General features: G+C 43.8%; 5 protein-coding genes across 7 annotated transcripts in view; 2 read left to right on the top strand and 3 right to left on the bottom strand.

Moving 5' to 3' along the window:
* The window catches only part of HRH3 (histamine receptor H3), a 22,297-nt gene extending 11,039 nt beyond the window's left edge, over positions 1-11,258 (top strand). Inside the window, exons 2-3 of the mRNA XM_035123227.2 lie at positions 2,231-2,397; positions 10,168-11,258. Of these exons, the coding sequence (XP_034979118.1) occupies positions 2,231-2,397; positions 10,168-11,055 (1,055 nt within the window). The 3' untranslated portion in view covers positions 11,056-11,258. The remainder of the gene's footprint in view (positions 1-2,230; positions 2,398-10,167) is intronic.
* Positions 11,259-55,769: 44,511 nt separating this feature from the next.
* Positions 55,770-70,740, bottom strand: MTG2 (mitochondrial ribosome associated GTPase 2). Of its 2 annotated transcripts, none has more exons than XM_035123997.3 (7): positions 70,659-70,740; positions 67,307-67,486; positions 63,789-63,936; positions 60,416-60,531; positions 59,580-59,798; positions 58,632-58,770; positions 55,770-56,747 (listed from the first exon to the last, which is right to left on the bottom strand). In XM_035123997.3, exons 2-7 carry the CDS (start codon positions 67,478-67,480, stop codon positions 56,353-56,355), a joined length of 1,191 nt encoding a protein of 396 aa, XP_034979888.3. In that variant the 5' UTR covers positions 67,481-67,486; positions 70,659-70,740; the 3' UTR covers positions 55,770-56,352. The 2 variants fall into 2 exon arrangements, with proteins under 2 accessions (XP_034979888.3, XP_034979887.3); XM_035123996.3 differs by having other exon boundaries at positions 70,663-70,740.
* An 8,883-nt stretch (positions 70,741-79,623) lies between these two features.
* Positions 79,624-103,268, bottom strand: SS18L1 (SS18L1 subunit of BAF chromatin remodeling complex). Its single transcript, XM_035121649.3, has 11 exons — positions 103,072-103,268; positions 93,833-93,909; positions 92,944-93,028; positions 88,970-89,114; positions 87,792-87,989; positions 87,001-87,165; positions 86,398-86,499; positions 84,941-85,033; positions 83,172-83,291; positions 81,320-81,447; positions 79,624-80,166 (listed from the first exon to the last, which is right to left on the bottom strand). The coding sequence occupies exons 1-11, from the start codon at positions 103,138-103,140 to the stop codon at positions 80,140-80,142; spliced, it is 1,209 nt and encodes a 402-aa protein (XP_034977540.1). The 5' UTR covers positions 103,141-103,268; the 3' UTR covers positions 79,624-80,139.
* Positions 103,269-104,000: 732 nt separating this feature from the next.
* PSMA7 (proteasome 20S subunit alpha 7) lies at positions 104,001-111,135 on the top strand. Its single transcript, XM_035121650.3, has 7 exons — positions 104,001-104,173; positions 106,562-106,688; positions 108,130-108,254; positions 109,050-109,172; positions 109,757-109,876; positions 110,151-110,213; positions 110,785-111,135. Exons 1-7 carry the CDS (start codon positions 104,078-104,080, stop codon positions 110,878-110,880), a joined length of 750 nt encoding a protein of 249 aa, XP_034977541.1. The 5' UTR covers positions 104,001-104,077; the 3' UTR covers positions 110,881-111,135.
* Positions 111,136-114,087: 2,952 nt separating this feature from the next.
* On the bottom strand, positions 114,088-133,513 carry LSM14B (LSM family member 14B). 2 transcript variants are annotated; one of them, XM_035121651.3, is made up of 10 exons: positions 133,079-133,513; positions 122,928-123,091; positions 121,730-121,865; positions 120,698-120,814; positions 117,716-117,883; positions 117,498-117,575; positions 116,661-116,822; positions 116,376-116,529; positions 115,885-116,065; positions 114,088-115,425 (listed from the first exon to the last, which is right to left on the bottom strand). In XM_035121651.3, the coding sequence occupies exons 1-9, from the start codon at positions 133,197-133,199 to the stop codon at positions 115,894-115,896; spliced, it is 1,272 nt and encodes a 423-aa protein (XP_034977542.1). In that variant the 5' UTR covers positions 133,200-133,513; the 3' UTR covers positions 114,088-115,425; positions 115,885-115,893. The 2 variants fall into 2 exon arrangements, with proteins under 2 accessions (XP_034977542.1, XP_088530835.1); XM_088674709.1 differs by lacking the exon at positions 120,698-120,814.
* Between the last annotated feature and the right edge of the window lie 10,104 nt (positions 133,514-143,617).

Genomic DNA, 143,617 nt, shown 5'->3' with positions numbered 1-143,617 from the left:
ATTGATTGATTGATTCAGTTATAATTAGGCTTCTAGCCGTACATAACTACCCATTAATTGCTCTCGTTCTTTATGTATCGGCTTATAAACGTTGCATTGGAATGAGTGTGTCTTGTGGCTTTTCAAATTATTTATACTATAAACTGTGAGATTGGCACAGTACATTTTGTTTGTATTGACGACCCTTTTTAAAAGTCTAGATGGGCTTTTGGGGATGAGGCCTATTCCCCAAACCAATTTGTACCAAGGTTGGGAAAGTAATGGAGCCTTTGAGACAGGTTGTGAAATGTTGCTCATGATTCTATCACCTGCAAAAGCTTTAGAGTGGTCACATTACTTCATTTCCAATCAGTGCCTATCCCGTAACTTCCTGCTGAATTCCTGCAACGTTTTATATCACAAATGTTCTGGTTCATTTTTGTTCCACTTTCATTGCTCTATAGCCCTTCCAAACAGCAGTAATGTGGAAGTATTGGGGAAGCATCGCAGAACAAACTGAAGCAAAATAAACCCACTAGTAATGCGCTGTTATTGTGTCAAGAACATGTTTCAGAATACAGCTGCAGTCTGCAAGTTTCCCTTAACGAAAGTGAAATCACTGTCTTCCCATTGCAGAATGGCTATGTTTGCCGTGCTGTGAAGAAAAGCAGTCAACCTGATCAGGCCAGAACAGGGATGGGGGCGGGGGTGCCAACTTGACTAAAATATTGTGGGGGGCAGATAAGCCCAGCCTCTCATCATAGATCACATGACACGGCACATGCACACAATTTGAATACAATGTGCATCCACTTTGGGGGAGCCCAGCCCCTGGGAGTTGACTCCTGTGAGTGGAGGGTAGGTGGGACAATTGGCATGGGTTTATGATTTTGGGGGTGCCTACTGCAACTCTCCCTGGTAGAGGCAAAGAGGGACCCTTTGGCAAAGATCAGTGAAACACTCTACATTTCCCACCTGGCCTGGGTCTATAACCAGCTTCACACAGCCTGAGTCTGTTCCAGTCCCATCCCATTTCCCATAGCACAGGGCTATTAATGGACAGAAAGGCAGTGGGCAAGTGGGGGAGGCGTGGAATGCAAAGAATAGCCCAGAAAATGCTATACATGGTTTTTATTGCCAGTCCATTACAAAATCTTGGGTTTACTCTCCAAAGTGACGACTCCGAATGTATTCTTAGCTGTGCCCCACTCACCTTCGTTTCTCGTTCTCGCTGCACTGGCACATTTCAGCAGAGATTATCGTACAGTAGTGTAGCACATGCTTTGCATTCAGATGGTCACAGATTCAGTCTGCAGCATCTGGTGAAGACTGCTGCCTGAAACCCCGGAAAGTGGCTGTCTGGTCAGAGCAGGCATTAGTGAGCTAGATGAACCAACCTTCTGGTTTGGTAAAAGGTAGCTTCCTCCTGTGTTCAGTTTGCCAATTGTTCATTAGTTCTGCCCACAAGTGAGCCAGGGAAAATAACCTGCATGGTGCTGTTTGCTTTCTGTGGTTCAGTCTGTGTGGAAATAATTAGAATGAGATTTAGCAGGATGTTCACCTTTCACCCCTTCCAGCTCAATGGTTTTGTGTACCGGTATTCTGTGAAACGGGAAATTTGTAATCAGTAGTTGTTGTTGCTGCTACTGCTGCTATTTTTAATGCTGGCACAAACACATAGACTCTCTGGCCCCTAGTCCCTGGATGGTGATCTTCCGTAGCCTCCTAATTTTGGAGACAGCCTTATCTTTCTTCCTTAGCCATCAACTCCTGCCCCCAAATAGTACGACTACACTTCTTTCTCTAAACTCTCTGTGCATTTCCCCCTCTGCTGCAAATGAATGTCCACTTTCCTAACAGCAGTTTCGGAGACGGTCAGCATTTTGTGACTGATCCATCCCAATCAACATTTGTAATATCACAGCAACTCATGGAACGGTTAAGAATCTGATTGGCAGGCAGGCAGGCAGTGGAAGTTTGTGAGCTGTGCACAGTCAGCGCCCTCTTTGTGAGGCCAGAATGCAGCAGAGGAAACACAAAGTTGGTGGTGGTGTCCGTCTGTCTCGAGAGACAATGGAGTGCACCTCTGGGTGAAGTGAAATTGGTGCCACAGCGGCACAGAAGTGACCTCTTTGGGGCATTAGCCCAGGCAGTGTGTATGGAGGTCCTGGGGTGCCCAGGTGACACGACTCACTTCCCGGCCTTGCTGATGTGGTTCAAAGGAGACATAAAATGAACTCTCTCATTTCAGGTGCCTTTTGCATTCCACTTTATGTGCCCTACGTGCTCACTGGCAGGTGGACTTTTGGAAGAAGCTTTTGCAAGCTCTGGCTGGTGGTTGATTATCTGCTGTGCACCACGTCGGTCTTCAACATTGTGCTGATTAGCTATGACAGATTCCTCTCGGTAACAAGAGCGGTGAGTAGTGCCTGTGCAAAAGAGTTGATTGTCTCTGATGGATTGCTGCTGTTTGTTTGCCTATTCCCCTCTTAAATTTTGCCCCTGGTCCTCTAGCCTTATCACCTGCTTCTCTGAAATCCTGTATAAAAGAAAAGAAAATGAAAGACAAGGAAGATTTATATTTCACAGTGTAGGAACCTAGGAAGCTGACTTATACTGAATCATAGAATTATAGAGTTGGAAGGGGCTTTGCGGATCATCTACTCCAGGCATAGGCAAACTCAGCCCTCCAGATGTTTTAGGACTACAACTCCCATCATCCCTAGCTAACAGGACCAGTGGTCAGGCATGATGGAAGTTGTAGTCCCAAAACATCTGGAGAGCCGAGTTTGCCTATGCCTAATCTAGTCCGACCCTCTGCAATGCAAGAATATGCAGCATCGAACTTGTGATCTAGGCGTTATCAGCACCACGCTCTAACCAACTGAGCTATCAGGCCAATGGTCCATCTACTTTATTATTGTCTACAGTGACAGTCAGTGGTTCTCCAGAGTTTCAGGCAGAGGTCTCTCCCAGAGTTACCTGGAGATGCCAGGGATTGAACCTGGGACCTTCAGAAAGCAAAGCAGATGCTCTGTCCCTGAGCTGTGGCCCTTCCCAATGCTGTATCATGCTAGAACCAAATTCACAGGCGGGGCTGGCCGCTGACCAGAGGCAGCTCAGCACCAAGGAAGTTGTGGCCTGAGTCCCAGCCAGCAGGAGAAGCAGCAGAGCGGGGTGGAGCACAGGGACAGATATTCAGGAAGGCAGAAGCCATTCCAAGCCAGGGTCTGAAACTGGCACAGCTAAAGAAGGTGGCAACTGCTAGGGCATGTAGGGGCCAATATCAGGAGCAGCTGGTGCCTTTTGGAGGCATCTACAATTCCTTTAAAAGGACCTTGTGATTCTAGCCCCTTCTGACTGTAGGATAACCATCTTCATATAACCAACATGCTTAAGCTTATCGTAATTAATGCACAAAGGGGTTAAAACTATAGAATAAGCTGTCATCCCAGGCTTAGTTCATCTTAAGAGGGGCTACCTTTGTTCCCCTCAGACTACCAGAGAACCTCAATGTGTGAGGACGTCTGAACTGGTTGCTCCAAGCTCAGACCGCATGGCTCTCACAAGCCACTCTTGAGTTCCTATAGCAATAATTAGGGATTTCCACCACTTTGTAATAAAGTCACGTTTTACTGCTTATGCAGCTTTTCTGACTGGTGTGTGGAAAAGCACATGAAACTGACCTTTGAAGCGTTTGTAAGTAAACCATTTTTATCTTACCAAACGTGTGGTCTTTTCCCTATTCTGGGAGACGAGGAAAGTTTTGGAACTGACAAGGGCATATTTGAAGGTTCCAACAGCCTATATTTCCATGCTTTGCTTTGCTGTATATTTTGTGATTTTAAATCTCTGCTGGAGTTCTCTCACCAAAGAGAATGTGGCCCAAACTTGGATCTTGGCATCCAGAAATTCTCCTTTGTATTTCCCCCCCTTACAGTCAGAGGACATCTGTTTAAAGGACAATTGTTGGAACAGAGCAGAAGGTGTCCTGCTCACCAATGCTGTAACTGTCTTTCCTGTTCCAAGCAGAATACCCACACCATACATTTAAAGCAAACTGGGAGTTGCAGTTTGTTAAGTGTGCTGGGAATTGTAGCTCTGTGAAGAGTAAATTACAGTCACCAAGGTTCTTTGGGGGAGGCTATAGCTATTCAGATACTACGGTATAAACGCACTTTAAATATATGGTGTGGGTGAGACTGCAGGAAGGATCACTTTCAGAAATATTTGCTTGATATAGTCTGCCCACTTGTGTGCACAGAATTCTGAATTCTTGCTACCTGAGATTTGATTAAAGCTAGCAGCAGCAAAACAAGTGACTGGTCAATGGTAATGATGCATAATTATCACAGTCTACATTTTTCTGCATCTCATTTCCTCCTGCTTACCATTCCTGCTCCCCAGCCCCATGTTTAAATATACATACAACTCAGGACAATACACCATGGATATGACGAAATGGACTATAGTCCATGGAAATGTAATGCCATAAACTATGTTCGTCTTGTGTCGCAAGACTTTCTGCTATCTTATTACAACAGACTAGCATAGCTACCCTTCTGGAAACAAAACGAAACAAATATGCAGCTCTGTACTTAATGTGCAGGGTTTTGTGACCGATTGTAAATGTTCGTATTTCCCCCCTTTTGGGGTACATGTATTTACACACACACACAAATGCAGATAGCTAAAGGAAAGACCATTAGGTCCAGTCGTGACCGACTCTGGGGTTGCAGCGCTCATCTCGCTTTATTGGCCCAGGGAGCCGGCATACAGCTTCCAGGTCATGTGGCCAGCATGACAAAGTCACTTCTGGCGAACCAGAGCAGCGCACGGAAACACCTTTTACCTTCCCGCTTGGAGCGGTACCTATCTATCTACTTGCACTTTGACGTGCTTTTGAACTGCTAGGTTGGCAGAAGTAGGGACCGAGCAATGGGAGCTCACCCTGTTCGAACCGCTGACCTTCTGATCAGCAAGCCCTAGGTTCTGTGGTTTAACCCACAGCGCCACCTGCGTCCCTTAGCTGGGTGGTAGAAGGGGAGAAAGGCGCACATATGAGAGTGACAAATAATGAAACTGGACTTTGTATGAGTAGAACCATAGAGAAAGTTCTACCCTCTGGTCATAAACCCTCCACCATGACTGCCTTTAGTTTGATGGCCATGCTATCTTCCTGTTTTCAAAAATTTCAACACAGTCATGAGGACTAGAAAGTTAACTCTTAAAACTCCCAAAAGCTAGCATTGGCAGTATTACCAGAGGGAGAGAACCGGATTTTGTGCAAGAACCCAGTTTTCATCCTTTTGCGGCAGAAAAAACCTTTCAATGGCAATGATAGCTAAGTGGGTAGGTAGCATGTCAAAATAAAACTAAAAAGAAGAAGGAAAATAGGAGAATGGTGTAGCTGAAACATTTCTTTATAATAGGTTATCAGAGCTATGATGGAGCAAAAGATGATGGAAGATTTAAAATACTAAAAATGGCATTTACGAAGGATTGCTGTGTACATGTTGCCAACTCAATTTTCCCACCAGGTGACAAGCAGAGATAAACCACATAGAAAACTAGGAGCTATGCACAGCAGCAGAGCAAGTCGGTCAGGAACCTGGGGTGGCGTGCGTGCTCTGTGCCCAGGGGCAGGGCCAGCTGCCCGTGTGGCGAGGCCAGCTGGGGCAGGAGGTTCTGCAGGGCCTCCGAGGAGTCTGCCTGCCTCCTCCCACTCGGCTGCCCTACCGCTGAGGGGGAGGCGGCGGGTGAACTGTTTGAGACAGAAGAGACACGTGGCTCGGGTGTGCTGCAGGCCCCACGGTGAGTGCCGTCTGGCATTTTGTCACCCCCCCCCAGTGGTGACACCAGGGGCAGACTGCCCCCACCGCAACCCTTGTCTCCGCTCCTGCCTATGCAGCAGTGAAATATGTGATCAGCTGCCTGCCTTTCACTCGTTGTTATTGTTATGGTTGCAGGCCACCCCAATATCTGAGCGCCGTGAGATCCGAGGGGTTTCCAGGCGCTTTCCCGGGTTTTGGTTTCCTTGGAATGAGGGACAACTGAGACTGTGGTCTTTTTAGGATATGTGGTTTATTTACACATATATACAACCTGAGCCTACGGCGGAGGGGTTCACAGCGGCAACACTTTGTTTCTCCCATAGCTGCAGCCTTGGGTTCAAACAGAAGTCGGACATTGCTCCATCTATCACTACGGTAGTTTGCTGCTTTGCCTCTATGTAGTTCACATCACTGCAATTCTCGTCCCTGTCTGTGGAGGGAGGGGAGCCCCCATCCATTTTCCGCCTCGCACCTTAATCCCCCATCACCTCACCAGGAAGCTGTCTTGACTATTCCGGGAATTAGAAGTCTTGCTGGATCCAGGGATTAGAGGGGTCTGGCATACAGTTTAACACCCCAAGCTCATATCATCATTCCATGTTTTCCGTTTATGACATGCTTCTCTGGGCTAATTAGAAATTCTAGGCAGTTGATTAGGCTGAGAAAGTGTGTTTTAGTCCATGAATGAAAATGTGTGTGGTTCAGATTTGGGTTTCCTCCATCCAAGGCTTGCATTTCAATCACTGCACCCCACTGGCAAATCAGACCATTGATCTATCTAGGCCACTATTGTCCCTACACTGACCCTCAGCAGCTCTCCAGGCTTTCAAGCAGGGAATCTTTCCCAGTCGTACCTGGAGACATCGGGGATTGAACCTGGGACCTTCTGCTTGCGAAGCAATTGCTCTTCCACAGAGCTATCACCCTTCTTCCCCTACTGTAAATGCCAGTTCAGGTATGATGCTGAGGCAAACCTCCAAGTGTTCGCCTAACAGGCCCAGTCAATCAGGGCATATTTATATATGACATGTTTACGGACGTGTATTTATATTAAGGGAAACTACTCCTGACTTTAATTAGCTTTGCATCTAGAATGAAGGCTTATTAAACATGCAAATTGCTTCATCCAGAGATTGGGAAGCTGATCAGCATCAGGACTGCAGCGAGCACAGAGGAGAAATTTAACCCTCTTATGGTTCTAGGCAAAAACATCCATGCCATGCTAGCATTTGCACTGAGAAGAAATCCTTGCAGCGGTGCCAAGTCAGGGCAGAGCCCACCATCATTTTCCTGCACACTCAGGAGCTTGGGGAGTTGCCTTGTAGTGAGTTAAACCATTGGCCCATCCAGTTTAATATTGTTGGCACTGACTGGGAGAAACTCTCCAGGGTTTCTTGAAAGGGACATTAGCTCAGACAGTAGAACACGAGGCTCTGAATCCCAGGGCCGCGGGTTCAAGCGCCTCGTTGGGTGAAAGATTCCTGCATTGCAGGGGGTTGGACTAGATGATCCTCGTGGACCCTTACAGCTCTAAATTTCAATGAATCTATCTGGAGATGTGGAGGATAGAACATGGGACACTCTGCATGCAAGGCAGGTGCTCTATCACATACCCCACAAGTGTCCTGTTTTAAGCGAGACACGCTGAATCACAGAAGCCTCTTGGGATCCCAGAATGTCCCATTTTTGGGGTCCAGTGCTCTGGCATGAGTCCAGAGCACTGAAACAAAAGATGCTCACTCTGGAACAAGTCATCAGGGTCAGGTCAGAGTGCTGAGACAGAAGGGGCTCTGGTGCGATCCTGCTGACGACTGCCGGAGCACTAGACCGGAAGCCACGCTCCTCCTGGCATCCCAATTTTGGGGATGAAAACGAGGCTACAGCGCCTCCCTGCACACAAAAATCCTCTCTATTCTTCTCCTGCCCGGGTTCTATCAGCCAAAAAAAAGATGCCATTTTTAAGTTGCTAGCCTAGTGGAAGGAAGCATTCACTTTTTAAATGTCCATCTTGATCCATTAGTGTGTGGCTGTCGAAGGCCAAAGAAATCACTTCCATTACCCCAAGTCCCTCCTACATTTCCCTCATCCCCTTTCATTGCTGCTCACAGCAGTAAGTCTGGAAAAAAGCAGATATATAAAGCTGGCCATTAACATAAGTAGCTAATCTGCACTTAACAGTAAGGCTTTGAAGAGGAAAGTTCAGTGGGAAACATCAGCAGATGCGCTGAAAAGAATGTGTGCTCGCCTGTTTCTTTTGTTTGCCTTAGATCACATAACACAAGTGAAAATTGTGTGTTAGTCTTTATGCAGCAAAAAGAATTATGGTGGGTGGAATTCAACATTGTGCCAGGTGGAAGGGTCCCTTATGACCTCCCGTCCCTTGTCCCACCTGGTGTTCTGGGGGTTCTCCCAACACACACAGCGAGCCAATTTCAGGAGGCATGGGGAGGAAGTGAGAGAGGGAATGTCCCATTGTGTAAGTGGAAGTTCCCACTCAGGGCTTTCGCCAATGTGGCTCACTAGGCTAATACCCCCCAGAGAGTCCTATGTAGAACCTTAAAAACCATCATTATGTATTATGGTGAAAGCATTTGTGGATTACAGTTCTCTTCATCAGATACATGATGTGTTATCCTGAGCTGCAGATACGTATGTGGAATGTACTCCCTGCTGAAATGCAAGAGGCCGCCATCTGTATTGGCATTCTGTGGGCTTTTGAAAACACACCTGTTTGCATCGGCATCCCCTTGATCTAGCCACTCCCCTGTTTTACTTGCTGTTCTATTTTCATTGGATTGTTTTATTGTACATTTTTAATTATGGATATTTATGCCAACATAACTCCCTCATCCTGGCTTAACCTGGGCTAAGCTGGCAGAATTTAAGCCAATGGAGTTTACACCCACATAAGTCCCCCAAAGGGGTGCATTCTGGAGGCAAGACAGGGCAGGAAAACCCAACCATTTCCTTATTTTTAAGCGCAAAATATCTTTGTGGACCTCTGGTGGTAGGATCATCATGGCCCGAGATAAACTCAAATGGCTGCACTAAAATTCATTTCATTTAGCACGATGCATTTCAGCACATGAGTTAATGAACGAATTGATGGAGCATCAAAAAAAACCCCCACCTTCAAATATTAATAAATGATATGTAGCAGGTTGAGAGACTAAAAGCCTTTTTGTGCTTTTCACACTAATGATATAACTAGCATTGCTTTATGCAAATGCATTGAACATGTTCTGTTCTTTTTTTTTTTAAAGTACAGAACATGTTCCAGAAATTGTGAGATTGCTGCATAGCAGACTAAAACAGCTCTTCTTTTAAGCCATTTGTTCTGTCCAGATGATCATGCAAACCTCCAGTGCTAATACGCCCCCCACTGCTCTTGATGGGTATGTAGCTTCGGGGGAGGGCACTTCTGGATCCTTTGCTGTCGGTTGAGGTTCAGGTGGCCTCAGTAGTGCAGAGTGCCTTCAACCACCTAAGGCTGCTTGCCCAGCTGCACCCCCATCTGGGCAGGGATAGCCTAACTTCTGTCATCTATGCTCTGGTAGCCTCTAGCTTAGATTACTGCACCACACTAAATGCAGGGCTGCCTCTGAATACAGTTCAGAAACTTCAGCTGGTGCAGAATTCAGCAGCCATCTTGCTCACCAGGGCAAGATGGTTTGAGCAGATTACACTGATCCTGGCCCGGCTGCACTGGCTGCCAATTACCGGTAGTTTCTGGGCCCAATTCAAAGTGTGCTGGTTTTGAACGACAAGGCCTTAAACAGCACAGGACTGCAATAATTCAAGAACCATATGAACCAACCCGGACCCTGCAATCATCTTCATGTCCTTCTTCATGTCCTTCATGAACTTCTCCTTCTTTCAGAATTTTGAATGGCTAACCTGAAATTTCTCAGAAACGTTTTCTGATATTGTTGAAGCCTCTCCCAATACAATGCCTGTGGGTGCAATGATACCCTTGAGCTCTTCTGTTGTCGCCCCCAAAGCCTCTCAGCCACCCCACTCACTGCATCACAGAAGTTACCCTTTTCTCCCTTGAGAAGTACATATTGCTGAAGGAGGAAGTTGGAAGAGAGACACTCTGTCCCACTTCCTCTTTTGGCCCTATGCACTTTTCAAGGTTCAGACTCCTTCTACTGGGTGTGACTTTTATACAGATCACTTGGGAAAGTGAAGTGTGTGCCTGCTTGCTTCCTCTTGCTGTGCCTTGGGTGGGGCTGGTCCAGGAGAGACAGGCAAGAAGTGGTACCCACAGCACTTGCTCAAATATCCAAGTGCGCCCATGGCCCTAAAAAGGTTGGTGATCTAAAGAAAACAACTCCATGTTCTCCCTTTACAGGTGTCCTACAGAGCTCAGCAAGGGGACACCAAGCAAGCCGTGTTCAAGATGGCGATGGTGTGGGTCTTAGCCTTCCTGCTCTATGGACCTGCAATTATTAGCTGGGAGTACATATCCGGCCGAAGCATCATACCCGACGGGGAATGCTACGCTGAGTTTTTCTACAACTGGTATTTCCTCATCACAGCCTCCACGATCGAGTTTTTCACCCCATTCATCAGCGTCGCCTTTTTCAACTTGAGCATTTACCTGAACATCCAGAGGCGCACCAAAGCCCGCTTGGATGTGGTGCATGAGGCTCAGAACCAGAACTTTGTGGAGGAGATCGAAATGAGCCCTGAAGCCAAGCTCTCCATGAAATGCTGCAAGTGGGAGCAGAGGGATCTGGCAGAAACTCTGGGTGTCCCAAAATGGGACGCCCAAGACGAAAGCAGCAAAGAGAGTACGAATGTCAAGTATTCGAGCACAGAGAGCTCTGGGTTTACTGGCAGCAAAGCAAAGCTTTTCATCAAAAAGAACTACAAACACTCAGCATCTACTCTTTCTCTAGAGAAACGGATGAAGGTGGCTTCCCAGAACATGAGCCAGCGTTTTAGGCTCACCAGAGACAAGAAAGTAGCCAAGTCTCTGGCCGTTATAGTGGGGATTTTTGGCCTCTGCTGGGCACCGTACACTCTTCTCATGATTATCCGAGCTGCATGTCACGGTCATTGTGTCCCCGAGTACTGGTATGAGACCTCCTTCTGGCTCCTGTGGGTCAATTCTGCCATCAACCCTGTCCTTTACCCCCTCTGCCACCACAGCTTCCGGAGAGCTTTTGTTAAACTCTTGTGCCCCAAGAAACTCAAGATCCAGCCTCACAGTTCCCTCCAGAAATGCTGGAAATAACCAGTTTCAATCCATTGTAGGCTAGAAAGGATACTTTCTTCTGCCATATTGCTCTGCAGGAGTTTGCTTCCCATGAGAGGTGTTGCTTTTGAGAGGTGTTGAGCTGCTGTGGGACTAGGAACCTACCAGGGTTATATACCCTGTAGGACAGGGTGGGTAACCTGCGGCTCCTAAGGATGGGGAGGAAATTTGATTCCAGATACATTTAAAGGCAAACTTAATTCACACTTTCCAAAGCAACAGGATAACTGAAACACAGCCACCATTTGAAATTCACTTCTGCAAATGACAGTTATCTGGCCAAGTCACATGTGTGTGGGGGGGGGACCCTGCATATACAAGGGGAAAATGTGAAATATCCACGCACGAGTGAAAATAGCATAGAAACATGCATTATATTAGGGAAAACTGATTTGCAAAGATATGTCTATTGGGCAAAAATTCATACAAAGATACATTGAGTAGGAGAAATTCATGCGAAAATGCTGATAACTTTTCATTAAGATTATTTTTTTAAAGAAGAAACAATTCACAGGTTGCTGCAAAATTGTGGAAAACTGAATTTAAGATTGGGGGGGAAACGAGAAATTGAGGGAACTGAAATGGACATGTCCATTCATCCCTAGTGGCACTCCAGATGTTGTTGGATTGCAGCACCTAGGAACATAGGAAGTTGCCTTACACAAATTTAAAAATATTAGTGCAAATAGCTCTGCATCTACTGCACTGACAGCTCTTCAGCATGGAGGATGCCACTGAGCTTCATGGCTAATCAAGTATTTGAATCTTAGCTTTGCCCAACCTGACTGGCACTAGCCTTGTCTTTTGTATGAGCCCCGGAAGTTGAGTCTAACTCCAGCACAGATGAGGGGCAGCCTCGTCCACTAAATCCCCCCCCCACACCCCAACTTTTAAGAAAGATTCTCCATGCAGAGGCTTCATTGCAAAAAGGCTTATGAAAGGCGACAAGCGAAACATGATTTAAAACCATTTAAATCAGCCGTGCCATACTCCAACTACAGAGACATCGCGCAAACACCAAACAACCCAAGTTAAACTAAACATACAGTAGCCGGACCCACGGGCAGATTTCTGCAGCCCTAGGAGCCAACACCCAGGGGCCGAGCTGAATCTCTTAGGCTGGCCCTCCCTTCGGGAGCATTTTGCCACCGCAGAATGAACTAAACGATGTGTGGTGCAGTTCTTGCTGGACCACACCACTTCAGACAGCACATGGGGAAATCATGTTTGAATGCTTCTCCACCCCCATACACAAAACTCCCAGGCAGGGATGGTTTAGCCCTCTCGCTGCTGACTACTTGCCCCCAATTCCTTCTCCATCCGTCCTCTTTAGGGTTCCAGACCCATGTTTGAAAAAGGAGCCACAGGAAATAAGGGGCTTGCTTGCCTTATTTTTGTTTATTTTGCATTGCAAAAAAGGGAGGGGGGAGGGAATTTGCACATACATAAAATCTAAAGAAAAGTATAGGCCACATTTTCCTTTTAAAAAACACGGCAGCATGCAGCATGCAAAATCACAATGATGTCCATAAAAATATCAATTAAAATTGGTTGAGAAAAGGAAATTTGTGTTTCAAAGGCCTTTCTGAATAAACCAGGGGAGATTTCCACAGGGAGTTCACCACACTAAAGTTTTACTCAGAAGACTGAATCTTTTGAGAAGCCTTTAAGAAAAAAACCACTACCAAAAGGTTATTTAGAATGTGAAATATTGCATAACCGCCATGTTAAAGATTTCCAAAGAAGCACCCACAGTTTGGCCTTCTAAACTGCCCTAAAAGTTCAAGATACATAGGAAAAAAGAAAATCTGTATGATTTTTCTTTCAATAGTGGCTAATGAGTCTTCAATAAAGATAATAACACTTAGCATGTGTTTTCATATTAGTGCTAAAAGCATTTCACAGACATTAGTTCAGGCATCATTACAATAAGCTTGGAAGATAGGCAAGTTTTATTATCCCTGCAGGTGGCAAAGCCTCCATGTTGCACATGGGACGATGTGGACTGAACTTGAAAGTTCACAACTCCAGCCCTTAGTCACCCTGTGCAAGTTTTCAAAGTGGGCTGGTTCTGAAAGCAACGTTCTTAGCTAAGCACATCAATACTTAAGGATAAAAGAGATGTTTTTCTTTCTGGATGCGAGCCTAAGGATTTTGTTGCATGGCCTGCTTCTTATACATGAATAGGAAAGGAGCACGAATGAACAACCACCAATTACAGATTGGTGGGGGGAAATGACAGTTCTCATTTGTCAACATTAATAAGCGTTTTCCCAATCTCCGGGTGCATTTTCACTCTGGCAAGTCTGCTTTGATCAGCGGCAACTGTGAGCTTGTTTCCATAATGGTTACATTTCAAAGCAGACGTTTTTCACAAAGGAGACGCAGGGACAGAGAAAGGAGGATAGGAAACCGCTTGATTGCAGGTCGGACCACTGGCCCATCTAGTGACTCTGCAGGGTTTCAGGCAGACCTACATGGAAACACCAGAGAGTGGATTTGGTTCTTGCTGTATAGAAGGCGTTTGCCTATGCTCTACCACAGGCATAGCCAAACTCTGGCCCTCCAGATGTTTGGGACTACAATTCCCATCATCCCTAGCTAACAGGACCAGTGGTCAGGGATGATGGGAATTGTAGTCTGAAACATCTGGAGGGTTGGAGTTTGCCTATGCCTGCTCTACCACTTAGCTATGGCCTTGCAACAGCATCGTCCAGGGGCCCTTGCATAATATTGTGGCAAAGTATGGACGGAAGAGGAGAAAGTGAGGGTCCCTGTCCTCCTTCGACACCCTATGTGCCTTTCTCACTCATCAGAGCAATGGAAACTGGAATAACCCAGGCCCAATCTGTGCTGTACATTTAACACTGTATCATGCCACTTTAACATAGCTGCCAAGTTATCCCTTTTTTAAGGGATTTTCCCTTATGCTGAATAGGCTTCCTCGTGAGAAAAGGGAAAACTTGGCAGCTATGCACTTTAATAATAGTAATAATAATAATTTATTATTTATACTCCGCCCATCTGGCCAGGTTCCCCCAGCCACTCTGGGCGACCTCCAACAAAACATTAAAATACAGAAATCCATCAAACATTAAAAAGCTTCCCTAAACAGGGCTGCCTTAAGATGCCTTCTAAAGGTCTGATAATTGTTGTTCTCTTTGACCTCTGGTGGGAGGGCATTCCACAGGGTGGGTGCCACTACCGAGAAGGCCCTTTGCCTGGTTCCCTGTAACTTGGCTTCTCGTAGTGAGGGAACCGCCAGAAGGCCCTCGGCGCTGGACCTCAGTGTCCGGGCAGAACGATGGGGGAGGAGACGCTCCTTCAGGACCGAGGCCGTTTAGGGCTTTAAAGGTCAGCACCAACACTTTGAATTGTGCTCGGAAACGTACTGGGAGCCAATGTAGGTCTTTCAGGACCGGTGTTATGTGATCTCGGCGGCTGCTCCCAGTCACCAGTCTAGCTGCCGCATTCCGGGTTAGTTGTAGTTTCCGGGTCACCTTCAAAGGTAGCCCCACATAGAGCGCATTGCAGTAGTCCAAGTGAGAGATAACTAGAGCATGCACCACTCTGGCGAGACAGTCCGCAGGCAGGTAGGGTCTCAGCCTGCGTACCAGGCTTTAAAGTCCGTGGCTTCCCCCAAAAGAATCCTGGGAAATGTTGTTTGTCAAGGGTGCTGAGAGTATGGCAGAGCTACCATTCCCAGGCTGATTTAACAAGCAGGAAACTCTGGGAATGGTAGCTCTGTGGGGAGGTTAGGGGGGTGTCTCCTAACAGCTCTCAGCCCCCTTAGCAAGGGACAGTCCCTGGGAATCTTTGGAAGAAGCCACAGCTGTTTGAAATGGTTTAAATGTATAGTCCAGATGGGGGCCCAGACTCATCCAATAGTAAAGACTAGGAGGGGGTGGTTGCAGTGGAATGAGGGTTGCCTGGCAAATAGGATCTCAGCTCTGCTTCCTGGGATTGAATTGATCTGCAGCAGCTCAAGTGTGAGCTTCTCCATGGGGCAGAGCTGAAGCAAAAACATCACTGGCAATGCAATATTCTGAGTCACTTCTCCCACCATCCCATAGCACACCAGTCAAGGTCTGTTGCTCAGACCAGGCCAGCTGATACTATGAGGAAATGATCTGATACTATTTGCATCCATTCAGATAGCCCAATTTCACCCTTGAATGTGGGCATTTGCAACCACCCGATTGGCATCCGTCTGTCTCGGAAGACAATTGAGGAGTGCGCCTTTCGGGGTGAGGTCAAGCTGTTGCGCGGTTGCAGCGCCTGCTGTGGCTGCAGAGACTGATGCAGGAGAGAGATGTTTTGTTGCAGCTGGGGCAGAGGAAAGCATCCGCTTGTGCTGCTGCAGATGCACCGTGGCGTTTCTACTCTCTGCAATCACCAAGTGAAGGGAATTAAGCAGAACACTTTTATCTGAGGGAGTTCCAGTAAGGGATGAACCGGCACACCTTGACTAGTTACAAAAATCTACCTTGTCTAACAAGTGGTGGAACATAGGAGCCTAGTAAGAAGCTGCCTTATAGACCGTTATCCAGCTCAGTATCATACACACAGAACAGCAGAAGCTTTCTGGGGGTTTAAGGCAGAAGTCTCATTCAGTCCTACCTGGAGATAGCAAAGGTTGAACCTGGAATCTTCTGCATGCAGAACAGACTCTCTACCACTGAGCCAAGGCCCTCCTCCTGGAGGCTGCAGAGTCTAAGGCTGTTTACACACTCCTGTTTACTCTGTATCCAGGGTGCCCCCACTGCTGGTTTAAGTAACTGGTGTACACATGGCATTAGACACAACCTAAACATCTCCTGCGGTTTCTTCAGCATTTTGATGTGTCTCTCTCCAAAGCAACTTCTGTCCTGTTTGAAAACATAAGCCATACGAAGACACCTGCACATCACTGTGCTCTGCCAGGGAGCTGATGTGCACAACCACATGCAAATGTGATTTGCCACGCAGCACGGGGGCGAGGGGAGGAACAACCTTGCTGCGTTGCAAGCCAGTAATGCGTACACAGTCTAATGCTCACTGGATCGCTTCAGGCAACAGAATTCCACTTGATTCCCCAACCAGTCGGTAATGGAAAGTCAATGTTTGTTGAAGCAAAATAAATTAGTTATCTGACTCCACTCTCTGTACATTGAGCTGTCTGGAGGTTGTTCAGATGGAACACAGGCAGCTGCTGTTTACCAAGTCAGGCCATTTGCCATCAAGCTGCACAGTGTCTGCTGCGCATGGGCAGGCAGCAGCTTGCCAGGGTTTCAGGCAAGGTCTCCGTCCGACCTGGGGACAGCACGAATTGAACCTGAAACATTTGCATGCAAAACAACATCAAACCTTGGGTTACGTGAAAATATACTCACGTAAAATATACTCAATAACCACACGAGGCGTAACCAGTTGCTGTCTTGCAAAATAAAGTACTGTATCCTATGCACTGTATCATATCATAGATCAGTTCATACTCTAATCAGTTCATGGAGCAGGTCTAGACATTGGTACGTGTCTGTTCCACCTGTGTTAGTTCATAAAGTCCCAGCAATAACAAGTAGTTCCACCCCCATAGAATCATAGAGTTGGAAGAGACCACAAGGGCCATCCAGTCCAACCCCCTGCCAAGCAGAAACACCATCAAAGCATTCCTGACAGATGGCTGTCAAGCCTCCGCTTAAAGACCTCCAAAGAAGGAGACTCCACCACACTCCTTGGCAGCAAATTCCACTGCCGAACAGCTCTTACTGTCAGGAAGTTCTTCCTAATGTTTAGGTGGAATCTTCTTTCTTGTAGCTTGAATCCAAAGACAAGGATTTCCAGAATATAAACCTTGTTTTGCCATCCTGGGCTTCATCAGTAGTACAGGTTCAAAAGTGATGTAACAAGATAGTAGATCTGTGTCATAGTAGTATTCTGCGGAACTGGCACTACGGTACTTGTTATTGCTGGGACTTTATGAACTGATGCAGGTGGAACAGACACGTACCAATGTCTAGACCTGATCCATGAACTGATTAGCGTATGAACTGATCCACTGGGTCTTCTGCTTGTTCCATTGAATTTTATGACTCATTTCTGTTGAAATTTATACGACACAGTGAACGGTATACTTTATTTTGCAAGAGTGCCGCTGGTTACGTCACATTTGCATGCAAAGCATGGGCTCTGCCACTGAGCTACGCACTACGCAGCGCTTTCCCTGACCCTGCTTCCAGGCATGCTTTAACACACAATGTGAAGGATCATGAGTAGCATTGCCACCAGAAGGGTGGGTAAGTGCCAAGTGCAATAGTGACTGATGCCCATTGGGGCTGGCAGGGCAAAAGGTGGGGCAGAGGGCAATGGAAGGCAGAGCCAGAAGAAGCGACGCGTGGAGTCTAATTTTATCTCTGGTTTCCTCCATGCTAAGTCCTACAGAGGCAACACTGAGCCTAAAGAGGAAGAAACAGGCAGAGGCAGGATGTCAGGGACTGACTAGACAGGGAGGAATTGGTGGGGGGCTACAGCTGTCAGGGAAGCATCCAGGTGGAAGGCTCCAAGCCAGGAGAATGTTGGTGGGGTTCAGGAGACAGGTCAGAGGAGGAAGAGGGTGCAGACGGGTTGGAAGCTGAGCAAGCAACAGGTTTAAGTGAGTCTGAGGTAGCTGAGGAGGAGGCTATGACAGAACCCCATCTACCGGCCAGTTCCACTGGCTCCTTCTCCCTTCCTCCTCTGTAGAAACATAGGATTGTATAGTTGGATGGGAGCCTGAGGATCATCTAGTACAACTCCTTTAATTAGCAGGGATATGCAGCTGTCCCATGCAAAGATCGAACCTGCAACCTTGGTGTTATCAGCACTGCGCTCTAACCAACTGAGCTTTCCATGCACTTTGCAGAACAACATGGCAACTGTTGGGAAGGCAGCAGGCTTAGGAGGAAGTGGAAGGCTCAGATCCTCAGTTCTGACAACTGCTTTGTGGGGCAAGTCTTGCCCCTGGAGTTCTCTGTGGGTTTCATCTCTCTGGATAAAGAACCGACTTTACTGCTCATCTCTGAGTTTCTGTGCTGAACCAGCCCTGACACAGGACTGGCTGTATGTAAGAAGGCAGGCAGGTGCAGTTGGCTGAGGCTGTTTGCCCTGATGCTCCCGTCCCCCTGATGACATTATTCCCTGCAATTGTCAGGAAGATTGGAATAAGTGTACCTGGGTTACAAAAACAAACTCCATGTAGAAATGTTGTTTATGCTACTCCTGAATAAGTGAAGGATGCTTTTGGGGAGAACATAAAGTTCTCTTCTTAACGTGCTGTAAATGAAGCTACATGCTCCCTCAATGCCATTCCACCGCAGACTGATAATACTAAGTACTGTTTGTACTCAGATCTAAAGAGCACTGAATTTAGCAGCTGGTGGAAATAAAGAATTCCTTCATCTGATTATTGTAAGTACGTGCGATGAGGAGCGTCCTTGCTACAAAACTCTTCCTTTAAGTATAAATAAATCCAAAACTGCTTTGTTTAGTTGCCATTACCATCACTGTGTTTCTTGAGCTGTGCTAGAAATTAAGGCACTATTATAATAATCCAGTTTTCCCTGCGGCGTTTGTTGGTTAGATAAATATGCCTTTGGCAGTGCAGTGTCTTCGATGTCCTGTTCATTATGTGCAGTACTTTGCAGTATGGGCTCAGTCCAGTGAAGAATTGCATATTGATTAACAATGATACTTTTTTTTTGAAACCAATTGTAATATGTAAAAACAAACAAACACTGTGGGCTTGCAAGTTTGGCCCGTCTTGGTTGTAAGCTTTTCTCGTTACATCGCCAATCTGTAAGAAACATAATAAAAAGTATTTTCTTAGATCGGTGTTTCTTGCATGCTTTGTAGAAAGACAAAGGTGCAATTTCTTTTAAAGAAATGTATAGGTCAGCTTTTGGCCCTGTCTGTGTCTGAATGCTCCTGCTTAGCATCATTTTAAAACAGTTTCTAAAGCCCTTCCTTCCTTTGCAATAGGTAGAAAATTCACACTTACAATGGGCTTGGCCTTGTCAAACTTAAAGACTTTTGCCTCGTTTGTCTCTTTTAACATGCAAAACTCTATGGCTAGCAGTAACTCTGGAATGAAAGTGTGCATTCCAGCTGTTTTTGAACTGCCTTACAAGGATGCAGGGAGAGTCTTGCTAGACCATTCCAAAAGGCTCAGCATCCTGTTTCTGACCATGTTTCTGAGAAGATTCTCTCCTGCTCTTACTGCCACAGACTTATGTAGCTACCCCTCTGGAAGCTGATCATTTGGGACTGCAATCCTATACCCACTTGGCCCTGTTGAATTTATCGGGACCTGTAGTGCAATCCTGTACGTGTCTCCTCAGAAGTAAGCCCCATTGAGTTGAACCGAGTTTCCTCCCAGATAAGTGAGTATTGGATTGAAAACACTGGGTGCTTCCAAACGGTTGCTATTTTCAGGTGTGATTCAATCACGTGCTGGCAAATTCAGGTTGCTCGAGTAAAGTTGATGTGACTCTCTTGTGCTAAAAACTTATTTCCCCATAGCCTATATATATATATATATATATATATATATATATATATATATATACACATACATACAGTGGTACCTCGGTTTATGAACACAATTGGTTCCGGAAGTCTGTTCATAAACTGAAGCGTTCATAAACTGAAGCGAACTTTCCCATTGAAAGTAATGGGAAGTGGATTAATCTGTTCCAGACAGTCCGTGGAGTACTTAAACTGAAGCGTTCATAAACTGAAGCGAACTTTCCCATTGAAAGTAATGGGAAGTGGATTAATCCGTTCCAGATGGGTCCGCGGAGTACTTAAACTGAAGCGTTCATAAACTGAAGCATGGGTGTAATTGGTTCCGGAAGTCTGTTCATAAACTGAAGCATTCATAAACTGAAGCGAACTTTCCCATTGAAAGTAATGGAAAATGAATTAATCTGTTCCAGATGGGTCCTCGGTGTTCATAAACCAAAAATTCATAAACCGAGGTGTTCATAAACCGAGGTTCCACTGTATATGTATATATATATATATATATATATATATATATATATATATATATATATATATGGAAAGTGAAATGCAATGAAAGGTGTGAAATAATACTTACCTGCTTCCATGTTGCATAAGCTCCTGGCAAGCAAACTGTCAGTAAACCGCCGATGTCAGCTAACCTTCTTGCAAATTAAAGTTGATTTGCACAGTTAACCCACTTCCCAAAAAAGTTTGGACTTTTTGTGACAGGGAAAGTGATTGGGTAGGCGCAGGGGAAATATAGGGGTGTTGTTGTTTTTAAAAGTGGATTTGCTCCACTAGGGCAACAGAACATTTTTATCCATCTGATGAAGTGTGCATGCACACGAAAGCTCATACCAAAATAAAAACTTAGTTGGTCTTTAAGGTGCTACTGGAGGATTTTTTTTATTTTTATCCATGTTCAATGTGCAAACCTAAAGTTATTGTATGCACTTGAATCTCTTCTATGAAATGCCGGCAGTCTGGCAGCACCCCTGTCTTTTTGCCTTTTCCCACCCTCTTTCTTCCTTATAAAAGGATCAGTAATGGTTTAGTTAAAACTGGGTGTTTGAAGGGGGTGGTGGTTTCAGAAGCATTATCCTAGATTCTTTTGGTTGTCTCAAACATAATGCTTCTGTAATATTAAGATTAGAAAGTTTTGCTTTCTGTTTTTTTTCTCCTGGAGGAAAAAAATCCATAAACGAGGGACCTCAGGTGTGGATTATAGGCTTTCTCATCACTATAGCAAGGGAAAAAAATAAAAAGCCAGATGTTTTCTCCTCCTGTCTCCCTTTGCCAGCGATATAATATACTTAACATTTTTCGTATTGGCTGTGCCTGTGAAACAGCAGCGTGAAAACCACCATATTTTTCTCCTTTGAAGGTCATTTCAAAAGAATGAATGACTGATCTAGCAGCAGCATAATGTCCTATGAGTCTTCTTGCCTTAGGCAAATGGAGAAAGCCCACCAGGAAGGCAGCAGAGAAGTCTGTGAAAGGGAATCAAGATTGGATTAATCACAATGTTGGCTAAACTACAGTCTGCAGAGGATGGTTTCAGACAAGCAGCAATGCCCTTATTTCTAAATGGATAGGAACTGGAGGACAAGTCCACTGGAAAGACACACGCTCTGACCTCAAAAAACCTTCTGCCAATCCCAGATACAGGTAAAGTCGAACAGAATCTGTTCCGAAAGCCCATTCGACTTCCAAAAGACATGGCTTCTGATTGGCTACAGAAGTTTCCTGCACTCTATTAGAAGCCGTGGAAACCATGCCAGTCGTTCAGGTTCCAAAGAACATTCACAAACTGGAACACTCACTTCTGGGTTTGTGGCATTCGGGAGCCAAAACATTCGACTCGCAAGACATTTGAGATCCAAGGTACGACTGTATATGGAAACAGGCAAACATGAGAAAGAGTGGAGGAATCTGTACATGGAAATCAGCTTGATCTGTTTGCCACTGAATGCAGAAGGTAACTTGTTGCCTCTGGCATGAGACTGGTGTACAAAATGGGCTGGATCCAGACCTAGTCGTTCTCAGAGTTCCATTGGTTTCAATGGAGCTACTCTAATGAAGCCTTCTTTTTAGATTCTCTGAACCAAATCTGACTGAAGCGTTGTGAAGAATTGCAGGTGGGGTACGGATGCCCCTTTCGATGGAGCTGCTCAAGTACAGTGAAAGCAGAGGAAAGTGTTCTGCACTTTAAAGCCTAATGGCATAAGCTTCCATGGACCACCAGAGATGCACGGAGAGGAATGCACGAAGAGAGATTTTTAGTTGGCAGGTACAGGTTATGGGGATGGAGGAACTGTGGAACTGTGAACAGTGGAGTATCAACGAAATGCAAAAAGTGCTATCTTTTACAAGTACAATGAGGCACTCTTACTAACATGCAGGAAGTGTTGCACTTATTGACATTGTAAGATCAGTTCTTGAACTTTGACAGGACAGCTACAGAGGGTTCCATAGAGGGGTCACCACCAAAAAGCCCATTCCCTGTTTCCCCTCAACCTCACCTGAGAAGGTGAAGGCACCCAGGAAAGGGTCTCTGAAGATGATCTGAGTACAGAGGCAGGTTTACATGAGAGTAAGCAGTGCTTTCCATCCATCTGGAAAGAAAGAAAGCCCACAATGGCCATTACTGAGAATCCTCCTAACTGTGCCACCTTCTTGCAGCAGAGGACAGGCCAGCCACTCACACCTCTTGCAAGCTGCAACAGTGGTGGAATGAAGGTGGTGCTTTGGGCTTTGCTTGCTAAGTCTCTAGTTCAAGGATGGGGAACCAATGACCTCTCGGACACTGCTGAACTACAACTCCCATCATCCCTTGGTTATCTAGCCATGGCTGATGGGAGTTAGAGCACAGGTTCCCCACCTCTGCTCAGGTTTGCAACTGATGTTATATATCACCTGCCTCCTGACATCATGCCTGCCACCCACCTTTTTTGCCCTAGTAGACACCAGCAATTTCAGCGATGCCATGCATTTCCCATCATCTTGCTATCAGCATTGGCTCATTGAACTGCCATGTCTTTCTTGGACTGCCTGAAAAACTTATGGGAAAGTGAAAGTCAGTAATTGGAGAGAGAGTGAAGGCTTGTCCTGTAGGTTTACTGGTGGCATTTCCCAATGACAGCTAAATAGAAGCAGACATGGTCAATATGATTTAATAAACCCTAATGCAATTGCAGCTCCAGGCCTTTGTGGCAGTTCTCCTGACAGATGTAACATTCAGCCAGACTCTGCAAATAGTTCCTAAAACCAGAGGGCAGGTTAGCAAAGAAAGCACAAGAAGAAAGCGGGTTGGCATTGCTTTTCACATGAAATGTCATCCAATTTTCCGTTTCATCCTTCAACAGAGAAATTTCCACCCTTGTTATGTACTAAGCTTGGATCCTAGAACAATAGGCAAGTAAGCTGCAACAACTGATTGGCTTGCAGGAGAAGACCAATCAGGCTCCAGGAAGAAGTTAATCAGCCTATTAGGCTGGTAGGATCATAGAATGCAACAACTGATTGGCTTGCAGGAAAAGACCAATCAGGCTCCAGGAGGGAAGCAGAATCAGCCAATCAGACGGGACTCATTGTGTAAATAATGTATATAAAAGGTTGAGGTTTGGGGGGCATTTTATTCACTGTTTTACAAGCTGCAATAAAGAGCATGAAGTCACTGTTGTTTAGTCGTTTAGTCGTGTCCGACTCTTCATGACCCCATGGACCATAGCACGCCAGGCACTCCTGTCTTGCACTGCCTCCCGTAGTTTGGTCAAACTCATGTTCGTAGCTTCGAGAACACTGTCCAACCATCTCGTCCTCTGTCGTCCCCTTCTCCTAGTGCCCTCAATCTTTCCCAACATCAGGGTCTTTTCCAAGGATTCTTCTCTTCTCATGAGGTGGCCAAAGTATTGGAGCCTCAGCTTCACGATCTGTCCTTCCAGGGAGCACTCAGGGCTGATTTCCTTAAGAATTGATAGGTTTGATCTTCTAGCAGTCCATGGGACTCTCAAGAGTCTCCTCCAGCACCATAATTCAAAAGCATCAATTCTTCGGCGATCAGCCTTCTTTATGGTCCAGCTCTCACTTCCATACATCACTACTGGGAAAACCATAGCTTTAACTATACGGACCTTTGTCGGCAAGGTGATGTCTCTGCTTTTTAAGATGCTGTCTAGGTTTGTCATTGCTTTTCTCCCAAGAAGCAGGCGTCTTTTAATTTCGTGACTGCTGTCACCATCTGCAGTGATCAAGGAGCCCAAGAAAGTAAAATCTCTCACTGCCTCCATTTCTTCCCCTTCTATTTGCCAGGAGGTGATGGGACCAGTGGCCATGATCTTGGTTTTTTTGATGTTGAGCTTCAGACCATATTTTGCGCTCTCCTCTTTCACCCTCATTAAAAGGTTCTTTAATTCCTCCTCACTTTCTGCCATCAAGGTTGTGTCATCTGCATATCTGAGGTTGTTGATATTTCTTCCGGCAATCTTAATTCCTGCTTGGGATTCATCTAGTCCAGCCTTTCGCATGATGAATTCTGCATATAAGTTAAATAAGCAGGGAGACAATATACAACCTTGTCGTACTCCTTTCCCAATTTTGAACCAATCAGTTGTTCCATATCCAGTTCTAACTGTAGCTTCTTGTCCCACATAGAGATTTCTCAGGAGACAGATGAGGTGATCAGGCACTCCCATTTCTTTAAGAACTTGCCATAGTTTGCTGTGGTCGACACAGTCAAAGGCTTTTGCATAGTCAATGAAGCAGAAGTAGACGTTTTTCTGGAACTCTCTAGCTTTCTCCATAATCCAGCGCATGTTTGCTATTTGGTCTCTGGTTCCTCTGCCCTTTCGAAATCCAGCTTGCACTTCTGGGAGTTCTCGGTCCACATACTGCCTAAGCCTGCCTTGTAGAATTTTAAGCATAACCTTGCTAGCGTGTGAAATGAGCGCAATTGTGCGGTAGTTGGAGCATTCTTTGGCACTGCCCTTCTTTGGAATTGGGATGTAGACTGATCTTCTCCAATCCTCTGGCCATTGCTGAGTTTTCCAAACTTGCTGGCATATTGGGTGTAGCACCTTAACAGCATCATCTTTTAAAATTTTAAATAGTTCAGCTGGAATATCATCACTTCCACTGGCTTTGTTATTAGCAGTGCTTTCTAAGGCCCATTTGACTTCGCTCTCCAAGATGTCTGGCTCAAGGTCAGCAACCACACTACCTGGGGTGTACGAGACCTCCATATCTTTCTGGTATAATTCCTCTGTGTATTCTTGCCACCTCTTCTTGATGTCTTCTGCTTCTGTTAGGTCCTTACCACTTTTGTCCTTGATTATGGTAATCTTTGTACAAAATGTTCCTTTCATATCTCCAATTTTCTTGAACAGATCTCTGGTTTTCCCCATTCTATTGTTTTCCTCTATTTCTTTGCATTGCTCATTTAAGAAAACCCTCTTATCTCTCCTTGCTGTTTTTTGGAAATCTGCATTCAGTTTCCTGTATCTTTCCCTATCTCCCTTGCATTTTGCTTGCCTCCTCTCCTCCGCTATTCGTAAGGCCTCGTTGGACAGCCATTTTGCCTTCTTGCATTTCCTTTTCCTTGGGATGGTTTTCGTTGCTGCCTCCTGTATAATGTTACGAGCCTCCATCCATAGTTCTTCAGGCACTCTGTCCACCAAATCTAAATCCTTAAACCTGTTCCTCACTTCCACTGTGTATTCATAAGGGATTTGATTCAGATTGTATCTTACTGGCCCAGTGGTTTTTCCTACTTTCTTCAGTTTAAGCTGGAATTTTGCTATAAGAAGCTGATGATCTGAGTTACAGTCAGCTCCAGGTCTTGTTTTTGCTGACTGTATAGAGCTTCTCCATCTTTGGCTGCAGAGAATATAATCAATCTGATTTCGATGCTGCCCATTTGGTGATATCCATGTGTAGAGTCGTCTCTTGTGTTGTTGGAAGAGAGTGTTTGTGATGACCAGCTTGTTCTCTTGACAGAACTCTATTAGCCTTTGCCCTGCTTCATTTTGAACTCCAAGGCCAAACTTGCCAGTTGTTCCTTTTATCTCTTGATTCCCTACTTTAGCATTCCAATCCCCTGTAATGAGAAGAACATCCTTCTTTGGTGTCATTTCTAGAAGGTGTTGTAGGTCTTCATAGAATTGGTCAATTTCACTTTCTTCAGCACCGGTAGTTGGTGCATAAACTTGGATTACTGTGATGTTAAAAGGTCTGCCTTGGATTCGTATCGAGATCATTCTGTCATTTTTGAGATTGCATCCCATTACAGCTTTTGCCACTCTTTTGTTGACTATGAGGGCCACTCCATTTCTTCTACAGGATTCTTGCCCACAGTAGTAGATATGATAGTCACCCGAACTGAATTCACCCATTCCCTTCCATTTTAGTTCACTGATGCCCAGGATGTCGATATTTATTCTTGTCATCTCATTTTTGACCACATCCAGCTTACCTCTATTCATGGTTCTTACATTCCAGGTTCCTATGCAATATTTTTCTTTACAGCATCGGACTTTCCTTTCGCTTCCAGGCATATCCGCAACTGAGCGTCCTTTCGGCTTTGGCCCAGCCGCTTCATCAGCTCTGAATCTACTTGTACTTGTCCTCCGCTCTTCCTCAGTAGCATGTTGGACGCCTTCCGACCTGAGGGGCTCATCTTCCAGCGTCATAACTTTTATATGCCTGTTGTCTTTGTCCATGGAGTTTTCTTGGCAGGGATACTGGAGTGGCTTGCCAGTTCCTTCTCCAGGTGGATCACGTTTAGTCAAAACTCTCCACTATGACCTGTCCATCTTGGGTGGCCCTGCATGGCATAGCTCATAGCTTCTCTGAGTTATTCAAGCCCCTTCGCCACGACAAGGCATTGATCCATGAAGGGGATGAAGGGGATTGATCCATGAAGGGGATGAAGTCACTACAGGACTCCAAGTATATTTCAACCCTGCAAATGCTACCTTTAAGGAAATCACACTGCATTGCCAGTTTGGGATTAATAGGTGATACTCTTGAAAACTCATTCCCTGTATGAGGCAGTTCCTAGCCCCAATTACATCCCTCAGTTCCAAAGGGGTTGCATTCTTAGGGACAAAGGCAAACCCAAGATCCATTGGGATGAGTGAGTTAGGAGCCGGTGAACTGGTGACTCAGCTGGCTGATTCCCAGCACAGCTGGGCTATCTCAGCATAATCTGTACATCCCAGTTTAGCCAGAGGTACACTGGAACAACTCCCTCATTCTGGCTCCGCTGGGGCTCCGCCAGCTGAGCCAAGACTGATGGATCTTACACTGGTGTAAGGGAAAAAAATGGTAGACATGGGATTGGGCAGGGGACAGGGTCTTTATGCAGGATCCTAACTTGATTTAGCTCAGTCATGGGACCTGGCATCCCAGCAGAACCCAGGCAGGCACAAAGGGTAACTCAAACTTTTTTCGCAGAGATCTGTTTTCCCTCTGCAAGTAGGCCTGCAATGAAGTTTGGTCATCTTAATTTAAGACAGCAAAAATTCCACTTGATACTTTACGTAGGATTGCTTTGCCTAAAAGTATTTCTGTGCAAGGAAGGAGAGTCCACCACCTCCTGAGGGAGCCCATTCCACTGTCAAACAGCAATCTTCCTTTGATTTGGGACCTACCCTCCGAAGCTGGAGAAAACAAGCTTACTCCAGCTTCCATGTGACAACCCTTTAGATATGTTGTTGTTGTTTAGTCATTTAGTCGTGTCAGACTCTTCGTGACTCCATGGACCATAGCACGCCAGGCACTCCTGTCTTCCCCTGCCTCCCGCAGTTTGGTCAAATATTTGGTCAAATAGATATGTTATCATTATATTTAACGAAATTATAATTACTTATATCATTTTACAGCTTTTATTTTTTGTAAGCCGCTTTGAGGTTTATATTACAACCAATTGGTATGTAAATTTTGTTCAGTAAAATAAATTTAAAAATAAGTAATATATGCATTTATATATAAAAGTCCCACCCCACCTACACTACAGCCTAGAAAAACAGGAAGAAGGGCATAGGAGTCCTCACAGACCTTATCAAACTTGGGAGCATGTTATTTGCTAAAGATTAGGCTCCTGCTATTCCTAGCAGCTGTGTTTGTACATGAGAAGTTGTGGCTCAGCAAACGCGCGCCCCCCTCCCCATTTCTGGCTTCACCGTAAGGAAAGTGAAAGGCAAACATTTAGATGCCAGGTATCAGTAGCCTACGCCCAGACAAATTCACATTTGGAAATGGATTGCAGTCTTCTTCTTCTTCTTCTTCTTCTTCTTCTTCTTCTTCTTCTTCTTCTTCTTCTTCCTCTTCTTCTTCTTCTTCTTCTTCTTCTTCTTCTGCGATCACTCGTAGCCGAGTAAGAGTGTCTTCCATAAACACAGTTTTAACAATGAGTCTGTAAGTGACTGTGGAGGCCAATTCTGGATCAACACATCCTTCCACAGTGGGGACATTGGTTTCTGGGTGGGAGTTGAGCACGGTGTGGATTTGCCAAGCGTGTCTTCCTCTTAGCGTGTTTCTCCCTTTCGTCCTGAGTTTGAGTCTCTTCAAAGTCCACGATATCTTTGGTAAAGCCTGTTCTCCAACTGGAGAGAGATAGATAGATAGATTTATTGCAGCTTTAAGCTCGTATAACTCCAACTGGAGCACTCGCAGACAAGTGTTTCCCAATTGCTGGTGTTTATACTACATTTTTAAAGATTTTCCTTGAGACAGTATTTAAACCTCTCCTGTTGACCACCAGCATTACGCTTTCCATTTTAAAGTTCGTAATAGAGTAGTTGCTTTGGAAGACGATCATCAGGCTTCCGTACAACATGACCAGTCCAACGAAGTTGATGTTGAAGAATCATTGCTTCAACACTGGTGATCTTTGCTTCTTCCAGTACACTGGTATTAGCTTGCCTGCCTTCCCAAGTGATGTGTAAAATAGCAGTAGACTCATGGCTAAAGCATATGTATGGTCAAATTCTTAATCTAAAGTCAGTATTACAGACAAAGGTAAAATCCAACCCATACATTTTGAGTGCTCTGGTGCCAGTTTAACATGCCCACTTGACTGCTTCAGTCTGTGGAACTGGCACTGTCTGTTACAGATACAACGTAATATTCATTCAGAAATCAGTCATTTAGTGCTGTATTCTTTTTGGCAAACTGCTCAAAACATTTATGTTTAGGCAAGCTTATCCAGACAGGTGTGTTTTATCACTTTTCCATCATCTTTTTGATCCTTCTTCAATACCTTTTCCAAATGTTTTATAATCAAGAATTTTAATGTTTTTTTATATAATTCTTGTAAACTGCTTAGGTTTTCTTAGAGTCAAGTGGTCTGTCCATGGGCCTGGTGCCAGCTCCCTGTGGAGCCCTGGAGAGATCATTTTCCACTACGAGGAAAAGGTGTTGTGGTAGGGGGCTTGTGGAGAGACTGCACAACAAACAACGTGTGTTTGGGGTTTGCTTTGCAGAATTACCTTTAAGTTTTCACACTAATTTAAAACTCTAGAAGGAGAGACGGATTTAAAAATATATACATATATTAGGAAGTTCCATGCAGAGCAAGCAAAGAACTTAACACACCCACCCACAGAGCAGAGAAAAATTTGAACAATGCACAATTATTCATTGCTTTAATATGTGATACAGCTACTGTTTAAGCTATCACCAATTCAGCTGCCTTAGTACATTGAGAATTAGAACAGATTTTCTCAGCAGCCAGCCTCCGCAGTCAAGTTATCCCCACCCCACCCCACCCCTTTCCAGCTTAAAAGCAGTTTTTGCTTCAGGATGGAATTCACAATATTCTTCCGGCAGGAAAGAATAATATGAACACCTTTTACCTTGGGTAAGATGTGATTTCTAATTGAATTGCAGTGACAACCAAAGCAGATGATGACACCTACACTATTTCCCCCCCACTAAAAGGCCACTTTGATGCAAAGCTTAGAGGAATCATCTCTTTATGGCAGTGCTTGAGGTCAGATGCTGATCGACTTTTTTCATACAAAAATCCCCGCTCTCCCCCAAAGGGAAGAGTTAAAAAATGGCACAGCTGAGTTTTGAAGTTCCTTCCAAAGAGGCTGGTGACTGACACACAAATACCCTAAAGGTTCCTGCAGATGGTCTCAGCATTTAAATTATGTGCATGTCTGAGTTAGTGGTTTGTGGAAGGAAACTCATGAGGGGGGAAAAATCACAGCATCTTCTCAAGGTACCAAAATAAAAGTGGTCAAAGAAAAAAGTTCCTTCCAAGTTACTCAGGCTGACATGTCCCCTGGGAAATGAAATCAGAACAGTTCTCACAAATTCAGAGCCAACCTATATAAACTATCCCCTTTGGATTACAGGTAGGAAGTGCTGTCAATGTTTTGGGATGCTTCACCAATGTAAAAAGCTCACTGCATGTATAAAACTAGCATACACTGGTACCTCGGTTTACGAACTTAATCCATTCTGGAAGTCCGTTCTTAAACCAAAGCCGTTCTTAAACCGAGGCACATTTTCCCTAATAAGGCCTCCCACCGCCAGTGCCCTCCCACCGTTCGGCTTCCATTCGTAGACCGAGGTAAAGTTCGCTAACCAGAACACTACTTCTGGTTTTGCGGAGTTTGTATACCAAATAGTTTGTAAACAGGGCTGTTCTTAAACCGAGGTACCACTGTATTAGGAAAAGGTGTAGGTGGGGCTTGTCCACCTGGGAAGGTACCCCTTCTAGGAGAAGGAAAACTCTGCCCCGAACCATGGGCGGGGGCAGGCTTTATGTTAGGGGGGCAGAACCGAGCTGTTAGTTAAGCATTTCTATTTATTTACTTGATGGGGGGGAGCTGCCCCCCTGCCCCCACTTGGCTACTCCCATGCCCCAAACCTCTTTTGCCTTGTGGGACATCTCCGGGAGAAGAAAAGGCTAAAGAGTAAGCCCTACACAAATCCAGAGTGGGGTCCCTAAGGCAGTTGCTCTGTACTCCTCGTTCCAGCAACTCCTGCAGCCAAGCTGGTGCCAAATGTCTTGTTCTGCTTCCCTTTGAACCACATCAGCGAGGCTGAGAGGGGGGGGTCTTGTCATCGCCTCCATACACTTATTGTATAGGGCACCACCAAGTTCAATCTCATCCCTCCCAGCAGCTTCCATTCCACCCCCTCCCTGGGAACTGATGTCCACGCTTCTCCCTGTGACCTGAGACCCTAGTCAGCCTTGGCTCTGTTGCTGGCCCCAAGCCTGGGCCAGCCCTCATGCCCATGGCAGACGCCCCTGGAGGGGCGCAGTCTGGCCCGGTCCAGCCCCCCCCCCTCGCCAAGCACCTTCCTTTCCGTTGGTTGAGTGAAGCCCACATGGGGCGCTGTCAGCCAGCGGGATGGAGAAAGGCCCCTTCCCCTTGCCTGGAGAAGGGCAGGGGTTTCTTTTCTGTTATTTATGACTCCATTCGAGCTCTTAGAGCAAATGCCACTTTCCCACATTAACTTGACAAGGACATGACCAGATGGACAAACCTTGACTTTTTATTAAGTAAAATCGCCTCCATACACACTGCCCAGGTTTGCATCCTGGGGGAGTTCACTTAGTTGCTGCTAATGCAGCGTTTTGACTTCACCCTCAGAGGTGCACTCCATTGTCTCTCAAGACAGATAGATGCCAACGGCAGCAACAGGAAAGAGTCTACACTAAACCTCCTTCTCTGATAGACTTGTTTGCCAAATGCAGGGAGCTTGGTTCTTTCTTATTTTTATACCTGGACGTACATGCAAATCAGAGTCTCCAACCTGCAGTGAGAGGAGGCATGGATCAGTGCTATAGTGATGCCCTGCATGCAGAAGCTCCCAGATTCAGCCTCCAGAATCTACAGTTCAAAGGATCTCAAAGAGCAGGCTGAGCCCATTTGAAGCTTCTTCTGCCCTGTCATCCTTCAGAGGTAAATGCCCAGATAGTTTTGTTTTCCAGTTACCAGGGGTCTCATATACTTTATGTTATTTTAATAGGAATGTGAAGCTGCCATTGGGAAGCTTTTGCTGGTAGGGGGGACCACCTTGGCAACCTCTGTCTGCCCAGGCCCAATAATTCCTTTTTGATGGGCCATCAAGACGCGGGTGGTGCTGTGGATTAAACCACAGAGTCTAGGACTTGCTGATCAGAAGGCTGGCGGTTCGAATCCCCGCAACGGGGTGAGCTCCCGTTGCTTGGTCCCAGTTCCTGCCAACCTAGCAGTTCGAAAACATGTCAAAGTGCAAGTAGATAAATAGGTACCGCTCTGGCGGGAAGGTAAACGACATTTCCGTGTGCTGCTCTGGTTCGCCAGAAGCGGCTTAGTCATGCTGGCCACATGACCCAGAAGCTGTACACCAGCTCCCTCGGCCAATGATGTGAGATGAGCACCGCAACCCCAGAGTCGGTCCCGACTGGACCTAATGGTCAGGGGTCCCTTTATCTTTATCTTTACAAGACCCTTTGTCATGTTTAATGGCTTGGCTTATACCCCAGCCTGCCATGTGAAGCTGCCTGGGCTTGTGATCCTGTCCAAACCTTTTCAAAGAGGGCCAGATTTGATGAAGTGAAGGGCCATGAGTTGACCTTTTTTTTGCTTTGACCTTTTTTGCTTTGACCTTTTTTTGAAGTTGTTGACCTTTCTTATGCTTTTACCCCAAAGTTGTTGAGCTTTTTTTTTTTAGGATTGAAGTTGTTGAGGTTTTTACCCCAGGAAATAAACTGGGGACGGATGAAAACGACCAGTGTGCCGGATTAGGCCCCTGAAACGGACTTTGGACATGCCTGTCCTATGCTGAATGCAACAGCACTTGGCTTGGTTTGAATTAACCAAACTTTGGTTAACCTTGTGAATTTATGAGTTTGCTCATATTTCAGCTTTTTACTGACTCCAGAGATTACGGCGAGGCTGCCTCTCCCCCAAACTCATGACAAGATGCACACACAAGCATACTGAACTCTTTTCTACCAGTTGAGCAGAACAAGAACATAGGGCGCTGCCTAATATCAGCATGAATCCATCTAGTGCAGCAATTTCTGCTCTGATTGGCAGCCGCTCTCTGAGATCCCCGGCCTTTCCAGTCTCCTGCTAACTGATCCTTTTAATGCTGCCAAGGGATTGGACATGTAGACTTTCTGCATGCAAGGTGTGTGCTGTACCACTGCGTCATTTATCACTCCTCTGCTCAAAAGGCACCCAAAGAAATGCACCACTGATAGCAGCACTCTGGTCATGGAATTCTTTTGCACGCTTGACAACTTTGATTAATTCTGTTGCAAGGGCTTGCTGTTACCAGTTCCTGCCAAGAATGGTCCAGTGGCCAGTTGCTAAGACACAAGTGAAAAGCGCTTTTCTTCATTTGCATGTCTTGTGGTGTTCTTCTCTCTTCTCTCACCCCATGTGCCCATCCACACTGAATTTCTTTCTGAACCGGCTCCCTGTTTAGCTTTATCATTCCTGTTAAGTTTCCATTTCCTCTTCTGAATTCTTTCTATATGCAATCTGGTAATGGATTGGGTAGGACCAGCGAGTGGATCGTAGGTGCCTCTGGTCAGCTGTTGCTGAAACAGACCACTAGCCCCAACCTTCCCCTTCTAGCCTTTCACGTTGGATCCCTCCCAAGTAGAGGGAGGCTGCATCAAGTGGGTGAGCTTCTCCTCTGGGCCTGTCTAGCCTGTTGCACTGGAAAGCGCAGGATTCTCCTACAGTTGGATGTCAGAAGGGAAGGAGAGCCAGAAGAACTGGAACTGTCCTGCTGCTGTGTGGCAGGGCCAACCTCTGACTCCTCTCTGTCTGAGTCTGCACTCACACTGTGCCTCTCAGCCTCTAACCCGGCCCTGGAAGACCCTCCTTCTCCTGACCCCCCCTTGATCACTCAGCCCCCCTGCTTCTAGTACCTCCCAGCTTGTCCCTTCTGCAGACTGCTCTTCAGTGTCCCACCACCAGGACCCAGGATCTACGTCGCCATCTTCTGTGCCCTCCCTGGGTCGGATTCCTATATTTCAAAAAGTGAAAATCCGGACAAAAAAATCCGCTTTTCGAAAAAATTATGCCCAGGCGCCATTTTCGACAGGTGAATCCCCAGCTATGTCTGGGAAATTCTGGACCTATGGCAGCCCTCTCACTGGAGGGCTCTTGGGCAGATGGCTCCCACCCACCACTCTTCTTCTGCCGACCAGTCCCTGACACCCAGGCTCCCTCTGCCTACTTGCTAAGCATCCTCCAGGTCTTCTAGCTTCATGCCCTAACTCACTGTTCCAGCCTGACTCAGCACCTGGCTTTGGATTGACTCTGCCTTTAGATTCGCTTTCTAGTGCAATGTTTGCATGGTTCCGCTTCCTGCTTAGATCTCTTGTTGCATTTATCATGGCGCTCCATCCCCACTCTGACCCTAATCCTACCAAGACAAATATTTTCAGCTTTGCAGGACCCAACGACGGAGGAAGCCGTTCCGGCACCTGCTCAGCGCGCATGGGCCGAAGCAAGGGGCGGGCCAGGGAGGGCGCCCCGAGTGCCACCCCCCTGGGTGGCACCCGGGGCAGCCCCCTCCCATCACCCCCCCTTGCTACGCCCCTGCCAGGACCCTGGCTGCTAATGATCCAGCCTTGATTTGTCTCACCCTTTCAACTTATCCTTTTCCTCCATCAATGAAAAAGCAAAGAAAGTAGGGAGTGCTATACTTCGCCACCAGTTTGAAGCACCAGAAGTTCTTTGTTCCACGTGGCCACTTTGCAGACTTTCATCTCCCATGAAACATTAAGGGATGAAAAGGCCAGAACAGGGAGGTCTTTGGTCCCTCTGTATTGCTGCAGCATCATATTCCAAAGCTATCAAAATACTCTTTGTTCTCAAAGCGCTGGGATACTTCCTTCCTAATCATCGATAATGAGGCATATTTATTTTCTCTTTTTTTGCTTAGAAAGCAAGAGATGGATTTGCCCCCCATGCTCTTCCCTTCGGCGCCCTTCTCTCCTCCTGATTCCTAGTTTGTTCTTTCTCCTAACCCATCATTACTTAAATTGTACCATTGTTCTTAACACATCGTGGGGACTTTATGACTAGTTCCGAGCAGGAGGCAAAGGGAGAGGGAGCCAGAGCAGGGCTTGCTTTTGTTGTAACACACCTGCCTGGGCTAATTAATGAGAGTTTACAGCGCAGGATGGTCTCCAAAATCAGGAAGATGTGATTATCTTTTGAATTGCCAGGATGCAACAGAGGCAGAGCCCTTGCTTATAAATGAGATTTCTCCTTGGAAGCCAAACCTGCAATAGAAGTGTCGTTTCAATTTTTTTAAAAAAAAATGGTTTCTAATAATATAAGTGGCATAGACCCAAAGAGCTCGCCACACCAATCTGTCTGGCCCTCCAAACTCTTCCCAGCCCCCACACCTCATCAGTGTTTTTGCCCGCCTGGAATGCATCCTTGAATGGTAATAATCCCTCTTCTTTGCCTGGAGAATGGAGAGATATGTGTTTAGAAAGTCATGGTCGGCAGGGATGGAATTTAGTCCTCTACACCAGGGCGAAAGCCACATCCGTTGCTCCACTTGCTTGTGCCTTTGATTAATTTTCATTTTAAGAAATGTATGCTAATGATAAAATGGTAAGGACAATGGTAAAAGTAATTTGCATTTGAAAGGTGCCTGGAGTGGACAATGTCCATTCGGTATCAAATAAATGACATTTTCAGCGGTTCTGTCCACTACTGAACTGTTGGCTTTATTTCAACCCAAATTGCATTTGGCTTTGGGTTTTTGGAAGGGGTTGTATTGCTGTGCCTCAATAAAACACACAACATGAAATGGGTTTTTAATGCCATAATAGTCACAACTGAAGGACCCCGCAGACTTTTACACAGAGCACCATTAAGAGTTAAGCAGTCATTTACATTCAGGCTGTGACATTAATGGTTATTTACTGAAATGTAAACAATAGCTAGAGTTGCATGCTGAATTTTTCAGGCTGTAAGTTGGATATGAACCCCAGAGTATTTGAGAATTAATGGCAGCTTAACAAAGCGTAATCATCACTGTCTATGGACACATAATTTAGAGACTAATAAGTATGAACTGAACTGAATGTTAAAAGTGCTTTTTTTTAAAAAATAGATCCAGTGTTGCACCACAGATTAAAACAAACCAAAGAAAAGCAGCACGCATAAGATTGTGCCACGAAATCTAAATCAATATCCCTTCCAGAAACCTTTCTTTTATTCAAGCCTTTTAGTGCTAAGGTTTTGTGCGGGGCTCATGCTAGAAAGCTCCATATTATGTACCTCAGCACCTTGTATCCATGCAACAGGTTGTATTTAAGGAGATCCCAAAGTGCTTAATAATGTTTTGCAGAGCTAATGCATCCAGCAATTGCAAGAGGGTGAAGGGGAACCAGGAAGAAAACAACTAGTATTGTGGCAGTCACTCAGGACCATAGAATCATAGAATCAAAGAGCTGGAAGAAACCACAAGGGCCATCCAGTCCAACCCCCTGCCAAGCAGGAAGCACCATCAAAGCATTCTTGACATATGCCTGTCAAGCCTCTGCTTAAAGACCTCCAAAGAAGGAGACTCCACCACACTCCTTGGTAGCAAATTCCACAGCCAAACAGCTCTTACTGTCAGGAAGTTCTTCCTAATGTTTAGGTGGAATCTTCTTTCTTGTAGTTTGAATCCATTGCTCCGTGTCCGCTTCTCTGGAGCAGCAGAAAACAACCTTTCTCCTTCCTCTATATGACATCCTTTTATATATTTGAACATGGCTATCATATTACCCCATAACCTTCTCTCCTCCAGGCTAAACATACCCAGCTCCCTAAACCCAGGGGCAGCAAACCTTTTCAGCAGGGAGCCGGTCCACTGTTCCTCAGACCTTGGGGGGGGGGGGGCGGACTATATTTTGAAATAAAATATGAATGAATTCCTATGCCCCATAAATACAGTAACCCAGAGATGCATTTTAAATAAAAGGACACATTCTACTCATGTAGAGTAGAATGCAAGCACCAGGCAGGCCCCACAAATAACCCAGAGATGCATTTTAAATAAAAAGACACATTCTACTCATGTAAAAACATGCTGATTCCCGGACCGTCCGCGGGCCGGATTTAGAAGGCGATTGGGCCGCATGCGGCCCCCGGGCCTTAGTTTGGGGACCCCTGCCCTAAGCCATTCCTCATAAGACATCGTTTCCAGGCCTTTGACCATTTTGGTTGCCCTCTTCTGGACACGTTCCAGCTTGTCAGTATCCTTCTTGAACTGTGGTGCCCAGAACTGGACACAGTACTCCAGGTGAGGTCTGACCAGAGCAGAATACAGTGGTACTATTACTTCCCTTGATCTAGATGCTATACTGCTATTGATGCAGCCCAGAATTGCATTGGCTTTTTTAGCTGCTGCATCATACTGTTGCCTCATGTCAAGTTTGTGGTCTACCAAGACTCCTAGATCCTTTTCACATGTACTGCTCTCAAGGCAGGTGTCACCCATCCTGTATTTGTGCCTTTCATTATTTTTATTTTTGCCCAAGTGTAGTACTTTACATTTCTCCTTGTTAAAATTCATCTTTTTTTGCTTTGGTCCAGTTGTCTAATCTGATAAGGTCATTTTGAAGTGTGATCCTGTCCTCTGGGGTGTTAGCCACCCCTCCCAATTTGGTGTCGCCTGCAAACTTGCTCAGGATGCCCTCAAGCCCATCGTCCAAGTCATTGATAAAGATGTTGAATAAGACTGGGCCCAAGACAGAACCCTGTGGCACCCCACTAGCCACTACTCTCCAGGATGAAGAGGAGCCATTGATGAGCACCCTTTGGGTTCGGTCAGTCAGCCAGTTACAAATCCACTGAATGGTAGCATTGTCTAGCCCGCATTTTACCAGCTTCTTTACAAGAATATCATGGGGCACCTTGTCAAAGGCATTGCTGAAATCAAGATAGGCTACATCCACAGTGTTCCTTTCATCTACCAGGCTTGTATTTCTGTCAAAAGGCAGTGGTAAACAGGTTGTGGGAAGATCAACGCTGTTAAAAAGCACATAACTTTGCAAATTATCCCAATGCTCTGTTCGCATCTTACTGGTTACACAAGTTCACGGCCGGCCCTACCAGTGGGCAAAAGTCACAGTTTTGCAGAGCTCTGCATTTCAGCAAACGCCATACATATGGAAGCAGCTAAACCTTTGAGCACATGTTTTGCCTGCAGTGCAGAAGGTCTCAGGTCCAATCCTTAGCATCTCCACATGTAAGGATCAGTTGACAGGTGATGTGAAGGACTCCTTCCTGAGAACATGGATAGGCTCCATCTGGGAGAGAAGGCAATGCTAAGCTAGATGTGTATATTGGCTGGTGTGCTATAAAGCAGCTTCTTCTGTCCCATTTGGAAGAAACCATTTCCACCATTGTCCCCCATGTTCTTGCTGTTAAGGCTTAAGCATAATTGTTTAATTCACACTGAAATGGAGAATGCCTGTCTGTGTTTCCAGAAGGGATTGGCTGGAAGACTCCACCAAGGTTAGTGAAGAACAAGATGAATTCACCAAGCAACTAGATTGGTTGATAATGAACTGTTGCTATTTAATGTGGACCAGTTCTTGTGAATGAACACGAGGTGGCATTCAACTTAGTTTTACTCAGAACACACCCGCTTTGAAATTAATGGGCATGGCTGAGTTAGGCAGGCCCATTCATCTCAATGGTGGGATGCACCTATAGAGGCTCATCAATGAAAGATCTTCACAATGACTTCTGGGAGAAATCCCAGTGGGGCAGGGGAGGGATCGTTCCATATGGCAAGCTGAAAAGGTCGTGCAGATAGAATGTTATAGTGCAATGGGTCTACTCTGAGTTAAACTGAGTTGCATACTACCTACTTAACATTATGCTGTAACAACAACAACAACATGATTTACATACCGCCCTTTATAAAAAGATTCCTGAGTGGTGAAAAAACATTAAGAACATAATTCATGGAGCATAACAATAACAATACAGAGCATAATAATAGACAGCATAATAATAAAATTATCATAATAACAGCCCCCCACCAGCAACACATTTAACAGGCAATATATTATTTAATTCCTGCCAACCTAGCAGTTTAAAAGCACATCAAAATGCAAGTAGATAAATAGGTACCGCTACAGCGGGAAGCTAAACGGCGTTTCCGTGTGCTGCTCTGGTTTGCCAGAAGTGGCTTTGACATGCTGGCCACATGACCTGGAAGCTGTACGCCGGCTCCCTCAGCCAATAATGTGAGATGAGCGCGCAACCCCAGAGTCGGTCACGACTGGACCTAATGGTCAGGGGTCCCTTTACCTTTACCTTTTATATTATTTAATAGCCAAATGCTATTAAAGAGGAATGTTTTTGCCTGGTGCCAGTCAGGAGAGAGCGTTCCACAGATGGGGAGCCACCACAGAAAAGGCCTGTTCTTGTGTCGTCACCCTCCAAAATTCTTGGGGCAGAGGGACATAGGGAAGGGCCTCAGATCACAAGCGCAGGGTCTGGGTCGGTTTGTATGGGGAGAGGCGCTCCTTAAGGTATTGAGCAAATATAGCAAAATGTTAACATTTTAACGTGTTATAAAGGAAAATACCTTTGATGAAACCTGGTCTCCCTTTTTTCATATCTAAGGGGAAAGAAACTAAAGCTCTTCCCGGTGCCTCACAAACCTGTCTGCGGAGATGCTTTACAGACTGCCAAAGATTTAAGACCATGTAAAATGACAGAATGGGCTTGGTGCTATGTTCTTTTCTCTGTTGTGACTGCATTGTATAATAAATATTTTAATTTAAAAACAGAAACAGAAACAAAAAAAACCCATACGTTATGTGGCTGGTATGATGTTATCACACAGATGTTAAAAACTAGCAAATTTTAACAAATCCGATTCTAAGCAGAATCTAGTAAAAATTAGTCATGATTCAAGTCCCATTGGTTCCAATTACAGTTGCGGCCAAATCCCATTGCATTGCTCTCAAGGAGAGCAGCATATTCACATGCCTGGAGATCCTTCCTTCAGTATGTACTGTATTACAACATTTGTAGTTTAATCAGCTGCAGACAAAAAATAGCTGGGTTTTTTTGGGGGGGGGAGCAAGAGCATAATAAATTCAAGAGGTTGAGGCTTTTTCTCCCCGCGTACACACTCACAAATACCTTCCAAGCACTACGGAAGTTAAAATGGAGTGGTTAATTTAAGCCCTGTGAATCATCTGCTGTTATACAAAAGTACTTCATCAGAGTGTTTTAAGCTTCAGTTAGCGGAGAGACATCTGGCAGGCTTGAGGTTAAAGAACATCGTCTGAGGGCAATTTGTTTAGAAGAGCATCACTCTCATTGTCCCAGAGCCTCTGCAAAGTGCTGTGGGATCTAAAGGTGAAAGCATGGGGCAGGAATTGCTGCTATTACTTATGGCAATGATGCTTCCATTTGGCAAAGTCCTCCATATATCCAGGAGTGAGATCCCACCACCACCCCATCCACCTCTCCAGCCAAACTGCAGAAAAAATTAATGAGCCGAGAAGGACAGACTACTAGTGACATATTAATGTATTTTGATCTTTGTTGGAAGCCGCCCAGAGTGGCTGGGAAAACCCAGCCGGATGGGCAGGGTACAAATTATTATTATTATTATTATTATTATTATTATTATTATGCACATCAAGCAAGCAGAAAAGACTGTGAGTTTTCCGCACCTCTGCAGCTCCTCACAGGGTGTTATGTACTGAGCTTGGATCCTAGAACAATAGGTAGTTAGGATACTAGAATACAACAACCTGATTGGCTTGCAGGAGCTGGCCAATCAGGCCTCAGGAAAGAGTTCATCAGCCTATTAGGTCAGTAGGATCCTAGAATGCAACAACCAATTGGCCTGCAGGAGCAGCCCAATCAGGCTCCAGGTGGGAAGCAGAGTCAACACAATCATATGGGACCCATTGTGTAAATAATGTTTATAAAGCCTGGGGTTTTTTGGGGGGTGGGGGATTCCATCACTGTTCCTATGAGCTGAAATAAAGAGCATGAAATTACTACACAACTCCAAGTATATTTCACAGGGGGAAACCTCTGACCCCCACATCACACTTTAAAGCACATGGTTTCCACCAAAAATAAAAAATCCTGGGAATTGCAATTTACCCCTTGCACAGCTACGATTCCCACACCCTTAACAAACCACAGTTCCTACAATTCTTTGGGGAAAGCCATGTGCTTAAAATGTAAAGTGTGCTTAAAATGTATTAGCAGCTATTAGTCGTGTGAACCTGCAGCAAAAACGTTCTCCCTTATCCTCCTCTCCATGACTTTGCCTAGCCGCCTAAATCTTGATGCAATACATTGGAACAAATGAACGTCAGAAACTGCCTTGCATAGAGTCAGACGAATGGTCCACCTCAACCTGAATAAAATATCTGGGGAAGGGGGGCCCTGGTAAGCCCTGTCCAGCACAATCAATCGCATGACGCAGTGCGAGCACAGCATTTGAATGGCAATCAACTTTGCGAAGCCCTCTCGGCCTCTAGGAGTTGGCTTCTGTGGTCCATCTAACTCAGTTTTGTCTATACTGACCGGCTCTCCCAGAGCGTAAGACAGGGGGTAAGCCCAGCGGCGGAGGAAGCCGCTTGGGTGCCTGGGGTGGGGTGCACCGCCCATAGGGGGCAAGGCACACTGCGGGGCCTCTGGAGTCTGCCTGCCTCCTCCCACTCAGCTGCCCCACAGTTGGGGGGGGAGGCAGCGGGCAGACTGTTTTGGCAGCATGGAGCCTGTGTGCGCCCAAGCCACCGCATGTCTCCCAGGAAAGACGTGTGGCTCGGGTGCGCTGCAGACCCCGTAATGAGTGCTGCCGGGCATTTTGTCACCCCCTCAGTGATGACACCTGGGGCAGACCGCAACCCCCCCCCACACCCCCTTCCTCCGCCCCTGGGTAAGCCCAGCCTTGCCTGGAGACACCAGGGATTGAACCTGGGACCTTTTGCATACAATGCAGATGCTCCGCCCCCAAACTATGGTCCTTCCCCAATTCCATAGATGGTATAGTGCGAAGGAAGTATTTTGTTTTGCCGGTTCTGAATCTACAGCCTGTCAAATGCAGTGTTATGAAAGTTCCCCATCCCATAAACAAATCACAATAAAATATGGACACAGGATTACAGGAACTAAGTTGTGACTGTCTTATGCTACCCACCCTCCAGTTAGTGTAAACAAGAAAACTTGTGCCATCAAGAACTGCAGGCTAAAGCAGGCTTAGCGTTAGTGTTTGCGAATGTAAACTGCAGTTCTGATCTACATATGAGAAAGAATTTTCTTGATTATTAAGAACAAAGGGGCGTTTTTTCTGTCTGAACAAAGCCGCAATGCGGCCCTACTTTTTTAAATCTGAAATTAATTTTTTGCATAGAACTCATGGCATATTATTGTGGAAAGCCTGTGGGGTGCTAGGATGATAAAACACACACACACACACACACACACACACACACACACACACAGCATAGTATTAATTTTTTAATAAAAAAAATAAGCCAGCAAAAGGTCATTTTACTTAATAAAATGACATTTTACTTGCTTATTTTTTAAATGTGATAAATGATCAGCAGGCTTGGTTGGACAAAGGAGCTCTACAGGCTGGCTGAACTTTCTGATTTATATTATACAGGAAACAAGAGGAAATGAATGGTAGCAAAACAGTATGATTTTTTTGAATAAGATAATCAAAACATGGTTATTTCATCTGTAATGTTGCAGATGTCTCCTCCACAACCATTGCTTTAGCAATTATATTATCTCATGCAAATAACACTTCTTCCTACTTGCACAAGATTAATCCACATTTAGGGAAAAGATTGACTCATCTGGATTTAAACAGTAAATGGCTACACTTCCGTCAATGGCTGATTAACATGCATGCAAGAGATGGAGGGTATGGCTATGCCCTTGGAAAGAAAGGCTGGTTTCTTCCTTCCTTTCTTTTGCTTTAAAAGTATTTCATTCTTTCCTGGATAAGTCATACCAGCCACGGCCATTCATGCAAGTTCTCAGGTTCTGCTTGCAAACTTCTCAAAGGAATTTGGCTGGTCACTGTAAGAACAACAAAAAATATATAAATCTTTATATTTATTGAATATAAATTCAATAAACAACAACAACAGAGTGCTAGACTAGATGGGCCATTGGCCTGATCCAACAAAATTCTTTATAGGTTCTTATACTTTCTTAAGCTATGTACATAGCCCATGACTTCATCCAAAGAATCCTAGGAACTAAAGTTTTTAAGGAGGCTGGGGAGTTATAGATATGCGAGGGGTAAAGTACAGTTCCCAGGCTTCTCTAGGAGAAGCCATGTGCTTTAAATGTATGGTGTGTGCACAGTCACATCCAGAATAACAGTACAATCCTGGTGAAGTTTTACCCCTAAACTCTACTGTGCTCAGTAGGGCTTTATCCAGAACAAGTATACATTGGATTGTAGCCTCAATGACTGCAATTCACTCTGTGTGGGGTCCTCCCCGTATCATAATAGCACCTCCTTCTGGCGTACATCAGAGAACAATGGCCACCCGTGCATTACGTTAGCTAAATGCATCAAGATCGTGGCAATACATTTTCATGCTACAAGGTGCCCAAAGTGGATCAGTTGATTTTTGAAACAGCAATTCCAAAACAGACAACACTTTCCTGATGCTCGAAAACACACTTCACATCAAATACCACAAAGGCAGGTGCTCAAGCTGCCATACAAGATTGAAGTTCCAACATATATATTTTTAAAAAAATATATGCTCCAATGTATTTTTTAAAAAGTGACTGGTCATTACAGGAACTTGGCAACCAATAAATCTTCCCCTCTCCTCCTTCCAATACCTTGACTTTTTGATGATAAGCCTGCAAGGACAATCTCATCATCACTGACATTTGGGAGTCCTATGGAGGCTAAAGAGCAGGATAAAAATGCTTTAAACAAATAAGAAATAAATTTTAAAAATCATTTTAATAGGGTTATATATGGTGTGTGTGTGTGTTTAGTTGTATCCAAGGCGAAAATCTTACATATGATGAGCCTAAGATGTAGTGTTGGAAAAAGATGTAGTGTTGGAAAAATTTGACAGAATTAGTTTCCTTTGCAGGAGAGAGAATTGGAATCTTTCAGTGCCTGGGCGAAAATAAATGTATTCACACCTCTATATGTTGAAAAGGAATAGATCATGGAGTAGATATAAGCAAAAGCAGAATCAGCACAAGTGATTTTGGAGCCAAGGTTGATAAGGTCACCAGAAGGCAAGGAGAACGTTGGCTGCATGCTGAACAGCTGTGCATATAGCTCCATCACCCGTTCCCCAATCCTGAAGGCTCAGCCTCCCTACACTTCTGCTCCCCATAGCTGTGGCCACTTGGCTAGCCGTGCATAAGTTAGGGGGTTTCATCGAACTCGAAATGGAAGGGTGAATTCAAGTTCAGCCATCTCTATGAAGAGAGATTTGGAGCACTTAATACATGGGTGGGGATATGTGGCCCTCCAGACCTCTCTGCCTGGCCCTTGGAACTCTCTCCAGGCCACACCCCTCTCCCAGGCCACACCCCTCACTGGTCCTCCTTGGAAAGCAGAATGTTTTTGCCTGGCTGGACTGAGTCACTGAACTCTGATAATGGCATCCAGATATGGCTGGATGGAGGACAGAGATGGTGTAGCTTACTGTACAAAATTTACATTCGCTGCTCCGCCCACTTTTGCCCCATGATCCCTGCCCACCACTGGCATGTGACCCCCATACATTTGCCCCTGAGGGAATGCGATCCCCGGTTCCCCACCCTGACATACGTAATGCATGAGAAGGTGCCTTGGTAGGAAGGCGTGCAATGCAAATGGTCAAGAGCAAGACATATACAGGTAACTAAATGGTAAGAACTGTTCTTAAAGAGTTTGAACTTGAGCTGGATGCCACTATTGAGGAAGGATGTTGACAAGCTGGAACATGTGGAAAGAAGGGCAACCAAGATGATCAAAGGCCTGGAAACCAAGCCTTATGAGGGACGGTTGAAGAAGCTGGATATGTTTAGCCTGGAAAAGAGGAGACTGAGAGGAGATATGATGTTGTTGTTGTTGTTGTTCTTTAGTTGTTTAGTCGTGTAAGACTCTTCATGACCCCATGGACCAGAGCACGCCAGGCACTCCTCTCTTTCACTGCCTCCCACAGTTTGGTCAGACTCATGTTCATAGCTTCGAGAACACTGCCCAACCATCTCATCCTCTGTCGTCGCTTTCTCCTTGTGTCCTCCATCTTTCCCAACATCAGGGTCTTTTCCAGGGAGTCTTCTCTTCTCATGAGGTGGCCAAAGTATTGGAGCCTCAGCTTCACGACCTGTCCTTCCAGGGAGCACTCAGGGCTGATTTCCTTAAGAATGGATAGGTTTGATCTTCTTGCAGTCCATGGGACTCTCAAGAGTCTCCTCCAGCACCACAATTCAAAAGCATCAATTCTTCGGCGATCAGCCTTCTTTATGGTCCAGCTCTCACTTCCATACATCACTACTGGGAAAACCATAGCTTTAACTATACGGACCTTTGTCGGCAAGGTGATGTCTCTGCTTTTTAAGATACTGTCTAGGTTTGTCATCGCTTTTCTCCAAAGAAGCAGGCGTCTTTTAATTTTGGGACTGCTGTCACCTTCTGCAGTGATCATGGAACCCAAGAAAGTAAAATCTCTCACTGCCTCCATTTCTTCCCCATCTATTTGGAGATATGGTAGCCATGTTCAAAAATCTCAAGGGCAGTCACATGGAAGATGGAGCAAGCTTGTTTTCTCCTGCTCTGGAGGGTAGGACTCGAACCAACAGATTCCAGTTACAAGAAGGTATATTCCGACTGAACATCAGGAAAAACTTTCTGACAGTAAACGCTGATCAGCATTGAAACATACTCCCATGGGAGATTGTGGACCTCTCCTTCACTGGAGATTTTAAAGCAGAGGTTGGATGGGCATCTGTCATGGAAGCTTTAGCGGAGATTCCTGCATTGCAGGGGATTGGTGAAGATGACCCTCGGGGACCCTTCCAACTCTACAATTCTATGAGTCCATGATTCTACACCAGGCATCCCCAAGCTTTGGCCCTCTAGATGTTTTGGAGTACAATTCCCATCTTCCCCGACCACTGGTCCTGTTAGCTAGGGATCATGGGAGTTGTAGGCTAAAACATCTGGAGGGCCGCAGTTTGGGGGTGCCTGTTCTACACCCTGACCTCGCTCTCTACCTCCAGGCAGGCGAGAGGCATTGACACTGTTCAAGGACACGTGCCAGCCAGGCAAAATCACTCAAGGTCACAGGGCAGAGTGATTGAGGGCTGTGGCGAATGGGTGCGGCCTGGGAATGTCCTGAAAATCTAATAAGGTTCCTTAGCCCTCTCGTGATATTATATCTACTTAATTCATCAACAGGCACTAGGCCTTTTCCTTCAAATGCTGCCATTCCTCTGCACCTCGAACCTTTCCAATTTTATACATTAGAGCAGTGATCTGAAAATTTAATCTGACCAGATAAAAAGCAAGCACACCTGGCATATGGAAGAGCTAAAAAAAAGAGTCAGTGAGTGAATGAGGGAATATTAGCTGCTAATACGATTCACTTGGACAGTTTCGTTTCACACCTGAGAGCTGAATTTCCTATGTGGCGCAAGGGAAAAGGAGGTAGAGACAAGTTTGGTCTCAACTGCGCAGGAAAGGTGACGGAGTACCTGTGAATATTCTGTAATGCCATTGGGTACCACGAGATGCAGAAGATACACTGACACAAAGGTGTTACTCTTCTAACTCAAGAGGGATGAGTTGCAATGAGAACTAAGTGTGCTCCGTGTCTGCAAAATGCTGGCTACTGGAAGTAGAGTGGTTGGAGTGGAAAGCCCAGAGAAGGGGAATTGAATGGCTGGATTCCTGAACTGCAGAACTCCACACTGCAACGTATTATTGCTGGTTTCCCCCAAATAATATTTACTTAACCTTTTCATGTACCGCCTTTTGCTTTTGGACAGAGCAAAGCTGTTACCTTGTTTCACTGGATATACTTTATCGCTTAATGAAAGCTCCGATGCTTCTTTTAATTCCATATTTCAAGCTGAGTTTTAAATTACCTAACAAGGCTAAAAAGCTTCTCTGTTTTGAAGGCCATCGTTTCTTTAAACTGAAAGCAGAAAGGATTCCGAGAACAGCTAATAGCATCCGACACCAGAATGGAACAGTGACATTTATCGTTGGGAGAAAGCAACAACTTTGCTGTAGTGGGACCATGGTAATAAGTACGTTCAAATGTCATTCCCCCCCCCCATTTTCAGGACTCTGCGGCTATTTCAAATAGCTATACCCTTTGCCTTTGGTTTTTCGTCTTGCTTGCTTGCTGCTGAATTAATGGGAATATGTATTTCTTTCCACCAGATGTTTCAATAAGAATCAGTGGTCAACTTTGGATCTCCGTCACCGAGAACAGAACACATGGTTTCTGTGCAATCACCTTTGTGTATTCTTTATTGTCTAATGCTCCAACGCCAGAAAGACAGAGGGCCAAAAGGACAGAACTATTTCCCACTCTGGCAGAAGCACGTTGTATGTTACAGAGGTTGATATTACATGGACTGAGATATGAAAAGGCCCCGATTGGTGAATATGCTCAAAACACAGGAGGCTGTTATTATCTCTGTGCAGCCGGAGTGTTGACTCACAAGTGGCCAAGCATCAAGGGGAATGATTTTGTCTTTCTAATGCCTGCCATTTGCTTCCCTCCCTGTCATTCATTCTAGCAGTTCACAGGGTGCACGCAAAGGTGAGAGAGGACAGCTATGACGTTGCAGCAGCCACCCCATGAGATATGTATGCTTGACCAATCTATTTGGAAGCTGAACGGTGATTACAGAGGTTAGCGTACCTATTGTGAACCGTATCCAGTGAGTTCTGCACGCAGCCCTTGCTATGGTGACTACTGAGAAGGTCTAAGTCTAAGTGACCCTTCTGAACTCTCCCAGTTTGTAAGACTGTTGTTTGCAATATAATCAGCACAAGAGGACCCGTTTCGAAAGGCAACAGTTGCTTCCTCCTCAAGCTTTTGTGGAGCAGCTTGCCTGCACTCTTGTTGTTCCAAGCATCGAGATGACAAATTGAAACTACCTATAAATTAAAATCCCCACGGGATGTTTGATTTTAACAGGCAACTCTGCCACAATAATCATAACAATGTTTTAAAAATCAATAAGATTGATTTTGCCGCTATGCTGTGTTGTAAATGAAGTAACAAAAACACACACACCACAGAACAGTCAGATCTTATTCTGTTCAACCTGCACGTCTTCATGGCAAGACGAAAGTTGCATGGGTTCTTACCTGAGAGATGTTGTCTGTAGATGACGCAGCCTTGACAGCACACTCCAGGGAAGCTCGACAGAGACCCATCAACCATTTTGCCCAAGCGTGCAGAGAGTTCGACCTTACAACCAGCCTGACAAAGACCAACATCCTGGGTCAGGATGTCACCAGCACAGCACTCGCTGTGGTGACCACACGCTTGAGGTGGTAGATGATATTGTCAACCTGGGCTCCACCATAACCAGCAATCTCTCCATCGATGCTGAGCTGGACAAGCACATTGGCAAGGCAGCTACAGCAATGGCTCACCTCTCCAAAAGGGAATGGGAGAATGTGATGCTAATGACCAATACCAAGATAAAGGTCCACCGGGCTTGCGTGTTGAGCATGCTACTTTACGGTAGTGAGACATAGGCAGCTTACACCCGCCTGGAGGAATGCCTCGACGACTTCCATATGCGCAGTCAAGAGGATTTGGGGCATCATATCCTCAGGACAGAGTCTCAAACAAAGATGTTCTCTCCCAAGCCCACATTCCCACACTGACTTGATCCTGTCCACAGAATGGAAGAGGGCAAGATCTCCGAGGACGTGCTCTACGGGGAGCTGGCTTCAGGCACCAAGCCCACTGGCAGACCAACTCCGTGCTACAAAGATGTCTGCAAATGTGACATGAAAGCTGACAGCATCAACCCCGCCGTGTGGGAATCCCTTGTAGATGACTGCGGTGGCTGGAGACCATCAGACAGGTTGTGTGTCCACAGCAGTGACAAGAGGAGAAGTCAGCGCTGGGAGGAGTGCAGAAAGAGGAAACGCCATTGCTGCAGCTAAAAAAGCCAATGCAATTCTGGGCTGCATCAATAGGAGTATAGCATCTAGATCAAGGGAAGTAATAGTACCACTGTATTCCGCTCTGGTCAGACCTCTCCTGGAATACTGTGTCCAGTTCTGGGCACCACAGTTCAAGAAGGATACTGACAAGCTGGAATGTGTCCAGAGGAGGGCAACCAAAATGGTCAAAGGCCTGGAAACAATGCCTTATGAGGAACAGCTTAGGGAGCTGGGTATGTTTAGCCTAGAGAAGAGAAGGTTAAGGGGTCATATGATAGCCATGTTCAAATATATAAAAGGATGTCAATAGAAGAGGGTGAAAGGTTGTTTTCTGCTGCTCCAGAGAAGCGGACACGGAGCAATGGATTCAAGCTACAAGAAAGAAGATTCCACCTAAACATTAGGAAGAACTTCCTGACAGTAAGAGCTGTTCGACAGTGGAATTTGCTGCCAAGGAGTGTGGTGGAGTCTCCTTCTTTGGAGGTCTTTAAGCGGAGGCTTGACAGCCATCTGTCAGGAATGCTTTGATGGTGTTTCCTGCTTGGCAGGGGGTTGGACTGGATGGCCCTTGTGGTCTCTTCCAACTCTATGATTCTATGATATGCACCAGCACAACCAGACGCCTCCATCTGCCCCGGCTGCAACAAAACATGTCTCTCCCATATCGGTCTCTACAGCCACTGCAGTCACTGTAACTCTCCAATAATTTGACTTCACTCCCAAAGGCGCGTTCTTCCATTGTCTCTCAAGACAGACGGATACCAACCAGATACCAGTTGCCTGGTGGTGGGGGAACACCTCTAAGAGGTTTACATTTAGAAGTACTGATTTAAAAAAAAACAATTAAAAACAGGTGTTAAAAATATTCAGAAGATGGTTAATATCAGCAGTTTGTTGTGTTTTTATCTTGTGGGCTGCCTTGAGATCTTTTGATGAAGGGTGCTATACAAATCTAATAAATAGAAATAAAAATAAAAGAAATAAAATGCACCTAGTGTCTTCAGGTCTGGATAGGCTTACCTAAATAAAAATGGTTTAAGCAGGCACCAAAAGAATACAGCAAAGGCACCTTCTTGGTGTCAATAAGCAGTGAGTTCCAAAGATTTTGATGCTGCCACACTAGAAGATAGATTTCTTACAAGTTGACCACCCTTTCGTACATTGACCACCCTTTTTAAAAGAAGCAGTTGTGGGTGCTTTGTTGATGGCACATTGCTGGATCCTAGAGAGTTTGCTCACAAACTTCAACCAACCAACCAAAAAAAATAGCACATCAAATCAATATTTACATGACTCACAATTTCCTGTCTACCTCACACAGTATCGTTCTGGAAAGTCTGGAAACCATGGAAATTGGAAAGCGTCCAGAACTGAGCAAAGACTGGGGACTCTTGATAGCACAGAGCTGCCCCAAGTTGTCCAATTTGTGGGGGATCAGTGAGCAAAAATTAGCATTTCCATGGTTGGGTTGTTTACGGAAAACTGCTACGATTCTGTGTTCAGGGAGGCTTCCTTGCTTCCTTGGCACCCTCCCAACTGGCTTACATATGGCAGAAGAAAACTTTTTTAAAAAATAAGTTTAAATAAATTGAATTGTTTCCTTTTGTTGTGGCCTTTTTTTTCCTCCTTCTCCTTAAAAGTATATACATTGTTAAGAAAAATCAACAGATATATTTCATGGTATCTGCTATATTCATGGTATTAGGGGATGGGTCATAGCTCAGGGGTAGTGCATCTGCCTTTCATGCACAAGGTCCCAGGTTCAATCCCCAGCATCTTCAGGTACGGCCGAGAATGGCCCTTGCTTGAAACCCTGGTGTGCTGCTACCAGTTAGTGCAGGCAACTTGAAGCATCTATACATCAGTGCAGGGCATTTTGCTGCTGAGGACAGGTAAATTATTGCTACAGAGATGGCTGAGAACAGTGTGTCTCACTCATTGGTTCAGGGAGAGACAACTGCATACCCTCCAACATTTCTCCGATGGAAATAGGAACGTCCTTTTCTATAATAACAATTTTATTATTTATACCCCGCCCATCTGACTGGGTTGCCCCAGCCACTCTGGTCGGCTTCCAACAGATATAAAAACATAATGTAACAATGAACATTTTTAAAATAAAAACTTCCCTTCAGATATCTTCTAAAGGTTGTATGGTTATTTATCTCCTTGGCTCGGGGTCGCAAAACTCCATTCCCTCCAATGAAAATAGGAGCATCCTAAGGGAAAGCAGGACATTCTGGAATCAAATCAGAAACCGGTTCAGCTTCTGTAAATCCAGGAGTGTCCCTGGAAAACAGGGACATGGAGGGTCTGCAACTGTAGATTTTGGCCATCTCATTAGTTGAGATTCTGGCATTGATGACCGTCTGTGTCCCTTCTGACTTTACAATAATGCGATTCTACTTTCAACACAGCTTAAAGTCAGAAATCGGCTGACAATGAGCCCTGGCAGTAGTCTAAGACTCATGTAAACAGGCCCTGAGACAAAGGACATGTGACACTGGGGCACAGGAGGAAGTTTTACTTTTCCCCATTATGCAAAGCGCCAGTCTCCTTTGCAGCTGCACTGACCAATCCTAATTAAAAACATTAATCAGTCCTCTCACTCTGTCATTTCCCCCCCATTTAAGAAATGGAAGCAATGAGTAAACAAAACCAGACTTTTCTTGCAAAAAAGCAGTTGCTTAAAAGGGCAATCCAGTGAATAGCAAAGTGCACATTCTTGTTCCTTCCTAGCTGCACAGCATTTTGTATTCTTATAATGGGTAACTAAGGACTGCATTCAAAGCCTTGCAGCCGAAAGGATTAAGGCTTTTAAAAAATAAAATAAAAGAAGATATGCAGAAACAAAGTCAAAGACATTGCCTTTCTGTGATTCTTTTTCTCAACTAACAACAAAAAAATGGCTGCTTCTTGCTATTCGTTGCTTTCGATTGGATTGTGCTCACAATCTAACATGTAGCTATGTGTGCTGAAGCGCACTGAAAACAAGGGGCTTAAGCACACTTAATTCTGTGCCGTTTCGTTACATCACGGGACTCCAACTCCCATCATCCCCAGCCAACGTGGTCAATGGTCAGGGCTGATGGGAGTTGTAGTTTAACAGCATCTGGAGGTTCTGAGGTTCCTGGACCCTGCTTGCAATGTCCATTGATTGTCCATTTCCATAAGCGTATGGTTGGCTCTCTTGGGATAATTCTGCATGCCATGAAACTACATTCCTGTTAGTATAGAGTATTTCCATCACTCTACATGGAGAAGCCAGGGTCAGCATCCGTCCTGTCCGAATGCCTCCCCTCCCCGATCCTGCCCAATCCTTGCTACATGCAGGAGAATAGATACAGGTAATGGGCAGATGGGGGATGTTGAACTCCATTGAAGCAGACTCCATATAGACTTTTGCTCTGTTCTTCAGCAGGATTTGGCTATACTACCAAAGTCAGCAAAAAAATTTCTATTTATTTGCAAAAGGCAGAGAGGCTGCAGGTGTGACATGACCTTGCATCTTGGAAAAATGTGATCAAGAGAATATTTTGCAAGTATCTTGCAAAAGCAGGATGCAGAGATAAGTCACTCGTGTGGATAACTAAACAGGTCCAAACAAATTTAGAAGAAAACCTGAACTAAAAGTTGCAGCAACGTGAACTGTTCAAACATGTCCAGGCAAGTCTTGCAAGCAGAAATTGTATTGGGGTAGCAACTTACCCCAATCATTAGCATCACCTTGGGGCAAGCCAATATTCCATGTAGAAAGACCCATTCGCTCCTGGATTAACACATTACCCTTGGCCATTTTTCATCCGACAATTGTGGGAACTTACTGTTCTTTGAGGTGACAATGCCCTTATAGGACAAAGAGAAACACTATCCTCTTCTTTAGTGCAGAAAATGTGCACCTGGGACTGAAAGTTACCCTCGATCTGAGCTTGAAGTTATTAAAAAAATAATAAGCAAGTTTCTAGCACAAAGGATATATTCACTGGCATTGCACTGGTGTTCCCACTCTCTATCTTTTGTGTCTTGTTGTGCTTATCCACTATTACCTTTCCACTGCTCATATCACCTGTGTCTGAGCATCCTTTATTTTTTTGCTCCTGAGTTTTCCCCACAAAAACTCGCTGTTGACATTGCTCTGACTGAGCGTTAAAGAGCCGGTTTTTGTGGGGAAAGCTCAGGGCAACCCCCCTCCCCCAAAAAACCCACCTACTCAGACACAGAGCATTGAAGAGCAGGGCAAAAGGTGTGAATAAGCCTTTAAAGCCCTATGCGACTTGGGACCCTCGTACCTACGGGACCGCCTCTCCTGGTATGCCCCGCGGAGGACCTTAAGGTCCACAAATAATAATATTCTGGAGATCCCGAGTCATAAGATGGCTAGATTGGCCTCTACTAGAGCCAGGGCCTTTTCAGTACTGGCCCCAACCTGGTGGAACGCTCTTTCCCAGGAGACCAGGGCCCTGCGGAATTTGTCATCTTTCCGCAGGGCCTGCAAGACAGAGCTGTTCCGCCTGGCCTTTGGGTTAGACTCAGCCTGACCCCTGTGTTTTTCTCCCTCATGGCTTGGATTTATGGCCTACTTGAAATGAGGCTGCACTTTAAATTTTAATACTGTATTTTAATCTGTATTTTAATTAATTGTATTTATGATTTATTGTGGTTCTGTTGGTGTCAGCCACTTATGGCCTACTTGAAATGGGGCTGCACTTTAAATTTTGATACTGTGTTTTAATCTGTATTTTAATTAATTGTTTTTATGTTTTATTGTGGTTCTGTTGGTGTCAGCCGCCCTGAGCCCGGTTTTTGACTGGGGAGGGCGGGGTATAAATAAAAATTTATTATTATTATTATTATTATTATTATTATTATTATTATTATTTAGTAAGAATAGTGTTTACATAGGTAAAACTGCACATATAGGATCCTTTCGATTGGACTGGAAATGTTTCCTAATCCACTTTGTAAGAATAGGCTTTGCTCACAATCCCCACTGTAGATTGGGGATAGAGGGTTGTATCCAACAAATCGCAAGGACTTAACCTTTTCCCTCTCCAAATCTGATCTAGAGCTTGAGGGAAACCTCAGAACTGATTTGGATGGTGACTGGACAGGGGGAGAGCAAGTCCTATTGAACTAAGGAGACAACTTCATTGGATACAAACTTTAGATTGGCATCACGATGCTGCTGCTTCCATAAAACATATTCCAGTGAATGTGTGGTTTCTGTTGTAGACAGGGCTAGTATATACTAAACATTAATCAAAAGCAGCATGAAGATTAACAGTCCATGTGGCTTGCTGAAAAAGTTCACCATAATCACTGTCAATAAACCAGTTTTATAAACACAAAATGGTTAGCATTAATTGCTGAGACATGGAAGAGTTGTTGCTGTGCATTTAAGGACACAATCAAAATACAGAGGCAACATCCCTGGCTCAAGAAAGATCCAAACATTAATGCACTTTAGAAACAAACACGAGTAAATCAAGATTGCAGCTTCCTAGTGTACCATACTTAATGTACACTGGAAGCATGTAATCCCTCTGAAAAAAGATGGAGAAATTTCTGGCTTGCGTATGATATGTGCCCATTCTGTTTTGCTTAAGGTAACATTTTAAGTGGTTGGTTGGGAAGGAATGCGTCTATTTGTGGAATATGGATGATGGAATCACAAAAGCAGTCACAGAACAAGATAACTTCAGAGGATACAGGAAGCTACCAAGTCTTTTGTTCATTAGAATCTGGGGGCTAAATTACCATAGATATAGCATTTGTCACACAATTCACTCTTGCATAGTTGGGAATGCCCAAGGTGGATGCAGATTATGACATCAGGGGAAGAGATCTTTAATTTTTTGCCCTGCTGGAGTCCTGACTGGAATCTATTTTTTTTTCTTCTTAAATATTTATTGATTTTCACAATAGAAAAGGGATTTACAAAAAAATTAGAAAGGTGGGGGAAACATGGATACAAAAAACAAAAATATACAGTACAAAAATCAATAAAAGAACAGGAAAAACCACAAAATAAAAATATGAAAAGCTATATAACTTATTTTTATCACAGTGTATATTGGGACCTCCTCGGGTTCCCGTCCCTGTGTTTCTCAAACACATTTCTAATTTTAGCAAATTCTACCTCTAATTATTCACTTTTAATATTAAATTTCTTAATTTCTATTCTGAAATAACCTCTTCACCTAATCCACAGATTTATTTACCACTTAATTTCTGTTCTTAGAATATTACTTTAACATAATTTTTTAAATACAATTTAAAATCTTTCCACTCTTCTTCAATCGCTTGTTCTCCCCGGTTGCGGATTCGTCCGGTCATCTCTGCCAGTTCCATAAATTCCATCATCTTCATCTGCCATTCATCAATCGTTGGTAACGTTTGCTGCTTCCAGTATTTAGCAATCAAAAGTCTCGCTGCTGCAGTGGCATACATGAAAAAAGATATCTTTCCCTTGGGAATCTCCTTCCCTACAATGCCCACTAGGAATGCCTCTGGTTTCTTCACAAATGTGCCTTTTAGCACTTTCTTGAGCTCATTATAAATCTTATTCCAGAAGTCATTCACCAGTGGACATGTCCACCACATGTGGTAAAATGTACCTATTTCTTTCTTACATTTCCAACATTTATTTTCATTATTGTGGTAAATCTTTGCTAGCTTTTCTGGTGTAAGATACCATCTATACATCATTTTCATTATATTCTCCTTTAATAAACTACACGCAGTGAATTTAATATTTTCCTTCCACAACTTCTCCCAATCCTCTATCATAATATTATGTCCCACATCCTTTGCCCACAAAATCATAGCATTTTTAATTTGGAGTCCTGACTGGAATCTAATTCTTCCCAAGACTATCTGCAATGGGCAGCAAACTCCGGCTACTTCCATCAGGTTTTCAGGGTGCTTCTCCCTGAACAACACTGTCCTAATCTGGTTCAAGCACCTGCATTGCTCTGCCATTTTCAGCTTTTAAGTTAACTATGCGACAAAGACCACGCTAGTTTCTCTCTCCTCTGATGCAAATTAGACACTTATTTTTATTTATTTTTTCTTACAGATAGAAAAGCAAATGAAAGGAAAGGATTCCAGTTCAGGCATCAATACCAAAATGAACACCACCACGAAAAGTTTTAATTAAGTCCAGGACACAAATTGGAATTTCAAGCTATTAAAAACAGGGACATCAGCAGCTGTTGAAGGCACACACATGAAGTAAACAAAACATGTTTTAAAATTACTTTTACACAAGAGACATTGATTTATGTAAATTTATTTCACACAGGCTCATGGAACTAATTTTTACATTTTTATCTAGAAATTCCTGGAAGCTAGACAGTTATTTCCCTTTACATTTCTAATTGAAGGCAGTAGGAAAATACTCATCTTGCTTGGCAATATTTATATTTCTAGAAGCACAGTTATCCACTGATTCTGCAAGCTTGGATCATTCCTCTAGAGAGGGTGGTGAGAAACCTCTATGGTCAACTGCTCCAGAGAGACAGACATTTATTCTGAAAGCAAAGTATTTTGCACCCACCCCACCCACTTTCCACCTAAATATGGCCGGAAGGTCCCTGTGGCCAGCTACCACTTGATGGGTGCATGGTTCTGTGCTTCTTCTGTTTTGACATACTCATCATACAGTTCTTTCAGGTGCAGGAACAACTCCTCCAGGTTTTCACCTGTCAAAGCAGACAACGGGATGACTTTCTGTTCCACTCGTTCCTTGAGGAGAGACAAATTGCTCTTTGATTGTGGAAGATCAAACTTATTTCCAATGATGGCATGAGGTCTCTTTGACAAGCCTTCATCATACTGCTCCAGCTCATATTTTAAGTCTTGCAGCTGAGTCCAAGGCTCGGATACCGAGAGGTCTAACACAAACAGAAGAAAGCGGCAACGTTCTATGTGCCTCAGGAAGGCTAAGCCCAGCCCCTTGTTTCGATGGGCCCCTTTTATTATCCCGGGGACATCGGCAACTACGGAAACAAAGCAGAACGCAGCAAAAACAATCATTAGTATTCTGGTCATTTGAGCATGGTCACACAAACGTCAGATTTTGCCTGCAAGACTAGAACCAGAAAGCAGCATCATTCAAGCATGCAAAGAACTCCATCAGCAAAATCAGCATGGCTACAAGCAGCCAGCAGGTAGGAGTAGAAAGAGCTGTTATACATTTCCTCCTGAGCATCATACTACAGGGGTCCACAAATATCAGTGTGGCTTGTTGTTGTTTAGTCATTTAGTTGTGTCCGACTCTTCGTGACTCCCTGGACCAGAGCACGACAGGCACTCCTGTCTTCCACTGCCTCCCGCAGTTTGGTCAAACTCATGTTGGTAGCTTCGAGAACACTGACAGCATTTATGTGTGCTTCCTATTCACTCTTACCCCTTTTCAGATCCTCTAGCATTTGAAGTGGGCTTTGGAGAGACGTGGGGATTTCATTAGTTTGTGCTACAGTATGAAAAAGTAAGAAATAGCAATATATAACCAAGCCATGCCATGATGCCATTAGTGCAAGGACATCTGCCTGCGCAGCAGGACTTCCTCTCTTCTTTCCATGTGCCCCACCCCAAATGTTCTGAGGGTACCTCAACCCTCCACAGCAGGTTGGGTGACTGTGCTTGGAGAGGAATGGGAGAGGTAGTTCCATTGAGCAGAAGGACGTCCTTGAACTAACAAGACACGAACAAGATACAACCCCAAGAGTCTCTCCTGCTGTTTCTTACTTTTCCAAACTGCTTTGCAAGCCTAGAGGGCTTGCCAGGGATGCATCACTTTGCTTTATTCATGCTGGGGTTTGGATAAGATCAGAGACAGCGGAGAAACTGCAGCACTTGTGAGAGCTTGTCGGAGGCGGCTGACAAGCCGTTGCCCCCAACTGCCCAAGGCACATCCCCGGAGAATGGATTAGTGGATGCTCGCTCAAAGCAGATACTCATTCTGTGCTTGGGGATTTGAAAGAAAATATTCTCGGCAACACCATTCAGTAGTTTCTATGTGAATAAAGCAGACCAATTAGAGATGACACAAGGCACTGTCTCTTCCAAAATGGTTAGCTTTAATACCATCCCATAGGAGTCCACCGATACTGGGGTTAGCTTGGTAGACAGCATCTGTTTATCCTTGCTACCAATTCCCCCTTCCCCGCTCTTTTTCAAATCTTCAGGCATATGCAGAGGGGAAGAGGTAGTGCAGCAATGTGCCTACTCGACCTGTGCTTATCTTGGCTTGTGAGATCCAGCTGGGGAAGGACTGACAAGGAGGGTCCAGGGTCGATTTTCCATGGATAATTCCCTTGCACATCCAATTCATCAGGCTGATGGGCTGTAAAGCTTAAGCCTGCTTTTCCTTGCCAATGCACAATCAGGAAAGTACTTCAAGGTTCCTGACTCCACTGGCATGATTTGGGCAAAACAGCCTCATGAGCCAAATAATAAATAATAATAATAATAATTTGAACCCCTGTTGTTTAACCCGTAGACTACAGTCACCCCACAAATATTGCGGGACTAATGTATTTATTACCAAACAGGATACAAGTATCTTAATGTTGTCAAGTCTCTTAGCTGTACTGTACTATGATTGTACTATACTATACTATAATTGTTTTAAGTGAGGCTGTGATTTTGTATTTAGGCCAGCTGATCACAGCAAGCACAGGACTGCCAAAAGAAGTATGGGGTATTTGTTTTACCGCCCTTCACCCGAAGATCACAAGCCAGTTGACAATATAAAAACACAAAAATATACACCATGTGTCTATGATACACAATTTTTCTTTTGGCTCTTTCAAGAGGAAATGTAATGGAAGCTCAATAAAAATATTAAGCACTTGAAATGAAGTCTTATAAAAACATACCTGCAACTTGCTCATAGTTTTCATAGTGAACAATGCCTACATGTGGATTTAAGGTTGTGAATGGGTAGGAAGCCACTGCTGGTTTTGCATTAGAGATGGCTCGCAACAGTGAAGACTTCCCAGCGTTAGGGAATCCGACCTGGAATAAAGAGCCCAATCAGGATTATTTAGAAGGCAGGTCTCTAGCCACACTGTTCAGACACGTCACTGTTTGGCTGAAGCTAGAACATTGCACTTTAATACATAGGTGCGCATAGACGGGGTTTGTGAAAATGCTGCACCCACATGCTTCAGCATGATACGTGTTGTTCATAACAGCTAGCCCATGGCGAGCCCAAGTTTTCCAGTTGTTGCTACCATGAAACTCATCAGCCTTCAAGTCAAGAGATCCAAGCAGAAAAGCACATACACACACACACACCAATACAAATCAATGAACTAGATTTTTAAAGTCGTATCTCCCTCACTCCACATTATGGGTAAAGGTATAAAAAAGGGCAAAGGATCCCTGGACAGTTAAGTCCAGTCAAAGGCGACTATGGGGTTGCGGCACCCATCTCGCTTTCAGGCCGAGGGATCCGGCGTTTGTCCACAGACAGCGTTCCGGGTCATGTGGCCAGCATGACTAAACCGCTTCTGGCGCAACGGAACACCGTGACGGAAACCAGAGCGCACGGAAACACCTTCACACCGCAGCAGTACCTATTTATCTACTTGCACTGGCGTGCTTTTGAAATGCTAGGTTGGCAGGAGCTAGGACAGAGCAATGGGAGCTCACCCCGTCACGGGGATTTGAACTGCCAGCCTTCAGATAAGCAAGCCCAAGAGGCTCAGTGGTTTAGACCACAGCGCCACCCACATCCCTCCACATTATGGAGCTATTCCTAACTAAACAATGAAGGTTTGTTCCTCCAGAGTCAAATGTTCTATTGAAAAAAGCAGACTCACCAACCCTGCATGGGCCATGGTTTTAAGCTCCAAATGGAGAATTTTTTCTTGACCTGGTTCACCCTCAGTAGCAGTTGTTGGTGCTCGATTGTCATTGGCCAGAAAGAAACGGTTGCCTTTCCCTCCAGCTCCACCATAGGCTGCAACATACTCCTCACCATGATGGTTGAGATCAGCCACAATTGTACAGTCCTCTTTAACCACCGTACCAATGGGAACCTTGAAAGTAAAAAGGAAGTTAAGCAAAGCAAAGATGACAGTTTGCAATGCGTTGCGATTTGCTTATGCCCGAGTGCAAGCAGAAATCCAAATTGTCCCAGCAAGCTCTCCGAGCTCTCTCACATAGATGAAGTATGCTTGGAAGCATTTAAAAGGTTGTAAATTAGAGAAGTAAGTTGTGTTAAAGGTAAAGGGACCCCTGACCATTAGGTCTAGTCGTGACCGACTCTGGGGTTGCGTGCTCATCTCGCATTATTGGCCGAGGGAGCCGGCGTACAGCTTCCAGGTCATGTGGCCAGCATGACAAAACCGCTTCTGGCAAACCAGAGCAGCACATGGAAACGCTGTTTACCTTCCCACTGTAGCGGTTCCAATTTATCTACTTGCATTTTGACGTGCTTTCGAACTGCTAGGTTGGCAGGAGCTGGGACCAAACAACGGGAGCTCACCCCGTCACAGGGATTCGAACTGCCGACCTTCTGATCAGCAAGCCCTAGGCTCAGTGGTTTAACCACAGCGCCACCTGGGTCATGGGTGTTATGGGGCAGCAAACAAAGACAATTACTTAAAAAAATATGAAATGTATAAAACTTAAAATTAAAACATTAGCTGCTTACCTTAATATAGATCGTTTTACCAGCAGCTCCATAACAGTTTTTGCTCCCTCCATTTACTCCATTGAAGCCTCGATAGAGTGAGAGAAGAGAAGCCAAGGATCTGACTTGCTTATCCACTGTAAAGGAAGATTCAAAATGTTTGAAGTGTACAGTACTCATATTAGATAAATTTTCTTGTCTGCATATGCAAATCAAGTGATTCCAAGATGAGGACACATCATTAATGTCAGAGAATGTTGTGTCTGCACTACCCAGTAGAGGACACTGGGACAAAGCAATACTAGGATTGATCTGGTGTTCTTACTGCTTGCCTGCCTAAACCATATCAGAATGCTAACAGCGTATTAATGTACATTAAAATATTTTTGAAAGCAATGTCTTTCAGAAGGTAACTTCGCTTGTGATCACCAAAACCAAAATATTCCAATGATCTTAGGAAGACAACTTGAAAAATGCCAAAAAATAAAAATTGTTTCACACCTTGTTCTACAGAACTTTGTTTTCAGTAGTTAAAACTGCCAGAATTCATTAATCCGTTCTGTTGACGATAAACACACTTTGGTTCATTAACTTATTCTGGCTAGTTTATTGTAATTCTCTATTCCCATCTTAAGCACCCTATTCTATCTTGAACTCTGCCACCCAACTTGGGCTTTTTTTCTTGTGTTCAACCCCCCCCCCCCGCATAGAAATATATCATTATTATTTATTATACTTATATACCACCCTTCATCCGAAGCTCACAGGGTGGTTTACAGTATAAAAACACAAGCATCATGTTCCTTTTCTTTGGATTACTTTATGGTGGTAATGTTACCATATTATTCTAAATTTCAGGTAGTATCTTGGATCAAATGATCCCACCATTCAAGTAGAAGGCACTTCTAAGTATAGTGGATCTCTGTGAGCTGCCTTGATCCTGGCTCTAAAGGAGGGATAAAGAACCTCTGGTCCTCCAAAAGTTGCTGGAGTCCAGTTCCCATCAATCCCAGCCAGCACAGCCAGAGGTTAGGGATGATGGGAGTTGTAGTTGTGCAGAAAATTTGCAGGACAGCGTTTCCCATCCCCACTCTTGAGGGTCAGCAGAATGAGTGAAATGAACAAACCCTTGTGAGCACAAGCAAATTCTGCTTGACTTATAGGATCTTTGAATCAAAACTTGTGTTGTCCGCGCCCCCCCCCCCCGCCCACCTTTTTCTCCAATTCATCTTCTTGATTATTTGTGTCCTCTTGATCATTTGTGTTCCCTTCTTTGATAAGTCTCATACATCTCCTTCTGCTTTGCACCTTTCTGCTCTTTCCTCTTTTTGCTTCTTTTAATGGAATTCATTGCCAGCCTATAGTTGGTTCATTCATTCTTATTTCCTTATTTAAATATGCCTTACAGATTAAAGCTATAACAGAGTTATTATGGTTTACATTTTTACATTCTCCTTCTCTTCCTCCAGTTTCAATTATGGGTCTTTTTTGTCTACATTGTATGAGAAAACAAGCAATTTAGGCACAGACCTGTTTCTGTTTGTACTCAATACCACACCTAGTGTTTTAGGTGCTCAAATAATAAATACTAGTATTAATGCAGCTAAGCTTCTTAAGACAGTACTTTGCAAAAGATGGTACTGTGATTACCATGCACTTTGTATATAAGGAGCTTAAGAAAGTTTCTGGAATGCAAGTTAAGATACAAAAAAAACCCAGTGCCACAAAATAACCACCAAACATTTTACAGCTACTGATGCATTCAGTAAAGAGGTTCAAGCCATATGTTTTTGAAGAATGGCTCTTCACGTGTAAGAGAGCACGTTCAATTTAAAATAGTTTACTTTTCATTGTATTGGAATTGCCTTTTCAAAGCTGCAATTTCAGCACAATTACTGAGCAGAAAATATACAGGAATTGCGCTATCACCTAATGTAGAGCTTGTCAAATGAGCAAAAGCATTACACAACCAGCCCTGTGCCCATGCAGCCACCGACAGCTTAGTCTAGGCATGCTGTGGGTATAGGAGTTTGAAAATTCAGCAGCAAGCTTGGAAAAGAATGCAATCATATGCACACTGAGGATGGATGCAAGCCCCAGTGAACACAGTGAAGCCTACTTAAGTGTAGGAATGCATAGAACTGAGCTGTATTTTGCTTCATTAGGGCATAACTCCCAGGATGACTTTGGTGTGCAATACCTGAGCAATCCAATCAAAGTTTGATCTGTTTAAGCACCATTCCGATCAATGGAGCATAAGCATACACACAGATTCTAGTGGAGGCTGGACTGATTTATACATTATGAATCCCATAGATGGAAGATACTTTTACGCAGCAAGCCTGTGTGTCTGTAAATTTCCCCAAGGTACTTCTATGCAACTTATATAAAGCAGAAGTGCCCCCTTTAGACAATTCAAGTTACAAGAAAGGAGATTCCAGCTAAACATTAGGAAGAACTTTCTGACAGTAAGAGCTGTTCAACAATGGAACAGACTACCTTGGAAGGTGGTGAGCTCTCCTTCGCTGGAGGTTGTTTAAGCAGAGGTTAGATGGCCATCTGTCATGGGTGCTTAAGTTATGATGCCTGCACTGCAGGGGGGTTGCACTGGATGATCCTTGGGAACCCATCCAAGTCTACAATTCAATGGAACACCACTGGGTGCAAGCAATTAATCTGCCCATGTTTATTCTGGGCATCCACCAGTATAAGAGCTGCCTCTTCTTTCGGAGAATTTCTGCCTTGTGGAACACAGGTGCTAATATGCAGTTTCAAGGCTGTTTCTAAGTACCTTTGGTATGCACTCTCAATAAGGTTTTTCTATTCCACTTAGGTCATTATGCCACTCTCATCACCACAATGCTGAAGCACAATCCATAAGTGTATTATAAGTGTATTATATAAGTGTATTATTATGGTAGCTTTTGGCTTCAAGAGGGAAAATGGTATCCACTTTCATGCATAAAAGCAAGGTCAGAGAGATGTGCTTTCTATTATTTCCTTCCAGTATCTCTACGGCATAGGCACATAATTCATGTCAAGTTGTCAACCAGCTGGATCCTCTCTTTTTTACAGTGATTCACCCAAAATAAACTGAGCTTATTATTATATATTATATAATATTATTATATAAAATGCTTTCTCGTTTTTGGAAAACTATTTTTAGATTAATTTTAGGCTGGTCCAGTTATATACGGCTTTTTGTTAAATGTAAAACATTATGTTGGATTTTGAGTTTTACATTACTTGCATTGAAATTATTTTATGTATTGCATTGTATTTTAATTGTTTTATTGATTTTTTGGAAACTGCCCCAAGAACTTTGGTTGAAGGGCAGTCTAGAAACAAAATAAACAAATGTATCATGATTTGTTTAAGATACATTATCTCTTACCTTTCAGTATAATGTGGCCCCCATCTCCTCCATCTCCACCATCAGGACCTCCATATATTTTTCTAGGCTCACTATGAAAACAGCTGATACCATCACCTCCTTTGCCTCCTACCACATATATCCTTCGATGATCTACAAAGTATCGGGTCTGAAATAGGGAGAAACACTATTCAGAAAAGCAAATCAGGACATTTAAGAAATTTTCAATTCTAAGCCTACTAGGAATTAATTAAATTTCCATTTGATAAGAGAGAGAGAGAGAGAGAGAGAGAGATGCATATTGCATTTAAGGTACCGGTCAGATAAATTTATCTGGCATTTATTACCAAGCACAAATGCTTATACTCAAGGCCACAAACTATGAGATGTGTATTCTGGAGCCTGATCCATCCTTTAGATGTTTTGGACATTTCTCAGAATTCTACCAGTTCTTCACTAAGAAGGAAACTTGATTCCACATTCCAGTGTTCTGGGCAATTATTGCAAAGGCACTAGTATGACGAACAAGCAATGATGCATCTATTTCATATAGTGACCAATGAAGAAAAAGGGGGCAGATTTTCCGTACTAGTATATTATGTTTTCCATGGAGTAGCTCTTGAAAAGCACTGATTCAATTGGTTCAAAATGCCATTGCCAGACTGTTTAGCCACAGCAGGTTCCGTTGTGGTCTTAACTGGTCATTTGTTTTCATTCAAATTGCTCGTTTTCACCTTTAAAGTCCTAAATAGCTAGGACTTTCCCTCCTGCAACTCTCCTTATGCACTCTAACAAGCCCTGGTGGTACTGCCCTGGGTTCCCCTGCTGAATGAGAAGCCATATGAAAGATTAGGTATTTTATTATGCAAGACACTTTGCAGGGAAATACACCCAGCCCCTTCTTCATTTTCATTCCAAGTAAAGTGGGAAGGGCTGGAAGCTCAGGGCTTTGCATACAAAAGGCCCCAGGTCCAGTTCCTGGCATCTCTAAGTTGGGCCAGTCATTGAAGAAACAATACCAAAAGAGATGAGCAAATGCTCTGACTTGATAGAAGGCAGCTTCCTATATTCCTAGTTGCACTCAATCCCCATTTCTCAAGGGTATTTATGATCAGAAGCGAGGGGCAAATACAGCAGGCAGTCCTCCTTATCATACAGTGCCTCTTGTCAGGGTACAAAGTGCTTCACTGCTATCTAATTTATTCCAAGGCAGCGGCATTCAGTTTGTTCAGGGGACCCTTGGAGACTTATCAGGGGCTCCTCTGTGAAAGGACTGACAATGACAGGTAAGTTTGCCTTAAAGAGAACTTGCTCACTGGTAGTGGACCTTGTCCTGCAATGCAGTGCTGCACGGAAGAGGTGGGTACGTTCAAAAGGGCACTCTTGTGCTGCCAACAAGACCCAACAAATTTGGACCAGTGGCCTGCCTGAACCGAGTAGGCATCCAGAACATGTCCCCAAATGCTCTATGGTAGGTTGGAGCTCCACGGCAGACATGAAAAGCTTCCTCAACAAAGGTTGATGTGGAAAGTGATCCCTGAGGTTACAGAGCTCAAAATACTGTAATGTATTTGAACCGTGAAAGGGGCAGAGGGAGGAAACGGATGGTTTATTCTAGTGTTCTCTAACACAACCCAGTTATGCTGTAAAAACAGCATTCAGCATTTAAAGGACATATTTATCTAGTATTTTCCCCGTCTTGCAGGAGAGAAGCTGTAGCTATCCCAACATCAATCTCACTGACCCAGCTGTTACAATTTGTTTTTTATTTCACTTTTCAACTCTTCTTCTTGCTGTAATATAGCCAAATAATTGCTATGTTCCCTGTGAGTTTTTTAAGAAATATAATCTATAAATCAGTACAGAATCACTGGTAATATCTTAAGTCTTGTGATAACTCCAAAGAATTATATTTTGTTTTTTTAAAGCACAAACACCTGGAGGGGAATTGATTGCCACAAACATGGCCAGTTAGGCAAATGCTACAGAGAAAGGTTGAGGAGATTGAAAATAACGCAGGGTGAGTGCCTGGGCAAAATGCAGATGGCCAGCTGTGTGTTTAAGTTGTGACAATATTTGAGGGAAAGAACCTTTTCTGAATTTACATAGCATCACCAAGTGGTTAAAACACCAAACTGCTGCCTTAAATTACTCAAAAGCAGCACAATAGTTGCCCTTTCTCTGTGGTTTGTTGCTAAAAGGATTTATAAACTTGCAATCTCAAGCACATTGCAAATTAAGTTGAACAAGAGAGCCCTTTCATCAACAGAGAGGATTATGCAGCCATATTTTTCACAAGATGAGTTGTGATCTCACAATAAATAGCCACAATATGTACTCTAGTAACCTTAGTTATCAAACATAATCTTCAGCTTGTGAGCTGATCAGTACTTGACAAATGCAGTTCTGGGCACAGACTATCTCATGATTTGGCATGGGGTTCATGAACAAAAAGCAGGATGCACAGGGCAGGGCTATCCACCATTATATAACTGGAAAATCTACTTGAAGAGGAAAAATGACTGGCCCACCTGCTTTTTTAACACAAACTTGCCATGTAAATCTGAAGTTCTTGTTATTAATATTATTATTATTAAATTTGTACAGTATATGAAATTAAGGCCAAATACAATCTAAATCATACACAAGTACTTAATGCACAACTTCACAGTACAGAAACAAACAGAATTAGCAAGATATGAACACATTTTTGTTAAGGTCAGTGAACTATGGTCCCAACTATCTACAACTGTCAGAATTCTTGCAGCTGAATTCTAACTAACAAGAGGCTTTGAAGCCATTTTGCAGCCCCACTAAAAGCCAAATAATGAAGTGACATTGAGACCCCTTATTCTTACATGTATGCACAAGAGCAAAAATGATACAGTAAACAGAGCACTGAACTTGGACTGGAGAGAGACTGGTTCATCAAATCCTGCTCAGCCTTGCAACCAGCTGGCTGTCTACCATCTCCCATCCTAAACTCTCATAAGATGGCTGTCAGGATAAGAAGGAAGTGGTGGCGGGGAGAAACTACAGTGGTACCTCGGGTTGAGTACCCAATCCGTTCCAGGTTGCTGTTCGCATCCCGAAAAGTACTCAAACCGAGCAGCGCTTTAGCGCAAACGTGAAGCGCGCAGAACGTTTCTGCGCATGCGGCGGAACCCGGAAGTAAACACTTCTGGGTTCGCCAAGTATGCAACCTGAAAGTACGCAACCCCCAGCGTATGCAACCCAAGGTATGACTATATGTATGGTGCCTGGTACTCCTGGGAGAATGGGAGTGGGGAAATGGAAATTTAGTAAATAAACAAAGATAACAGACAGTTCATTCCTATGTATCTTTACTTAGGGAAGTAAAGATTGCAGCCTTTTTCAACCTGTATATATGTCTTAAATTTACAAAGGGTTTAAAATCAATGTGTTATAGGAAAGTGGAAGTCAGGGAACTCCAAAAGCAAGTAAGAGAAGACAAGAAATATATTGCAGTGCCAGTAAATTTAATTTGCAGCTAAATTGAATATTTTTCAATACTTTACCAGCTTCTTTTCTGAAATGTTTCTTTTATATCCCAGTCGCCGAGACTTGGAACACCTCGTGCAGGTTGTGCTAAGATTCCTGTGCCAGCTCTTCTGAAGTAAGTAACTCTGTATGTGTGAATGTGTCACTCTCCATTGGCTTTCCAACCAAGCTCTGATGGGTATTTGTTGCATATTTGCCTATCAAGGGAGAAAAAGTGCTGCCGAGATCAAGACATACTAAAGAGCAAACACCGAGAAAACAAGAAGTGCCAATGTATCAAAACTGAACACAAATTCATTCCTGAAAAGACCAATTATGCACAGCTGCTTCCATTTCTGAGTTGCAGTGGTTGTGAAAGGGCTGGAAAATCAAGTACACTTAACTCTGATGAATTGCTGCCCTCACAAGAGCATTATCACAAACACTTTTGTTATTGCAGAACGCCCCCAAATCAGTCCTGTTATATTCTTTGTAGAGTATAAAGATACCTCAGTCATCCAAACACTTATCCTTGCGCATCCCACTTGCATACAGTATTTGCAGAATCAAACTGGCATGTTGAGAATATGGAACAAATGCAGTCATTCTTTTGTTAAGTGATGGCACAACTGTCTGGTTATTTTAACTTTTATAATATAAAATCAACATTCTGTCACACTTAAGCACAATTAAGAATCAGAACCCAGAATGCAACAATTCAGATGAAAGGGTAGGCTTGATTCAGTCGGCAGGTTCACTAGTGATAGGAAGCAGGTTAATCCCACTCTTTGCTTGGAGGTTTTTAAGATGAGGTTGGATGGCCATCTGTCATAAATGCTTTCCTTGAGATTCCTGCATGGCAGGTGGTTGGACTAAATGACCACTGTGGTCCCTTCCAATTCTACAATTCAGTAGTACTGTATTCATTTACCTTCTCTAAAAAAATAACTAACACTCAGTCCCGTGGGCATGTGTAAAAGAACTGCACTTAGGGACACTTTTGAAGCAAGGGCAATACAAGCACTCCAACAGAGTGGCATGACAGTGATACTAGGAGGGTGCAGTGGACTGCAGTGTGCACCGACACAATGCACCAGCTTCCTGGTATGTGCATTGTCGTTGCTTATAGGCAGAAGAGAGTTTACCACAGTGCAAGCACACTAGCAAGAGCACCAGATTGCTTCTTCACCAGATTGTTTGGTGTTTTACTATGTTTTCAAATATGTCAGGGGTCCCCAAACTAAGGCCCGGGGACCGGATGCGGCCCAACTGCCTTCTAAATCCGGCCCGCGGACGGTCCGGGAATCAACATGTTTTTACATGAGTAGAATGTGTCCTTTTATTTAAAATGCATCTCTGGGTTATTTGTGGGACCTGCCTGGTGTTTTTACATGAGTGGAATGTGTCCATTTATTTAAAATGCATCTCTGGGTTATTTGTGGGGTATAGGAATTCGTTCATATTTTTTTTCAAAATATAGTCCGGCCCCCCACAAGGTTTGAGGGACACTGGAATGGCCCCCTGCTGAAAAAGTTTGCTGACCCCTGATATATGCTGTAAGCCGCCTAGAGTGGCTGGGAAAACCCAGCCAAATGTGTGAGGTATTATTATTAGTGTATTTAGCACATTTATAACTTCCTTTTTCTTCCAACACAAAACCCAAGACGTGGAATTCTCAAATGGTTACCTTTCGCAAGTGCTGACCATACCCAGGCTTGATTGGCTTCAGCACAGTTACTGCACAAAGTTTTGTGTTGTGAACAGCCACATAACGTGGCAAGGACCAGTAGAATGAAAAAAACCAAGTTAGGCTGCCACCCTATATAGAGACTTAGCCAATAGCAAGCCCAACTGAACACAGTGGGAGATTAGGTAAAGGTAAAGGGACCCCTGACCATTAGGTCCAGTTGTGGACGACTCTGGGGTTGCGGCACTCATCTCGCTTTACTGGCCGAGGGAGCCGTCGTACAGCTTCCGGGTCATGTGACCAGCATGACTAAGCCACTTTCTGGCGAACCAGAGCAGCGGTTCCTATTTATCTACTTTCACTTTGACATACTTTTGAACTGCTAGGTTGGCAGGAGCTGGGACCGAGCAACGGGAGCTCACCCCGTTGCGACATTCGAACTGCCAACCTTCTGATCGGCAAGCCCGAGGCTCTGTTCTGTGGTTTAACCCACAGCGCCACCTGTGTCCCAAGACTGCACTGTTAGCCATCCTGGTGGGATAGGAATGTCTGAGACTACTAACCAGAATGATAAACAAAGCACACGCCTATCATATTTTTATTGTGCGTTTTAATTATGGATTTAATTCACACTTGTAAACCGCTTAGAAGCCTATTATGGCATTAAGTGGATTAAACAGCAACAAGTCTTGGGACTAAAGCCTAGCCACAGTAGTTAATGCACTGGCTGCTTCAAAACTGGATTACTGCAATGTGCTCTGTGTGGAGTTTCCCTTGTGCTTGATCCGGAAGCTGCAATTAGTGCAGAATTCAGCGGCACAATTGCTGGCGGAAGTGAGGCCTTGTCACCTATGCTCAGAGACCTGCACTGGTTGCCGATTTGCTACTGGGACAGGTCCAAGGGGCTACTATTAGCATACAAAGCCCGTAACAACTTGGGACCAGCGTAGCTACGATATCGCCTTACCCTAATGCGCCCACTCGGCTGCTTCGATCAGATTGGAATTGGCACTTACAGCAGGCGCCGCACAACGTCCACAGCACATCTGCGTTAAGAGCTCGGGATCGTTCCGTGTGGCAGCACCTGCACTTTGGGACACCCTGCACTATCAGAATCAAATCAACAACTGCCCTCTTTTTTGGTGCGCTCTTCTGTTTAGACAAGCCTACCTGGATGCTTAAAGAGAGCTGAGGTCATTTTCACCTGATTTGGCATTTTTAACTTCTGCGTGTTTTGAAAGCAGCGTTGCAAATCTTTCTCGGTTTTATGTTTGTTTGTTTGTTTGTTTGTTTAATCTTTTTGCAACCCACTCTGGGGTGTTGGTTTCTTTTCTTAACATTAAATGAATTAATTAATTAATTAAATTTAAAATAAATACATACTGCAGCGGCAGCGGCTCCCCCAGCTTGCCCAGCACATTTTCTGAGGCAAATATCTAGTTGCCCATGGACTTTTTCTTCTTTTCCACAAAAGGCCGCCCCCCCCCTCAGCTCAACCGCCTTTCTCACTGACACACACGCAGCGCATCTCGCTCCCTTCTCCATATATATAAATGAATGAACGAGATATATCTCTCTCACACACACACACAATGATTTTATCGTGGTTTCTTCTCGTTTTTAGGCACCCAGGTTTTTTCTGTACGGTTTGTTTGTAAAAGAAGAAGAAACGGCATACACGTAAATAAATCAAAAAGTCTCACCCACCCCAAGCTTTTATCCTAGCTCCGCCATTTTCTGACAGGCTTTGCCCATCCGCGGGTTCAGCGTCACACGCCTGACGTCACAGCCGCGCGCCGCTGGCGCGGAAAGAGAAAGCGGTGGCGAGGGCAGGTCGGGGCAGCAAAAACGTCAGCCACCCCCTTCGCTGCCTCGCGCCAAGCAGCTGTCGCGCAGACGCAGTTCTAATGCCTGCTAGGCGCTGTAAGCGGCGGCCGCAGAGCTGCATGTGCGCCTGCGCACCTGCCGGGGCTGGCGGTTAAAACGTTGCGTAGCGCCGCTTCACTCCCCTCCCCCTCCTTTTACTCCTCGCAGACGTTGTTGAACGGGATTGGTGAGAAGGGTTCGCGGGAGGGTTGTGATTGGCTGATGTAGCTATAGAGGCGGGAGAAGCCGGAGTTGAATTGTCCGTTGGGCGGCGAGGGACAGGAGCAGCTCTTGAGGTACAGTAGTTCCAGGTTTGGGCCTGTCAATATTTTCTCCTGAAAAGGCTCCTCCGTCGCTTCGACGACCTACAGTTATGCAGGTGGAACTTCATAACGCCATTAAAGATAACTGAGCGTATAATTGATAACTAATTTTTATTTGGGTGTTGCTGTTTTTTTACACATTTACACATTATATATTTATTTATATCCCGCCTTTTCCCCTCATGGAACTCATAGAATCATAGAGTTGGAAGAGACCACAAGGGCCATCCAGTCCAACCCCCTGCCAAGCAGGAAACACCCATCAAAGCATTCTTGACATATGCCTGTCAAGCCTCTGCTTAAAGACCTCCAAAGAAGGAAACTCCACCACACTCCTTGGTATCAAATTCCACTGCCGAACAGCTCTTACTGTCAGGAAGTTCTGGAATCTTCTTTCTTGAAGTTTGAATCCATTGCTCCGTGTCCGCTTCTCTGGAGCAGCAGAAAACAACCTTTCTCCCTCCTCTACATGACATCCTTTAATATATTTGAACGTGGCTATCATATCACCCCTTAACCTTCTCTTCACTGGGCTAAACATACCCAGCTCCCTAAGCCGTTCCTCATAAGGCATCGTTTCCAGGCCTTTGACCATTTTGGTTGCCCTCTTCTGGACACGTTCCAGCTTGTCTGTATCCTTCTTGAACTGTGGTGCCCAGAACTGGACACAGTACTCCAGGTGAGGTCTGACCAGAGCAGAATACAGTGGTACTATTACTTCCCTTGATCTAGGTGCTATACTCCTATTGATGCAGCCCAGAATTGCATTGGCTTTTTTAGCTGCTGCATCACACTGTTGACTCATGTCAAGTTTGTGGTCTACCAAGACTCCTAGATCCTTTTCACATCTACTGCTCTCAAGCCAGGTGTCTCCCATCCTGTATTTGTGCCTTTCATTTTTTTTTGCCCAAGTGTCGTACTTTACATTTCTCCTTGTTAAAATTCATCTTGTTTGCTTTGGCCCAGTTGTCTAATCTGTTAAGGTCATTTTGAAGTGTGATCCTGTCCTCTGGGGTATTAGCCATCCCTCCCAATTTGGTGTCATCTGCAAACTTGCTCAGGATGCCCTCAAGCCCATCATCCAAGTCATTGATAAAGATATTGAATAAGACTGGGCCCAAGACAGAACCCTGTGGCACCCCACTAGTCACTACTCTCCAGGATGAGGAGGAGCCACTGATGAGCACCCTTTGGGTTTGGTCAGTCAGCCAGTTACAAATCCACTGAATGGTAGCATTGTCTAGTCCGCATTTTACCAGCTTCTTTACAAGAATGTCATGGGGCACCTTGTCAAAGGCCTTGCTGAAATCAAGATAGGCTACATCCACAGCGTTCCCTTCATCTACCAGGCTTGTAATTCTGTCAAAAAATAAGATCAGATTAGTCTGACATGACTTATTTTTCAGAAACCCATGCTGACTTTTAGTGATCAGAGTTTCTAGGTGCTCACAGACTGTTTGCTTTATGATCTGCTCTAGAATCTTTCCTGGTATTGATGTCAGGCTGACTGGGCGGTAATTGTTTGGGTCCTATTTTTCCCCCTTTTTGAAAATAGGGACATTTGCCCTCCTCCAGTCTGTTGGAACTTCGCCTGTTCTCCAGGAATTTTCAAAGATTATTGCCAGTGGTTCTGAAATCAACTCTGCCTGAAATCAACTCAGGGTGACTTACAACGTGAACTCCATGGTTCTATGAAATACAACCAAAACGGCACAGCGCCAGCCCTTTCCATTCAAAGCAGCCATAGTTCCCAAGGACCTTTCATTAAAAGGAGCAGCAGCAGCCAGTTCACGTGCTGACAGCAGAAGGACCCAAGGAGGAACCAGTCTGGCTTCTCCGGGGAGAGAATTCCAGAGTGTGGGAACAGCCACTGAGAAAGCCCCTTTGGCAGACACACTTCAACTTGTTACCGTAAGCGTCGTATAAATATACCAGTAATGAACTTAGGTGAGTTATGTGACATAATATGACATATGTGGCTAAAATGGCACCATTCCCACAATCAGGTATAAGCACAACCGGGGGAACCCTTGATACAGTGGTACCTCTTGTTACAAACAGGATCTGTTCCAGAGGCCCATTCGCAACATGAAAAGGCCGCATTCTGAAGCCCCACATCTGCGCACGTGTGTGACACACTTCAGTGCTTCTGCGCATGTGCAAAGAGCGATTTAGCGCTTCTGCACATGCGCACAGGTTATGGATGTGCCGAACCCGGAAGTAACCCGTTCCAGGATTTCCGGGTTCGGAGCGTCCGTAACCTGAAAAGACGCAGCCCGCAATGGACGTATCATGAGGTATGACTGTATTCTGTTAATACAGGCATCCGCTCACTCACACAAGGGCTTGCATGTGCATAAGTGAAATCACATAAAATGGGGAGCACCCGCTAAAAAACATCTGTTAGGCAGGTAGGATGAACAGCCTGAACAAAGTCCTGCTGTGCCTCTAGTCTCTTTGGGCCTTCGTCTGCCCTTAGGGACGTCCTCTTCAGGCTCTGGGAAAGGTCTCCTCTCGAGCAATGAGGACTCTTCAGCTGGTTTCTATTTATTTCCTGGTTTCTATTTATTTCCCAGCACCATGTATATATGTGGTAATGTGTGAATAGATCACGCATAAGATTCCTGCATTGCAGGGGGTTAGACTAGATGACCCTTGGGATCTCTTCTAGCTCTACAGTTCTATGATTCTATAGATATGGGGGGTGCCTGTACTTGGCTCTACTAATTTCCAGTGTCTAATCTGAGAGATGATATGGACACTGAATTCTGAACATGGCAAAGGTGCTGTTGGTTTGCAATTTTCCCAGTTTGAATGTATTCAACCTGCACATGTCAGTGATCAAAACTGCTTTTCACCAGTTTTGAGTCCAACTGCTTCGCCAATAACAGCCCAGTCTGGAAGAGGTGTATCTAGCCTCAGTCACTCACACACTGGTTCAGATACAATAAACTACCCTGTTTCCCCTATTTTAAGACATAGTCATAAAATAAGCCATAACGGGATTTTTAAGCATTCAAGGAATATAAGCCATACCCAAAAAATAAGACATAGTGATAGGCGCAGCAGCAATACCGGCCGTGGCAGGAGGAGGGAAAAAATAAGACACCCCCTGAAAATAAGCCGTAGTGTGTTTTTTTGAGGAAAAATAACTATAAGATGGTGTCTTATTTTCGGAGAAACACTACAATTCAACCCATGCAAAGGTAAAAAGATTTCTGATTTTTGGCAGGCTTCTGACACCCACTTACCTTTCTGCCTTATGGAAAGCAAAATACATTGTCACAATTCAGTGACACATTCTTGCCATGCAGAGACTTTGTAGAGGGCTTGGGAAAGGGCTTGTGAGAGAATGGCCTGGAAAGAGTATCAAGGGCAAGAGTCATCTCCCATGCCTGAGGTTCTCTAACCTGGATTACACCATTATGAAGGCACTGCTCTCCAGCTCATCATTAGTTAAGGTCAGAATGGTGGTACCAGTGACAGGGCTTTTTCATTGGCTCCATAGTTGTGGAACACTCCCTAGAGAAATCCAACAAATTCTCTCTTACTGTTTTTAGACTGCTGTGGATACCTTTTTGTTCCATCAGGCTTTCTATGAGGGGTAAGTACCGTATTCCTCTTTCTACGCTCACTGCAGTATACAGTATACTGTTTTTAAAACATTTTTTGCTGGTGTATTTCCTGTTGTGTCTGTTCTTTACTACTGTTTTTATTGCTACTGGAAATTATTTGGAAAGATTTATTCTGAAAGATTTAATCTTAAATTCAAATTTATTAAATTATTAAATGAATAATGGATTCCATGGCTTATTGGTAAATTACCCCCATGGGAGTGGATTGCCAGTAAACCATTGGAATTCATGCAGCATTCTCTTAATTCTATGAATATAGTAGTTCTATGTTACTGTGTCATGCCTTCTAGTGAGATCATTGGCTAAATAGGAAACTAGAAAACCTGATCTTGAAAATCAAATGAGATTTGACATTTTGAAAACTGACATTAACACTTTTTCCTCATGCAATGATCTTTACTTGAAATATTTCAGAATATAAATGAAGTGTGATTAATGTATTGTTTTCATTAAACCTGCAATTAAAAAAAGAACAGACTTCAAACATGATTACAGCAGTCCTTTTAAAAGTCTTTTCATCATACGAAAAAGTACCATTACTTGGCTTCACAATCAATTCATTTTAACCTAAAACATGTCCAAACATTCTGTATTACAAAACAGAAAATATGATACAATTAATGAAAAAAGTCAAAATGCTGGCATCACCATTTTGTTTCCACATCAATACATAAAAATGGACAACACATTAAATATTTTGTTATTAACAGTTAGAAATATTAACACTAAAAATCATGTATAAATTAGGAAATAATGTACAAACTATTTCCAAAGCGCTCTTTCAAATACAGTATATACACAACATTCAAGAAATTCTTAATGTAAGACATTTCCAACTGATGCGATGTTGCTGTTTTACTTGTTAAAATGCTTGTGGTCTTTCAAAAATGATTTTCAGCAATGCTAAAAACCATACGAGAAGCAGATGTCAAAGCTGGTAAGGAGCAATGCATTTTTTTCTGGCTATCAGTAAACTAATGTGAAGGTGACCATGTTTATTCTAACACCTCGATGTTCTAGGCAAGCAATCCATGAGTGTTTCCCACTTCATTGGTGTGAGCCTCTTCTGCATCAACACAAACAGCCAAGTCCTGACAAATGCCAGGGACATAGGAGACCCTGCAGTGTAGTTGCCATGCAACAACTGCTGGAAATTTTGCAGTGGCTGTTGGCCAGGATACACTGCACCAGGGGCTCATGGCTTCTTGCAAAGGCCTCTTTTGATTGCTCCTTCTGAACATAACCACCCGTTGTTGTGCAGTTACATGGGTTATGAGGGTTCCTCCTGCAGGCATGACCAAGCAGGCTAGGCAGAGAGTTATTGACCATCACCCCAAAGTGCTACATTGCACTGGCAGAGTTGTAAATAGAGCGATCGCTGTGCTTAGTGCTATTAAGGGTTCAGAAAAAGGAAGACAGAAATGACAATATGGACAAAAATTCTTCTTGATGAGCAACTATACTAATGTTGATTTGTTTGCTTTGGGCCTGTGTTGCATTGTATTTTCACTGACTGCTTGTTAGCAATGCTAGGTATATTGGAGTCGTCCGTCCCCCCCTATTGCTGCTTTTAAAATTATTAAATAGTTTTCATTTATACCTTTATATGCTCTTAATTTATTTTAAGTGGACTAAAAATTCCTAAATACATTTTGCAGAAGGGTAGATCTTGAGCAGCACTTTCCCTGACCCTCATACATATATAAATTGTCCTTCTATTTGTACAGTATTCTCATAGATAATTGGATCAGTTTTTAAATAAATAGTAATATTGATATTTTTTGGGTCCTGTGTCTATTTTCTGGAGATTCGTGTTTTTTGAAATTGGTATCTCAACACAAAATCTAAACCATCCAGAAGTTTAGACCAAAAATATTTTGAAACAATTCCTAAAGTGATATAATATACTGTATTCCTAAACTGAGTAAACTAGTGTACTCAAATTCATCTTAGATTATTTATCTTTTAAAAAATCCCACCACTTTTTGAGAAATTCTATAGTTTTGAACAACAAATTGAACATCTTGCCAATCTTTTAAAGTTTAAATGTTTTACAAGCTTTAAGTTTGGTTAATTTATGTTTAAACTGTATGTTGGGCAGCACTTGCATTCAGAGCTGAGTGGCATCTGACCCAAGGTATCATAGGGAAAGGGTTGTGTGGCTCCTTTTTCTGTATGCAGAAGGGAAAGGCTGTGCCAGAAAGTAGGACGCATGGGTGCCCCTCAGATACGCACCCCTGCAGAAATCATGGGGATGAGCAATACTAGCTGAGGCAACTGAAGGAGAGGTGTGGAACGTGTAGCCTTCTAAATCAGGCATCCCCAAACTCCGGCCCGCCAAATGTTTTGGACTACAGTTCCCATCTTCCCCTACCACTGGTCCTGTTAGCTAGGGATCATGGGAGATGTAGGGCAAAACATCTGGAGGGCCGCAGTTTGGGGATGCCTGCTCTAAATGCTACAAGGCCACTGTCCCTGGGTTAACCTACTACCCTGTATTGTCTTAGACACTGGCAGGCTGTACAGGAGCTTTGAGGGCTGAGCTTTATAACTGATGAAAAGGGCAGGCAAGAATTGTGAAGGAGCCCTGCAAAGATGAGGGGACCAAAGACCTACTGACTTCCTTTCCCTCTCTTTTCTGCCCTCCCCCTGAGTATGGATCCTTCTGATACCGTATGCCTGGTGTGTACCTGCTCTCTCATTCCCAACAGGTGATCAGCATAAGAAACCCAGTGTGACCAAAAGACACACCGTGAGCAATTACTTTTATAGCAACAGTGCCTTTTAATTGCTACAATGTTTTCTGTATTTCCTAACAATGCAGGATCCAGAGAGTTAAATATAATAAACAGTCCATGAATATATCTGATTATCTGATTACTGGAAACAGAGTTTCCAAACTGCTACTGAAGCCAAAATACCAAGGAAGAGCTATCATACTTAGAGTAGACCCACTGAAATAAATAGACTTAAGTTAGGCATGACTATATTTTTGATTGATTGATTGAAGCACATGATATTCTGCCCCTCATTTAAAAAATGTCCAGGTAGATAATAAGGTTAAAAATACAAAAATCAAAACATTAAATTGCAATATATCAATTAGTCTAAATACGCTCATTAAAATATTGCCATTGTAATATATAGGTCAACGATCTTATAACATACACGCCTGACAGAAGAAAGTCTTCAGTTAACTTGTCCGTTGATTTCTATGGGTCTACTCAGAGTATGACTTAGTGGAATGCAGCCCTTAAGTCTGTACCCTGATTTTGTTTATGGCTATATTTCTTGGTGGAAAGCTGAGGAAATGGAAGGATCAGAAAATGAATTGGCAGCTAATCAGCTGCACAGGAAACTCGCACTATCTCTAATGTGCATGGTACAGTTACTTTGTAGTAAAGTCTGGACAGTCATTTATGCTACTCAGCAACTTGTGTGGATATGAAGCTATATTGACTTTTGACAGACTGAATCTTGGTGTTTGTTTTACCCACAGTTTGGATAATAAGATTAAAATGGTGCTAGTGAATTTTTGCTTTGGCAGATAGAGGATCCAGATCCAATTAGAGTTAAGCTGAGTTTGGTCCCACTGATTTCAAGCAGACACTCGCTGCTCTCCCAGTGAAATCAATGGAATTTTAAAGTGCTTCACTTTGGCTGGATTTCATCATCCTACTGGCTAAATTTGTTCCCCAGTACATTTTGTTATAAATGGTCATACTGCAGATATTTAAAACAGGTGTAGTCTTTATGGTAGCCATCCTAAGCACACTCAATTGGAACTAAAACCCCACTGAAATGTTACTGAATGAATCTTAGAACTTTGTTTTTACAAGAATCTCATTTTATGTCAAAGGTAACTATACTGGGTCTTCCCCACAGTGGTAATTATTTTGGCACTGAATACATACTATATCCTGCAGTAAATTAGTTATGTGAGGGAAATTCATTTTCTTTATATACTTGCTGCCTGAAGATGGAAGGTTCCTTGTGGGGACACTCAGTAGAGAAAGGCAAATCTCTTCCCAGAATCAGGCAGCCCCATAGCAATGGAAGCACAGCTCTTCTGTTGCCCTTCATTATTAGTCCGGGAGCCTGTAATGGCTTTGCCTTCTTGATAAGGCACCTATTTTCCAAGGAATGCAACAGATAGACGTATACAAGAGATGCAAGTATCATGAAGCAACTTGTAGACATATTTTTGCTACAGGACACCACAAACGTCCCTTATGTTGATGACATCACCTGGGCCAGGATGCATAAAAATGAATTCCCCAAGAACATTATACAATAGATACAGAAGGAATCAATCTTTTCCTTTACCAGATTCCTCGGCCACACACTAACTCAGGCATAGGCAACCTTGGCTCTCCATATGTTTTGGAACTACAACTCCCATGATCCCTAGTTAACAGGGCCAGTGGTCAGGGCTCATGGGAGTTGTAGTTCCAAAACATCTGGAGAGCCAAGGTTGCCTATGCCTGCACTAACTGAACCCATGGTCATATATCCAGGATAACTGAAATAGAGCAGTCTTCTCTGATGGTTTAGTATAAATTCAGTGGAACTACTGCCCACATTTCAGCAGTTTAATGCTTCTTTGGTATTGACCTGCTATGGGATATAAGGACATCTTCCCATAACAGAACCAGTTCCCAAGTCAGCAATAAACTCCAATCATAAATAGCTGGTAGAAAGGTGGCTTAAATAGGCCCTACTTACTGCTGTACTAATTTGTTGTTTCACTTTGAAAGTATCTAGCAAATCAAACTCATGCCCATACATTTCAGTATTTGCAGTTCAGAATTTAAAAAATGCAATAAAATAAGCCTATCCCAATACCATCAAATTAGGCTCTATTGATTTCAGAGGATAGTAGATACAAAATAATCTGCAGCACATCCAGGCTGTTTCACCTTGAAAACAATGAGAGCAATTACACGAGCAGAGCACAAAAAACTTAATTATATGTGTTTGATGTATTACAGAATATTGTAGCCTTGTAGATGACGAAGACGAAAAATAGCTGGGGGTGATGTGGATACTGATGTTCAAGTAACCTCTAAAGCTAGACATCAAGTGAGGGTGGGGGCAGGAGAAGGAAGAACCTCTGCATTGTATCAACATACAGTATTATACACAGCACCAAAACATACCAAACCATTAAAGCATTGCCTTGTTACCAGTAGTGCACTGCTTCATATCCAGCATGAAATGAATACTATTTCACAGACAAATGCTCCTTTGTGCTAAGGGGGTTAACCAACATATTACGATTAATCAAAAACTGCCCGTACATCCAAGTTCAAAAGACGGACATAAATATTGAAACAAATCTGACACAGGTACTTGTCCTTTTATTGCTGATAGTTTCCATACTGGCTCTGTTGAAAATAAGAGAGAGAGAGAGAAATTAACACTGTCATTTCTACTGACACATAGGCCTGGTTCACATGGTTCACACTAAACCAAACTATGGCTCAGCATGAGTGAATGCAAATACTCAGGAAAAATTGGGCACTTTGCTCCTCCTCAGCTTTTGCTGCTGTCATGCTATCTGGAGCTAAGCTTAAAGTTACGTCCACACCAGGCCACATGGTTTGTCCTCCAAACAAACTACATTTTTTTCTTGGCTTATGGCTCATGATTTGTTTAGGGGAGACAAACCATGAGCCCAGGTTCAGACACACCCAGTTGTGTGGCACTAGGGAGCTAGGGAGGAGCAAAGCAGTCACAATTTTCTCCTTGTGTACTAGCATGCTTACTTATTCATGCTAAGCTCAGTGGAACAGCACCTGCTTTGTAAGGTCCAGGTTCAATCCCCAGCATCTCCAGATAGAGCTGGGAGAAGCTCCTGTCTGAAACCCTGAAGAGCCGCAGGCATTGATTCAGTGTCAGCAGTGCTGAACAACATGGGCCAATAGTCTTACTACATAAGGCACCTTCATGTGTTACTATGTAACAATAGCACCTTGAAGTGGGACCAGTAGCATGTTGGAAGGCACTGCAAGCCCCATGTGATCAAAGTAATGTGATTCTAGCAGGATGACCCATTTAACAACCTGACACACCAGCACATTTTGACTAGCTGCAGCTTCCAACCTGCTTTCAAGGATAGCCATATATAGAGTGCGTTAAAGGTAAAGGGGCCCCTGACCATCAGGTCCAGTCGTGTCTGACTCTGGGGTTGTGGCGCTCATCTCGCTCTATAGGCCGAGGGAGCCGGCGTTTGTCCGCAGACAGATTCCGGGTCATGTAGCCAGCATGACAAAGCTGCTTCTGGCGAACCAGAGCAGCACACGGAAACGCCGTTTACCTTCCCGCCGGAGCGGTCCCTATTTATCTACTTGCACTTTGATGTGCTTTCGAACTGCTAGGTGGGTAGGAGCTGGGACCGAGCAACGGGAGCTCACCCCGTTGCAGGGATTCGAACCGCTGACCTTCTGATCAGCAAGCCCTAGACTGTGGTTTAACCCACAGCGCCACCTGGGTCCCTGATATAGAGTGCATTACAGTAGTCTAAATGGGAAGATTTACCTGCTCATAGCCGTAAGGCCTCTGTTGCTGTGCAGATGGTCCTGTCTGTGAAGCTCTGTAGCTTCCATACTGTTGCCCCTGACCCTGTTGGTAACTGGAGTACTGTGATGAGGCTCCTTGGGCTGGACCTGGGAATATAACAGCAAAGGTCTTGTCAAGAGTTCAAGAGTAGGATGCATCATGTCCTTAAAAGCCTGGCAGCCTGACATTTGACATTACTGTATTTTTATTTTTTTTATTTTTTAAATTTTTTTATTTTTTAATTTTTACTTCTTTACTGTATTTTTTGTAAAAAAAATTGTATTTGGAAAATTAATTTAAAAAAATTAAAAAGCCTGGCAGCAGAAGAATATAAACATAATTTTGATACATGCATAGTAGACTACATACTTAAATTTCTCCTTCTGAGTTTGCTTATTGGTTTACATATTTGTTTATATCCCACTTTTTAAATTGACAGAGCAGCTACAATAATTTAACCAATAATTTCATAAAGGTAATCTAACTATAATTTCAGAAACAAGGCAGCAGCAATTAAAAATAAAAACAAGCACAACATATAACAACAACCAGCACAGCTCTTTAACTGAAAGTTGACTGGCATAGGAAAGTTTTCACTGGCCATTTAAAAGTTAACAAAGCTGAGGCCATAACAACAACAACAACTACTCTGTCTCTACAACCAAGCAATCTTATTTATCCAGACGGCAGGCCTTCAAGGAGGGCCTGTGAAGCTGATCTTCACCCCCAGGCTGATTCTTTTATATATGAAACCTTTGAAATCAAACAAAATATACATACAGTTCTCCTCATGTCAGTCTATTATCACTATAAAAGTGATAATAGACTGACATGAGGAGAACTGTATGTATATTTTGTTTGATTTCAAAGGTTCCAAGGCAGTACTTATTTTTGCATTTAGTTTTGGTGCTTTTGTTATGGTAATGACTAATAAAAACTTGACAGGATGATATACCTGAACTTACAATTAGGCTCAGAAGACAGTTGCAGGCACAGGTCTTATTTGCATTACTGTCCACTCTGTTGCATGTCCACTCAGAAGTAAGTCCCACTATATCTAACAAATCTTACCCTTAGGTAAGTGAACATGGGGCACTTCCATGGTTCTTTTTGAATCAACAGGCTACTATAAAGAAAACCTGTGTGGTATGGTGGTTAGAGAATTGGATTTATACTGGAGAGGCAAGTGTTCAAATCCCATTCAGCTACAAAGCCAGCCTCTCCCCCAGCCTCTCTCTCTCAACCCAACCTGCCTCACAGGATTGTTGTGAGGATGGAAAGGGTTGGGACTACAAATGCTGCCCTGAACTCTTGGAATAAGGGAGGACTAATATCTGAAGGACTATTATATTTCAATATTTTGTTGGAAGCCGCCCAGAGTGGCTGGGAAAACCCAGGCAGGTGGGCAGGTTATGAATATTATTATTATTATTATTATTATTATTATTATTATTATTATTATTATGAAACCAGGAAAAAAGAACTTTTAATAAAGACTGGGGGAAGTTTGTTAAATATTTGAAAAAAATTATTGTAAACAAATTAAAACGCTGGCAGGGTTAACATAAAATGAACAGTAAAGCTAAATAAAGGAAATTCTTAGAGAAAAATTAATAATTGAGGAATTAATTTGGATATGCAGCAGTAAAGACAAAATGGAAGGATCCACAGGTAGAGGGGGAGGGGAGGTTGATTTGATATGTATTTTTGTTTTTGTTAAAGAATTTGCATGTTTTGTTGTAAAATTCAAAAAGGATAAATAAATTTTAAAGAGAAAGAAAGAAAGAAAGCTACAAAGTAGAGCAAAGCAAGACAATACACATTTTCTCACCATATCCTTGCTGCTGTCCTGGATAGCTCTGTTGATTTGGGTATTGCTGCTGTGAATACGTTTGCTGTTGTACAGTTCCCTGTTGGTATCCCGCCTGCTGCTGGCTATACTGGGAATTCCCTAAAGACAGAATATCAATAGGGTTGATTTGCAAGCTAACCAGCACCCTAGATCCACATAGGGTTCAATGGCATGCTCTAAATCTTCCATGGATGCAGCCAGTTTGAGAGAAGCACATCCGTAAAAGGCAGGCATCACTTCCAAGTACTAATCTGTGTGTGAAAGGGTGAGTAATGTGCCACTGTATCCACACCAGTTCTCAATAAGAAATGGTGCCTGCCAGTGCAATTATTCCAGTTCCTTCATATGGCTACACTCACAGGGTTGCATATGGCACAGAGAAGTGTGTGACGTATCCCTAAGGGGTCAGCAAACTTTTTCAGCAGGGGGCCGGTCCACTGTCTCTTGGACCTTGTGGGGGGCCGGACTGTATTTTTTTAAAAAAATAATAATGAACGAATTCCTATGCCCCACAAATAACCCAGAGATGCATTTTAAATAAAAGGACACATTCTACTCATGTAAAAACACCAGGCAGGCCCCACAAGTACCCAGAGATGCATTTTAAATAAAAGGACACATTCTACTCATGTAAAAACATGCTGATTCCCGGACCATCCGCGGGCCGGATTTAGAAGGCGATTGGGCCGCATCCGGCCCCCGGGCCTTAGTTTGGGGACCCTGCCCTAGGTGCCTGTTTTTGCAGGGCTCACACAATGCAGATTTCTAGGATCAGAGGGAGCTTTTCAGTCACCTGCACCATTGAGCATGCATATAAGTAGCCTGTGTGGAAACATTAAAAAATAGAAATTCAGATACTTCAAGACTTGTACTTTTAAAAAGTTCTAGTTTGCCATGAAAGAAGGAGTTGTAGACAACACTGTGCAAGGTCTCCTTCCCTCCAGAAGCAGACGAGTATACATAGGTGTCGTTTTGGCACTTAGTGCTTAAAGACTGGAGGTATGTGGCTGGACTCAACAGCTGATTGGCTGTTCATTCCCATCCTTCCAATCTTAAGGGCTGCTTCAGAGCATGCAAATAGACACGACATGTTTTGCATGCTAAAGTTCCCAGGTTCAATGACTGATATTTCCAGGAAGCACTGGGAAAGATCTCTGTCTAAAACTCTGGTGAGACACTGCTAGTCAGTATGGTTACTAATAAGATGAAGCAATGGTATAATGGAGGTTCCTTTATTCAGAAGCTGGGAGTAGTGGGCATTTTGTTGCTTACACTAACATAAGCACTGCTACACACTCCCCTTAAGTATGAAGCCCCTCTCTGGGACATGGGGTGTACTATAAGAGAAGAGGGCCAATTCATTGCCCTGCTTAATGGACCAAAGAACCTTGCAGCTGGGCCTCTGTTGTCCCCAACATTAGAAGTCAGTTGCTGCTGGCAGTTTTCTGGGAGGCACTTACCTTCAGCCTAGGGATTGGGAACCTATAGCACACCAAATGTTATTTGACGACAACTCCTATCAGCCCTGGCCAATGATCAGGAAGAATGGGAGACGTAGTTCAGGAACGTGGAGGGCCACAGGTTCCCTGTCCCTACTATACCTATTACCTACAGTAGATGGCGGCTGGCATCTTCTTAGAGGAATACAGAACAGCTATATCTTTGTATTGCTAGCAGCAGTAAAACACAGTGGGGTGTGTGTGGGTGTGGGTGTACACCCAACATCTGCTTCCATAATGTCTTCTTACCTCCTTCATAGTAGTGCTGTGTAGAATCTTCAAATGATCTGTCATAGCTTTGTTCAGAATAAGATGACTGCTGGTACGCATAATCACCATGACCTATGACAAAAAGAAAGGTACATAAGAAATAGATAATTTAAAAATTGATTGTGCATTTTTCAGATGTATGACCATTTCAAACTTGTATTACTATCAGCTGAGTTATGGCTCCTGCCAAATGTGTGATGTAGTGCACAGAATTCTGTTGACAGAACTAATCCCCTTACAGAACTACAAGTCCCATTAAGAGGATGGGTAGCTAACACCTGCAGTGTAAATATGACTGAAATGCAGCTCACACCTGGATTAAACAAAAAACATGGGGAGAAAGATAGCAGCACTTAAATCTCTAAAAAGAGATGTGCAAAGGTTCAAGCACTGTTTTTATTTTTCTAAATTTTGGAGCTGTAAGGTTTATATCCCATGAGAAACAGTTTCCCTTGAAACACTTCAAAGACAAAGGACATGGGGTTTTCTTTCCAACTGCCTTCCTAGGTTTTTCTTTGGATACGTTTTGCAGCTGTTTGACCCCTCTTGTTGCCTAGTTCCGTTCAGAGAGCCCACTGCCAAATCCTGGTGCGCCTTAGCCCTCCTACTTGCTGACACTGCTGGTTCACCTGGCCCATCTAGTTCAGCATCCTGTTCTCACAGTGACCAACCAGATGCACATCAGAAGCCTGCAAACAGGACCAGAGTGCAACAGCCACTGGTATTCAGAAACATTACTGCTTCTGACAGTAGAGGTAGAGCTAGTAGCCATTTATAGTCTTATCCTTATTGAATTCGTCTAATCCTTTTTTTAAAGCCATCCAAGTTGGTGACTATTACTGCCTCTTATGTAAGCAAATTTCATAGTTTAACTATGTACTGTACTGTGGGAAGATGTATTTGTTTTTGTCTCCTGAATCCTCCCAACCTTCAGCTTCACTGGATGTCCACAAGTTCTAGTGTTAAGGGGATGGGGGGACAATTTGCTCTAGTCACTTTCTCCATGCAATGCATAATTTTATACACTTCTATCATGTTGCCTCTTTCCTCTAAATTAAAAACTCCCAAGTGTTGTTACTTGCCTCATAGGGGAGTTTCTCCTGCATATTTTCTTTCTGCCTTTTGTGGTCTGGGTTCTTTTGCTGATATAACCCTGTCCATTCCAAACTTACCTCTTTTCCCTTGGTTCAACTATGCCACCTACAAACTAGTTTGCCTACCATCACCCACTCACCCACCTCTGGCACAGTGATCTCAGGCCTACTTGCTTGAAAATAAAGCTCCAATAAATATCGTAAGGTCTTATTTTCAGGTAAAGGCTTGGGAGCATTTGTGTGGATTGGCCTCCGTCTTTCAATTCCATTCCTGGGTGCCAGAAGCCTTCTGCAGGTCAACGGCATTATGGAACCATGTTCCCCAATACTCAGCAAAATTACCATCGGGATAATATTGCTGGTTCATGGGCTCTGATGAACCTTGTCCATGACTGTATTGTTCACTGTAGTATTCCTCCTGGCCCATGTACTGCTGAGAGGAACCTACAAAGCAGAGTGAGAGTACCGTTGTCAGTCTACAGTGAGATCAAAGGTGGATAACTGAAATAACCTCTTTAAAGGGATGATACCCTATCTGCCTGACTTGTAAGTCTGTTCCATACAGACGAGGTTCTGGCTTAGGACTGTTGGTTTCAAGTCTTGCCTCTGCTGTGAACTTCAGTGTGAGAAACTGAGTTCCATTAGGACCATAGCACTGGAAGGTTGTTTTGGTTCACTCACACTGTGCCATTTTTGGGATCACACCCTCCCCAACTGCTCTTTGTCCCGCAACTACAAAATCTGCAGTGATGAGGGAAGAAGCATTAACCCTGGTTCCCCAGTGCTACTTTCCACACCTGAGGTAGGCCTCTCAGCAGTTGAATTTGCTGTTTAAAAAGACCCAGCTCACATCCAACCATGGATCTTCCATCTCATAAATCATGCCCTTGGAACACACGCAACACTGCAGAGCTATACAGTTCTGAGTCCTTGGTTCTTATTTACCTTGCTGTGAAGGTCGGTAAGGGCCCATTGGCCGTTGGCCCATCATGCTGTTGCCTTGGTTACTCTGACTCATCATGGCAATGGAGGACTGCCCTTGGTAGTGTTGGCTCCCTGCTTGCGCGGAGTTGTAATGTGACGTTGCTGCTTGCTGGTGCATCATGGACACTGCAACACACACACACACACATTTTACATTCTCAAATTATCTACACAGTGCACCACCACCACCACTGTAGCCCTGAGTAGAATAAACTTCAATTTAATAAATATATATTGCAACTGTACTTAAGTAGAATAAGTGAAATAACTGCATATGTTTACCTCCATCTCGATTTCCTGCCCCTTCATCTATTTTTACAAAATAAGCCACCTGGGGCAGGGACCTATCCCCTCTCTCTCTCTTTTTAAAGTACATCATTGATGCTAAAATGTAAGGAATCATAGGGTTGGCTGGGAGATCCCAAGGGGCATCTAGTCCAACCCCCTGCAATGCAGGAATCTCAACTGAAGCATCCATGGCAGATGGCAATTCAAGCTCTGCTTGAAACCCTTCAATGAAGGACAGCCCACAACCTCCCAAGGGAGTCTGTTCCACTCCCTTCTCTGAAGGAAGCTTCAGAGACCTTTGGAGCTCTTCAGTAGCCCTGCTCTGAACATGATTCTTGCCACTGCCCACCTCCCCAGGTCTGACCCTGTTATAAGTGGTCACAGAAGCCAAGAGCCCCATGACACTAAAATGGCATATCTATCCAACAACAAAAAAAGGCCAGGCCAAACCAAGCCAACCATACCAGGATTGGACTGCATGTTGATATTTGTTCGCGAGACATAGTTGCCTATTGATCCCTGGCCTTGCATTGGTACATTCTGAGACGCAGGCACTGTATGGCTATAGCCGGTTCCGGTTCCGTGGCTACTGACAGTCATGCTCAGGGAAGTCGTGGGCATGGTATTCTGGCCTGACTGTTGCATAGACACGTGATTGGGACCTAGCAGAAAGCAAAGAAGGAAACAAGGGGTGGCAGTGAGTATTGATTTTGAATCCTGTTCAGATTTTGCCTTCCTTCACTCTCGAGTTGCCAGTATCTAAGCTTTCCACATCTCTGCTGCAGAAACTGTGCAACCAGGAAGCTCAAAAAACTATGCTCATGTTATGCAACTTTATATTTTACCTCTCCCAGTTCTTTTTAGATTCAAAATATGGACTTTGAAGGACTGGAATCCCCCCCATGTCAGATTTGGGAATTGTTTGGAGTTTGGGAATGACATCCAGTGAGGAACCTAAAATTGCCACAGATATATAGGACAGAAGGAAAAAATACTTGGGTGAGGTTGGGAGGGAAGAGAAGGTGAGCAGGGAACCACAGGGGCTATATAAAGTCAGGGGTAGCCAACATTGAGTCTTACAACACATAGAGGATCCCCAAGTTCTCCATCTCTGGACAGGGGGCCTACAATTCTAGGTATGCTTACTTTGGGGAAAGGATACACCAGTACAGTGTGACTTGCTTCTAAGTAAATGTGCACAGGAACAGGCTGCATGAGACCTTAAAACAATGGCCTTTTGAGTGAAGAAAAGTGAAAGACCTTTCTTCTGTGCCACATTTACATGCTCCCTGTTGGGCTCCCTTCACCCTTCAAAATGCTTGAAATTAGATCACTGGTGACAGAGCGAGAATTTGATGCTGGCAACCAGTGCTTTTTATGCTACCCACAAAAGCCGCTGAAGCCAACATACGCTCAAGAACTTGAACAGCACCCACCTCAGTGTTCATGGATCAATTCCTCCTATAGGAAATCCATTGTTGCAGAATGCTAGTGGCAACTGTATGAAGAATTGTAACCGATTTGTGTGCATATTTAAGCCCGTGCTGAGGTTTTCCACATGCCCGAGAGGCTAGTTAAACAGCCATAAAAGGCCCCTTTAGAAGCACGCGATGCAGTTGCCAGGCAACCATGGAAAGCTCACCATTGCTGATCTGACTCTGCATGAGGGAGGGAGGCGGAAGGCCTGTCCCAATTGCATCACTGAGGTTGCTCTGTGCATGAAGAGTCTGGTTGGATGCGCTCTGATTCATTCCTCCCGGACCGAGGTTCATGTTTTGCGTCGGTGGCTGCAGATGGCAAGAAGGAGAAGAAAAAAGATTCAGCAAGAGGGATTTGTTATAGGAATAAGCTATGAGGGGTGGGGATACATTATTTATTATTATTAGACATGATTAATAATGAATCAACACAGGAATAAGACTTTTCAGTAATGAAAAAATCAACAGCAATGATAATGACATATACGATCACCTCCTTCATCTAAGCAGACCGTGATGAAACCATTTTTTGTGTGTGTGTGTGTGTGTGTGGGAAATTGTACGACTTTTGGATAAAAAGCACTGATATTTATAAAAGATTAACATCAGGTTTCGAGGTTAACACTGGAGTATGGAGATACATGAAAATATGTCAGACAATGGCAGCTCTGCTATTTTGTAATCCATTTTAATTACCAGACAGTTAATTAGAAAACAGCGAAACAATTGCATGTATACACACACAAAGCCCGAGCCTGTCACGTTTAACTCCTAGATGAGCACTTACAAAACAACATAAAATGTAGCTTAGCATCTTGAACATTTTGAAATATTCTAGTTTTAACTAGATGGCACAAATGCAAATGATATATATTAGCTAAATAAATTCTGTGTCTAGTTTTCCTGTGCAGGTAAAGCTTCCTTTAAAGTCAATAGAGAATTTGTGCTGGGTCACTGAAGGGACATAGTCAACATTTTTATATGTCTAAACCCAACCTTGACCTGGCCCAGTTTCATAACATGCATGTACATATCCTATGCTGCCGATATTTAGTGTCAGTTAAATACACCTCTTTTCCTTTGGTCTTTTAGGACATAAGGAGTCCCACAAACTACAGTTGTACACCGTTGCACTGTATCTAGACTTTTGGAATTCTTTGTGAAAAGAAAATCATTATTTTAAATAGCAGTATTACTTAGGCTTTTGTACATGCCGCCATGGGATCTTTTGGGATAAATGGCAGTCTAAAAATAAAGTAAAAATATTAAAGGGAAGAAGCAGCAGCAGAGGCCAATAACTTTACTAGATAACAAAATAAGGCAACTCTCCCAATTGCATGTCTGCATCCTGAAATGAAACATGTATCATATCAGCACATACACCCCACCCAATTAGGAATGGAGTCTTATTAATCATGTAGCTCAGTATTGCCAACTTCCACCTGGGAGATGGTATACCTTTTTTAAGAGCCTTCCCCAGGGCAGGTAGATATTTTGCTGGAGGAGTTTTCCTACTCTGTTGCCACAGGGGTCAAGCTTCCTACCCTCCCTTCTCTCCCATCCAGTACAGTGGTACCTCGGTTTACGAACTTAATCCATTCCGGAAGTCTGTTCTTAAGCCGTAACTGTTCTTAAACCAACGTGTGCTTTCCCTAATGAGGCCTCCTGCCAGTGCCCTTCCACTGTTTGAATTCCGTTCTTAGACGGAGGTAAAGTTTGCAAACCGGGACACTACTTCCAGTTTTGCGGAGTTCATAAACCATAGGCGTACCCAGAGGGGGGCAGGCAGGGGCAGCTGCCTCGCCCCCCAGAAGCAAAAAATTAACGTATTTTACAGACCATAGCCAGCACTTTTCCCCTCCAAAAACTGAAGTGGAAAAGGGCAAACGGGAGACGTGCTTTGCTTTAGCGAGAGCCGCTCGGTCTCCGCTTGCTGGGGGGGGGGGGACACACAGCTGTAACAAAAACACATCAAATAAATAAAACAAAGTGGCTACCGGTAGTTAAGCAGTTAAGACAATGGAGCAGATATCCCCTTTCAGGCAAGATTTGAAAGCTCACCACTTCACCCTATTGTTCTTCAGTGGGAGTTGTTAATGAGCATTCAGGGATCGCATTAAGAGTTCTATTGGCGATTTAATGAGGGTGCAGAGGATTCAATTTGACTGAGGTGGCTCTGCAAGGCTAAAAGGAAGTGAATAAGAAAAATGGGGGCTGTAGCTTTGATAGACACAGTGATGTTTATAAAAAGCAGTGGTGTTCCAGTCAGCCCCTCCTCCTGCATCTGTATAATCAAGCAGAGAGAAAGCTGCTTACGAGGCTCCTGTACAGGTGTACCGGCATCTTCCTCTTGCTGCAGAGTTCCAGCAACACAGCGTCACCCAGAGGCACCCACAAATGTGAGTTATCCCTCTCTCTATTTCTTCCTTCCTTCCCTCCCTCTTCCATCCTTAATAAAATACTGGGGGGGGGCAGGTAAGCCCCACATAGAAACATAGCTGTCAAGTTTTCCCTTTTCTCGCAAGGAAGCCTATTCAGCATAAGGGAAAATCCCTTTTAAAAAGGGATAACTTGGCAGCTATGCATAGAAAGCCCATCAACATGGGGGAGGATGACTCTTTCAAATACGGTATTTACCAGTAATTGGGGCAGGGGGAGGCACCTAGGCCTCTAGGAGTTGGCTGCTATGCCTAGGACAATTCAAGAAAGCAGAATGATGCATATGCTATGGTAATATATCAATAGAATCATAGAATTGTAGTCGGAAGGGACCACAAGGGTCATCTAGTCCAACCCCCTGCAATGCAGGAATTTTTCCCAGGGTGGGGCTTGAACCCACGACAAGGTTGAAATATTATGCTGATATGTAGCAACGCCTTGGAGCTGTCATGACTGCGGCCATGCCTTGCCTCGCCCTCGCCCGCCCTGCCACCCCCTCTCGCCTGCCCGACCCTCCCGTCCTCTCCAACCAAGCAGGGTAGCCGCCAATGCTGCCAGCCCCAGAAGCACAAGGTGGCCGCTGCTGCCGCGATGTTGTATGGCTCGCTGGCCCTGTAGCCCCGCCCACGTTCCCACTTTGTGGCCCCTCCCCTCCCGTGCCTTGGCACCACCCCTGAACGACCATGGCTTGGCCCCCCCCCTAGTTTTGATCCTGGGTACGCCCCTGTCATAAACCAAATTGTTCGTAAACAGGACTGTTCTTAAACCGAGTTACCACTGTATAGAGCAGGCAAGAAAGAAGAAGAAATAACTAGACTAGGGATTGGGAATTTTTTCATCCTGAGGTCCGCATTTTCTTCTGAGCAGCCTTCTAGGGGCCACATGCTAGTGATGGTCAGGACTAGAGGCAAAAGTGTGTAGAGAAACAAATGTAAATTTGACCTACAGTAGGCTCATTTCAACATACATTCAGCCCCCCCCCCCAGTCAGCTGGAGGGCCTGATGTTCCCTACCTCTGGAGTATACAGTTGCACTATCAGAATAAGGCTTGCTGCATCTCTGCAACATCACTCCCCCACAACTCTTGAAAAGACGAAAAGCCACCCTCTCCAGGTAAGGTAGTGTCCAATTTTGTAACAAGATACTGGAGTTCAGGCATGTCTAGAAGTCGCATACTGGAAGCCCTTCCCTACAGCAGACTGGGCTAGGTGAATTCTGGGAAATACCACTTCATACTGCCTTGGAGGGGTAGTAGCATTTGTATCATTTCTACATGCAAAAAAACCAAACCTCTTTGCTAATTAAACAACCTATATTACTTAGCTTTTCAGGGATAAAAGTTTTTGTTCAGCCCCCTTCCTTGCAATGAGTACTTTTTGTTGTTATTTTAACAATTCAGATTCTTAACTGCAATTCCCCACCTACATGGCACAGCATAGCACAGTCCTCTCTAGCTCTTCCACCCCAAAACTCTACCACTTCATGTGCAGACCAGTCCCAAGATGTGCAGGCTAGCGATAAAGAAGTGCACTTTGTATAACCATGGTATTGACCCTAAAATATGTGCAGTGGAAAATCAGCTCCAGGCATGCCCACATTGGGTTTGCGCTCATGTTGGCAGCATTGTTTATTTCCCACAAAAAGCATATCTTTAGCAGCAAGTACTGGACTTCATTCAATCTCATAGGTCAGTACTTACAGCAGGAAGCAAGGACTGCATATTCTGGTTCGAGTCTGCTATTGTTGCCAAGTAGACCAAGTTTCTGTGCAAAATTTGTTGATATCTGTAAGCAAAGGAACATGACGTTATCTTAAGGAAGTAAAGCTGGTCAGAAAAATACCTTTTTTCTGGAGTGGCTATGTGCATCTGATCTAACTCGCCATTGCAATAAAAATATTTTTTTAAAAATTGTCCAGTAGCACCTTTGTTGTTGTTTAGTCATTTAGTTGTGTCCGACTCCTTGTGACCCCATGGACCAGAGCACGCCAGTAGCACCTTAGAGACCAACTAAGTTTGTTCTTGGCATGAGCTTAAACACAGGTTTTTTGTAGCAACAGGAGTCAAGAGTTAACATTCACCTGTTTACGCATGCAATGTCATCCTGCCCCAGGCCATGTTCAAGATCTTGTTATTAGCATAAATTTGTGAACTACTTGAGACCTAGTTACCTGAAATACCACCTGGTCCGTGCTCGAACCTGCAACATCACTTAGATCATCTGGGGAAATTCTATCGGTGACATTGCACCCTACAGAATAGCACAGGTCTGACATTTTCCACTACTGCCCTTGCACTATAGGATGCCCTTCCCTCCGCTATACATGAAGCACAATACATCAGTTCTTTCATACATGTTTTAAAGATGCATCTCTTTGCCCAGGCTTTTCTTGGCCCATACATTTAGACCCTATTAAAACTAGATTCCTGTTTTTATGTTGCTTTTATGTTTTTATGACACTGGTCTATTTTTATGTGGTGTTTCTGTATACTACTTAGATGTTTTTAAACATAAAGCAGTTTAGAAAGGCTTTCAAATAAATAAAACAATAAACACATGTTTCAACACAACAACAAAAATCATACTCACTGAGTACATTCTGCTGTTTTGCCCTTGCTTTGATAGTCCATAATACACTGTATTAGATGATGGTTTTCATCCAACATCTGAATTAAAAAACAATATAAAAGATCACGATATGAATGACTGAAACATAGTCAGGGACCTTGCACATTCCCTCCTTTGTTTAGCTAAAACTTTCTGTAGTCTTCTTTTTCCTTGCACTCTCTTTATGCATGTGCATTAATCATCATTAAAAGTAGATAAAGCAAGGTGAAAGAAGCAGGGAGAATGTTATTTATGATTAATATGAATACAACACCCCACCATTATGGAAATTAATATCTGAAGTTGTATTATACAGAATTAGACCACTGGCTGGTACTGCCTATTCGAGAGCTCATAACCCTTTTTAGGTCTGTGAACAGATTTGGATTTTTTAGCTAGAGTGGGGCGCACTACTCCTGGATCAGCCTCTCCATCCCCTTGCACACTCTGCGCACACTTTGGTTTTCCATGGGGTCTGGGTAAAAGCTGAATCCAGTAGACTTAATCTGAGCCTTGAAAAACAGATCAATGAAGAGGCCCTGCTGCATGATCAACCGTTTTATTCTGGAGAGGAACCCTTTTGGTTTACTAAGACTATTTCTTTTGTTGCATCTATTTTCTTTATTTCAACAATTTATATACCGCTTAGCAGCATGGTTTCTAAACCGTGAACAATGGGTTTACAAAAGATAAACTCTTATTAAAATTAACCATGGAATCAGAAACTCAAAACACTTGCTGAAATAATAATTGAGAAGTCTGAAGTTCAGTGGGAGCCAGGGGCTGATTTCTGCTAGAAGGAAGTTCCACAGAATTGGGCCCACAACACCGAACACACAGTTCCTGGTGGATGCAAGCCATGCATTAAATCCTATTCCATGGTAGAAGCATCCAAGCTGGTGATGGTGGTCTAAGAAGCAGGGATGCAGAATTCGGCCTGAAATCTGAATCAGTGATCAGATTGAAGCAGCAGACGAAAGGAGAGCAGGAAGATCCTCAATCCATTCCCCCTCCTTGGAGACGTTTCCATTCAGAAGGGGGATTTTGTGCAGCCACGCACCAGCGAAATGGCATTTAGGAGAAAATCAAAAGCGATGATTGACTGAACTATGCCTTTGGCTAAATTCTAGAACAAGCCTTTCTATTTCTAGGGAACACGGCTGGGGAAAAGCATAAAGGAATGGAGCAAAGGATCCTGCCCCCCCCCCGTCGCCAATTTAATTCATGTGGAAGAAGGTTGAAGTCCTGAAATAATTACATTGCTGCTTTTTTTAAGTTAAAAAATGACACAGCCACGGACTGCATCCCTTTGCCTAGGTTTTCGTAGCATTTTACATTTGAATATTAATCAGTGCAAAGGAACTGAAGGAAGCACAAACATTCCTTTAGTATATTTATTTCTAGTTTGTTTTGGTTTCTACCCCAAAAGCTACAGAAAAATATATATAAATGTCCTATACTGTATAGCATTTCAAAATGCTCAGTCTAAGAAATGGAAATATAAAATTGGGGGTGGGGGGTGTAGATAAAGGGGCAGGCAAACTTGGTTCTAAGCAAAGGGCCATAGGCTCAGTGGCAGAGCATTTGCTTTGCATTGTTGTTTATTTGTTCCCTGCACATCAGACTGGGTTGCACCAGCCACTCTGGGCAGCTTCCAACATAATATGAAAACACAAATGTGACATCAAACATTAAAAACTTCCCTATACTGGGCTGCCTTCAGATGTCTTTTAAAAGTTGTATGCAGAAGGTTGCTGGCTCAATCCCTGGCATCTCCAGGTAGGGCTGCAAGTGAGCCTTGCCTGAAACCCTGGAGAGTCACTGCCAGTCAGTGTAGGCAATGCTGAGCAAGGTAAATCATCTGCAAACTGGGACACAAGAAAGACAAAACACTGCCTTGCTCAGCCATGGGAGCCCAGGGCAGGCAACTTGTTCATTCCTACCGCAATGGCTCCCCTGGAAAATGCATCTGTTTGAATTTATCTCCTGCAAGTGCATAGCTGCCGTGCATTTCCAAAGGAAACAGTAAAGTGCTGTACTTGGAAATGTGGTTGTGTGTTGTGGTCAAATCCTGCTCTCCATTCCTGGTATTTAGGGGCTTAGCCCTCACACACAAATTCTGTGGGGCTGGGGCTGGGGAGGACAGTGTGTCTCTGCAATGCTAGCTGCAGGTTTTATGGGTGGGGCTTGGTCAAGATACCCTGAGTAGTGCCACCCCATCCTCACAGCTGCTGTCTCCCCATTTGCTTGATCTGCCCCATTGGGCACAATCTGCAACTTCCCAAGAGAGGGCAAAGTGAGAGGAAGTAAGAGCTGTTCGACAGTGGAATGCAGGAGGTAGTAGAACTCTCCTTCCTTGGAGGGTTTTAAGCAGCAGTTGGATGGCCATCTGTTGTGGATGATTTCGTTGAGGTTTTTGCAGCACAGGGGATTGAACTAGATGTCCCTCTGAGTCCCTTCCAGCTCTACAATTCTCTGATTCTAAGCTGCTGCTTTCTTTCTTGCCCACTTGCTTAGAGGTTCCAGGAGAACAGACAGCATTAGCAAGGGAGCTCTGAGAGTTGGTTTATTTATCAAGGATCTAGAGTAACTACAGACACAACATATTTTTTTTAAGTACCAAGGCATTGGAAGGAACTAGAGGTATCGTATTCCAATCCACTAATCCTCAGCTAGTGGCCTATGTGTTACAGGGTCACAACTTTATGGAAGGGAAGGTGCACAAACAGTGCCCTGAGCATATTTCGGAAAGGAGGGGGAGACAGACGATCAAAAACTGACTGTAAACCGGTAATCCTATGTAGGCTGAGGATTGCAGGGAGGGGAATAGAGAAGTGATTACAGCAGGGGTAAGAAACCTGGAGCCCTCTGGATGTTGCTGGGGTCTACCTTACATCAGCCCCAGCCAGCAGAACCAATGATCAGGGATGATGGAGTTGTAATCTGGATGGCCACAAGACCCCCATCCCTGAATTAAAGGCAGGAAGAGAATAAAAGTTTATCCTGGATCTAGAAATGTTGAAGCCACTTCAAAGTAGTTTCCCCTGTCCCACCTTTATGTGTCTTTAAAAACCACCCTGCCTATCCCTTTCTTGAAGCTCTCAAGAGCAAATGAAGGGGGTGGGAAGGAGGGAATTATACAACCTTCCAAGCAATCTCATTCAATTGCTGAACTACTCTTAGCGGAATATGGGGGGGGGGAGATTCAAGTTCTTAGCAGCCAGTACTGTATTAATTTTGTAGGGTCTGGCTCTGCTCAACACTGATCAAAAACCAAAACCAAAATAAAAAAACTTTTGAAAATTCTCCCATAAAAATGCTTCAACAGCAGCATCACATTTTCTGGTGTCCAAGGGATCAAGCACTTGGGATTCTTCCGCCCTGGCTCTTGTAATCACAAAGATAACGTTTAATGCCATTCTTGCCCTATCCTCAGAGGAGGCAACAAACAATGTTTCTCCTTTTTCTTTCCTTTAAAAGTATTTTTGAGCCCTCTAGACACTTCCCCATTCATCCTCTTTCCTTTGGCTAAACAAACAACACTCATTGGGCCATACAGTACTTTAAAATGATATTCAAATGCATATATAAGGTATAATTAATTTATTCCCTTCCCTTCTTAGCACAAGCTTTAAAAAAAGGCAAATAAAACATAATGGCTGTAGGGGGCTTTGGGAAGTTGTTCAGATTTTTCTATATATAACATAAGCCCAACTGTGGCTCCCAGAAGAGACTGCAGGTATCTACTCTTTGAGGCTCTTTCCCATGGCTCTAAGGCAGATGTGAGGAACCTTTGAGCTGACCTGAGCTCAGCTTCCTCAGTAGCTCAGAGGCAGGACATCTGATTTGCATGCAGAAGGTTAGCAGGTTCAACCACTGGCATCTCCCAGCAGGGTCTGGAATGTCAGCCATCTGAAAACCTGGTAGGCCACTGCTAGTCAATATAGGCAATACTGAAAAAGATGGACCAACTATCTGACAGGGTAAGGGCGCTTCCTATGTCCCTGGGAATGTGGCATACAGATATTTGATCAAATCAAAAGCAAATTATGCCAGGGGCCGAAGAACAGGAAGTAAATGAGAGATTGGGCAGGGAGTTACAAAGACCCGTGGGCAACATTAATGGGATCATACCATTCAAACATTTTGGTCAGCCTACCTCTGGCCTTCCATACACTTGGCCACTCCCAACTTCCCTCTGTCTCAGCCAGCATGGCCAATGGTCAGGAATGATGGGTGTTGGAGTATAACAGCATCTGATCAGTCACATATCCCCCATTCCTGCTTTTCAAGGGATAACTAATAATGTATGCCAGGGATGGGGAGCCTGATATATTCCAGATGTTGGACACTTCCCATTCGCCTCAACCAGCATGGCCCCTGGCCAGGAATGATGGAAGCTGTAGTCCAACAGGAGATGGATGGAAATGGGTCTCGGGTATCAGCACCATAAACTAGGTTGTTTTAAAAGGTATTGGGTGTGTTTGGGGGTTGGGGTGTTCCATGATAACTAGCTCTCTCTCTCTCTCTCTCTCTCAACTCACTTCTGCCTTTTTTAAAAGCAGAGTATTCAAGATGCACCTCATACACATGTCAGAAGTGGGGAACTTGTGGATCTTCCAAATGTTCCTGGCACCCTCATTATACACCTTTAGGCACCAGGTGAAAACATTCATCTTCAACCAGGCCTTTGGCTGACTAACATCCTATACCCTTTTAAATGTGTTTGTTCCTATTTTCTATTTTGAGTTTTTATTTTGTGAACCACCCTGAGATCTCCAGATGAAGGGTGATACACAAATTTAATAAATTAAAAATAAGTTGTAAAGGGGGAAACTAGATTGTTAGCATTATCTGATCTGTTCCTGAATTAGGTCTTGGGGGAGGAAAGCAGGTGCTTCCAGGGAGGGGTTTCTCTCCAAGAAAGACAGAATTTGTGTAGAAAGAAATAAGATGGGAGAAAGAGTTCATTTCTTTGTGCAAGGAAGGCCTAAGTGTGAAAGACTACCCCAAAGCAATATGTTTGTAAGCCACCCTTTACCATGCAAACAACTCTGAGAACTTTTTGTTGGACAGCCGTTCACCAATAAAGTGGCTACAGACATGATCCAACGACAGCTAGACTGTCACACTGAAATCTAGCTAAACCTCATGCAACCTCCGGGTATACAGCGGTATATAAATTCAATAAATAATAATGCAAATAATTGTCACCTTGATATGTAATAAATAATATTTATTACATATTATGCTTATATTTATTACATATAATGCTGGGGTATTGTTTTTGTTTGTTATCATGATATGTATTTTTGTGTTTTTATATTGTAAACCACCCTGCAATCATCAGATGAAGGGCAGCATGGAAATTTAATAAATATAAATATATTAATATCTATACAGCCCTTCATCGAAGTATCACAAGGTTGTTGATATTACTTTCAATTACTACAGCGACATTAAGAATCAGAATAGCATGGAGATGATTTATAATAGTAAAGAAGGGGGTGTGGCCGAAACTCTGGAAGGGCTTTAGCTTAGTGTCGTAGCATCTGCCTTGCATGCAGGAAATCTCTGGTTCAATCCCCAGCTTTTTCAAGTAGTGCTGGGAATGTCCCTGAATGCCTGAAACCCTGGAGAGCTGCTGCCAATCAGTGTAGAAAATGCTTAGATAGAGGGACCAGTGGTTTGACTCAGTATAAGGCAGCTCCCTATGTAGACAGGGTCCTAGGGATAACACAGGAACTGAAGCACCTGCCTTATCTCAAGTCAGACAATTTGCCCTTTAGCCCAATATTGTCTGCTTTCACTTGCTGTGGTTCTCCAGTGTCTCAGACAGCGGTCTTTTGAATCCTACAATCATGGAAGGGACCCTGGGGGCCTACAACTTGCTTGTTCTTCCTCTTGCTTCAAACATAGCTGAATAAACTTTATTATTATTATTATTATTATCATTATCATTATCCTCTCTTGCAAGCCTGAGCTCATTCTGAGCTTTGGCCAACCTGACATTCACCCTGCAACTGTTGGCTACTCATGTATACTCCCTTCTTTGTGATTTCCCCTTTCTTCCACTTCTTATAGGTGCCCTTCTTAAATCCCAGCTCATCTGTAAGCTCCTTATGCAGCCACACTGGTTTCCTTAGAACTGCCTGCACCTGTGCTTTCAATATTTCACCTTTAAGAAACTCCCATCCATCTAGGACTCTCTTCTCTTTGAGGATTTCTGGCCATGGGATCTCACTCAGTAGTTCCTTGAGCTTTCTGCAACCGGCCTTCTTAAAGTCCAGAGTACATGTCCTGATTCTTTTAAACATAGAGATTCAATGCATGTCTACTACTACCACTGAGCTATGGTCTCTCCCCGACAAGCTGTGGTTTTGCTTTATTATTACAACTAGTACTAATAATAATATTAATAATAAACAGGCTGAAAGGGTGCACTGTAACACAGGGAAGATTATATAGATTCCTATGGGATCACCTCAAAACCAGTATCAAATCATAGGTCACCTATGCGTACATAGATGTTCTGGTGGTTTCGTTGTCATGCTATGTAACAATCACAAATATATGCCTTGGATCAATGTTTTTGTAGTGCTGACAAGTATCGGATCTGTGATATTTTTTTTTTAACTGAGTAGTCTACCTCTGAAAGATTTAATTTAAAAGTTCTTGGGGATCCCTGTGGCAAAAGCATGCAAATTCAGGAAGATTTGTTTTAGTTCTGCTGGATCCATTTTTTTACCCAGTCCCCACGGAAAAGCAGTAGTTCTTGCATTCACTCCCCTCCAGCTTTCTGTCTAACTCAGAAATGGGTGTGGGAGAGAAGCAACCTGAGGGGGGTGTGCCTATCACACTTTGAGAGAAAGTTCCCACTCTGTCCACAGAGTCCCAAAAGGTTGGCAGCATCTGATGGCAGTCAATAAACCTATCAGTAGAACCTTCAAGCACAGTGATAATGTATGTATCCCTGAATACAAGATGCTAATAGCAACCACCTTCATGCTCTGCTTGGCCTTAAACTAGTGATAATCCCGTGAATGCCAAATTAAGCATAAATAATGCCAACCAGGATTAATTAGCTCTCAGTCTTGGACTTAAATGTACAGTAGCAAGGAATCCAAATGAGCAAACAATTTTCACGAAATGCTTTGACAAAATGATTGCAAAAGAGTTGCAGTGCAAACAATAAGGGCACTTTTATATGACGCACACCTCACGAAATGCCTACACCTTTTCCCAAACATCTTGTTAAAAACGCAAATTAAAAACATTTTCAGAAATGTAATATTCAGCAAATTTTATTTGAGCTGTTTGAGATCTATCACACCAGCCTACTAAACAGCTTTGTCAACTAAGCTCTGATACAATCCAGTACCAACAAGCAACCTGTAAGAAAAGCCAACACAGGGCATGTTTTAATATTTTGTTAGAAGCCACCCAGAATAGCTGAGGAAACCCAGCCAGATGGGCGGGGTGTTGTTGTTGTTAAGCTGAGAGTGAAGGATGTGAAAGACCCATTTATTTCATTAAGATAGTGACACGTGTATTGAGATGTTTGCTGACTGTAAGCTCATTGGGGCAGTGATTGATATGGGGAAGGGCCATAACTCAGTGGAAGAACATCTGCTTTGCATGCAGAAGGTCATAGGTTCAGTCCTCAGCATCGCCAGGCACAACTGGGAGGGACCCCAGTTTAAAATCCTGGAGAGCAGCTGCCAGTCAGTGTAGACAACACTGGGCTAGATAGATCAATGATCTGACTCAGTATAAGGTAGCTTCCTATGTTCCTATATAAAACACTATAGTACTATATAAACAATCATCTCTCCCATGGAAGTCAATGTGACTTGCAGCCAAATGTTTCCTCAGAAGTCAAGTGACTTGCCTAGCTTACTAGACCTGGAACTGCAGCCTTAAGCGTTTAACTTTGGCTATTTTTGCCCTACCCATATTGAGAGGACAGGAGGTTCCTAACCTGCCTAATGTACACTTCCAGATCTACACCTGCTAGGATGAGTTTTTAAACAAGCTATCTTGCATTTTTGCAAGACAGCGTTGTCTATGTGCTGCGGATTTGTGCTCCAACACCTCCTTCTTGCATTTGCCATCACTGACAAACAGGCTGTCATCAGATCTTTAATCCTCCTTTGCTTCTTCCAAGACCCTAGGCTAAGACTCCTGAACAATTGCTACAGTAAAGCTAGGAGCATGGCCACTTCCAAGGATAGAGGGAGGCTGACAAGCAGGCACTGGAAATAGCGTATTGTTTAAGCGTTAACAGATCTATTACTCATTATTGACATCTCCACACCTCTCCTATTATTTACAGCCCCTTTCCTGGGAAAGGGAGGCAGGGGGAGAACTTGGATGGTACGTTCCCCTGCCTCTCTCCCTCAGGGCTTTCTCCTCTTCAGAAAGCGGCATTGCAAACTTGTCACAGGGGAACACCTGCCTTGTTTTCCTTACAAAGGTTACAATTCTGCTCCCATTTAGAAATGAATTAATTAAAATGCCCGAACCTCCCTCCATCAAGCATTTAAGATTTTGCCTTTGAATCTGCAACGTTGTTGCTTTTCAGAGGATCTTAAGAGAATCGTTCCATGCCAAACACTTGACATCAATACACATTTTCTTTTAAAATAATAATAGTAATAAAAAAGAGGAAGCCTTAAGACGAAAAGCAGCCATAATCCAGTGTCACACTTCCTTAACGTCCCCTTTAAAACCATGACGAGCCTTACAAAACGAACAGGAAAATAGAAAGATAAAGACGTATAGGCAGATTTCTCTTTCTGTGATAAAAACGTTGCTATGCTGTCATATATAACACACAACAGTCTGTTTGCACTTTGGGCTATTTTTTGTAGCGTACGCAGCGATGGAAGCACGAAGATCCTGCAAGGAAAATATATCCGTTTCATTTTGCAACATTCTCCCTCGGCTCCTTTGATCCTTTCCATCTTTCCCCCTCTCCCTTTGCCATCATCTGAACACCTTTGCTTTGTTCCGCCTCCTCCTTCTCTTCTACAGCGGTCCATCCTTCCAAGCCCTTGCAAATTCACTACTTAGCAGGAGCATCTTATAAAATTACCCTTCCCCCTCCCCACTCCCGACGATGGAGACTTGCACACACATTGACACACACACACACACGCTTGTCTATATTAAAGCATGCTCTTAATTCCACCCCCCTCCCCCGGTTCTTTTTCTGTTACCTTCTGGATAGTTTGCTGGGTGACCTCTCCTTTGCCTCTTGGGCGAGCAGAAGCAAAGGCAACCGACATGGTGGGATGGTCTTTTTTAAAAGGTGTCAAATAATATAGTGGTTCCCAGGATGTAATAATATTGTTATTATCTAGCTGCTATTGCCGTGCACGGGCACAGCATTCGCCGCAGTGCATGAGGAGGGGAGCCAGAGCAGATGGTACAATCTGCGCCTTGCAATGAGCCAGGGGCATTGCACCAAGAACCTTCGTGCACCCCCTTTACCTGGACGCTCCTACTCCCAATGCAAGGCGGAGAGCCAGCTGCCGAGGCTTGGTGGTGGAGGAGGCAGCAAAGCCACCTGAGCTGCTCCGCTTCCCCCCCCCCCTTCCTCCAAATCCAGCTTCTTCCCCTCCTCCCCCTTTGCAATGCACATGGTGCATCCCTGCTGCTGGGTTTCCTGTCGCAAGCGAATAGCATCTCTTCCCTGCCTTGGCCAACAGGAGCATCTCGGTGCGCCAAGTGCGTAGGAAAAGGAGGCCGCGGTACGCCAAATGCGTGAGGGCGGCAGGTGGAGAGGCGGAGAGTAGACCGCGAGCCCGCGCATACGTCGTGTGCGCAGCGCCGCTTAGCTCGCCGCCCGCCCGCTCGCTTACCTCACCTCCGCTGTTTGCGTACCGAAGCGCTTGGCTTAAACTGGGGGGCGGGGCGGCGGCTTACTCGACCAATCGCGTCGCCGCTCTGCGTCGGCCAAGCCGATAGACCCGAGTTGCTTGCTTGCGTGCGGCGGCGGCGGCGGTGGTGGCTGGTACGCACTCAACGTACGCTCCCTCCTCTTCCCTCGCGCGCTTCCCCTCCTGACTCTATGGTTGGGGCGCTGGAGTATGCGCAGGGGCGTTGCGTGAATACCGTCTCGCGCGTGCGCGGCGAGGAAAGTGACGGTGCTTTTTTGAGGAGGAAGAGCGCCGGGCGGAGAGTTTCGGCAGCCGTTTCTGTTTCTCTCAGGCAGCGGCGGCCATGAGCTACGACCGGGCTATCACCGTCTTCTCCCCCGACGGGCATCTCTTCCAAGTCGAGTATGCCCAGGAGGCCGTGAAAAAGGGCTCCACGGCGGTAAGGAGGAGGAGGCAGGGTCGAAAGTGAGGGGCCGGAAGGCCGAGAGGAGGAGCAGGAGCCTTGGGCGGAGGAGGGCTCGCGTCGTTGTAAAACCCTGTGGTGGTTTAAAAAAAATGATGCAGCTGTATATCTTTCTTAAAATTATTATTATTATTATTATTATTATTATTATTATTATTATTATTATTATTATTATATTGGGGGTCCTGGTGTCCCCCCCTTCTTAGGCTCTTTTCACCATCAAAGGAAACCGCGCCTCAGCTCGTTTCTTTAATTCATCTATAAGTTCGTTTATTTATAAAACATGTTTCATAAACATAAATAATCCCGGTGTTTTTAATGTGAGGGGGTGAACACGCGGAGCAGATGTGCCAACTCCCTTTGCTCCCCCAAGTTGATGGGGGGGGGGTTATTGGGTTGGTTGTTTTTATTTTGATTATATACTTTTTGGCTTTATATTTTGGTTTTCTGTGAGCCGCCATGAAATCTCCAGGTACAAATAATAATTACCATTTTTACCATTCAAATGTTGTGTGTGCGTACCACATCATGAGAATGATTATACAGAGCGGGGCTTACCTTCCCCGCCCCCCGCAAAATACGGTATTTTATTCCAAGTTTGCACCCCTGACACAGAAGCTGGAGTCCAGATCTTTCCAAGCGCAACCCTCGAAAACCTTAAGAGCACTTTTAAACTTCCTCCACTGTGGCTCATGGTGGGCCTGGGGCTGTTCAGGTGTGCAAGAGATTTGGCATTTCTTTAGTGTTTCTTCTTTAAAAGGAAGCAGCAAATTCAGATTAAGTAGGCAAACTATGTGGGGCAGCATTTTGATGATGCAGGCATTTGACTGTGACAAAAAATAATAGCACGCAAGGGCATAGCCTTTAGAATCTGGCTACAAGTTTTTACAATATACGAAATAAAAAATAAATTTAAATTGCAGGCAATCAATTCTCTGATTTTGACTCCCCTCCCCCTCTTCGGCAGTTCCTTGTTTATATTTTAATTTACTGCATATCCAAATTATGCCAATTTGTTATTCAGAATGTGGCACACAGGAACCGATGTAAGGAAGTGCCAATTCTAATCAGTGCCTTTGTTGAACAAAGGCAAGCAGAATTTTATGCTTCAGTGCCTCCCCCACTAAAAACATAATCCCACCACTCTGCAGGCACAGAGCTAGCAGGAATATTCACCAATTCTTTTACTCCATCACACTTGTTGCCTAACTAGTACATGCGAGGAAAAGTTTTAATCTGTTGATTGTGTAAATTGTGTGTTTTTGTGCAAATACAAACATGTGCAAAGGCATATGGCTACATACATGCATAATGATGAAGGTTAGGGAAGCAGTAAAACAGTGTATTAGTTAAAACAACCTAACTTAATATGGTGTCGTTCAGATGTTCAGGCATAGAACTCTCATCAGCCCCAGTCAGTATGACAGTGGGCCTTGTCCAAAGGATCTGGAGAGAGAGCATGGTCAGAGTTGACTGAAACGGCTGTGTAAACCATGGGGAAGGGGACACTGTTAGCTGAAAGAATCTAGTAGCAACCATGCAGTTAGAATGCAGGAACAAGATGTCAGAGAGACTGTATCTGAGAGGTGGAGGTTGTATGTCTGAATTCGGAAGGGTTAGGTGCATATATAATGAATTGGAGTGGGCTGGCATGTGAAGAATGAATGTGCAACTATGTCAAAGCCTACTAAGGGAGATTAGATCATTGCCGAGTGTGACTGAGGTCTCATCACTACCTAAATTGGGTGCTTGGTACAGTATTTGAAAGAGGAGCTGCATGGAAAGTAAGGTGAAAGGCTGATAAGTGAGGTGGAAGGAAAGGAACAGTAGATGACGCTTTGGGTTGCTTCCAATTCTACGATGAGAGGTCATTAAAGCATTCAGAAGTTGCTCAGTTTTCAGAGAGATGTGAGCATGAAAGGCAGAGCTGAGAGAAATGGAATAGGGCAGAAATTGAACATAAGAAAATTATAGACTATTTGGAACTTAAAGCTTCTTCATCTAGCTTAAAACTATTTAAAGCTGTACAATATTTTCAGTTTTCTTCAATTTAATGGGTGATATCCAGTGTTAGCAAGTTCATTGTTTTCAGTGGGTCTGCATTGGGTATAAATGATGTAATTGTATATCACCCAATGAAATGTGATATTCCAACTCATCACAAAAATACTGTTTATAGAGTCACATGTAAACAATTTCATGCTTTGTATACAAGTCAATGTTAAAGCACTATTGTCTTTAGTCAATTTGGGTTGCCTTCACCTGTTGTTGTTTTTGTTTTTTGCTCCTGTCACACTTTATTATAGTTAATATTGATGGAACTGTTTGAAAATGTAATCTCTAATGCACTGTGTGATATTTAAGGTTGGAGTACGAGGAAAAGATATTGTTGTTCTTGGCGTGGAGAAGAAATCTGTGGCAAAACTTCAGGATGAAAGAACTGTCCGAAAGATCTGTGCCCTTGATGACAACGTCTGCATGGCTTTTGCAGGTACTCTTATGATGGAGTCCCCTAAATACCAAGAAAGGGGCTTTGGAGTAAAATTGAGTTGTTTAGTAGAACATTCTGCAGTACGTACAGCAAAAATAAGCGGTGTCATTTTTTGTTTTCAGCTTCCATGATTAATGTATAGGTAGATCTTCTAAATACCTTAATTGCAAAGAAAAGCAAAAAATAAAATAAATCCAGGTTGTTATAGGGAGAAGATTTTATGTGAACCGCCTTGAGACCCCTGGTTATAGGGCGGTATATAAAGTCAATAAATAATAATAATAACTCTTGCCAACCTAGCAGTTCGAAAGCATGTCAAGTGCAAGTAGATAAATAGGTACCGCTCCAAGCAGGAAGGTAAACGGCGTTTCCGTATGCTGCTCTGGTTCGCCAGAAGCAGCTTTGTCATGCTGGCCACATGACCTGGAAGTTGTATGCCGGCTCCCTCGGCAGTAACGCGAGATGAGCGCCGCAACCCCAGAGTCGGTCACGACTGGACCTAATGGTCAGAGGTCCCTTTACCTTTACCTTAGGGAAAGTATCAACAATTGTGGAAAATGTAAATGGTAAAATAAAGGCCTGTTAAAACTTACTTTAGCGGTAAATCTAATTATTCTAGGTATAAAATTAATAGCTTTCCTGATTTGTAGCACAGTCCTTAAACTCCAGGTTGTCAAACCTTGCCAATTTGTGTTTTATAGCTCTAAAAAGAATATTTGGCAGCTGCCATGTGAGATATTAACAAAATAGGTTAGTTTTCAATCTGTTCAAAACTAAGGACTAAGCTTGATACAGCCCAGAATTCTTTCTCTTTTCTTTCCTCTTTAGCCAAAAGCAACCTGAGTAGAAGGCGGCCAGTCAAGAAGAGTCTGCCTAACTCTTTTCAGCTCAAAATCAGCTCAAAATTTTCAGCTTGATAACCAGTATGACTCTTAATACATTGCAAGACATACATTGGATGTTTCCTCTAGTTTTCTACCAACATCTAATGTAGAGAGTTAGATTTAGCCTTGCCCTTCTGAATAGAAGGGTTCTTTCCATTTGCAAAGAAAGTTAACATCCATTGGAGACTCCTTGCTGAAGGGGAGTGACTAATTTTTTTTTGCCAGTTCCCCTTGTAAGTCCTCAGCATCACCTCCAATGCTATTCTGCAGAGTCTCTGAGCCCTCTGAAATAGCGTTTCAGCAGGTTGCAGGGGAAAGGAAGAATCTGCTGCCTACCTCCAACACAAGTAGAACTCTTCTTAGAGTAATACTGGATACAGCTCCCTTCAAAATTACAAAGTTTTGAACATACATGTTTTATTAGTCAGCACGATAAATGTGGCCTGTCATTAATCCTCTTTTCTCACCCATTTCTTTTGATTGTTTTCTAAAGCAGAAATGTTTCTGTATGTGTTTTATGCTAAATGGCACATTTTGCCCATTTATATTATTTGTAGGGCTCACAGCAGATGCCAGGATAGTTATAAATAGAGCTCGGGTGGAATGCCAAAGTCATAGACTTACAGTGGAGGACCCTGTCACTGTGGAGTACATTACACGGTATATTGCTAGCCTTAAGCAGGTATGTACAAAGAAAAAGCAATATAGTGCTTGTTAAAAGGTAGTTAATACCAGAGAATTCCAGAGAAACATAATGTAATGCAGCTGGTGTATTTTATTGAACTTGCTGAGTAACAACGTATAGATGCCTCCCTAGTTTCTTCCACAGACAGTGAAAAGTAATATGAATTAGCATTTGCCTGGTGTCAGTATTTGAAATTATCTTTGTGGTTGTGGTTTCTGCCACTTTTTGCCTTTCATTTCCCAACTTTAGTAATTTTGTCTTAACTAAATTGGACAATAATGTAGGTCCACCAGACGTATGTATATTCAAAATTTAAAAACAATGCACCAATGCATTTAAAAAATAACTAAAATATGAAGTCATCTTGGATCTCTTATTCTCTGCTACTGCAACACCTCATAGCTATTAAGAATCAGTGGACTGATCATTAACACATTAATTAGTGAATGTATATTTTGACCATAAGTGAGTCTGGTATTCCTAGTAAAATTGGAAAAGAGTTCTGGTTTACTACCAAAGAAGAATCTCTGTGCAATCCATAGTAAAAATTCCTAATTTTGTCAGGAATGGGATGGAAAAACCAAAAACAGTTAAGTTGGCTTTTCTGATTCCAGCTTGTTCTTTTTTCTTCATATGGTTTAATAATAAAGTGACTCCTCAGAGCACCTGCAATGGTTATGTTTTCCTCAGTCAATAAGAAAAATATCCAGTGCTATAAATGTATTTCATGAGAAATCTGTACTTCTTTAGGCTTACACTTGCGTTAATAAACCTTTTTCTCTTCCTCCTCAGCGGTACACCCAGAGCAATGGCCGCAGGCCTTTTGGTATTTCTGCCCTGATTGTAGGATTTGACTTTGATGGAACTCCAAGGCTTTATCAGACTGATCCTTCTGGCACATACCATGCTTGGAAAGTGAGTTGGGTTTGTCTTGCTAAGATGAAATGAACAGAAGCATTTCATTCACATAAGTAAATCTATCTACAGTTTAAGTTTCTCGCTCATAGCAAGGGGGTAGGGGACAGCAATGTATGGTCAACCCTCTCTCTCCCTGCCAAAGTGGATGTGTGTGGATCTGTCTTTGGTGGGCTGGAGCACAAAATTTTGGCTTTTGAGGGAATCTGACGATTAAAGGACTGAAGTAAAGTCATTTTTGGTTCTCTTTATTTTAGATGCATCCAGAAATTTGCAAACTAGTTCGCATTGTCCTTTTTGTCGTTGCTTCTCTGGGTTTTATCCAACACTGCATGAGAAGAGTTCTGTTTGTTCTGGAGCAGATTTTGAGGGGCACGGGGGGCTGTAGGGGAAAGGAAAATGAAGCCTTATTGTTTAAATAAAAGTTATATTCTGCTCATGCAACAACTGCATTGCATACAACCCATAGATCTTAAGTGTTATCATAGGTAGAAAATTTAAGCAAGAGAGTACATTTTTCAGTTATGCATCTAGATTTTCTGTTGGCTTGCAAACTAATTTCTAATAAACTTTTAAAATTCCAGGCTAATGCAATTGGCAGAGGAGCGAAGTCAGTGCGTGAATTTTTGGAAAAAAACTATACTGATGAAGCCATTGAAACAGATGATCTGACCATTAAGCTTGTGATTAAAGCACTTCTTGAAGTGAGTCGGAACAACCAAGTCTTAAATTTGAGTCTTCTTTAGTTAACAGGGCGGGTCACTATTGACAAGTTTACATACAGTTTCCATTCTTTTAGTTAAAACGCTGGCTATTGTGAACAGGTTTGAGAAGCCAGAACTAATGCCCTAATAGTTGTAATATATTTTAATTTTTATTTAGCAAAAGCAAGAATTAAATTGCCAATGGTTCTAATATTTCTACAAAAATGCAATACTTTGTGTTCCTAACACTTTTGCTTAATTTCTTGAATTTAAGGTTGTACAGTCTGGTGGGAAAAATATTGAGCTGGCTGTTATGAGAAGAAACCAGCCTCTTAAGGTAAATTTCCAGTGGCTTCTGAATTTCAAAAGCAGTGTCAATTTCTGCTCAGTAGCAACAGTTAAGACTGACTTGCACCCTTCAGTTTCAGCATTCAATAAGACCTTCATGTGCGTGTTTGTACCCAAGCAATGCTTCACACTCAACCTAGAGTCTGCTGTTTTTTTATTGCTCGGTCCTGAAAAGTAAATAGTAAGACCTCAGTTGTCCATTTGGGGCTTCCATTGTGATCGTGTTCCATCCTTAGGAGAACTTTGAGCCTTAATTGTTCATAGCTGTTAGTTCATCTTGTGCTGCTTCTCATTTGAGAGGTTGTCCAAACTCAAATTGGCTTGATAATTCCTAAATTATCCTAAATTCCCTATGTGGGGGACAGTATCCTAACAGCCCCATGAATGACTGGAAAGCACATCTGTGCATACCCATTGGGAGGGGGTGACACATTGATTTCTTTGTGCTGCTCTGGAAGATCACATGATCCTTAGCAGCAGGGGAGGCATAGAAAAGCCCTTGCATGCACATGGTACTCAAGACTCCCAGCCCCACTGCAATCTTGTCACTGCTGTTACAGATCTTGAGCCCTGATGAAATTGAAAAGTATGTTGCTGAAATTGAAAAGGAGAAGGAAGAAAACGAGAAGAAGAAACAGAAGAAAACAACAACATGATGCGTGAAACTCAACTGCCTAGCCGTTTTTGGTTTTTAAATCAATCATGAGTTTCTGTATTGACATGTAGGCATTCCATTTTCCTATTCACTGTCAAGTGGCCTATAATAAACCACCTGTTTTTTTTTAAACATCTGTTAATGTTATGTACCTGATTTTTCAGTGTAAATTGTAACTTGGTCATGGTACTACAACTTCTCTCATCAGTGAAAACCCTTTTTGTAAGTTGTGTATAAACCCAAAGTTTGAGGGCAATCTTGATTTTTAGTCACCCTTATTTGCTGTCTCTTCATTGTCCATGGCTACTGCTGCCTTCTCTTTCCTCCTGTTGCAAATGTTTTTGTTGCCATTATTATCAAAACCCCCAATTTGTCCACATCTTTTGCAGTATAAACAAGTTGGTTCAAAACTTGGGTGCTGCATTTGGGTGTAAAAGTCAGAAGTAAAACTTAAAACACATCTTGCAGTACTTTGGACAGCAGATAAAGGAAGGTAATGGTTCTGAAGGCATTCTTGCGGAATACAAGAGGTATTCCATTGACTTCAGTAGCATACTGCCAGAGTTCTTGCAATTTCAAGTATTCAATTATAAGTGTTAAAGCTGCTAGTAAAATCTGGCACTTGAAAACTCACAGCCAGGCCCTCCTGGAGTTTTAAGGCATGCTTCATTTCTGAGGATAGGAGAATGCATCTCCAGATTGCATGATTGAGAACCTGAACTGTCCTAGGCAGATGGCATTTTTCTTCATCACAGCCTTATCCTTTCACTTATATACAGGTGGGTTTGGTATAAATGTCATTAATGAGCAACATGTTTCTCCCGCTATCAAGAGAGTTTTATGGTATAGATGCATACCTCGAGTTCCACAAATACCTTTTCTTTCCCTGCAGAAGAAACTTCCAGCTTTAGGTGTCACATGTTTCCAATGACAATAAACAGCCCTGTTGGTACTGCTAATAATAAAAATTCTAGAGCTTCTCTTGTAGGCTGTCCTAATTCTGCCATCTATTACAATCAAGCAATAGGGATTAAACCATAGGACAAGTAAAGGTCAGTCGTGGTTTGTTAATAAAGGCAGGTTGAAAGTACAGCCTATTTTAGGGTTCATACAAACTAGGTAAAATGTCATGGACTTCCTCTGCAATGTAGGATGACCATCTTGCTTCACAGAATTAGACGGATGAAATATGAAGCATAATCTTCCCTCCATAGCAGTTGGATTTGTGCTTCAGTGTCACCAGCAGGCAGATGACAAACATCAACCTCTCTTCTGTGCAGGAATTCCAATGCTTTCCTGTCTAGTAGCTTCCTTGACTCTGCTTGTGGCATTCTCTTATTTAATAAAATATGTACACCATTTGGTTGTAAAAAGCCTCAAAAGTTTACAGAAAGGGAAAAACAAAAACTTCACAACCCTTCTTTAAAGCATACAAAAGTTAAAATACAGTGGTACCTCTACTTACGAATTTAATGTGTTCCAAACACACATTTGTAAGTCGAAAAAAATTGTAAGTCGAATCCCATAGGAATGCATTGGGAGAAAAAAATCGTAAGTCGAAGCAACCCTATCTAAAAAATTGTAAGTAGAAAAAATCCTATCTAAACCGCATCCAAGATGGCGGACGGAGCTCCATTTGTAAGTAGAAAAATTCGTAAGTAGTTATTTGTAAGTGGAGGTACCACTGTACTAAGAGATTAAAATTGCCTCAACTTTCTAATCTGGGTAGGCTTGACTAAGCAAGAATGTTATTAGCAGGTACCAAGGAGTAGTGACTGCACCTGCCTGATCTCTCAATAGGTAGAGCGATGTATAGGTGCTGCCACTGATCAGATGACACTCTTAGCTCTCATGGTACCTTTCCTGATCAGTGGTATACAGTCCAGCTGAACTTTTTTTAAAAAAAACAACTAGTTGGTTCAACGCCACTTACCTCTTGCAAGGTCAATGTCCCTCTGGTTGGTTCCATGGCAAACTGTTCTAGGGCACAGTAATGTAAGTTGTGTAGTCGGTGTAAGGGCTGCTGCATTTCCTCATTAGGATGAGTGCTTGATTTCATTCTTCATTTCAAGATCTCTCCGAATATCTTGCTCAGGGGACACACTAGCAAACTCCAGAACTCAATTACACTTGGGACCCAGTATCACCACCCACAATGGTTCTGTGATGTAGTCTTACCTTTATTTACTTTGCTGCACTCAATGCCCTCTTATGTGCTGAGCACTACCACTGCCATCAAGTCCTTCCCATAAAGTTTATATCCAGTGTCCCACTGGCTGTTTCCATTCTACCAAGTTTCCATATCAGTCAAGCACTCCAGTTTGCCCGTCTTGACTTGGAGGCTTCTAGCATTAGCGTTTTTTTAGTAAAATAAAAAAATGCCTTCAGTAGCACCTTAAAGACCAACTAAGTTTATATTTTGGTATGAGCTTTCGTGTGCATGCACACTTCTTCAGATACACGTTTTTTTAGTGTTTCTCTTCAGGTTCTCTTGGCAGTTGTGTTTTGGCCTGCGGGGCTTTGGTCTCTGAATTGCCATTTGGCACTTTCAATGTCTAGGTTTATACCTTTGCCCAGTTAAATTACCATCCCTCCCCATCTTCAACCCAGGCAGACGATTTGTTCCAAACCAGACCCTCCTGGGTTCCTGTTGGCTTCCCTTCCCCCCACCAGCAATCAGTTCAAAAGCTGTTCTGCCACCATTACTTCAAGCACCAACAGTTGGCTTCCATCCAGGTTCAAGTGGAACCCACTCCTTTTGTACAGGCCCGGTTTGTCCCAAAATGCTCTTCCAGTGCCTAAGAAATCCAAACCCCTCCTCCCAAAATCACTCATTCACACTTTTGAGACTATAAAGCTCTGCCTGTTCCCAGTGACTGAATCACACTCATCCAAGGAATGGGTCCCTCCTAAGGCATCATTTCCCTCTTTCTCAGAGGGACATTCTCCTTCCCCCATGTCCCACATTCTCACCAGGAGGGGAGCTATCTTCCTAGAAATGGGGCATGCTGCAATGTCCCCAATGGCCCACTCCGCCAGCTTCTCAAAGTCAACAGCTGCTTAAACCCGTACATTATTTCGGTTGGTATGAAGCCAGCTCCCATCCATGGTTAGTAAGCTTTGCTAATACTGTCAAGACACACTGGTGACGTTTACATTCACTTTAGAAGCAACAACCTTGCAGAAAACTTAGCCAACAGAACAAGGATTAAACATTTACATGTTTATTTATAATTACAATTTACATGACTCCATAAAGCAGCCCATGATAAAGGCCTACAAAATAAACCCAAGCTTTTATAACAACGTAAGTGAATGCATGACCGAGGGAGGAACTGAAAAAGCTAGCCATGAAACAGGGTGGGAGAGAATAAATGGCACCCAAGAGAGGCCTTTTAACAAAACATTTCCTATAGCTAACAAAAAGGGACACATGCCATTACTACAGGCTTAACCCACTTTCATGCAAGAGTTTATAATCCCTCCTTACCCACCTTTCAACCCCCCCAAAAATTCTTTTTAAAAACAAAAAAAGACCTGAACTATTTACAGAGTTTGGGAAAGAGGGAATCAGTTGAAGGACTTGAACATGCTGGTTTCCTAAGTTCAATTTAGTTTCCCCTCCATTTTGAGGATTCAAAGTCCTACTCATGTTCCAAGAATACAAAGCATGTATTGCTCTTTCTCCAAGAAAAGGACTAGTAACCAAAAGCTTAAACTTTTTTTTTCCTTTAAGTAAGGGAGGGGTAAAATCTCAAATCTCCTTTAAGAGTTGCTGCGTGGGTATCCCATAATCTGTAGCCTTCCTCATATGGAGAAAACTTCACTGCAGCATGGGAGGAGGCGGCTAATATCGGGAGGGGGCTGGAGAACGGCACTTGCCATTGGCCAGCTTAGTTGCTTAGCATTCCTACAGGAGGGGTGACCAGCACCTCAAGAAAATTTGTTGTACAGTTCCCCAGAGAAACTATACATTTACGTGGTGAACCCAGAATTACAAATACATGATCAGCAACAATCCCCATCACCGCATTACATACAACTTGTTGCACTACAACTCGTTTCTAGACCTCAAAATGATTTGTTTCAACCTGGAGGGTGAATGGTGAAAAGACAAAAAGAAAAGAAACACAGAAGGAAGGAAACCAGCAGAATCTTTGTTCCACAGATTAAGAAGTTGCTGGTTTCAAACAAGCTTTGGTTCGCTTTTTGAAGAATTTAGAATTGTCTCATCTCCTTCAGGGAACAGATTAGGTGTTCTGTGTGTTCAGCTATAGCAGCCTTAGGAACCTAGAAGCAGCACAAGTTCTTTGTGCTACCTTAAAGGGGGGGGGGGAGAAAAGACTCCTGGTAAAGGTGGTTAGTGAGCACGCATCTTTGTCCAAGTTGCTCCAGTGCACCAATCCTACTTTGACACAGAAGCAGCAGTGCCGTCAAGAGTACAAGCTCGTGGACATATCACACCATTCACCCATGTTTTAAGTGCAGCAGGTCTGCTTGTTGCCTCCTTCCTATGTACACGTCGTAACAGAACACGCTTGAGAACCTGGACAACAGAAAGAAAAACAAGCATTTTACATTTGCATGAGAACATTTTCCCTATTGCCTCCCAAGCTGGTTCTCAAGATGTTGGGGGAAATGAACTGAAATATTCAGATTCTGGACTTGATATTTAACTATATATATATATATGCCACCTTGAGCTCACTGGAAATAGGAACAGGTTAGAAGCATAGATAGCAGAGAGCTGCTTCTATGTCATGCTTCCCTTAATGCCAAGAGCTGAGCCAGAACCCGCATTTTATTATCCTTTCTCCAAAGAAATCACAGGACAAATACAGCTATACAGAAAGTTCACGAGTTTCACTGCCATGAAGATCCTGAACTGGCTGGTTCTGATGGACAAACTCATTTTACCAGGTAGACAATTTGATTTACTTGATGCAGAGAAAGCCCCAAAGCACTCCAGACCCAGAGCCAAAGATAATTTAATTTTACAGCTTGCCTGCAAGGTTCACACTCTTCCAGTGCCCACTCTGGGGGGAGCCTGACTTCGCCGCACAGCTCCAGACCCCCTTCCGCCACGAAATCCCCCACGAAAGCTGCGGCCACGGAGAAACCGCCCAGACACACCAAACGTCTCTGTGTTGAGCTTCCGTTCTTCAGCCCACGTTGTACGCCTTGAACTAAGGAACAAAGGACCAGTTTTCCCAATTATAAAACATCCCCCCCCCCAGATGGTGTTGCAAACCGTTCCCTTGAATGATGTGCACAGTTAAGGACAGAGCACCAAATTACTCTTCAATATGATAACGATGATGATTTTGAACATTCAACCTCAGATCAACTTCACAAGCTGATATAGCACAAGCTCCCTGACCAGGGAGGGTGGGGGAAGGGATGCCCAAATGAATAGAACCATGGACTTCTGGTGACTATGATTAGAAAGCCAATGAAGCTATAAAGTGGAGGTTCCAAGATCCATGAGTAACTAACCTTTGTTTCAGTTCTGATGAGATGTTGTCAAAGAAAGACTTGGATTTGTCATAGTAGCAGTTGGGCCCTAGGAGTTCTTCATCTGCATTGCCATCGCAATTCTCAGCAGCCACAGCAGGCTCCCCCTTTTCTTCTCCTGCCTCAACTTTCTCATCTGGAAAAACAAATTAGTGTGCAATGAACAAGCCACATTGTCGTTTGTCCTCAGCCAGATGCTTCCCTTCACTCATTTCTGGAGGAACTGGCATCCAGATCACAAGAACACACATTAGCGAACTTGCAAACCTTTAAAGTTGAGCTTCTTCTTGAATTCTTTATCCAGCTCTTCTCGGTTGAATTGCGCATTTGCAGTTTCAAAGTCAAAGTCGCCCTCAAACTTTATTGTATTCTCTTTCACGGTAGTGGGCCGATTCTGCCCTCGGGAGCGATTCCTGGTTCGCCTATTTCCTGAAAAGAAGTAGAATAATACTTCCTAACTTGAGTTTCACTGGCTCTAGACAGGCCAGGTTCATTGCATGTGACCATGGAGTGATGATGCTACGCCTGTCATTATACTTTTGTTGTGGAGATAATTATAGCAGCCCAGCTGCTCTGGCCATTTACTACTTGAATGCCTATGAGCGTAATACTGGTGTGGAGCACCAGAACACCCACTATTTGAATTTACCCATTCATGAACTTCTAGGATTCGATGATTCAGGCCCCATCCCAATTAAAGCTGTAACACAGAGTGAGAGCTTTTGCTACTGAATTGCTATTGTGAAGTTTCCAAGTACAGTAACTGGAAGCATTCCAATAAGCATTCAGGCATACTAACTGGTTCATAACTCAAGAAATTTCAACTTGGATTTTGACATTTTCAAATGGACTGACAGTCTGTGCTTTGAATTGCTTAAGACATGTTAACTAGACAGACCTCAGGGTCTTGTGGGTCAGAGATGTGCTTTGCCAGTTATCCACATGCTTTCCTTTCTAGACATGACATTACCGAATGTCATTTTGTTCTAGTCATCTAGAATCAGTGGTGCATCAATCCATGTTCTTCTGCCCAATCTTACACATACAGAAGTAGCACACAGGAAGGCAATCCAGTGTGGAAAAATCTACAGCCAGGTAACATACCTGATCTCCTCCTCTGAGGCCTTCTATTCTCATCATTCACTTGTCCTTGCATTTGAACAGGCGCTGGCTCAACTGTATCTAAGGCAAAATAGGAAAGTCTATTCAACTCAACAATATATACCAACAAGCTGAACGGTATCAGCAGATGTTAGCTGAAGCAGACTTCAGACCTGGTTTTAACAGTGCTGACATATTTCTGAAAGAAAGTATTTCTGTACCACTTGTCTTGTTACTCTGTGGAATCTGGCGCATGTTCCGCTGGACTGCCGGAATGACTTTGATTGGAGGAGCTTTTTTGGGATTCAAGTTTTCAATGGGGCCCGTCTGAACAGCCTGCTCCACCATGGGACTTTTGCGCACTGAATGAACTGATGAAAAAGCAGCTCCTGTGGGGAAACCAAGGAATTGTCAGGATTCGAGGTAGTGGTTCTGAACTGGAACTAGTCTCCCACATCCTGCCAAGAGTTTGGAACAGGAAGTTCTGCTGAAAAGGGGCTTCACCTAGAACACATTTCCTGCATTTGAGACTATGTTCAGGAGAGATGGCGGCTTGGTTTTAATCTGGTCCAGGAAATGAAAGTAATAGCATAGAAATATATAGAATCTAAATTTTCTTTTAACTTATGTTGGTAAGTCAGATGAACCACTGAGAAGCCTTCAAACTGACAGCTATCAGGTTGAACAAGATGGCCCCAGACAGAAATCTAAGCAAATGTTTAGCGAAAGTACTTACAGGCTGAAGTGAGAAATGTAACTTTTACCTTGTACTGTAGGCTAGTTTCTACGCAAACACACCTCTCCATTGAGACAAGCAAGCTACATGAATTATCTGAGTTCAAGGGCCCATTCCAGGCAAGCAAGAACACCCAAGGAGGGTGTGGAACAGGGCCAGTGATGGATAAGCCCTGGGTAAGAGCCCAAGGCCTGGAAGGCAGCGATTAGCCACAGGTCCAAAATTCCCCACCCTCGTGTCGACCAGGAGTGTTCAACTAGTTTAAATTGCATGCAGTATCACAGATGTTAGCATTCTACATAGCCACGTGGTTTACGCATGTTCTGATCCTCATGCATAAGCACACATTTCAAAGAGGTACTTAGTAGCAAATAATCCATAGCAGACTAACACACCTGCATTGTTTCTGCAGCCTGTCAGCCCTTCACTTACCCATGTGCCTTGGACCTCACATTGCTCTGAAAAAGTACTAACTTAAACAGGCTTTTCCCCTGGCAAAGGCACGCACAAGTACTATTATTTGGTTAAGGTGCAGGATATGGCTGTTCATGGTACAGAAGAGAGACAAACTGTGAGTGGAGTTTTTTTATTTACTCAAAATTTATGTACCGCTTGATTGTAAGAAAATGTTTAGGCAGTTTGTGTATTTCCAATAAAATATTTGGGTCTCCACTAAATCCCCGTTTGTGAAAATGGCTCCCAATGTCTCACCCGTGTTAACATAGCTTGAAACCAAGTTGACAGATACAGTGAAGTCTGGAATCTTTGCAGGGGAGTGGAAAGAAATTCAGCAGGAGTTTCATTATTAGCTAGCAGGTACGTGGCACAACTCTGCCACTCAACAGGTACTAAACTTGTTACTCCATCTCACCACTTAAACCTCTGTTAACAGGGAGAAAATCTCGTAAAACGATAGTGGAAACCAAAGTTTGTCTCAAAAATGCGAAAATCTTTTGAAAGCCTTCATTCTTGAACTAAAAAGCACACATGGTAATTTGGGTGCAGAATCTTTTTTGTTGATTATTGTATAGTCCTGTTGTTCCAACGTACAAAGCTCACCCTCTTGCCTCCCAGAACTGAGATTAAATGTTCCAGCACTGTCCCTTGTACATATTTAGCTTTGCACCGCAATGGCATTTAGGGGCTAGTTCATGCTGTAAACAAAAGCAACTATGCAGGGTAGATTGCCACCAAAACGCAACCCAAACACTTCAGTGCAAAGTTTGGTCTCAATGCAGTTTGACCAAATTGTTTTTATTAAGAATGCAGATGTGAACCTCTTGCTAATGCAGCCAAGGGACAGGGCATACCATTTATTTTAATTGAAGAGCCCTTAAAAAGCAAGCTCAAGCATCACCAGAGGAAAATCTGATGGAGCCAACTACAACTTACCTCCTTCATGTGGAAACATTGCAATGAACCTGTCAGAACTCACTATCCCCCTGAATGTATGATGCAAGGTATTCAGATAGCTTCTACTGTTAAGTCTCAAGCCACCTATAAGCTTCCCCAGAATCCTTGATTCAGAAAAGCAGTTTTGTTTAGATTTGCATCCAAGAGACCTCTGTTCTAAAAAAAACCCAAGTAATTCATGCCAAGGTAATGCAACATGCCTAGCAAGCGTTAATTAAGTTCTCAAGCTGGACAGACAATGCACAGCCACGGTCAAGACACATGCGAGAGAACAGCTTAGTAGCCACACAAAGCAGAACATGCACCACAGCCCTCACAGGCAAATTTTACTGTAGAAATTTTGAGCAGAAAGTCCTCCATGCAGTATTGAACATTGTCTCACTCCCAGCAAGGAGCCTCCCCCCCCCCGCCAAGCAGTCACTTTTCCTCGCCTCCTGTGACACCTTGGCATCCGATATTTGTAGCACAATCTCAAACCAGAATCTCAGAAGCAACACATTTTAAAAGGCCACAAGAATAGCCCAAATCTTATCCAAGGCAGCCAGTCATCCACAAACAAGACATTCCGCTATACAACAGCTTGGTGTCATGCATGTCCTATAAGCCACCAGTATTCTAGGCTTACAAGATTCAATTCCTTGAACTTCAATTTGCATTGTGGTTTCTGATCATCATAGTTTTGCAGGCACTCTTCCAGAAGCTCCATGGTGTAGCCTTCAAGGAAGGGTTTCTGAACTTAACTAGTGATCACTGCCCATCCTCCTTGCTTCCTGGTTCCATTTCACTGGATTTCTCCTACGCCACTAGCTGCCTTCCCTCTAGCTAGTTCTGCCTCAACATTTAAAACACTGTCCAGAACTCAAGCTCCTTTTCATCCACCAATCAAATACCTGGAGCAGAAGCAAATGCACCAAGGTTTTCAGAAAGACTACTGCAGTAATCCTTGCTGGGGTTAACTCTGTTCAGGAGCAAGAAGGGGTGGTTAAAAGACAAAATGGGTTTGAAAACACCATGCAGTTCTTCCAAATACTTGGAATCCTCAAGCTGCTGTTACCCTTAGAAGACAGCAGGTGTGGCTCTGATGACAAGTCAGGCTCTGAAACTGGCTGAGGAGACGAAGAAGTGCTAGGACTGGAAGCAGCTGCTGATGCTGGAGGGCTTACCAGTTTCTCTAAAAGAGAGACAGGAGGGGAAAAGACAAAGCAAAGAGGGATACCAATAAGACACAAGGCACTAGAGTTCCCCAGGTGAGTTGGGAAAGAGATGGCTCAAGAGCTGTGTGTGTCTTACAGTTTTGAGAATTTAACCAGGAACAAAACAGATATTGGTACCAGAAGAACATTCTGCATTACACAACTTAGGCACCAGCCTATCAATGCCTTTAAATAACTTACATTGCTAATAAACACCTAAAATAGAAGCAACTGTCCAAACATACTGCCTTGGATTCCTCCTCTCCAATTTTCAGCTGATAAATGGAAAGCAGTTAAGCTGGAAACTTAACTGCTGAAAAAATATATATAGTTAAGCGTTCTTAAAACCCGGTACAGTTTCTTCTCACTCGCTGTGATCAGATGACACCCTTACTCTCATTTTACGGCTGAGGAATCACAAGGAGTTTATGAATGAGCTGGGATTAGCCCAAAGGTAGCAGCTCTGATCCAGGTTTGGTCTGTTGCACCACACCATGAGTGGCCTTTCCCAAGGTGGATGACTCCTACAAGATTCAATTCATAAAGCTACTCATATCTAGTCAGCAGCTAAAGCTAAGAAATCAAGCTTAATTCCAGTAAGGCATGGGCTGCTGAAAAAACTGAGGAATACACACAATATACGTTTTCAGTTTAGTCCTCACTGCAGATGGTAAACAAGTGTCTGGACTGCCCACTTTAGACAGGAGGCGGCTCACGGGATGGAATTATTGCCAACGGGAATAAACAAAAACATTTAGAGCCTCTTCTCTCTCCAATCAATACAGAAGTCTCCTCCATGCTGGAAGCTGAACAGCATTCCCTGTGAGTCTCCAGCTGCAATCTGGAGTGGTACAGCCCAGGCAGATTTATCAGCTTATTGTTACAGTACTCACCTAAACCAAGGGAAGCTGCATACTGCTGGCTAATTAAAGAGCTGGCAGCAAGCTGGCTGTAGGGCGGCATACCTCGGAAGGGACTGTAAGGCACGTGTGGCTGAAAGGAGGGTGCCGAGGCAGAGCTCAGAGAAGACTACAAAATGAGAGAACACCATATTATATTATATTATTATTTATTAAACTTGCACATCACCCTATACCCACAGGTCACAGGGTGGGTGACAGGATAAAATCACAACATGAACAAAATACATAAATACAAACAAAAACAACCCAATAACCCCCCCCACCGCACCCCCCCCCCAAATTTTTAAGGGCATTAGGTGTCAATCAACCCAAGGCCTGGTTAAAGAGGAATGTTTTTGCCTGGTGCCTGAAAGTGTATAATGAAGGTGCCAGGCGAACCTCCCTGGGGAGTGCATAAAGTTATGCTTCTAAAGTTAAAGACTGCAAAATGAAGACGGACAGGAGGTAGAAAAATATTCAATGCCAGCACAGTTGTTTTTTAACATTCAGAATGTTTAGCCTCACTACTACAATATAGCACAGGTCCTTGTAGGCTAACAGCTACAATGCACAGGTTGCCAGCAAACAAAGCCAGGCCGGAGGGGGGCGGGGACAGAATTGACTGCTACACTATTATACCTTTTTTGGGGAGCGAGCGAGAGAACACTCTTAATATAGGGGAACAGCCTAACTGGAATCTAAGAAATGACATACAGAGGAGCTGGTCTGCTGGTCTGCAGTACCAAACAAACAGAACAATCTTGTGACTCCTTAAAAACTAAAAAATATTATGGAATAATAAGCTTTTGTGGATGAGAGTCAAATGCATGAACTTTAATCCTCAGTTATAGATGCACACAAAGGGGGGGTGGGAGAGGAGGGACAGTGGGCAGCAAGGCCAGAGGGAAATGTAAAAAAACCTCCCCAATAGTGATGATTCAATTAAGAGCTATATGTTTAAGATCACTGTGGTAGTTTGGGATGCAATAGCAGTAAAAGGCAACAATCTACCTGGCAATGCCAACTTATTATCTGTAGTGGGAAAAGGAAGCCAGTGTCCTTATTCAGACCCAAACAAATCCATGCCAAGCCACTCCCATTTTGATATAAATTTGCCAAGAGATGCAAGGCGGGCCAAGCTCAACTGCTGGATGAAGCCACCACGGGCGTTTCAGATGAAATAACGTACCTGGACAATAGCAGGATCCTGGGGGAGATTATGCTGCGCTTTTGGAGGCTCACATACAGTGATATCTTTAATATCACTACCTCGAAAGATGATATATTCATAAACTTCTTCCCTTGGAGGGGCAGGACGGTCTGTGGGACGATCTTCAGTTCCAAAGGAGCGCACTTTGAACATTAAAGAAAAAGTGCTAATGTTAATACCGGTACTTGGAAGACTACAAGCAATTTTATATTGCCTTTATGAAACGCATTTGATAGCAGGGTCTCCCCTGATCTGCTTGAACTACAATTCTGAGAACTGGAGCTGGGACATCTGTTCAGACCTTGCCTGCTACATCCTAATTTGTCCAAGTGGCAAGGGGCAAGCTCTCTTCCCTTCAACAAATACAGTGCAAGCAGTTCTTGGTACTTGTGGTGACCAATACTGAAAACCACCTCCTGTCTCTCCCTTGTTTACACTGCATTATAGAGGAGGACTACAAACTGGCTGTTGCAAAACTCTATTACAGAGGTATGGATGGAAGTCTCTGAATATACAACTACTATTCCTCCAATTCCCACTCTTTATCAGTATCTTTTTCACTCCAGGCAAAGACATTTTATTTTCCTAGGCCTTTTAATCCTGATGAGGCATTTTATTACCTTGAATTTTGATCTATTGATTGTTAATTCATTGTGTATTTGTTAGCTTTCTAAAATATGAATCACTCGGAAATACTGGAAAGGAGATCAAACAGTCTTTAGTATCAAGGACAACAACATTTGTCAAGGTTCTTGAACACAGATGGGGAACCTCCAGTTGTTCGCAGGCTCCCAATAGCTCCAAGCAGACTGGTCAATGGCCAGGACAGCAGCCTACAAACCTCTGAAAGGCCACAGGTTCCCCAACCCCATTATGTTTGCTTTGTACAAGCAAGTCTGGCTCAGCAATTGAGTGAAACTGAGTCCACATTTCAATGCACAGGATTTGTGTTCCCCAGTAATTTGTAGTGCAGTAATGAGACCATAGCACAGGGTTAAAAGGAAGCTCAGTTAAGAGGCAGGAGGGGGAGGGCAGAAAGCATTAACAGTCGTACGAGACATCTACTATCACTTCATTCTCCCTTAAATTCAAGCCTCTCCCATCTCAGCAGAAAGGGCACAGGAATATAAAAAGTTGTGTTGGTAAGTCCACCAGGTCACAATGGTTTAAAGCAGGCACCCCCAAACTTCGGCCCTCCAGATGTTTTGGACTACAATTCCCATCTTCCCCGGCCACTGGCCCTGTAAGTATCATGGGAGTTGTAGGCCAAAACATCTGGAGGGCCGCAGTTTGGGGATGCCTGGTTTAAAGGAAGCAAAGGGTAATTTTTAAAAGAGTATCTCAAGCAGCCAAGAGAAAGAACAGTTACTCTAGAACAGTTGTCCTCAACCCAGACCTTCAAAAATGCCGGAGGGTTGTTGCATGAACACATTTGTGAACCCAACCAATAATGTTTTAATAGTACCAAGTTTCCCTTTTACAGATCAGTTACATTTATGTTGGAGGGAGCTGAATAAATTCAGCATTTTCCAGATTGTGTTAAGCTTTCGATGCAGGTATTGGCAGGCTTCCCATTTACATAAATATGATGCTGCAAACAGGATTAAGGCTGTCAGAGCTCTATTTACATGTTCATGATACTCCTCACTATACTATCCAGAACTATGCACAAGTCTTCTAACAAAGCCAATACTGGGCAGCCTTCTTCCCACTTCAACTTACTGAGAAAGAATCCCTTCTTTAGGAGACAGTGAGAACTTGGTTTCTATATCCTTAGCTGCAGATAGAAGGCAGAGCTGAGAACACACAGCTCAGTGGAGACTGGAGCCTCGGAGATAGAAGAGGTGTGCTTTGCTTGGCTACTGGTGATCAGAGAACAAGGCAGTACAGTAGCAACTGCAGCAAGGACTCAACTCATTCCATCAGAGAAAACAAGAAAGTAAAGGTAGCTGTGTTGTCAACAACAAAAGCTCCAAACTCTGTATTAGGGGGGAACCTTTGTATTTAGCTGACTGCAGCCTCTGGGAGCTCCTGACAAGGACTTGTAAACAGGGTCATTTGTGAGGATGGCCCAGAGTGCTGCATTACGCTGTATGTAGGACCAAGAGACACGGACGGTGGAGGAGCTGCTGCTGCAGCGACCTGCCATGTTCGTCTTCCTGCCTGAGAATTTGCAAAATAATTACACCTGCAGCAAGTGCAAGCTTAGAGCAGAGTAGACTGTCATGGATGGAACAGCGACACAGATGGGGTGCCCCCAGAGAGTAGATTGCCCACAGCAGGAGATAAACCCCTGGAGGAACATGACACACAGAAGCAGGACTTGTCAGGAGCCATGCTGTGCCACTGGAGCAGCAAAACTGATTGCATGCCCTCACCTCGGACACAGATTCTGGGCCAGAGGAGCAAGGACAGCAGTTGCAGAACTCAGAATACACTGAGGTGGCTGTGGAAGGTACAGCGTACAGAGCAATTCCTGCCACTCCCCAGGTGGTAGTGACTCCAAACCAAGAAGGACAGAGGCAGCAGTGTGCGGAGGAAACAGGATGTCACACGAGGTGTGTTGTCTTCCAGGTGCAAAGATTCATGTGACCAAAGTTGCCAAGTCTTATAAAGCCCACTGACCACAACCTCTTCCTTCTGATTCTTGTGGATACGAACGATACTGCCAGACACAGCCTTCGACGTATACCAAGGAACTATGAGACTGAGCAGGAAGCTGAAAAGCCTTAAAGAGTACAGTGTGATATGGCAGGGGGGGAATTTAATATTCTAGGCAGCTTCAGATCAAGGGAAGGACTTAGTCCTGGTCTCTTTTTTCTTGGTCAGACCACACTGTGTCCAGTTCTGGGCTCCACAATTTAAGGAGGATATTGACAAGCTACAACTTGTGCAGAGGAGAGCACTACCAAGATGATCAAGGGTCTTGAAACCAAGCCTTATGAGGAATGGGTATGTTTAGCTTGAACAGGAGACAGGATATGATAACCATCTTCAAATATCTAAAGGGATGTCACATGGAGCACACTTGTTTTCTCCTGATCCAGAGGGTAGGACACAAACCAATGTCTTCCAAGATACCAGGAGATTCCAACCAAACAGCAGGAAGAACTTTCTGATGGTATGAGCTGCTTGACAGTGGAATGGACTCCCTTGGAAGATGGAAGACTTTCCCTCACTAGAGGTTTTTAAGCAGAAATTGGCGGTGGCCATTTGTCATGGATGCTATAATTGAGATTCCTGCATTGCAGGAGGTTGGACTGGATGACACTCATTGTCCCTTCCAACTCTACAATTTTAGGCTTCTATGACCAGCTAAAACAGCATGAGTTTAATCTTCTCTCAACCATGAAGTTCACTGGGTGACCTAGGGCTGGTCACACACGGCATAGTGGATGTCACAGGGTTGGGTTTTTTTGAAGATAAAAAAATAAAAATAAAAGTCAGCACCATTCTGAGCTTCTTGAAGAAACAACAAGATAAAAATATAACAAAATGTTGGTGCATAATTCTCTGCCCACTGCCAATGGTATTATTGATTTAGGAATTAAAAATATGAGCAGGGGCATATGTGGGGTATATAATTTCTCTACTACTGTAAGTATAGGTCAAGAAATGCTGTATTTGTGTAGGCCCAAAATTAAGTCTGTTCAAGGGATTATGTTGGTATCAAGGATCCATATATTCACACCAACTTATATTGGTAAGTATGTTTTGTTCTGCCAAGTGTTCTGTTTCTGTTTCTCAGTGCTAGAAACTGAGATATACAATCTAATAACCAAACAGCACCTTAAACCTAGGTTATGGCTGCCACAATGGAATGTCAACGCACCATTTCCCCCTGCCACATGGAATAATAATTATTTGTATTATTTTCATTTCTACACTGCCTTTTAAAGAGAAAAAAATCTCAAATCAGTTTACAACACATTAAAAAGTCAAATAAAACAATCCAGAACAAATTCAAGCTTCAAGGAAAATACTTCAGATCCCTATCTACCCTGTTTCTCATATTTTAAGACATACCCATAAAATAAGCCATAGCAGGATTTTTAAGCATTCAAGGAATATAAGCCATACCCCGAAAATAAGACATAGTGATAGGTGCAGCAGCAATGCCGGCTGCGGCAGGAGGAGGAGGAAAAAAATAAGACATCGCTTGAAAATAAGCCATAGTGTGTTTTTTAGAGGAAAAAATAAATATAAGACGTGTCTTATAATATGAGAAACACGGTAAGTGACATTTTGCTTTCCCCGTTTTATTTACCTACTTGATTGATAGCAGACATACTCTAGGGAGCTAGTGTAGTGTAGTGATTAGTGTGTCAGAGTAGGACCTGTGAGATCAGGGTTCAAAATCTCCACACAGCCATGAAGCACACTGGGTGACCTTGAGCCAATTGCAGCCTCCTAACCTACCTCATGGGGTCGTTATGGAATCAACGGGGGTGGGGGGGAGAGAACCATGTGCTCCTTGGAGAAAAGCCTAGGATATAACTGCAGTAAATAAGCTCTTCTGCTTACCTGCTTTAGAAAGCTGAAGGGGCCAGCCAAATGGAGAAGTCAATTGCCATCGTGGCGTACAGAGATCTCCACATGGTCGCAAACTGGACCCACAACAGTCGCAAAACATGTATGGGAGATTTCTGACACTGCCCCTTCTGTGTGTGAAGCAGCATGTGGACACCCTCCTCCATGTTTTCTTCAAAAGAACAGGGAAATGAAATATGTCCTTACTGATGCTACACCGATTCTCAAAAGATACTTGCAACACTTCTTGCTGTTTGAGTCTTAGCGCAATAGGGATATAAGCTCCCATCTCTCTTCTAAGCTGTGGAGAAAGGCATAGGCTCACCTGTTGTATTTTAACTCAGCATTTATGCCGGAAGACAGTTCTCCCCCTCTTGGGCAGTAGGCAGTCATACAAATTAACATTTTAGTAGACTAACAAAGCCAGCAAAGATTTCTTGACCATAGGTAGGCAATATTGGGGACTTTTTGAAGCAGGAGGTGGTGGCCAGGAACACTGCTGTGGATTACCTGCAGTAGACACTTCTTGGTGCTGCAGAAGCGTTCCATTTTCGCGATGGAAAGCTTGAGTGTGGTATGTCCAAAATACAATGCAAAGGTTGCCCAGGATAAGCCTCCCTAGGGACATAGGAAGCTGCCTTATGCCAGATCAGACTATTTGTCCATCTAGCTCAGTGTTGTCTACTCTGGCCGATCTTCAGAGCCTCAGACAGATTTCCCCTACCATCCGTTGCCTGATCCTTTTAATTGGAGATACTAGGGATTGAACGGGGTATCCGACGCATAAAAAAAAGTGAGTGCTCTACTATTACTACTAAGCTGTGGTCCTGCTATGTAAAGATTAAGAACAGACAATTGATGGCGCAGGAAGTGGGGAGCTAAATCCAGCCTGCCCCTCCTCTGTTAATCACATGAGCTTCTTTTTCCAGACTAGCAAGCAGAGAAAGGAGTATAGCTTTCCTTTTAACATAGTCCAGTGTTAACTGCAAGACACTTTTGACACAAGTTCTCTCCTTAAGCACCTTACTTGTTCATTTCCATTTGCCTAGATTTGTGGCGGTGTGTGGAAATCCACTGTCTCAAGTCAAAGAATCTGTTGCTGGTCAAACAGCAGAGGAAAATATTAAAGAGCCTTTTGCCTGTCTCTGCAGAAGAATATTCAGGTGGATCCAAATTGCTTGCGCTTCATTCCATGCAATATTCAAAATATGTTCTTGGGGGGGAAATGAGTTGCTGACCTAAACTAGACACCACCTAGAATGTATGCTTTCTTTCGTCACCATGAGGACTAGTAACTGGCTTAAATTAAAACCAAGAAGGAATTCAGAGAAGCTAGCCTAAGTTCAGGTTCAAAACACAACTGCTTGTTCTTGTGTGTCATCTACAAAGACAAGCATACTGTCAATCGAAGTGTTATTAATTCACAAACATGTTGCTTTTGATAAACAGATCCGAGAGACTAGGACTCTGCTTCAGCCAGCTACTGTTTCAACAAGATGCACATAAGAGTATTAATCCTATACTAGGGAATTGGAGAGGAAACAGAGCCTGATATTTAGCTAAACACAGAAGACAGCAGTTCACAACTGAGTGCATATCAAATCTATAAAGAACGCAGAATCAGTCCTCAATCACACTTTATGTAGGCTGATGCAAGAGGCAGGAGCAGTGCAAGACAGCAGGATGGAGGACCTTTAAAGGAGACAGACATACAAGCTGAAGGAGGTGGGGCTACATTCAAACTGCCTGCAAGGTAAGGGAAGCCAAGCAGCATACAAAGCTATACAAGAGAACAATGGCTGGCTGCTGCAGACAGCCATCTCCCTCCTGAATCAAGCACAGCAAGATCAGGTATCAGATAAGCTGCACTAAAAAGTTTATTTTCCCCTCCCCCAAATACTCCTGTTGCTTGGCTGCTGGGCTTTTTTAGTATTAAGGCACACAAGGGATTTCTTAGCCTTGGACATGAAAACATAAGGCTAACATCTGGTCTACCATATTTCTTTAATTAAGAGAATACATTGCTCCAAGAAGCTGGTGGGAAATGAACTAGAATGGAGTATACATGCAGCTCACTGCCCCCCCCCCAGTGCAGCCAGGTAGCCAGCTATTAAACCCTGCACATCCCAGCCAGTTACAGGTAGGTAGCCATGTTGGTCTGCCAAACAAAAAATAAAAAATAAAAAATTCCTTCCAGTAGCACCTTAGAGACCAACAAAGTTTGTTATTGGTATGAGCTTTTGTGTGCATGCAGCAGAGAAACATACACCAGGAGCTAACTATAAAGGGGCAGGGCTATAACAGAACACATGCAATTCTGCCCATCTACAAGACTTGGGCAGTTTGTAGTCAGGTCACAACTAACCATCTCAGCAGAATCCGGGTAGAATCAGCCCCCCACCAAACACTTGTCAGTTGCATACAATCTTAGCTCTAACTTCTATATCATGTTCCAGAGAATACCATGCCTTATGAAAGATGTGGACAGCCCAGGACTGGTCTCCAAGATGTTCTAAGCCCAAACAATTGCAAGGAACGAACAAACCCATTTTCTTTACAGGTGTTGGGAAAAGCAAAGAAAAAAAATCAAGGGGTGAGGCCTCCATACAAAATGGTATAAAGCAGGGAGGAAGGGAATTCCATTTGAGAAGAAAGGCTTTCAGAGACCTTGCTATGAGAAAAGTTGTCTTCACTGTGGTACAACTTTCTCTTGCTCTAGACTAGAGAAGCACATGCATGCTTCCCCAAGTTAAAGACATGAGGGCTCCCCCCTCAAGCCTCAGCCAGATTTGATGAAATGAAGGGCCGTGAGGGCCGACCAAAGTTGTTGACCTTTTTTTAGGGTTGAAGTTGAAGATTTTTTAGGATTTTACCCCAGGAAATAAACTGCCACAGGGGCCAGATTAGACCAACCAGCGGGCCAGATTAGGGCCCTGAAACGGACTTTGGACATACCTGCTCCAGGTGAATAAAGTAGTGCCCTTCTATACTTGGCACTTTACAGGAGACTAGATATTCTCATTTCTACTCTCAGCTATTCATGCAAAATCTTGAAAAATGACATGACGGGAAGAGAAAATAATGACCCAGAGACCAAAGTGGATGAAATGAAGCTGCAAAGACCATCTTTTCCCAAGCATACCCTCAGAGACTTGGATTTTGAGACATAGTTTTCCAGAATAAGTCCATAGTAACCTACATATGGGACCCAGGTGGCGCTGTGGGTTAAACCAGAATCTAGGGCTTGCTGATCAGAAGGTCGTCGGTTCGAATCCCTGCAATGGGGTGAGCTCCTGTTGCTCGGTCCCAGCTCCTGCCCACCTAGCAGTTCGAAAGCATATCAAAGTGCAAGTAGATAAATAGGGACCGCTCTGGCGGGAAGGTAAATGGCGTTTCCGTGCGCTGCTCTGGTTCGCCAGAGGCAGCTTTGTCATGCTGGCCACATGACCCGGAAGCTGTCTGCGGACAAACGCCGGCTCCCTCGGCCTATAGAGCGAAATGAGTGCCGCAACCCCAGAGTCGGACACGACTGGACCTGATGGTCAGGGGCCCCTTTACCTTTAACCTACATATAGAAGCTACAAAGGCTGCAGAACACATCCTCCTCCCAGTAATGTGGGTTTTCCATAAAATGTTCACTCCTGATTTACCTATGCCCTAAACCAATCTGAATAAATCAAACGGACCCAGGTGGCGCTGTGGGTTAAACCACTGAGCCTGGGGCTTGCTGATCAGAAGGTCGGCGGTTCGAATCCCTGTGACGGGGTGAGCTCCTGTTGCTCGGTTCCAGCTCCTGCCAACCTAGCAGTTCGAAAGCACGTCAAAATGCAAGTAGATAAATAGGAACCGCTACAGTGGGAAGGTAAACGGCGTTTCCATGTGCTGCTCTGGTTTGCCAGAAGCGGCTTTGTCATGCTGGCCACATGACCTGGAAGCTATACGCCGGCTCCCTCGGCCAATAATGCGTGATGAGCGCGCAACCCCAGAGTCGGTCACGACTGGACCTAATGGTCAGGGGTCCCTTTACCCCTTTACCTTTTCCTTTCCCCCCAAACCGGCCCTGCTTCCTGATGAAGTTTCACAACACTGAAACTGTGCAATGTAGCTGGCATCAAATTTCTCCTATCTATTCTCGCAAAGCACCACATTTTTAAACATGGGAAATTTTTCCACAGAAAAATATAGGAACAGAAAATTTTCCACACCACAACTGCTTCCCATAAAGTCAGCAGTGGAGGGATTCAAAGTGGTTTCTTGCAAGACTGGAAAAAGCTCCCAAGTAATTCAAAGAGTATGCAACTGAAGGCCTCCAGTTTGTTCATCTTTCTCTTCAAAGTCAGCAGGACGCCTATGCAAGTAGAATTGAGAAGCTCGCCTACTCTTCTGTGAGAAACAGCAAGAGGTAGGAAGTGTGTTGTAAGGAGTTGCAGCATCTACAAAGGCTGTTTTTATAGAACAGACTTTCTCAACCTTTGGTCTCCAGGTATTGTTGGACTACAAACCCCATCATCCCTGACCACTGGTCCCTTCTAGCTGGGGACGATGGGAGTTGTAGTCCCAAGGTTGAGAAAGGCTGTCCTATGGGGGTAGAAGATGCAGGTAGCCCAAGATATATTTCTTACTTGTATTACAGAACTAAGCATGCAAGGAGACCCCTTTCCTACCTATGCACGTCTAGCCAAGAGCCTGGGAAAGATGCAGACACACACGCTGTTTAAAAAAACCCAAAAAAACCCACAAGGCCCTCATGATCAAGGCACCCTCTTTCCTTGTCCAGACATCCATCCCCCTGCGCTGTCTGGCTTGCAATTTGTAATCTTCCCCACTAATGGCAAAGTATATAAATATCAACTCTGCATTCTTTTCTCTTTTAGCACCAGGGGGTTTGCAAGAAAAGAAAAGAAAAGGCAGTACTGCAAGCAAGCCATTTACAGCCTCTCCGTGGGGAGACGGTGGGGGGGGATGGGGAGGGAAAGAAGCAAAGACTATTTGCAAAGGAGGCTGAAGCGTTGCTCTCCACCCCAATGCCTACCTCTCCTTCCTTCTCCCTTCCAGTTTCCCACCAGGCCCTTCAACCTCAATTTCAAGAGCAGCAGCAACAGCAGCAGCTCCTCCATCTATGAGTAGCCATGTTTTTCTGGGTTGCTGTTCTTTTTTTCCCCTCTCCCATTTTTTTAAAAAACCCACTGCCGAGCAAATAAACAAATTATGACTATTTGGGAAGCACACGCCCCCTTTAAAGCTCAGCTGCCTCCCTCCTTCCCCCGCCGAAGGCAGACATCAAACCGCACCCCCAGCAAATGAAAGAAAGGAAAACGCTGGAGGAGGGAGGAGGAAGGGGGGAGAGGGAAAAGAAAGGAATTCGAGGCAACGCGACTTTTCCGACGTCGGACCCGCTTCTCTCCTTAGGGGTGACCGGGGGGGGAGTAGAGCAAGAGGCGGGGGGCCCCACCCACCGCCTCTCCTGGCGCCCCCCAACCCACCCATCCCCCTTTTATTCCTTCTCTCACTCACGCCCACCCACACCGGCACGCGCGCTCGCCCCCCACCGCCACCCCCGCTTTTTTTTGGGGGGGGGTCTTCGTCGGCCCCCTACCCACCCTTGGCCAAGGCGACGGTAGAGTTGTCGGTGTCGATGGTGTAGAGGATGCCCTCGTAGCGGATCTGCGCCTTGGAGATGAGGCTGATCTTGCTCCCGATGTACGGCGTCCCCGAGCTCATGGCGTCGCCGGGCTGGGCGGCCGCGGGCCTTTTAGGGAGGTGGGGAGCGCCGCAAGGCAGGCGCGGGAGAAGTCTGGGCTGAAGGCGGCCGGGCCGAGCAGGACTCGACACCCCCTGGCCAGGGACCAGCACTGTCGCTCGCAGGCTGACTAGCTTAACCAAGGCCCAGCAGCCAGGCTCGAGTTAGCAGGCACCACGGCGTCGTCGTCGTCTTTATTGTTTACCGCAGCTCGACCTCTCTTTTTCCTCTCTCTCTTTCTCAATTCCTCTCCTCGCTGACGCCCAAGCCACTCGCCGCTGCGGCGGACTGAGGAAGGAAACCCCGGCCGGCCGCTCCTTTTATAGCCCCGGAGGCAAGGCGGCGATTGGGGGAGAGGGGCGCGCGCGAGGCAAGCGGGCGGCGTGAGGGGAGGGGAGGGAGAGAGAGAGAGAGAGAGAGAGAGAGAGAGAGAGAGAGAGAGAGAGAGAGAGAGGCAGAAAAAAAAGAGCGTGCGGAGGAGGTGGGAGGGGGTGAGTGAAGGGCGGAGCCGCGCAGGCGAACTTGGCAATGCGCGCGCGCCGGACGGCTTGCGAGGGAAGTGCGGCGGTGAGGGCGGAGAAGGTCAGAGGGAGGGGAATGGGAGGGGAACGCGCAGGGTGGGTGGGGCGCGCGGCTCGGAGGAGGGCGGGCGTCACGTGACGGGCGGCCTGTTCCTCCCTCACGCGCACGTTATAAAACGAGCGCCCTTCAGTTATTGGACGGGAAAATAAAACTTCGACGTTGTTGGTGTTCCTCCTCCTCCTGTTTATGAATAAAGGGCTTTACAGTATGGCCGACCTAAAAATATTGTGCTGTCTTTCCTGAGCAGCAGCAGCAGCAGCAGCAGCAGCAGCAGCAGCAAATGGTGCCCTCAGTGACCGAGGCCAAAATAGCTCCACAAGCACTAGGTTAAGCCGTTATGCACCAACCTGCCCCCGCCTCCCTGACAGTAAAAAAACACAAAAACAACAACAACAACAAGTAAACAATTAATGCATCGCCTTTCTCAGGAATATTAGAGCCCTGCAGGATGAAGCCTGTTTGGTCATGTTAATGGTTTGTTTACATAACACATTTTGATCCAAAGGCTCCCCAAGTGGTGAATGACACACTAATACAAAACATATATGCAATCAATCAATATGAAATAGCAATATGTCAAACAAGACACATGTTCTCGAACTGCATTTGTGCTCTTGCTCGAAAGCCAGATTCCTCCCAACTGCAGGCCCATCAGGAACCAATTTGCCCCATTCTTGCAGTGGGCAGCCAGGTGCCAATGTGAGGCGTGCAAGCACGAGGACACTCTCCACACCTGAAATCCCCAGCAAACTGGCATTCGGAGAGGCATGCAATTTGCAGTATAATAGCCATCATGGCTGGTAGCTATCAATGGTCTCTCCCTCACCCTCAATGGATTAATCAAAGCCATCCCAACTGTGACATTACTACATCTTATGCAAGCAAGTTCCATAGCTTGAACCATGAGCTCTGTGAAGATGTTTAATGACATCCCCAAACAGCTGCCTCACTCTGCCAAATGGTAGAAACGCTTGTAGAGGCATAGTTAGCGTCTGTTTCTGTGGCTGGTCAGATGGTTATGCACTGCTTAAGAATTATCCACAGGTTCTCTCCCTCTGCCTCTGGGATTGCTCTGCCTTGAATTGTTATCGAAACATGAGCATTCTGCTTGCTGATATTTTTCCTTCCCCCCACCCCGCAATATATTTTGGTTTATGCTAAGAGATAGAAGTCACATCCACATTGCACATTTAAAGCATTCAAAAGATGCTGGGAATTGTATTTCTGTGAGGGGACCTACCAAACAACTCTCAATACTCTGGCAATTTATTTGTGCCAAAGATAGCATACTGTGACATAGCCCACTTTAAAAATAATATTTAAAGGAGGGGTGGGGAACTTGTGGCTCTGCAGATGTTGCTAGACGAACATGGTTCCTAACTCCTGATTTACTGCTAGCAACGGCAGCAAATAAAACTTTCTCTTCCATCACCCTAGATGTTAAGTGACAGAGGGCAAAAGGTCTTGTTCATAGTATTGTCTCTCCCTGATAAGTTCCGTAGACCGAGCTGCAGGCAACTAACATCTCATGTTAAGCTAAAGAACTCAGGGTAAGGGAAGCTCTCTCATGTCCAGTTTATATCGATATAGTGGTGCCTCGCAAGACGAATGCCCTGCAAGATGAATTTTTCGCAAGACGAATGCGTCTTGCGATCTGATGGTGACTCGCAAGACGAATTCGTTTTGCGAAAAATTCGTCTTGTGAATCGCGGTTTCTCATAGGAATGCATTGAAATTTAATTAATGCGTTCCTATGGGCAAAAAAAGAAATTTCAATGCATTCCTATGGGAAACCGTGATTCGCAATACGAATTTTTCGCAAAACGAATTGACTCGCGGAACGAATTAAATTTGTCTTGCGAGGCACCACTGTAGTTGCCTACTGATCCATATATTTACTGATTTGGGGAAATTGGAGCATCTTAGAGTTGGATCAGTGCTTAAAATAACTGGTAAAAACCAGTAAGGACTGGTTGTGGCTGGAGTCAGTAATACATTCCTTCAGAGAGACATCGCTCCTGAGGATCTTGATATGTATTGCCTGATGCTGGGTCCTGTTGATGCTAGCAACTACATAAGAAGAGCATGCAGGATCAGGCCAAAGGTCAGTCAAGTCTAGCACTCTGTTCTCACAGTGGCTGACCAAATTTCAAGCAGTATTTGGTCATAACACTCTTCCCACCTGTGATTCTCAGCAATGAGTATTCATAGGCATACTGCTTCTGACCGTGGAGCCGGATTTGAGCATAGTCATTGTGATATGAGCAAGCAATTGGTAACTTTATCCTCCGTTAATGGGTCTGATGCACTTTTAAAATTGGAGGCAATCACTCCCATTTGTGGGAGAGAATTCCATAGTTTAACTAAGTTTGTGTGTGGAAAGGGCATTTTCTTTTGTCTGTCCTGAATCTTAACTACCAATCATCCATTTGGGGAGAGGGGTAGTAGAACATGTTGGTCATTTCACAGCTCACTTAGACCACATCAGTTTCCATGCTGAAATAGATGATCTGGTATACTGTACTTTGAGGTTCCTGCTCTCCTGCCCGCAATTGCCATAATAATTGAGAATATGCATGCGTGCTTGTATATGCTCCCATTTTCTTTTGTGGGGCGTCTTCTGCGTAAAGTATGCATGCAATTTTTCTTCATGTGACATCCTGGGTTGCCCCAGGTGATGCAGGTGGTGTATGCGTTGCCATGGGGACCAAAGCCTGTATCACTAGGTGTCATCATCGTTGTGGGTATTTTCCATCCACGTCCCAGTGGAGGCTCTTGTGTATGTGCTGCAATCGCATGGCTTTGCTGTGGGTGCTTTTAGTGGTGTCGCTGGTGAGGCCTAATCTAATTCAATCTGGGGATTTTGCAACTCCCCTGCAAATTAAGTCAAACAGAAAATGAAGGGGAAATATTGCTCTAGTGGCTTCTGATATACAGGTTATTTCTCTTCTCTATCTGACATATAAGTAGCATGTCAATGGTTTGAATTTCACTACAAGTAAGATAATTAGTTGTTAATTATGCCCCCCCCCCAATAATAAAATTTTTCAAACTAGATTTGGCTTGATTTTTTAAAAAAATATTGTATCGTATTTTTTAAAGCATTCCTAATTATATTTCCAACCTTACTATTTTCATAAGCATTATTTCCTATGTTAAGTGACAGCTGAAGTTCCTACAGATTTGACTTCTGAGCTGTTGTTGTTGTTTAGTCGTTTAGTCGTGTCCGACTCTTCGTGACCCCATGGACCATAACACGCCAGGCGCTCCTGTCTTCCACTGCCTCCCGCAGTTTGGTCAAACTCATGAACTATATTCCTTTTAGTATAAAATCTATTCATAATACTTATTGCAGTGAACCCCAAGAAATCAGAAGAGCAGAGCGAGGTTTATCATGCTAGATATTGTACACAGCAAAGCACAGCAACAGGGAACAACGGTTCACTCTTTTATTCTTTATTTTTTAAATAAAAAGATATATGAACAAAAGCCAATGCTTTTTTACATATCACCCAGCCACGTAATGCTCTGCAGCTGGAAGCAGTTGTGGCAAATCAGAGACCTGTATTCAAAAAATAAGTACAGTAAGGAGTTTCAATGAAATTCTGCATAACAATGCATAAACAGTTTGTTGGGAGACCAGGAATGGAGGTAAGTTCTACCTGTTCAAGTAAGTGCAGTAAGTTAATATGATATAAAATTATACTTCTGCAGCAATTTAATTTTGTAAGTTTAATTATATAATTTTGCCAGCTTAGTATGTCTAATACTTCAGCCTTGATTAGTGAAGACATTGGGAAAATATCATTTGTGATTGTTCTTAGACTCAGCTTTAGATCAGGGTGATATTTTTCAGGATCTTCAGATCAACTTTTTTTTTTTTTACTGCAACCTCAAGATCTAGCAACCAGAGCCAGGTGCAAAAAGCTACACAATTAGAATTAAAGGGCAATGCTCCTCTGAGGAGGACATTCTGAGTGTGTGCACACTTACCCGTAGTGCAAAGAATAGTTTTCCTCAAAACGGAATAATGCTTGTTTTGTCCTCAGCATTCCACTTTCAGTCTAGATTGATTCTGGATCCTGTTATTTGGTTAATTGGTATGCATTTGAAACCTCTCCACTTGATTAGGTTATCTATCCCTCCCCCCCCCCGCCTCCACATGCCCAGAGCTAATTAAGAAGGGGGTGGTGATTGTGATCCTCATGTCTTGTTTGCAGACTTCCCAGAGGCATATTGGTTGGCCACTGTGAGAACAGGATGTTAGACTAGGTGGGCCATTGGCCTGATCTAGCAGACTTTTTTAATGTTCCTGGTACAATGGATAATAAAACAACTGGGTGAGGGATTACTATTCTGATCACCTGATTGGTGGCTGGAGGCATGGAGGACAGCCATCATGTCCTAGCTGCACTTGTAGCATCTGCTTGATGCTCACATCTTGATTGCAGAGATTGGTCCATGAGGGTGAACTGCCAGCCTTCCTACTTGCAACCAGTCCAGCAAGTGGAACCTTCCTTCTCTGTAATAGTTGCCCAGTAGAACTCAGCAGGGAAGAGGATGGAGATGACGCATCCCCAAAAGTTTCCATGGCATATATAGTAGTCCAAAATACGCTACTCGCAAAGTCTGAAATATTGGACATTTTTAGGTCTAATAGTTGAAGTACACACTTCATAACAGGAAACCAGTATTCTGGCACACAGCCAATCAAAACACACCTACTTATGAACATTAGTTTACAGTATTAGGATAGTGTGTTAAGATTGTGGGTTGGACCCCCAGCCGGGGGTGATGTAAGCGAGGAGTCTATGTATGAAAGGTCAGCTGGAAAGGAAGTGTCAGAGAGCTGAGTTTTAGAACTCTGGAAAAGACTTAACAACATCTTGAGGTGAAGATATGATGGGGGCACAGCAGATTTTTGGGTGCTTGTTGGCGTGCTATACTGTGAGTTTCCACCAGTGCTTAATCTGTATATGTTCTTTCAAAACACTATCCTCTCGTGATTCCAGCAACAAATATTAAGAAGTACACTGACTCTGACAGCAGAGATGGAACATAGCCTTATCCCCCATAAATCTGTCTAATTCTCTTGGAAAGCCATCTAAGTTAGCGGCAACCACTGTCTTGTGCAACTGAATTCCATAGTTTAATTATGCACTGTGCAAATCACTGCTTTTACCCTGCAGATTTGTCTGTTGTTTTATGTTGGGTTTCTTCCTTGCACTTTTATTACTTTGTTTTTACTGTAAACTAGCCTGGGGGATCTTTGTTTGAAGGGGCTCTGCGGAAATCAATGAAGCAAACTTACAAACAAAATGAAAGGTTCCTAAGTGGTCCCTGAAACTAAGGACAAAACTAGAGATTACATCTTTGTAGTTAAGAGTCCAGGCACTAGAAAAATGCAAATAGCATGGGCGAGGGGGGTGGGGCATGATAACAACCAGGATCACAGCAGTTGTGGAGGGAGAATTAACCCTTTTCTTCCACACTGGGGTCCTGAGAAAAATCCCTCTTCCAAAGCTTGCATTTGCTTTTGGAGGGGGAAATCCCCTATTTGGTGCCAATGGGGGATTTCCTCTCCTTGTAAATTGCAACCATTATTAGATTTCCCAAGTTGCTGCAGTCCTGAGGAAAAAGAATGAAATTGCTCTTCTATGCCTGCTGTGAATCTGATAATTACCACCCACTCCCCAGCTGATGCTATTTGCTTGTTAAAAATTCTGCATGTTAAAAGCAAAGAGACATTATTAATGTCAAGTAGAGATTCACTCTTACCTCGTCAGAGCTGGGCTCAGGCAGTCCTACTTGGGCAAAGTATTGCTGTGAGTTTGGGGAGTGGGGAGGACGTAGGTTGTATGCAATATCCTTCTAACCTCTGGATCCAGCAAGCCTTAAAATATAAGCCAGACTAGCTTCCTGTGTTGAGGTGATGAGCCTTTAAGTGACAAATAAAAGGGTCTTCGTGTGAAATGGCAACTGGGTTCTCCCCCCCCCCCCAAGCTCATGGCTAGTTAGAAGGATGAAGCCAAAGTCTGGAGTTGAAAATGCAGTAATGTGACCTGGAAGTAAAGCAGCAAGCTGGAGTGAATGTCAGAGAAATGTTTGATTTGTGTTTGCTGTGGTTATGGGAGAAACGAGACCCTTTGGAAACACCAAGCCAGGGTAAGTGCTTGGAGCCCCTGGAATCTTACCGCTCAGAGGCTGGGGTGGCAGGTAACATTATTCCAAAAAAATGGCTCTGTGATTGAACTGGACAGAAGTGATAAGCTGTCTCTTTTAATGGCTATAGCCTGTGCTGCTCCTCGTGATCTCCTCCCTCAATGAAGCTTTTAAAATATGTGTTTTCGTCACAAAACAAAACAAAACGAAAATGACTTTTTTCGACTAAAAATGACTAATAATATCCTTTGTTAAAAAAGCAGAAATGTATTAGGCATCTTACATAACTATATACCCAGTGAAAAAGTGAATATTTTTATGTATGCATCAACAGCCGCAAGATTGTCAATTGCGAGCAAATGGAAAAGTACAAATATTCCAACAAAGGGAGAATGGATCGATAAACTATGCGAATATTTAGAACTAGCAAAATTGACAGATATAATTCATCAGAAATCCAAATTCAAAATTAAAAAACAATGGGAGTGTCTAAATGAATATTTAGGAAAACAAGGCCTGGGAGCAAAAATCTGGTTGTGCTAACCTTGCTGGAAATGGAAAATGGGAGAATTTAAAGGTTTACGATGGGAAACAATTTAAGATGATGACAATATTAGAAAGACAGATAAGACCAATGTATGTTAAATTAACTACTGTACGGAGAAGTGGTGGAAGTCAGGAACGCTGTATAAGGTCCTTTTGCAATGTTCTCTATTTTCTTATTGTTTTCCTTTTTCATTATCTGCTTTTTTCCCTCTATCTGATTAAATAAATTCCTTTTATTTCTTTTCTTTTTTTCTTACTTTTATAATTCTCTTTTTCTTCTTTTTTTCTTGTTAAATTTCTTCTTTATGACATGTATTTACTTTTTTATATGAATATGTATGTTCAAATTGTGCATATGTATTTTTTATTTGAAACAATTAATAAAGATTTTTAAATATTTTTTAAAAAGTGTTTTCATTTTTAAGGTAAACTTTCACAGCCAGTCTCTTTGGATGCTTCCTGATGGGTTGCTTCTGACAAAACCCATTTATTGCTTTCCCATTGTAACCTTCAATCAGAATTTCAGCTGAATCTCTACACCAGGTGTGTGTGGGGGGGGACGACCTGTAGCCCTTCAGATGTTGCTGAGCTGCCATTCCCATCATTCCTGGCCATTGGCCATTCTTCCTAGGACCGATGGGAGTTGAAGTTGAGCAACTACAACTGGAGGGCCAAAGGTTCCCCACTCCTGCTCTACACTAGCTTGAGTAGTACTGTACTACTTCTTTGTGTAAATCCAGCTAAGTTCCTTCCAGGTACAAGCTGTGCAAATTCAACAGTATGGGCAGTATCCAATGTAGTTTGTCCATTAGTGCATGGGTTACTAAATAAAAGAATTCCTTCCAGTAGCACCTTGGAGACCAACTAAGCTTGCCATTGGTATGAGCTTTCGTGCGCATGCACACTTCTTCAGATACACTGAAACAGAAGTCACCAGACCCTTATATATTGTGAGAGGGTGGGGGGTTATTACTCAGAAGGGTGGTGGGAATGGGTGATTGGCTTGATAGGTGTGGTAAACCTGTTGACGACTGTTAACGACAGCAATTGGTCTTACAGGAAAAAGCAAGGGTTGAGATGGCTAAAAATAGCTTTATCATGTATAATGAGATAAGAACCCAATGTTTCTATTCAGACCAGGTATTTCCATGGTTTTAAGTTTGGTAATAAGTTTGCAATTCAGCAACTTCTCTTTCCCAGTCTATTTCTGAAATAATTACCAAACTTAAAACCATGGAGAGACCTGGCCTGAATAGGGACTTTGGATTCTTATCTCATTATACATGATAAAGCTATTTTTAGCCATCTCACCCCTTGCTTTTTCCTGTAAGACCAATTGCTGTTGGTTGTCAACAAATTTACTACACCTATCAGCCAATCACCCATTCCCACCACCTTTCTGAGTAATATCCCTCCCCTCCCTTTCACTATACAGTATATAAGGATCTGGTGGCTTCTGTTTCAGTGTATCTGAAGAAGTGTGCATGCACACAAAAGCTCATACCAATGGCAAACTTAGTTGGTCTCTAAGGTGCTACTGGAATGATTTATTTATTTTTTGACTATGGCAGACCAACACGGCTACTAGGGTTGCCAGTCTCAATAGAGGACAGGACTTCTGTGCCTTTAATTGCCCTGCTCTCTTTTGAGTCTGGAAACCTTAAAGAGAAACCAGCAGACCCTTTGTTTAATTTCCAAGCAAAGGGTCTGCTGGTTTCTCTTTAAGGTTTCCAAACTCAAAAGAGAGCAGGGCAATTAAAGGCACAGAAGTCCTGTCCTCTATTGAGTCTGGCAACCCTAGCTGGAAGTCCTTGCACTTAAGTTAGGTACAGTCATACCTTGGTTTTCAAACAGCTTAGTTCTCAAACGTTTTGGCTCCTGAACGCCGCAAACCCAGAAGTGACTGTTCCAGTTTGTGATCTATTTTTGGAAGCCGACCGTCCGATGGGGCTTCCATGGCTTCCGATTGGCTACAGGAGCTTCCTGCAGCCAATCAGAAGCCGCACTTTGGTTTCCGAACATTTTGGAAGTTGAACAGACTTCCGGAACGAATTTTGTTTGACTTCAAAGGTACAACTGTACATCATTGGATACCACCCCATGGGGTTTTGGGGGGGCAGAATGTGTGCACTAAATACCCAAGCCTTAAATTGTGAGGAGGAAGTACAGTATGTGGATCGCTCTCCTCTGGCACATTCATTACATATCTTTAGGATCCTGGTAAAAATGTTTCTCTTCAACTAGGCCTTTGGCTGATTACAAAATTGATGGCTTTTAAAATGTGTGTGTGGGGGGGTTACTTTTTTGCTGCCATGTTATATATTTTGTTTGTTGGTTTTGCCTTTTGAAGGTTGTAAACTCCCCTGTGATCTTTGGGCGAGGGGTGGAATACAGATTTAATAATAGTGTGAGAATGGGAACGGCATAAGGATTTGTACTGTAAAAGTGACACTGATGCAGACAAAAGAGAAAGAAATTTAATACAATAGGAGGGCTGTTTTTACAGTATCACAAATTTCTCTTTCTGTTGCTACAGAAAGCTACCCTCTAGAATCTGGATACTGTGCATTGCATTTTTCAAAAAGGGATAAACTTGGCAGGTGAGAGTAAAAACAAAGGAATGGGTTGGAGTGCATGCGTACACGTGGTGCATTAACCATTTTCTTTTCAAAAGAGGATCCTGAATGGCAGTGGTGTGTAATTATAATTACAGTTTTAAAGGGGCAGTGGATAATGGCAGGCATTTTAAGGACGATAATTATTGTGTTAGGCTTCCTAGTGAGACAGCGTGTTTCAAGAGCAGCTTCTCAGTGCCAAGGCAAACCTGAATTAAGGTTTGACCCCCAATCAGACATTGCAGGGATGCACCATGTGTTAGTATTCTGGTGATGAGAGTTTCCATATAGCAATTGCCAGGGCTTTTTTCAGCCAGAACTCAGTTCCGGCACCTCTCAGGTAGGCGCCATTGCCATAGTAAGAGAACAAGGGAGGTGTTCGCGGTGAGTTCTGGCACTTCTTTTTTTATAGAAAAATAGCACTGGCAATTGTAGCCACTCTCTCACTGTTTTAAAGTTGTGCATCACCATGCTGGCACATAAGAGCAGAAATC

The sequence above is a fragment of the Zootoca vivipara genome, chromosome 7 (genome assembly GCF_965207765.1).
Source record: "Zootoca vivipara chromosome 7, rZooViv2.hap1.1, whole genome shotgun sequence".
Lineage (NCBI taxonomy): Eukaryota > Metazoa > Chordata > Lepidosauria > Squamata > Lacertidae > Zootoca > Zootoca vivipara.
Note: the sequence above shows the minus strand (reverse complement) of the source record. Positions and strands in the feature narration are given on the sequence as shown.

Excerpts from the sequence above, each read along its gene's own strand:
- SS18L1 (XM_035121649.3), bottom strand. The coding sequence starts at position 103,140 with ATGTCGGTTGCCTTTGCTTCTGCTCGCCCAAGAGGCAAAGGAGAGGTC. Across the intron at positions 89,115-92,943 it reads TGCAGTCCTTGCTTCCTGCT|CCACCGACGCAAAACATGAA; the intron begins GTAAGTACTGAC and ends TGCCATCTGCAG. Across the intron at positions 87,166-87,791 it reads CAACATGCAGTCCAATCCTG|TGTCCATGATGCACCAGCAA; the intron begins GTATGGTTGGCT and ends TGTGTGTTGCAG.
- PSMA7 (XM_035121650.3), top strand. The coding sequence starts at position 104,078 with ATGAGCTACGACCGGGCTATCACCGTCTTCTCCCCCGACGGGCATCTC. Across the intron at positions 109,173-109,756 it reads GCACATACCATGCTTGGAAA|GCTAATGCAATTGGCAGAGG; the intron begins GTGAGTTGGGTT and ends TTAAAATTCCAG. Across the intron at positions 110,214-110,784 it reads GAAGAAACCAGCCTCTTAAG|ATCTTGAGCCCTGATGAAAT; the intron begins GTAAATTTCCAG and ends CTGCTGTTACAG.
- LSM14B (XM_035121651.3), bottom strand. The coding sequence starts at position 133,199 with ATGAGCTCGGGGACGCCGTACATCGGGAGCAAGATCAGCCTCATCTCC. Across the intron at positions 123,092-133,078 it reads TACCGTCGCCTTGGCCAAGG|TGCGCTCCTTTGGAACTGAA; the intron begins GTGGGTAGGGGG and ends TAATGTTCAAAG. Across the intron at positions 116,530-116,660 it reads GAAGAAGCTCAACTTTAAAG|ATGAGAAAGTTGAGGCAGGA; the intron begins GTTTGCAAGTTC and ends TTGTTTTTCCAG.
- MTG2 (XM_035123997.3), bottom strand. The coding sequence starts at position 67,480 with ATGCAACAAATACCCATCAGAGCTTGGTTGGAAAGCCAATGGAGAGTG. Across the intron at positions 63,937-67,306 it reads ACATTTCAGAAAAGAAGCTG|ACCCGATACTTTGTAGATCA; the intron begins GTAAAGTATTGA and ends TCCCTATTTCAG. Across the intron at positions 60,532-63,788 it reads GGGCCACATTATACTGAAAG|TGGATAAGCAAGTCAGATCC; the intron begins GTAAGAGATAAT and ends CTTCCTTTACAG.